Source organism: Geotrypetes seraphini, chromosome 1, assembly GCF_902459505.1.
Source record: "Geotrypetes seraphini chromosome 1, aGeoSer1.1, whole genome shotgun sequence".
Classification (NCBI taxonomy): Eukaryota; Metazoa; Chordata; class Amphibia; order Gymnophiona; family Dermophiidae; genus Geotrypetes; species Geotrypetes seraphini.
In genome coordinates, this window is record NC_047084.1 from 234,944,144 (window position 1) to 235,088,322 (window position 144,179).

Below are 144,179 nucleotides of genomic sequence, written 5' to 3' on the forward strand. Positions count from 1 at the left end.
ACAAATAACATGAAAAGTTATTCACAGTTTTTCAGTATTTGCTGCTGTGCTTTTCCCCTATCACCGTGAATGCGGAGGGGGAAGTGTAGTAATATAATGTAATTAACTTTTCATTTGCTCCACAATTCAGCCTGTAGGATAAGCATTTTCAGGTTTACATAGTTGAGGAGGCTACTTGAGCAATGGTTGAAGCAGGACTAGAATAGAGTGAGATAGTGTCAGAACTGAGAGCAATAGAGTTTTACAAAGAGGAGGACAGCTCAAGCAGAGCTCTCATGGTTCCAGGATTCTCTTCATCGAAAACCGTGCTGATATCTGTGTGCTTTGAAGATATTTCTTTTGACTCTAGAGTGGTCACTGGAGGGAGTTTTAGGGACTGGATTTGGTAGGTTTCATCTCCATTCTTTGGATTACATATGATGTCATACTTCTTTGCTTGGATATAATTGTGCATGTGTGCTGAAGGGATGCTGTGTGAGTTTGAGTGAGGGGGGTTTGGCTTGAATGTGGGGAGGGGGGTTGTATTGGGGGAATGGAATGATCTGTCTTAGAAGGATGGGATTTAGTGGCCTATGATATGATTTGCTTAGGGGGCCTTGGGGGTCACTTCTCTTCCTATGGAAGTGCCTATAAGATGTTATTAAGTGGGCAAGTTGGAGAAGAGGAGCTGGAAGGTGAGGAGTTGTTGATCAGTTGGAGGGGGGGGAAGGTAACCCTATATATGTGGGAGTGTGTGGCACAGGGGTTTGAGCTACAGTCTCAGCACCTTGAGGCTGTGAGTTCAAATCACTTGCTGCTCCTTGTGACCCTGGGCAAGACACTTAATCCCCTCATTGCCCCAGGTACACTAGATGGAGTTTGAACCCACCAGGACAGATAGGGAAATATGATAAAGTACCTAAATGTAAATCACTTAGGATATAAGTGGTATATAAATAATATTAATTAATTAATTACTGTGGCAGGCAGGTTCATTCTGAATATTAGAAATAAAGATCATCTACACATCTTTTAAATACAGATTCAATTATAGATATTAAGGAATATCTATTTGTTACAATCACTATATATATATATATAGCTGCCATGAGGTAAAGGGTGCTTGCTCTCAAAGGTGGTTCATCCATTAAGCAAATTAGCTCCCTCTTCTACGAAACAGCGCTAGCAGTTTCTAGAATGGGGAGCCGCGCTGAATGACCTGCGCTGCTGCCGACGCTCAGAGGAACTCAATGAGTGTCGGGGGCAGCGCGGGCCATTCTGTGCTCTCTCTGCTCTATAAAACGCTAGTGCGGTTTTGTAGAAGAGGGGATAGGTTGTTGCTTGGAATAGCAGCTTTTATGAAGCTGCAGACTACAATGCGGTTCAAACAAAATTCTAGGTCCTGACAGCTACACAAACTGAATGTGTGACCATGTTGTGCAGGTTCTTTTACACTTTTATTCATTTTTGTAGGATCATTTTAGGAGTGTTTGTGAAAATATGATCATAACTATTGAGTTTCAGTTATCAAAATAGGGGGGGGGATGGCAGTCTATGGAATTAAAAATTAACCAAGATTGAGTATGGTCAAAGGATTGCGTAGAGTACATTATACGCTTACACTTTCCCCATGTGTCAAGTGTATTTCCCATTTTATATAAGAATAGGAGGCAATTCCTACATTATGCTTTCATTATACTTTTATATGTACATATTTAACATTTCCCCATTGTTATTTACATCTGCTCTGAGGCATGTGTGTGAGTCAGCTACTTGCTTAGACCTAGGTCTCCATCAGTGACTGAGGTGTGTGTGTGGGGGGGGGGGGGGCATCTATGCTTAAGACATCTAACATTACCTTAAAAATAACAAAAAATGGAGCTTTTCATCCAGGTACTTAATTGATTTTTCTTGTGCATATACTTTGGTAAAACTCAGATACTTGTATATGTAAGTGGCAGTAAATAAACATACATGATGAAAGAGGACACTTAAACATGTAGAGGGCAGTCTGTAGCTGGTGGTGGTCAGTGTTTCTTTTTGGGGGTTACGTGCAGCAGTATCCCTCGATATTCAAATGCTAAGACCAGATTCAAGCAGGTTCATAAGAGCCTTTTCTAAAGCACTTGGGTCCTGGATACTGGGAACATTCTGGCACAGACATCCCATATCCTACCTAGATGTTCTGTACAAAACAAGAGCTTCACATTACTCTATGAAAAGTACAAAGGCAATTTTCTGAAAATTGGCGCTAGTCTTAAAAACATTAATCACTTTTAAAATAAGGCCAAGTAACTACATTTCATTTCTGGTGTTATATGATAACATAAAAAAGCAAGATATTATAGTACATTTTTTCGTGTACTAGTATTTTATAAACTGTCAAACATGTTGCCAAAGGAAATAATGGGCTGGACTCCTTTATGATAGCACTTCAGTCCAGAGTTATGAGAATAGCCTTGAGCAGGAATAATCTCATGTCAGAGTTTTATTAAAGGCAAATTAAGATGCATGCAAATGTGGGTGAATATAGAGCTCATTTTCAAAAAAAGAAAAATGACCAAAAGTGGCATAAAGAAGCAGATGTATGCATTTCTTGCCAAACCTTTCCAATTGCTACTTTCAAAAACTTATTTTCTAGAAAGATTTCTATGCTGTTCATCGACAGCTCAAGGAGGCGTGTTTAAGGCACAATGTGAGCTGGACTAGGGCGAGGTTGTGACCTGGTTGTTTTTCTGCCCTAATCAAACATTTTTAGAAAATGTCGAGGGCACAATGTAGATATTTGGAGCTAGACTTGTTTTATCTATGAATAAGTGCCCAAACTGACCAGATGACCACTGCAGGGATTTAAGCATGACCCCCCACACACACCCTCAGTGGCCTCTTACCACTCCTCCCTAAGATGTAAATGAAACAGTACATACCTGCCTGTATGACAGCATTTATAGTAGGCTAGCCATGCAGAAATCCCAGCAGAGAAATTGGAGGGGGGGGGGGGGCACGTCAGGAAGCACTGCAATGAATTTCACATATAAGGTCCCAGGTATACATCTAACCATAACCTCTTTTAGTGTATCATGAGCCCACCAGAACCCACCCAAAACACCACACCAATAGCCTTTATGCCTATAGATGTCAACTATTTGTATTTTCAGTAGGAACTGGTTGGGTTTTGGAAGGTTCACATAATCCATCAAAAGTGTAGTAGTCAGAATGGGATATGGACCTGGCTCCCTATCTGTATAGTCCACTGAACATCTCACTAGGCTACTCCAGGAACCTCCATGCTGCTCTACTAGGACTTGTCATAACATCTGAAGTTATCATATAGGCAAGTATACTGTATACTGCTTTATTCACAACTTTGGGGATCATGCCTTCATCCATCCAGTGGTCATCTGGTCAGTTTTGGAACCTTTTTGATACATATTCATTGTTAATGCAGGTCTGGCCCCAAATGTCCAAATTGTGCCCTGGACATTTTCTAAAATGTTTGATTACGGCAGAAAAACATCAAAATCCTAAGCCTGCCCTATTCCCACCTAAACCATGTCTCCAACACGTATCTTCAGCGTATGTTACGGTGGATCCTCCTCCGCTGCCACCCCCAAAGCTCTGTCCTGGGCTCTCTCCTCTTTTCCATATATACCCGCTTTCTTGGTTCGCTGATCTCCTCTCATGGTTTTCAATATCACCTCTATGCTGATGACCCCCAGATCTACTTCTCCACGCCGGATATCTCTATGGGAGTTCAGGTCCGAATTTCAGCCTACCTGTCCAACATTGCCACTTGGATGTCTCATCGCCATCTCAAACTGAATATGGCTAAAACTGAACTTCTTATCATTCCACCTAAACTCACCTCGTCCCTCCCGCTGTTCTCTATTTTGGTAGATAACACTATCCTCCTCCTTGTTTCGTCGGCTCGCAACCTTGGGGTGATCTTTGACTCCTCTTTCTGCTCAAATATAACAAACCGCCAAATCCTATTGCTTCCTCTTCTATAATATTACCAAAATACATCCTCTTCTCTCTGAACACATGACCAAAACCCTTGCCCATGTTCTCATCCCCTCACACTTAGACTACTGCAACGTACTTCTCTCGGGCCTCCCATGTGCCCATCTCTCGCCTCTTCAATCCATTCAAAATTCTGCTGCGCGACTCATTCCATGAGAGCTACTATTCTCACATTACCCCTCTCCTTATGCCACTTCATTGGCTCCCTGTCCATCTCTGAATACAATTTAAACTCCTCTTGCTGACTTACAAGTGCATTCGCTCTGAAGTCCCCCAATATCTCTCTTCACTTATCTCCCCCTATGCTCCTCCCCGTGATCTCAGTTCAATGGGCAAGCCCCTCTTATCTGTACCATTCTCTTCCACTGCCACTGCCAACTTTCTTGTGGTGTCGTATTCCTGGAACAGGCTGCCTGAATCAATATGTCGTGCTCCCTCCCTAGCAGCATTCAAATCCAAGCTAAAAGCCCACTTTTTTGAATCTGTTTTCAACTCCTAACTCCCACTCACTGCTGTCAGATAACTATACTCACTGTATCATTTCTTCTACCATAATCTCTCCAATCCTGAAATGTCCTGTCTAAATTAGATTGTAAGCTCTTCTGAGCATGGACCATTTATTGTATGTTAATGTACAGCGTTGCATATGCCTTTCAGTGCTTTAGAAATAATAAATAGATAGATAGATTTAGATGCACTGTAAATGAACAACATAGAAATCCATCCAGAAAATGGATCTCAAAAATAGCGAATTAGACTGGTTGACGAGAAAGAGGTCTATCTTTCCTTTTATGCCACTTTTTGGCCATTTTTCATTGTTGAAAATGAGCCCTATAGCATCCATAAAATCAGTTTGTTTTATTGTACAAACTACAATAATTTTTTACATTGTTGAAAACAATAATACAAGGCAACCCTATCAAATCTTTATTTTTTTCAAACAAAACAGGAGGTTTTCCAGTTCTAAAAAAGAAAAAGAAAACAAAACAAACAAAAAGAAAACAATATCTAAAGAGCCCCGATAAAACAAAATATCAATAATCTCTCCAGGGTGTCTCATAAATATATAAACGCAATGCATTGTTTTGCCTTTTTCAGCAGAGTTTATAGCTAGTGTGAATTAATGATTTTAATCATTAGACATGGGCTATGCTGTATTTTGTTATTAAATAATCAAACCCATATTTCATGAAAACACTCAGGATAAAAAAAGAATATATTGCAGAACCTTGATTTCAAAAATGCTATGAAACATAGATATGAAGAATGGGATTATAGAGGCAAAGCAGGTGGTTGGTACTGTACAGTATATATGAGATGCAAAGGGGTATACATAGGGTATGTAGGTCTGTATGTGTGGTAGTGAGGGTAAATATGTACTGTATATGCTTTGAAACATGAGTAGAGTGTATTGGGGATGTGGTTATGAATTATGGGTATGTGTTGTTAATACAAGTGAGAGTATAGGAATGTAGGTGTTTGTTTTTGTAAGGGTTATTTGTATTTCTGGGGGTATGCATGCAAAATTAATAGCATTTTCCAAACTGAAATATCAAATTTTGAATGACAAATAAAACTCCAATATCTATCTGGCATCATTTTCAAAAAAGTGGCCACATAGATAGTCCTGCACAGCAGAAGACTAGCCTAGATTGTGGCTACAGAAAGGGTGGTAGATGCATGGAAGAGTCTCTCAGTAGAGGTGGTGGAGACAAATGGCCTATTTTACAAAGCCACGCTAACGGCTGCGCTGCGCTAACAGCCCCAAAGCCCATAGAGATTTAAAGGGCTTCAGGGCTTGGCTGTGCGGCTTTGTAAAAGAGGCCGAAAGAATGAGTCTGAATTTAATAAAGCATAGGACAGGTACAGTATATGGGATCTCTTAGGCAGGGCAGGATTAATTCTTCGAGGGACCCTATCGAGGGGATATGTGGGGGTGGGACATTTTGTGATAAATAAATATCCGGGCAGTGCAGGGTAATCTGCTAGTGGTGAATAAAGTTAGATGTCCTATTGGCCTAGACATTTTGATAGTCAAGACATCCAAGTAGGGGATTTTTTAGAAAAAAATTATTTGGATGTTCCATTTGAAAACGGCCATTTCTCCACATCTGACTTTGGACATTTTGAGGGACTTAGATGTCTTATCGAAAATGACCCTCATGGTGTCTATTTTTTAAATTTTATCAGCCATTTCTTCAATCTTGTCTCCAAACATATCATCATCCTTGCAAGGCACATCTGAAAGGTGATCTTGAACTGATGTGTCCATATCAGAGAACCTGGTAAAGGGTGCATAGTAATTGCCACTGCTGATGTTCTAATCTAGAAGATAGCAAGGAATTTTCTGTAGTGAACAAGTTCTTAGATAACTGTTGGAATTCTTTATGTTTCTCTTGAGGGGGGAAATTCTTCATACTCTGAAACCTGTTTAAGGAAGAATATAATTGGTAGTCCATAATTCTATTTATGAACACAGATGATTGAAAAATGTGTTTAGAACAGATTCCACAACTCAAGAGTGATGTTGAAATTGTGATCTCTCAAACCTTGGACACCTTTGTATTCTTTACATTGTGTCAATCAGTTTAGGAGCTATGGTCTTTTTTGAAGCTGGGTAAAGATTGTAGTGGATATTAATTTTGTTGAGAGACCTGGTGCAAGAAAAATTAATCCTCCAAGATGCTGCGACAGTTGGAGCCGCAAAATACTGACAGCGTCAGAGAAACAAAGCAAGTAGAATTTATTTATTTTTGATCTCTTGAACTGATGTACTTTTGAAAGTATTTCTGAATTTTCAACATAATAAAGTTATACACTGTAACTGAATCTGCACTTTTTTGAGATATTTAAGCAATAGGCTTTAGCACTCCGAGTTGGAAATATATCAAATTTCAAAAGCACTTTAAAGTAAGAGAATAAGAAAATAACAGAAAATAATGACTGGAAAAGTGAGTTTGAAGGAATCTTGTGATTTCTCTGAATGACTCCCGATTAACACTGAGGCCGCCCTCCTGCCAGTGATCTTCGGGGTGGGGTAGGGTTTCCCAGCAGGAGGGAGTCGGTTATCTTCAGGAGGGGTGCTGGCAGGAGGGAGTGGGAATCCCTCCTGCTGGGGACATTCGGGTGAGGCAGGACGTTCTAGCAGGAGGGACTGTGTATTCCTCCTTCCAGCAGACTTTGCGGCTGAGGGGTTTTCTGCTGGAAGGAGGAATACACAGTCCTGCTGAGCTCATCACCGCAGGGAGATTCCCTTTCTGCAATCAGCTCAGCAACAATGCGATTCTCTAACTGGCACCTGTGACATGGATGCCGGTTAGAGAATCAGGGTAGTTAGATGGAGATAGGTGTCTGTCCATTAGGACAGATGCAATTCTATATAGGACGCCCATGTGTGATTCTCAAAAGCCACTTAGGTGGCTGCTGAGACCAGGTATTCTATACAGAATCAGGCCCTTAATTCCTGATGAACAATTCTGGCACACACAAAATTGTATTGACATTTTCTGGAGAAAACCCGGAGGGACCAACATCAGATAATAAAGTCCCACACTCCTTCTTTAATTCACATGCATCGCCATACTTCAAACTACCCTTCCCATCACCTCAATAAGTACAGTGTAATAAGATGTTTGAGGCTATGTTTGAATACCAAGGTCCCCTCATTTGGAACAAATTTCCAACACAACAAAGACAACCCACCACCTACCTTGATTTCAAGAAGAAACTTAAGACATACCTCTTCTATCTATAACCACTCTCTTATCTTTCACTCCTTCCTCCTAACAAACACCTCTCATTCTTATACTGTAACTTCCAAAACTTGATTTAAATCTTATTGTAAACCGCATAGATCCCTTAGAGAAAAATGTGGTTTATAAGACACTATATTGTATTGTATAGCTGTTATGAATAACACAGCCAATAGCTTAAAGGAGTAGCCTAGTGGTTAATGCAGTGGACTGTGAATAAAAGGACACAGATTCAAGTCCAGCTTCAGCTCTTTATATTTTTAAAATTTCTAGAAACAGAAAATTACCTACTATATCTAATTATTTAAGACACCTGAAAACCTAAAGGCTTTTGAAGTGTTATATGTTCAGGTACATTAGGCATTTTTCAGGTCCTGAAGGGATTACATTTACAAAAAAATGCTATAGTAGCGTTTGCACCTGTGTCCCCTGGTTTACAGTCCATTAAATAGAAACAGTAAACATGACGGCAGATAAAAGTCAAATGGCCCATCTAGTCTGCCATCTGCATCATCCACTTTCTCCTGCTCTACGTAAGAGCAGGGCTGGATTAAAGGGTAGGCCCAGTAGGCACATGCCTAAGGCCCAATATGGTCAGGGGGGTCCGCTGAAGGAGAACACTCAAAATTTTTTTTTTTTTTTCAAACGGTGATGCTAGCCCCCCCCTTGATCGGCAACACCGGGCTGCCCCCGCATCAACAGAAACAGAGCAGACCTCTGAAAGCTAATTAAAAAATATATTAGTTCAATAAAATAGTATTTTCCTTTTTTTTTTTTGTTAATTTGTAAAGTGATTTGTTATTTCTCTTTTTTTAAATTTACATCTGCTATCTTTATATTTTGTTCAGTATTTGGGGATATGCACCACTGTTTCTTCAACCCCTAAACTGTACCGTTCCTTCGGTTTGCAACACAAGCCAGCTTGCTTAATGCTCTGCATTGCTCCGACGGTCACAGAATTCCTATGATCGTCAGAACAGTGCAGAACATTCAGTCCACCAGCCAGTGCTAAAAACCTTTTCCATGCTTTTGTAAAAAAAAAAAAAAAAAAAGGGGGGGAAGGTTAGTTTGTGATTACATATTCCATACTGGGTGAGGGTGGTTCTGTGTCCTGTGTGTATGAAAGACATGTTTTTTTTGTTAGCATTGACCAGCCTTGTTTGGTGAAATGCATCAGGCATGGTTCCTGGGAGCACCTTGAATAAACCTGATTTAAATCTCCTTATTGTCTACCAATCTTCTTTTGTTTCACATTGGATTCTTTGGTGGACTGCTTGCCTTGTTGTTTTGTTACAAATTAACATACATGGAGTGGAACACACCAGAGGAAATACAGATTTGGTTGTTTATACATACATATGAGCTAAAGTTGGATGGCATAGAGTGAGGCAGTTGAGAGGAGTTGCAAACTTGGTTATTAATATAGACTTATGTTTCGGATAGTATTACAGTGCTCTCCCGTGAATTCGCGGTTCGTGATTTGCGGTCCCGGTCATTCATGGTATTTTTGACTGCAAATGACTGGGCAGGAGAGGGCAGCTGGAACGCTGGCGAGTGAAGGAAATCACTTGCGGTATGCTCCAACTGCCTCTTCCTGTACTAAAGTCGGGCCTCACCAATCAGGAGCTGCTTTGACATGCAGCTCCTGATTGGTGAAGCCCGACTTTAGTACAGGAAGAGGCGGTCAGAGCATACCACAAGTGATTTCCTTCACTCCACAATGACACACACACAAGGACACCAGTGTGTATATATTCATGTTCCTTATTTTTCCTACCCAGGTGCATCACCTTGCATTTGTCTATGTTAAACTTCATCTGCCACTTTTCCGCCCATTCCTCCAGCTGGTTTAGATCCTTCTGGAGATCCTCGCTGTCCTTTTATGACCCAACTGCCCGACATAGTTTTGTGTCATCTGCAAACTTGATTATATTACTTGTTGTTTCTTCTTCCAGGTCATTTATGAAGATATTGAATAAGATGGGCCCAAGAACCGAGCCCTGGGGCACGCCGCTAGTCACCTTCTCCCAGTCCAAGAATTTCCCATTTATGCTTACCCTCTGCAATCTGTTCTCTAGCCATTTGCCTATCCATCTGAGTACATCCCCTTCTATTCCGTGACTTAGTAGTTTCCTCATAAGCCTTGCGTGCGGGACCTTGTCGAACGCTTTCTGGAAGTCCAATTAAATTATATCCACCGGGTCTCCGCTGTCAATTAGTTTGTTCACCTTCTCAAAAAATTGAAGTAAATTCGTCAAACATGACTTCCCCTTCCTGAAGCCGTGTTGACTAGCTCTCATCCAAATGTTGCACTATGCTATCCTTGATTAGTGCTTCAACCATCTTCCCAGGAACCGACGTAAGACTCACAGGTCTATAGTTGCCTGATTCTCCTCTCGATCCTTTTTTGAAGATTGGGATGACATTCGCTACCTTCCAGTTATCTGGTATTTCCCCAGTTCTAATTGACATGTTAGCTAGGGTTTGTAATAGTTCTCCAATTTCTACCTTAAGCTCCTTTAATACTCTCAGGTGAATTCCATCCGGTCCAGGGGATTTGTCACTTTTTAGTTTGTCAATCTGATAGTTTATCATGTCCAAATCCACATTCACTGAGGTGAGGCTATCCTCTATGTCTCCCTTGAATACCCTCCCTGTTTCTGGCATTGTTGTAGTGTCCTCATTAGTAAAGACAGAGGCAAAGAATGAATTTAGCCTATCTGCAATCAGTTTGTCTTCTTTAATGCACCCTTTCCTTCCTTGGTCATCGAGAGGGCCTACTACCTCTATTGCTGGTTTTTTTCCCTTTTATATATCTAAAAAAGGGCTTGAAGTTTTTGGCTTCTTGCGCTATCTTTTCCTCATAGGCCGTTTTGGCGTCTCTTACCGCCTTGTGACACATCTTCTGGTCGACCTTGTGACTGTTCCAGGCCTCCGTTGTTCGTTCGCGTTTCCATTTCTTGAACGAGTCCCTCTTATCCCTTACCGCATCCTTCACCCTTTTAGTTAGCCAAACTGGTTCTCCTTTGTCCTTATTTCGCCTTCCTTTGGATATCTGCGGAATGTAGAGATTCTGCGCTTCGGTGATGGTATTTTTTAGAAGGGACCATGCTTGATCGACCGTTTTGATTCCGGCTGTCCTTTTCATGAGCCGTTTTTTAACCATGACTCTCATGCTGTCATAATTCCCTTTTTTGAAGTTAAAGGTTGTGGTTAGGGTCTTGGTTCTTTCCCCCTTCCCAATGCCAATTTTAAAATTGATCATGTTGTTATCGCTCGTCCGCAGGGGGACCCTGACTTCCAGGTCTAATGTTCTCCCAGTTAAGCCATTGAGGACTAAGTCCAAGGTTGCGGATCCCCTTGTTGGTTCTCCCACCATTTGTTCTAGGAAGCAGTCACCTATTGTTTCCAGGAACTTTGTTTCCCTGCCACAGTTCGAGGTTCCTAGGTTCCAGTTTATCCCTGGAAAGTTGAAGTCTCCCATGATCGTTACATTACCCGTTCTACATTCATGGTTGATTTCCTTTATCATTTCTTCGTCTGCTTCTTCCGTCTGTGCTGGGGATTGATAATAGAGGCCAATTTTTGTGTCAGCATCACTCTGTCTAGGGATCTTTATCCAGAGTGACTCCAGTTTTTCTTTTCTTTCCGTCTGCCCTTCTCCTTCTTAGATATAGAGGGCAATACCGCCCCCTTTTTGCCCTATTCTATCTCTTCTGTATAGTTTGTATCCCTGCAGTACTGTGTCCCATTCATTTTCCTTATTCCACCACGTTTCTGTTATGCCAATGATATCATGTTTTTATCATCTCGCTAGCGCCTCCAGCTCCCCCATTTTGTTTCTCAAGCTTCTGGCATTTGTGTACATACATTTGAGCTTCTTTTGTGCTGGCTTCTTGGGCTTTTTAGTCTTCGCAGCCCTCATTGTATCTATTTGCGCTCTTTCTCTGTCTCTTTCGATTGCAACATGCTCTTCCCCTTTATCCAAGCTGGGGTAGACACTAAAATCTGTCATTTTTGATAATTTCTACATGCCATCCCCTTCCCACCCCCCACAGTATTTTTCTCCAGATAGTACCAAATTTGGTTGAAATCTCTCCATGCGTTTATGGATTAGACGCTAATATCTGTTGATTTGATGTCACCCCTTCCCCCCCTGCTCCCCCCCATGTCACCTCCTTCCTTTACCAATAGTATTTGTCCCCAGGTAGTAAGTGATATGTATACCAAGTTTGATAGAAATATGTCCATGTATTTCAGAGTTATTTTCTTTGTCTCTCTCTCCCTGGACACTGTCTGTCTGTCATTCGTTCTGTCTGTGTCTCTCCCTAGCCCCCTGCCTACCTGTACTTCTCTGTTGCGCCATACCTGCCTGTATCTCCATGGCCACCTTCTGTGTCCCCCCCTTCCTAGAGCAAAGCATGATTGTTTTGTGCCCCCCAGCACACCCCTTCCCCCCCAGCAGCCCCCTTTCCCTCTCCCCTTGTTGTGCCATGCCTGCGTGCTCCGTGGCCCCCTTCTGTTCCCCCCCCGATGATTGCTGTCTGCCCCCAGCACACCCCTCCCCCCAAAGCAGCCCCCTTTCCCTCTCCCCTGGTCCCCTGTTCTACCATACCTGCGTGCTCCGTAGCCCCCTTTCCTCCAAAGCATCCCCCTTTCCCTCTCCCCCTGGTCCCCTGTTGTGCAATGCCTGCCTACTCCGTGGCCCTCTTCCGTTTCCACCCCCCTCCCATTCTTTCCCTCCCTCCATGCCTCCAACTGGAGCTGGTCCTCTCGGCCAAGATCGTCGTGCAGCAGGCCCGGCGTCCTGCCCTGGTACTGCTCACCATCGGAGAGGTGGAGAGCGGCCTTGCTCGCTGTCGGGAGGGTGGAGAGCGGCCTGCAAGTTTCGCTACAGTGGCTGGCGAACCTCAGCAGGCCGCTTTGAAGAGGAGTGGCAGCGGGAGGGAGGAGTTGCTGGCACACACGCCTCCAGCTAATGCAGGCGCCGTGAGGACTGCCACAGTAACAAACCTCACGGCACCAGGAATCACGCAGTTTCAACAGTGCATGCGCGCTTAGGGTTTTATATATAGAGATATATACATTATATATAGATTTTTTTTTTTTTACCACAAAAATATCCAAGTTAGAAATATCCAAATCAGCACCATTTAGACATGGAAGGGGCTAGCATTGTAATGGACTGGCCACATAAACATCCCAATAGAGCAATGGGGTACCTTAGAGGGCACAGCTGTGAACTTCTCATAAAGGGTGCCAGATGTACTGTATATATCACCATAACCCCCTTATTATTTATGGCAAACCTTTCAAAACTCCCCTAAAACCTACTATACCCACCTGTCTCCTACCCCAATAACTCTTATGGCTTCAGGAAACACTTATATAGCTATATAGTAGGTGGGTTTTGATGGACTCCCCCTATAAAAAAATAAAAACTCTGAATGAAACAGTAAATACCTGTCTGTAGAACAGCAGCATCTGGTATGGGAAAGGTTAGTAGACCATCATACAGGTATCTTAAGTAGCCTGGTGGATGGGCTAATGAGCCATAGAGAAGAGGACCCTGGCCCATAAGATACTATAACTAATACATTTATGGTGGAAAGTGTGATTCCACCAAAATCTACCAATATTCTACTCTACTTCTGTATAGGTGCCACCTGCAGCCATAAGGGCTATTGGGGTAGCTAACAAGTGGGTATAGTAGGTTTGTGTGTGTGTGGGGGGGGGGGCGGTTGGAGGGCCCATCTTTTATTATAAAGGATTATGATGAGATGTATATCTGGCACCCTTTATGTGAAGTTCATAGCAGTGCCCTCTAAGGTGCCCCACTGCTCTTTTGGAATGTCTGTGTGGCCAGTCCATTATAATACTGGCCCCTCCACATCCAAATGGTCTGGATTTGGACATTTTCAACTTGGATGTTTCTGTGGCCTCATATGTTCCACCATAAATATAATGATAAGAGTGTCTTATGTGCCTGGATCCTCCTCTCTAAGGCTCATTAGCCCATGAGAACATAAGAATTGCAGCTGCTGGGTCAGACCAGCGGTCCATCGTGCCCAGCAGTCCACTCATGTGGTGGCCCTTAGGTCAAAGACCAGTGCCCTGAGTCTAGCCTTACCTGCGTATGTTCTGGTTCAGCAGGAGCTTGTCTAACTTTATCTTGAATCCCTGGAGGATGTTTTCCCCTATAATAGCCTCCAGAAGAGCATTCCAGTTTTTTACCACTCTCTGGGTGAAGAAGAACTTCCTTATGTTTGTACAAAATCTATCCCCAGGCTACTTAAGACACCTGTGTGATGCTCTACTAACCTTTCCCATACCAGATGCTTCTGTTCTACAGACAGGCATATACTGTTTTGTTCATATTTTTGAGGGGTGAGATGGGATTAATGACCAATGGGAGAGTGTGGGGGGTTACTACTTAGTTCCTCCAGAGGTCATCTGCTCAGTTTGGGTACATTTTTGGCAATTATAAGTGTCTAAAACAGGTATAGCATGGAACATCTAAGTTCTGTCTAGGATATCCTGCAAAAGGTTTGATTATTGCCACAAAATGACCAAGTCTAACCCGGCCCAGAGTCCATCCAAATCACTCCTAAACTCCATCCAAATCACTCCCTTTCTGAGTTTGACATTTTGGAAGATGAATGTCCTGCAAAACATATAAGTTCTATGTTTTGATTATTGGTACTTGGACTTTGAAGAGAAAAACATCCAAGTACCAATTTTTAGACATTTATGTGTTTTGAGAATGCCCTTACATAACAATTTTATCTAAGCCTCAAACCTCTCTAGCTTTTTCTTCTTCTAGAGGATGCTCTATTCCATCTAGACATTCATACTACTATAACATAAAACATTGTTACAAACAGCCATCTTCATCTTCCTCTAGGCCTGCTGGTCAGCGGCCCTGTGCAAAGCAACAAAAGACACAACCGCAACCGCAGTCCAAACAGCAATTAGCCTGATTCTACCTCCCATTTTTCCCATCGGAGACAGAGTGATCTACTTTCACCAGCACTGGCCTCTAGTCCCCACAAATCAGTGGTGCTTCAAGTCATTAAAAAGCCTCCAAACTACTCACCAGAAGAGTCTCTTTTCAACTCCCTTCATCAAAATCTCTCACTCCTTCTCCGGCTAAATGGAATAGAATCTGTTCCTGGTGTTTCAGTAGATGAGTTTTTGTAAAGGTATTACAATACAGAGTTAAGGTTTTCTGAGATGGTTTTTAATTGCACGATGATTTTTTTTTTTTAAATTAATCTTTTTTCATTTTTAAAGCTCACAATAAGCGTAACAAATAATACAATCATTTATACTTTAACATCACTTAATAACTCTTCAAATTCTAACTCACATCAAATAACCCCCCTCCCTTATACCCAACAGTTATTCATAAGCAAAATAAATCATAACATATTCCCACCCCCACCCCACCCTGGACGTGTATAAACAAAAGAGAAAAATTTAATATTTATTCTATGCAGTAATTTCAATCTTTACAGTATCTTGTCAATGGCTCCCAAATAACTTGAAATTTCTTAAAATTTCCCTGCTGCATGGCAATTATCCTTTCCATTTTGAATATGTGACATAAAGAGTTCCATCAGAAGCTATAATTCAGCCTTTCCCAATTTTTCCAGTTATTCGAAATCTGCTGTATGGCAACCCCTGTCATAATGAGTAGAAGCTTATTGTTGTTAGAAGATATTTGGCTTTTAGCCCTCATTGACATACCAAACAATACGGTGTCATAAAATAATGCCACCGGATTATCTAACAAATTATTTATTTGACTCCATATTGATTTCCAAAAAGCAAGTATTAATGGACAATAGAATAACAAATGATCTAATGTCCCAGCTTCAAGATGACAGTGCCAGCATCTATTAGATTTAGAGCTATCTAACTTCTGTAACCGAACCGGGGTCCAAAATGCTCTATGTAACAAGTTTGTCTGCCTATAGTCTGTTACCAAATGGGTTTGATGCCAGTGTTTTTTCAGGCATCTTTTTACAAGAAATTAAATAGTATTCTGACAAAAAATTATTTCGCTGGGGAAAGCATCAAGAATTGCCATGGTATCTCTACAAAAACAAATTGCGGAGGTAGGGTAAAGTTTCCCAACTTGTATAGGTACCATCAAGCCTATATTATGTGTCAGGGTATGTATTGAATCCTCCCTAAGCTCATGGAAAAACTCCCAGACTGGTTATAGTTGGAATGGCAACTCATGTCACCATTGAGGTTGAGTATTAAGATGCCTAGAATTTATAAGGATAATAGAATCCTAGCAGATACATTGAAACCTTAAAATATGTGAATAATTTAACACCTATTTCGGTTCATAAATCAACTCATCAAATCCTATGGCTGTACTCCAAGATTCAAATTGGCGGATTTAAGGTCACCTGGAAGTATTGGATGAAGGTGGGTATACGTATTTTGGATGATGTCATTTCTTGATGTCATTGCTTGATTTTTCACAATTGCAACACAAATTTGGTCTTAATAAATCACAAAATTATAGATGGTTGCAGTTAAAGCAGGCCATTCAGGTTGGGTTCCCTGAATGGAAAAATCTCAGTAATCGGTATAGTTTGCCGCTCTTATGATTTCAGGTGGACTTCCTGGGACATCAGGCCGCTCAGTGGTTATAAATTAATATCTGGATTTTTAAATAAGAAACAATTAAAATTTTTAATCACAATTATATTGTGCATTTAAAAATTGTAATCAATTTACAGCCCTAATACAGAGGCATTAGTATTAATCTGTTTAAGTTGTTATCCCTTTACAAATAATTTCTAACATTCAATTTGCATATACATCCATGGAAAGCATTCAGGAGACTTTCAAAATGAAAATTCTTGGATGCATTCCCTTCCTAATCAAATTCCACCTCAACCATCCCTTTATGTTAGTGGATTCATATGCCTGTTTTGTGGCCAGTACTTGTACATTTACCAAAGAAGTGGGTGGGACATTCAATGATGATTTTTGACATAATATATAGCCGTTATGTTGTAAAATGTCTTTTGAAAAGTACTCTTTGTATGTAGGTTGCATTTTATTAAGCAAATAAAAAGTTTTAATTCTTTCAAGAGCTCTAAGTGTTGTTGTGTCAAGACCTGCATATTGAGTGTGAGAGCTTGATTACATTACATTTGTTCTCATACATTCCTGGTAACCCGTATGACATTATGCTTCAGAGATGATTCATTACTTTCCCACTGTGGAATGGCAATTTGCACATAAATTTTATATTAGTAAGCCAGTCTGAACACTTTCTCTGCTTTGTTTTTCTAACATTTTTTTATGGCTACAAATGAATCACTATGTGTGGTGAAATACTTTGGACTTGTTATATTTTTAAACCTTCATCATAGTGCTTGACTCTGTTGTTTCCTTTGAAGCAGGACAGCAAGTTTTTTAAAAGTGTATTTAAACAAATAGTGACTGAGCTATTGGTAAGAGATTTTATCCTTTTCTTACCTTTAAGTTATCCTTCAATCCTTAACTCTACTTCTCTGCCCTCCAACCTGGCCAGCTAATTAACTGTTCCCCATATGTGTATCCATGACATCCTGTTTGTCTGGCTTATCTGTTTAAATTGTAAACTCTTTCGAGCAGGGACTGTTTTCTTCTTTGTAACTCTGTACAGTGTTGCGTATATCTGGTAGTGCTATAAAAATAATTAATAGCAGTAGTAGTAGATGAGGGGATGCTCAAAGTGGTTCAAATCTAAACTAATTAGGAAAACAACACCATGAATTATAGAGGAAAGAGCCTAGCATCAAAGCATCTGTGGTTAGAGTTTTTGGGTGGAAGGGGGCTGTAAAGGGACACCCCAAGAAAGACTGTGTGGTATCATCCATCATTGACAGAGATCTGGGGTCACTTGAACTGGAGCAGATAGGGAGTCTGTGGCTTTGGACCATTGGATTTATAATATCCACTTTGGGATTCTGAAGTGAAGATGTGCAAATGGGGTCACATGAATAGTTAATGCCATATGACCAAGAAGGCATAAGATCTGGCATGCAAGTGAAGAAGATTGTTAACCACCCACTTGAGTAGAAAAGTCCAACCATGAATGGTGTTCAAGAGTGCTTCTATGAATTCCAAGGTAGGAAATATGTGAAACCTCCATGTACAAAGGGCTTCTGCAACTACTACCAGACATTTAATGAAGACATGAAGGCAGAGGCTAGTCCAAAGGGCAAGACCTTATACTGGAAGCGTCAGGGACCTATGCAGAACTGGAGATACTTTCTCTGAGCAGGTAGGATGGATAGTATGTGATTATAGATGACTTTGAGATCTAGAGGGCAAAGCCAATCTCATTTTTCTAGTAGAGGTAGAAGGGTTCCCAGAGAAACCATTCAAAACTTCTCCTTCAGCAAAAATATGTTTAGGCCTCAGAGGTCTAAAATTGGTTGAAAGTCCCTGGCCCTTTTTTTTTTAGGGGGGCATCAGAAAATACCTCAAGTAGAATTTCTGGCCTCTCTTCTGCAGAGGAACAGGTTCTATTCGATTTAGCTGGAGGAATGAGAGTTCTTAATGGAGGGTCTTCTGAAGGGAGTTGAAAGGAGACTCTTTTGGTGGGTAGTTTGGATGCTTTTTGATCAAATGTAGCACATAGATCTGAGTGATGACTTGAAGCACCACTGATCTGTTGGGACTAGAGGCCACTGCTGGTGAAAGTAGATCAATCTGTCTCCGATGGGGAAAAAGGGAGGTAAAATTAGGCTAATTGCTGCTTGGATTGCGGTTGAGATTTCTGTAACATAGTAACATAGTAGATGACAGCAGATAAAGACCCGAATGGTCCATCCAGTCTGCCCAACCTGATTCAATTTAAATTTTTAAATTTTTTTTCTTACCTATTTCTGGGCAATAATCCAAAGCTCTACCCGGTACTGTGCTTGGGTTCCAACTGCCGAAATCTCCGTTAAAACCTACTCCAGCCCATCTACACTCTCCCAGCCACTGAAGCCCTCCCCAACCCATCCCCCACCAAACGGCCATACACAGACACAGACTGTGCAAGTCTGCCCAGTATTGGCCTTAGTTCAATATTTAATATTATTTTATGATTCTAGATCCTGTGTTCATCCCATGCTTCTTTGAACTCAGTCACAGTTTTACTCTCCACCACCTCTCTCGGGAGCGCATTCCAGGCATCCACCACCCTCTCAGTAAAGTAGAACTTCCTAACATTGCCTTTGAATCTACCACCCCTCAACCTCAAATTATGACCTCTGGTTTTACCATTTTCCTTTCTCTGGAAAATATTTTGTTCTACGTTAATACCCTTCAAGTATTTGAACGTCTGAATCATATCTCCCCTGTCCCTCCTTTCCTCTAGGATATACATATTCAGGGTTTCCAGTCTCTCCTCATACGTCTTCTGGCGCAAGCCTCCTATCATTTTTGTCGCCCTCCTCTGGACCGCTTCAAGTCTTCATACTTCCTTCGCCAGATACGGTCTACAAAACTGAACACAATACTCCAAGTGTGGCCTCACCAATGGCCTGTACAGGGGCATCAACACCTTCTTCCTTCTACTGGCTACGCCTCTCTTTATACAGCCCAGTATCCTTCTGGCAGCAGCCATCGCCTTGTCACACTGTTTTTTTGCCTTTAGATCTTCGGACACTATCACCCCAAGGTCCCTCTCCCCGTCCGTGCATATCAGCTTCTCACCTCCCAGCATATATGGTTCCTTCCGATTATTAATCCCCAAATGCATTACTCTGCATTTCTCTGCATTGAATTTTAGTTGCCAGGCATTAGACCATTCCTCTAACTTTTGCAGATCCTTTTTCATATTTTCCACTCCCTCTTCGGTGTCTATTCTGTTACAAATCTTGGTATCATCTGCAAAAAGGCACACTTTTCCTTCTAACCCTTCAGCAATATCACTCACAAACATATTGAACAGGATCGGCCCCAGCACCGAACCCTGAGGGACTCCACTACTCACCTTTCCTTCCTCCCAGCGACTTCCATTAACCACCACCCTTTGGCGTCTGTCCGACAGCCAGTTTCTAACCCAGTTCACCACTTTGGGTCCTAACTTCAGCCCTTCAAGTTTGTTCAACAGTCTCCTATGAGGAACTGTATCAAAGGCTTTGCTGAAGTCTAAGTAAATTACATCTAGCATATGTCCTTGATCCAGCTCTCTGGTCACCCAATCAAAAAATTCAATCAGATTTGTTTGGCACAATTTACCTTTTGTAAAGCCATGTTGCCTCGGATCCTGTACCGATTAGATTCAAGGAAGTACACTATCCTTTCTTTCAGCAACACTTCCATTATTTTTCCAACAACTGAAGTGAGGCTCACCGGCCTGTAGTTTCCTGCTTCGTCCCTGTGACCACTTTTATGAATAGGGACCACATCCGCTCTCCTCCAATCCCCAGGAACCACTCCCGTCTCCAGAGATTTGTTAAACAAGTCTTAATAGGGCTCGCCAGAACCTCTCTGAGCTCCCTTAGTATCTTGTGATGAATACCATCTGGTCCCATTGCTTTGTCCACCTTCAGTTTTTCAAGTTGCTCATAAACACTCTCCTCCATGAACGGCGCAGAATCCACTCCATTTTCTCTTGTAACTTTGCCAGACAATCTCGGTCCTTCTCCAGGATTTTCTTCTGTGAACACAGAAGTATTTGTTTAGCACATTTGCTTTTTCCTCATCACTCTCCACATATCGGTTCCCAGCATCTTTTAGTTTAGCAATTCCATTTTTCATCTTCCTCCTTTTACTAATATATCTGAAAAAATTTTGTCTCCCTTTTTTACATTTTTAGCCATTTGTTCTTCCGCCTGTGCTTTCGCCAGACGTATCTCTCTCTTGGCTTCTTTCAGTTTCACCCTGTAGTCCTTTTTGCACTCCTCTTCTTTGGTTTTTTAAATTTCACGAACGCCAACTCTTTCGCCTTTATTTTCTCCACCACTAGTTTGGAGAACCATATTGGCTTCCTTTTTCTCTTGTTTTTATTGATTTTCTTCACATAGCCATTTTTATCGCTCCTTTCAGCTTAGACCACTGTCTTTCCACTTACCTTATGTCCTCCCATCCTAACAGCTCTTTCTTCAGGTACTCTCCCTTTGCATTAAAGTCTGTACGTTTGAAATCTAGGATTTTAAGTATCGTGCGGCCGCACTCCACTTTAGCCGTTATAGCAAACCAAACCGTTTGATGATTGCTACTTCCCAGGTGAGCACCCACTCGAACATTAGAGATACTCTCTCAATTTGTGAGGACCAGATCCAATATCCTTTTTACCTTGTGGGTTCCATCACCATTTGTCTGAGCAGAGCCCCTTGAAAGGCATCCACAATTTCCCTACTTCTTTCTGATTCCGCAGACGGAACATTCCAGTCCGCATCCGGCAGGTTGAAATCTCCCAACAGCAGAACCTCCTCTTTCCTTCCAAACTTTTTGATATCCACAATCAGATCCTTATCAATTTGCTGTGATTGAGTCAGAGGCCTGTAGACTACCATCTTCTCTTTTCAGAGCGATCCATATCGCTTCTTCCTCTCCCCAGGTCCCTTGCATTTTGGTTGCTTGGATATTGATCTTTACATAGAGAGCTACTCCTCCACCTTTTTGACCATCTCCGTCCTTCCTAAAAAGATTATATTCCGGTATGTGTCTTTTGTTGCTTTGCACAGGGCTGATGACCAACAGGCCTAAAGGAAGATAAAGATGACTAATTGTAACAATGTTTTGTGTTATAGTAGTATAAATGTCTTGATGGAACAGAGTATCCTCTAGAAGAAGAAAAAGCTAGAGAGGTTTGAGGCTTAGACAAAATTGTTATGTAAGGCATTCTCAAAACACAAAAATGTCTAAAAATTGGCACTTGGATGGTTTTCTCTTCAAAGTCCAAGTAAAAATAATCAAAACATAGAACTTATGGGGCTCATAATCGAAACAGAAAAACGTCTAAAAACCGGCCTAAATCGGTACTTGGATGATCAGTAACAAAACATGTCCAAGTGCCGATAATCGAACAGGATTTTAGACGTATTTTAAAGTGACCGGTTTTCACAGTGCTGCTAAATGACCAGAGCTAAAAGGGGCATTTTAAGAGGAGTGGTGAGGGTGGGATTTGGGCAGGACATGGGCCATCCTATACTTAGTTGTACTGCATGTATAACCAAAGGTGTTACAACACTGCCTAGACAGAACTTGGACGTTGTGACTTAGGACATCTAAAACCAGGTCTAAGTCCACAAAAGGTATCCAAAGTGACCAGATAAGCACTGCAGCCACAAAGTACAGACCCCACACACAGCCCCGGTGATCATTGACCCCCCACCCCCATAAAAAACAAAATAACAATTTTGCCTCCAGAACATCAGCACCTGGCAGCCTGGCATAGGAAAGCCTAGTAGAGCTGCACAGAGGTGGCTTAAGTAGTCTTGGGGGTGGGTTTGTGAACCATGGAGAGGAGGACCCAGGCCCATAAGCCACTCTAATCACTGCATTCATGGAGAAACATTTCCACCCCCCCCCCCAAAAAAAAAAAAAAAACAAGACCCTTTTGTACTGCCATATAAGTGGCTCCTGCAGCCATAAGAATTATTGGAGTGGTAGATAGGTGGGTCTAATAGATTCTGAGGGTGTTTTGGGGGGCTCATCATGACTTATAAGGGAGCTGTTGTGAGATGTGTATGTGGTACTCTTTTTGTGAAGTTCACAGAGTGCCCTGCAAGGTGCCCCATTACTCTGTTGCCATGTCTAGGTGTCCAGTCCTTTACTTTTCTTGCCCCTCCCATGCCCAAAAGGTCTTTTTCTAAGCGTTTTTGAGTTGGACAAATGTATGGTCGAAAATGGGGTATAAAGATGGACGACTTAGCGCTCTGGACGATGAAAAGACTGGAAGTACAGTTGGGACAATTAAAAAAAAAAATGCTGGGCATATTTTTTGAAAATGGACCTTTTCCCGTGTCTGAATTTGGATGACTTGTGAGTTAGGCCAAAACGGACTTAGACGTTTCTTTTGATTATGCCTCTCTGTATGTTTTGCAGGTCGTTCATCCTCCAAAATGTCAAACTCAAAAAGGGAGATATTAGAGGTGTGTTTTGGGAAGGATTTGGATGGACTTTGGGCCGGGTTAGACTTGGTTATTTTGTGGCAATAATCAAACCTTTTGCAGGACATCCTAGATGGAACTTAGACGTTCTATGCTACACCTGTTTTAGATGCGTATAAGTGCCAAAATGTACTCAAACTGAGCATATGACCTCTGGAGGGATTAAGTAGTAACCCCCCACACTCTTCCAAGGCAGCATAGGGGCTGCCAGACTGGAAGTGGGACTTCTATACAATGCCCCTGTAGGTCTCCTCTGTGTAACTCTCTATCTCCCTCAGCTCATCCTAGTCTGTTACTCTAGTCTAGAGAATGACACGGGGATAAAATTTTTCCCGGTTCCCACGACCACCGTCCCTGTCACCACCCCGTCCCTGTGACTACTATCCCCGTAGCATCCATACAAGCCATACAATATTTAGCTTATTCTTTCCTTATAAATCAAAGTTCTGGCTGCTGAACTAGAGAAAGAGATGTTCAGCTGGCAGGGCTTTGTTTATAAATTTTTATCAACACAACTAATATACTACTTTATCCAAAAGCAAAATAAAAAAAGAAAATAAATAGAAATTTTTTTTCTACCTCTTGTCTGGTTTCTGCTGTCCTCATCTTCTCATTCAATTCCTTCCATCCACTGTCTGTTTTCTCTCTGTGTCTTCTATTTGCTCTGTTACTGTGCCTAACCCTCCCCCCCCCCCCCAATTGGTCTGGCACCCATCTTCTTCCCTACGCTCCCCCCATAGTCTGACATCCCTTTCTTCTTCCCACTCTCTGTTCCCCATTTCCCTTCAGCGTCTTCTCCCCACTCTGTCTTCCCCATTTCCTTTCAGCGTCTGTTCCTCTCCACCCTCCTTCAGTGTCTTTTCCTTTCCTTTCCACCACCACCCTTCCCTCGCGCCACCTCACCGCCCTTCGGCACCCCTCGTGCAGTCTGAGCATCTCCCTCCCCCTTATCTTCACGGCGCGTTTTAAGTTTAGAGTAACTTGTTGAAAGCCACCATAGGCTAGGTATATTCGTGTGCATCTGTGGACGGAAGCTTCTCCTCTGATGCAACTGGAAGTTGCATCAGAGGAGAAGCTTCTACCCACAGACGCACACAATTGCACATAGGCTCCGGTGGCTTTCAACAAGTTATTCTAACTTAAAATGCGCCGCAAAGGTAAGGGGGAGGGAGGAAGATAGATTGATTCTGGTAGGTAGGAAGGATGGAGGGGGACTGCGAGCGTTCCCTCCTTTAACTGAGGGGACAAGGCCATTCACTGCTCGACAGGGCAGTGGCTGGCCTTGTCCCTGTACCCACAATGAGCACTTCCCCCCACCACCAGTTTGGCGGGTAATAGCCCCCGTGTCATTCTTTACTCTAGCCTAAAGGAAACAGACTTGTTCTCTGAGAATTAGGAACTCTTTGCAGTGAGAACACACACATAACTTCCCACCAACTGGGAGATAATCATACATGTGGCACTCAGTGCAAAAGACTAGATAGCACCCCTAACTGCTGCTGGACTACTGTCTGCATCTTAGCATTATTGAGCTGATTAATTAAACCTTATTAAGATACTAGGAATATTAGTCTAGTATAAGGAGCCTTGGGATTATATTATACTAGTATTTTAGCCCGTTACATTAATGGGTGCTAGAGTAGATGTCTATTTTGGGTTTTTTTTTTCTTTGTCTCTTTCTCCTTGGATGCTGTCTGTCTGTCTGTCATTCTTTCTGTCTGTGTCTCTCCCTGGCCCCCTATCTATCTTTCTTTCTGTCTCTGTTTCCCTGGCCCCCTGTATTTCTCTGTTGTGCCATGCCTGCCTGTCTCTCAGTGGCCCCCTTCATATGTCCATACTGTCCCATCCTATGTCCTTAGTGCCCTCAGTGCCTCATATGTCCTTAGTACCCCAGTTCTTCCTTCCCATATCCTTAGTATCCCTTCCTACGTCCTTAGTGCCCCCAGTGCCTCCTACCCATGTCCTAAGTGCCCCCAGTGCCTCTGTCCTGTGGCCATAGTACCCCCAGTGCCTCCTTCCTATGTCCCCTCACTGCCTTCCAGACTTTGACCCAACTCCACCCCTGAAGCCAGCCTGCCTGCCTGCCTCCCTCCCATCCCCCTGTGCAGTAGACCCAATGAGCAGCATCTTTAAATTTCTACCCCCCTTCTATTCCCCCTGTACAGTAGAACCCGGCATTTTTATTTCCCTCCCATCCCCCTGTGCAGCCAAAACGGTGATCAGCCTGTTTCCATCTCCCCCCCCCCCCCGCCACCATGCAGCCGACCCCATTGACCCTCCCATCCGCCCCTTCCACAGTGATATGACATCGGCGTTTCAATTCCGGTTCCGGCTACGAATGTCGGTTGGGGGGAGGAAGACCTGAGGATCGGCGCTGTCTCCAACACGCCGCCGAGCCTGCAGCCGCCGTGGCCGACATCCGCCTCAGGGGATTTGCGCGCATGTGCACTCCTACCTGCGGTGCCCTACAGCGCAAGGAAAACGGGAGCACACAGGTGGGAGTGTGCATGCACGCATAGGGCTTTATTATATTAGATGCTTTATTTAGTGTTTGATTCTTAGCAAGTAATAAAATGTAATGAGAATATGTAATAAACAATTTTCCTATTATCCTAATTAGAATAATTGACAATAATTTAAGACTATAAGTAAAGAAATGAGCTAGGGGTGGGCTGGAGGGAATGAATACTAAGCCAGACCCAGCTATGCCTGCAGAAAGTTTAAGTTTAAAAACTATAAAAATATAAAAGTCAGACAGTTGAGTGCCTGATTTAAGTGTGAACAGATAGGATATTACCAGAAGGATTGCAGATCCTCTCAGACTATCTCAGGGAAAGCTCAGACCTGTCCTGATTCATAGCACATACTAAACTCAAGCTCAGAGACCTGAATTCAAGTGAGAGTTTAGAATCCATGAGTTTTGTATGGTGCAGAATTATATCTGTATATGATACACTTGTCTCCCGACAATGCCACCTATTTTTCATCCTGCTCCCCCAGCTTGCAGAAAAACATCCCCCTAAATACTACCCCACTTGAATCCCTCCCCCTGAAGTCTAGGTAGGACCTTCCAGGCCTACCTATATATCCGGTGGCCAATGAAGGATTATTGAGGGCAGAAGCACAGCTTCTAGCTCTTGCCCCTTACCAGCAAATGGCTACCTTGAGAGGCTGCCTCTTATGTGGACTTTGGACAAAGAAAAGGCAAGAGAGATGTCCTAACAACCTATCAAAATGTATTAGTCCTTTAAAAATGTTTCATCCCCGTCTTCACTTGTTTGTTTTCTTATGAGGACTTACCCAGAATTAAGTCCTGATATTCAGTGCCGGTGCCCAGACATGTCCCAGCACTGAATATTAGGGGTTACTTTAGCCAATGACGATCAGCATTTTAAAAAAACACTGACTGCCGCCAGATGAATATCGTGGAACATGTCTATGAGTTAGCAGAAAGAGTCTTGACAACAGAAGCTTGAGATTTTATGTTAATAAAATCAAAAGGTAAAATAATTGAGTACAAAACAAGACTCAGTTTAATAAATCTGTTCATAAAATGCTTGATATGCTTACAAACAATGGTATTACTCACATGATATTAGATAATGTGAATCTACAGTAGATGCTGTCAAAGGAGACTGTGTCAATAAAGATTTAAACCATCTTTCATCTATTCATCCTTTTATAGTAAGGATGCAAATGCTTCAGAGAAAAACAGAAGTGAAGTGATACATTTAAGATACTAATGAGCCCTAGTGCTAAAAGGGAATATATGCCAGAACAAGAGAATGAAATCTCACAAAAATAATAACAACCTCAAGTATTAAACATTGAGTTATTTTAGAACTTCAGAGACACCACTCAGGACTCATAAAACTCAGTCCTAAGCTTTATGTGCCGTCTCCTCACTGGTTCAATTCAAACTTTAAGTAAGAATAGCAAACACTTAGCTTGTGGTCTTGAAAGCCGGGGAGAAAGCCACCTTGTTTTGCTTCCCGCTTTATCAAGGATATTCCCCTATAATTAAACAGTAACATAATCTTAGTAATTTTCACTACAAATTTTACTTCATTCATAATTTAACAATATAAAAAGCTTGATTCAAACTATCCTTTATCTCACCGACATCCGTCCTTACCACTTTCTCATTCATGATAGTGGCGTTTTTACTAACTCAATTTAAATCTCGGTGCTACCACTACTGACCCATACGTCATTTTCTGTTGAGTCAGAAGATTAGCAGTGCCAGGCAACTCTCACCCACTTCCCATTGAAAATGGCAGAGGCATTTTTACTTATTAAATTTAGAACCTGACGCTACCACTACTGACCCTTACATCATTTTCTGCTAAATCAGAAAATTAGCACCATCAGGCATTTCACAACTGCCATGCTCTAAAAGAACTGCATCTCAATTTTCCGTCTTCTTTTGTAAGAACATTTCTTTTTTTTATAAATCTTTATTCATTTTGAAGCCAAAAATAAGTGCAACATATTATACAGTCATTTTCTACTTTAACAGCACTTAAAATTATATTCTATGACAAATACATATATCACACCCCCCCTACTACATATCCAACAATTTGCACTCCAATTAAAAATATTTCTTTCCACCCACCCTGGACGTGTATTATCAGTGGGCAAAATCCTTACAGAATTTTGTCAATGGCTTCCAAATATCCATAAACTTCCTATAATGTCCCTGTTGGATGGCCATCATATGTTCCATTTTAAAAGTGTGGCACAGAGATTCCCACCAAAAAGTATAACTTAATCAATCCCAGTTTTTCCAGTTCCTCAAAATAAGCTGTATGGCAACCCCTGTCATTATAAAGAGAAGTTTATTATTCCGAGCAGATATTTGGCTTTTAGCCCTCATTAATGTACCAAATATGATGATATCATACGTTGAACATTTCTAACAACATAACAACTCTCCCAACAAAATAAAGAATTTAAATAGTTTAAACAGGCAACCTAGATTAGTGAACCCTATTCTAATTCAGCATTTAAGCTCCTAGATATCACTGTATGTAACCAGTACCATATTTTCACGCAAATAACGCGCACCCGTATAAAACGCGCACACGGGTATAGCGCGCAGAAATCACGATGATATGTACAAAAACTTTGGTATACCGCGCTCACGGGTATACCGCGCATGCTGCCCGACGCTCCTTTTGCCCGCCCTGACTTTCCGTGCGCTGTCCCGACTCTCCGTTCACCCCCCCTGACTTCCGTGCACTGTCCCCCCTTGAAGGTCTGTCCCCATCCTGAAAGCCTGATGCACCCCCCGACGTCCGATACATCCCTCCCCCCCGAAGGACCGCCGACTCCCCAACAATATCGGGCCAGGAGGGAGCCCAAATCCTCCTGGCCACGGCGACCCCCTAACTCCACCCCGCACTACATTAAGGGCAGGAGGGATCCCAGGCCCTCCTGCCCTCGACGCAAACCCCCCTCCCCCCAACGACCGCCCCCCCCCAAGAACCTCCGACCGCCCCCCAGCCGACCCGCGACCCCCCCACCCCCCTTCCCCGTACCTTTGGTAGTTGGGCCAGAAGGGAGCCCAAACACTCCTGGCCACGGCGATCCCCTAACCCCACCCCGCACTACATTACGGGCAGGAGGGATCCCAGGCCCTCCAGCCCTCGACGCAAACCCCCCTCCCCCCCAACGACCGCCCCCCCCAAGAACCTCCGACCGCCCCCCCAGCCGACCCGCGACCCCCCTGGCTACCCCCACGACCCCCCCACCCCCCTTCCCCGTACCTTTGGTAGTTGGCCGGACAGACGGGAGCCAAACCCGCCTGTCCGGCAGGCAGCCAACGAAGGAATGAGACCGGATTGGCCCATCCATCCTAAAGCTCCGCCTACTGGTGGGGCCTAAGGCGCGTGGGCCAATCAGAATAGGCCCTGGAGCCTTAGGTCCCACCTGGGGGCGCGGCCTGAGGCACATGGTCGGGTTGGGCCCATGTGCCTCAGGCCGCGCCCCCAGGTGGGACCTAAGGCTCCAGGGCCTATTCTGATTGGCCCACGCACCTTAGGCCCCACCAGTAGGCGGAGCTTTAGGATGGATGGGCCAATCCGGCCTCATTCCTTCGTTGGCTGCCTGCCGGACAGGCGGGTTTGGCTCCCGTCTGTCCGGCCAACTACCAAAGGTACGGGGAAGGGGGGTGGGGGGGGTCGTGGGGGTCGCCAGGGGGATCGCGGGTCGGCTGGGGGGCGGTCGGAGGTTCTTGGGGGGGGGGCGGTCGTTGGGGGGGAGGGGGGTTTGCGTCGAGGGCAGGAGGGCCTGGGATCCCTCCTGCCCGTAATGTAGTGCGGGGTGGGGTTAGGGGGTCGCCGTGGCCAGGAGGGTTTGGGCTCCCTTCTGGCCCAACTACCAAAGGTACGGGGAAGGGGGGTGGGGGGGTCGTGGGGGTCGCCAGGGGGGTCGCGGGTCGGCTGGGGGGGCGGTCGGAGGTTCTTGGGGGGGGGCGGTCGTTCGAGGGAGGGGGGTTTGCATCGGGGGCAGGAGGGCCTGGGATCCCTCCTGCCCGTAATGTAGTGCGGGGTGGGGTTAGGGGGTCGCCGTGGCCAGGAGGGTTTGGGCTCCCTTCTGGCCCAACTACCAAAGGTACGGGGAAGGGGGGGTGGGGGGGTCGTGGGGGTCGCCAGGGGGGTCGCGGGTCGGCTGGGGGGGCGGTCGGAGGTTCTTGGGGGGGGGCGGTCGTTCGAGGGAGGGGGGTTTGTGTCGAGGGCAGGAGGGCCTGGGATCCCTCCTGCCCGTAATGTAGTGCGGGGTGGGGTTAGGGGGTCGCCGTGGCCAGGAGGGTTTGGGCTCCCTTCTGGCCCAACTACTAAAGGTACGGGGAAGGGGGGTGGGGGGGTCGTGGGGGTCGCAAGGGGGGGTCGCGGGTCGGCTGGGGGGGCGGTCGGAGGTTCTTGGGGGGGGGGCGGTCGTTCGAGGGAGGGGGGTTTGCGTCGAGGGCAGGAGGGCCTGGGATCCCTCCTGCCCGTAATGTAGTGCGGGGTGGGGTTAGGGGGTCGCCGTGGCCAGGAGGGTTTGGGCTCCCTTCTGGCCCGATATTGTCGGGAAGTCGGCGGTCCTTCGGGGTGGGGGTGCGAGTGGTCCTGCCGGGGGGGGGGATGTATCGGACGTCGGGGAGTCGGCCGGGCAAGAGGGCTTGGGCTCCCTCTTGCTCCGATCGTGGATGCAGGTGCGGGTGGGAGCGCGTGCGAGCGGTCGTTCGGGGTGGGGGTGCGAGCGGTCTGGCCAGGAGGGTTTGGGCTCCCTTCTGGCCCGATATTGTCGGGAAGTCGGCGGTCCTTCGGGGTGGGGGTGCGAGTGGTCCTGACGGGGGGGGGGGATGTATCGGACGTCGGGGAGTCGGCCGGGCAAGAGGGCTTGGGCTCCCTCTTGCTGCGGTCGTTCGGGGTGGGGGTGCGAGCGATCCTGCTGGGGGGGTGAATCGGGCGTCGGGCGGGGTGGGAACTATGTTTTAAAACTTTTGTATACCGCGCTCACGCATATAACGCGCGAGGGGTATGCGCGGTAGGTAAAAACGCGTATAACGCGCGTGTTATATGCGTGAAAATACGGTATATCCATCTCTGCTCTTTCAGATTTAGTAATACCTCAGAGTTACCACCCTCCCTTCCTTCAATTAAAGTGTCTATAATGAGCCATTTTATTACATTACATTACATTAGTGATTTCTATTCCACCAATGCCTTGTGGTTCAAGGCGGATTACATCAAAGTTATCAAGAATTACATTAAAAGTTTACAGGAACAGCATAAGCAATGTCATAATATTTACTTAGAGTTGTCGAGATCTTAAGGTGATAAATGTTGTGTAATAAGAATTACCAAAGAGAAGTTGAGATCTTAAGGTGATAAGTATTGGGTAAATTAGAAGCATTTTAGACTTTGTTGGGTAGTTAGAAGCACATTAGAAATTATAAAGGGACTGGTCGAGCTAGATGGGTTTTATGCATTTTTTGAAGAGTATGGTTTTAATATCTTTCTTGAAGGTTTTGTAGTTTGTGGTCGATGATAACAGAGTGGTGATTTGTCTGTCCAGTTTAGCTGCTTTGGAGGCTATTAGGTTGTCATATAGTTTTTTTCATTTGACATTTTGGATGATGGGTGTGTAAATAGTGAGTGGGTTCTCCTGTGCCTGGTTGAAGAGGATTGAATTAGTCAATTATTCCAGTAGGTTGGACTTTCTCCGTTAATAGCCTTGAAAAGTAGGCAGTAGAATTTGAAGTGTACTCTTGCTTGTATTGGAAGCCAGTGTGAGTCATGGTATGCCTCTGTGATATGGTCATAATTTTTCAGTGAGTAGACGAGTCTCAGGGTTGTATTTTGTATTGTTTGTAATTGTTTTATCATGGTCGCTGGGCATGGGAGGTATAGTATGTTGCAGTAGTCTATTAGTCCAAGGATGAGAGATTGTACCAAATGTAGGAATTGCTTCCTGTCAAATAATTTTCTGATTTGTCTTAGATTTCTCATGGTCACAAACGATGCTTTTATTACTTTGTTGATTTGTGGTTGCATGGTACAGCCTCTGTCAATTATTACTCCCAGAAGTTTTAGTGTGGGTTGAATTGGGTATGATATCTTGTTTATTACTAGATTTGTTAAGGTTGGAGTTTTTTTGTTTTGTAGGAGGATGAAGTTTGTTTTGTCAGGGTTAAGTTTTAATTTGTGCTCTGTCATCCATGTTGCTACTATTTCGAGTGTTCTGTGTATTGTGCTTGTCATGGTGGGTTCTGGGTGGTCGAAGGGGAGGAGAATAATGATGTCATCTGCATAGCTGTATGAAGTTATGCAATGTTTGTCTAGGTAGGAGCTGAGGGAGGCTATGTATTTATTGAATAGTGTGGGTGATAGGGGTGATCCTTGGGGATCTCCGCAGGGGTTGGACCATGGTTCTGATTTTTCTTGCATTGTTTTAACCCTGTATGTTCAGGATTGTAGGAAGCCTTTGAACCATGCAAGTACTTTGCCTGAGATTCCTATGGAGTCGAGTTTGTAGAATAATGTCGTGATCTACCAGGTCAAAGGCTGCAGAGAGGTCTAGTTGTATGAGCAGGATTTTCTTGCCTGTACAGAGGTATTGTCTTGCAGTGTCCATTAGTGTTCCTAGTAGGGTCTCTGTGCTGTAGTTGGCTCTGAAGCCCGACAGTGTGGGGTGGAGTACGTTGTGATTATCTAGGTATGAGGGTAAAGTTTTGGCTACGAGACCTTCCATCAGTTTGACGTACAAGTAATTTTATTTGAAGCTTGAATAGTTTTTGTTTTAATTCTAGATTTGGTTGGTTTTATTTTCCTTCAGCGAAAACGTGTCGCTTTAAGAAATTCTTAGATAGGATTCTGGCATTTCAAGCAGGAGTAATGAATTCATGTTTGAATAATCTTATTACTCCAGCCCTCACTTATTATCAATTTTGGAACGATTTTAAAACTTATCTATTTAAACAATACAATAATTGATTTCAAAATTATTATGATAAGCAGATTTTTAAAAATTATTTTTATGAAATTATCTATTTTAGTATAAATAATCTGTATTGTGCATATTTTACTTTGAATAAGTTAGGGTTGCATTTTGTTAGTCACTATTTTTTATTGAATTGTGTTATTTTCTTTTATAAGACATTGTTATTTGGATCTGTATTTTAATTACTTATAATTATTATTGTGTAAACCGCCAAGAACTAATGGTTTGGCAGTATATAAAAATAAGCTATTTTTATTTGTTTAATCTGGTCTGCATCGGGTGTGATTTGCACCCAATTTATCTAAGATCACAGGGGCTCATTAAAATATAAACCACTTCTATCAAGTTACAATCAGTATCGGTACATGATTTTACTATCCTTCCCATCTGAGGGTCTTTCCCGCTAATGTACTGCACCATTGACATTCTCCACATGCCCTATGCTGTGCATCAATGACCTCTCTTTCTTTTCCAAATTTCTGAAAATCCAGGTGTTAACCCAATGTTCTTCCTCGGGTGAATGTAAATATAGGTAAAGGAGTAGAGACTTCATATAATTGGAGAAGAAAGCAATACTGTATTGTTTAATTAACTGAACCAGTTTACCTATGTCTGTCGAAAATAGTAACACACATGCTAGCTTCTTATCTTCCTCACTTATACTGCTTTCTTGTAACAACAACTGTCTTTGTGCATAGCGGGTCCTCAAAAATGCTTGTTTCACTGATTTAGCGGGATATCCTCTTTGAAGGAAATGACTTAAATCTTCCACTTGACTTTTAAATTATTCAATAGAAGAGCAAGCTCTCCACACCCTTAAGAATTAGCTTATAGGGAGAATAAATTTTAATTTATAGGGGTGAAAACCTGCAAAATGTAGCAGAGCATTATGAGACACTGACTTTCGATATAGTGTTGTACTAAAGTAAGAACACCGTTTCTCTATCTCTAGATGGTGGCTGAAATGTCAGTTTCTACCTGACAAAGATGCAGCTGTGGAAACCCTGAGAGAACATCTAACCCAGCTCCACAGGGAGAACATCTTTAAACCTACCAGAGACTTTTTCCATTCTATGGACTTTCACAACAAAACTCGGGGCTCCTTTTACAAAGGTGTTAGGGCCTTAACGCGTGGAATAGCGTGCGCTAAAATGTCAAAAGTGCTAGCTGCTACCACATCCTCTTGAGCAGGTGGTAGTTTTTCGGGTAGCATGCACTATAGCGTGTGCTTATCCGGTGCGTGCGCTAAAAATGCTAGCGTACCTTTGTAAAAGGAGCCCTCAAATTTCTTACCAACTGACTTTCCCGCCAAAATTCAAATTGATGGACTGCCCTGTTCCCAATGAGGTCAGTGAAACCACTATTTACAAAGTCACACTGTAGACTTCAGAGCATACCCTGAAGAAAGCCACAGCATGGTAGCTGAAACGTCTGTTTCTACCTGACAAAAGACGCAGCGAGACCCAGAAACCTGCAACATGCTTAGATAACCTTGATAGGCAGTATATAAATACCTAATAAAATTAAAATTAAATTAAATCTAGACTTATATTGAGTGAAATGAAGAAGAATTGGATGTAGTGGTTAATTTAGTTTTTTTGTTTTTAAAATCTTTATTCTATATAGACCAGAGACAATAACAACAAAAATGCATAAATTCATCAGAGGAATACTTACTGCAAGGTACACTGATCAAAGCAGACACCATAAGCAATCATTTATGAGTAAGTCTTGTAACAACAAATAGTGCTCCCTGCTGATTATTTCTTATCCAGCAGGGGCCAAAATAATGTTCTCAAGCCAAGCATGGAATGTTGCTATTTTTTTTTGTCAGGTACTAGTGACAAGTGACTAGTGAGGATAGGCTACTGGGCTAGATGGACCATTGGTCAGACCCAGTAAGGCTATTCTTAGGTTGTTATAATACATGTGCATTTAACCCATTTATCTCAGACCCATAAACTCACACCATTTGTATCCAAAGCATTTCCTACCCTCCCCCCCCCCATTCTGAGGTATAAAGTCAAAATTACTCATAGTTTTTATCCTTATCATTAATAGTCATTGTGGACAAAGTTGATGAAAATTAGTCAAAAAATGTCCAATATGTCTATGCAATAATGTTCAATTAGTCAACAAATGTCTAATTAGTCAAAAAATGTCCAATATCTCTATACAATAGAGCAAACATTTTAGTCAAATATTCCTTAAGTAAAAACGTTAAAAAAAAAACACGTCTATATTATTACATAACATTGAATTATGTTTCCAGTCAGATTTGTTTTGTAATACCTGAAGATTGGAGGGTGGTCAATGTTATGCCAATTTTTTAAAAGGGTTCCAAGGAAGATCCAGACAATTACAGACCAGTAAGCCTCATATCAGTGCCGTGCAAAATAGTGGAAACAATTATAAAAAGATAAAATTGTGGATAATATAGACAAATATGATTTAATGAGATGGAGTCAGCATGGTTTCAGCCGAGGGAGATCTTGCATTACCAATTTGCTTGACTTCTTTGACATGTGGATAAAGGTGAGCTGGTTGATATAGTATACTTAGAGTTTCAGAAAGTTTTTGATAAAGTTCCTCATGAGAGTCTCCTGAGAAAATTACAGAGTCATGCGATAAGTGGCAAAGTTCTGTTGTAGATTAGGAATTGGTTATCAGATAAGGTTAAATGGCAATTTTTTTCAATGGAGGAGAATAAATAGTGGAGTGCTGTAGGGATTTGTACTGGGACCATTGCTATTTAACTTATTTATAAATGATCTGGAAATTGAAATGACAAGTGAGGTGATTAAATTTGCAGATGATACTAAACTGTTCAAAGTTGTTAAAACGCATGTGGATGGTGAAAAATTGCAGGCAGACCTTAGGAAATTAAAAGACTGGGCATCCAAGTGGCAGATGAAATTTAATGTGGACAAATGCAAAGCGATGCACATTGGGAAGAATAACCCAAATCACAGTTACCAGATGCTAGGGTCCACTTTGGGGGTAAGTGCCCAGGAAAAGAATCTAGGTGTCATCATAGACAATACAATGAAACCTTCCACCCAATGTGTGGTGGCAGCCAAAAAAGCAAACGGGATACTAGGAATTATTTAAAAAGGGATGGTTAACAAGACCAATAATGTTATAATGCCCCTGTATCGCTCCATGGTACAACTTCATCTGGAGTATTGCATTCAGTTCTGGTCTCTTTATCTCAAGAAAGATATAGTACCACTAGAAAAGGTTCAAAGAAGAGTGATCAAGATGATAAAGGAGATGGAACTCCTCTCATAAGAGGAAAGACTGAAAAGGTTAGGGCTCTTCAGCTTGGAAAAGAGATGGCTGAGGGGAGATATGATAGAAGTCTACAAAATCCTGAATGGAATAGAACGGGTACAAGTGGATCAATTATTTTACTCTGTCAAAAATGACAAAGAATAGGGGACACTAGAAGAAGTTACAAGGAAATGCTTTTAAAACCAATAGGAGGAATTTTTTTATTTTTTCACTCAGAGAATAGTTAAGCTATGGAACGCACTGGAACGCATTGCCAGAGGTTTTGATAAGAGCAGATAGCGTAGCTGGTTTTAAGAAAGGTTTGGACAATTTTCTTGAGGAAAAGTCCATAGTTTGTTATTGAGGGCAAGCTACTGCTTGCCCTGGATAAGTAGCATTAAATATTGCTACTCCTTGGGTTTTGGCCAGGAACTAGTGACCTGGATTGGCCACCGTGAGAACGGGCTACTGGGCTTGATGGACCATTGGTCTGACCCAGTAAGGCTATTTTTATGTTCTTGTGATTATTGTATGGATACTGTACATGTCAATAGTCAATATTATTATACTGAAATTACTTTTAACTCAATTATATTAAATTAAATAGTATTTTTATAGTGTGGATTGTTAAGCACTATGGGGCTCATAATAAATTTAAAAAACATTCAAAAAGTGGCCTAAATCAGTACTTGGATGATCAAAAAGCCAGATCGTCCAAGTGCCGATAATCAAAGCTGGTTTTAGAGCGAAAAAATACATTTTTAGAAGAGGGGAAAGGGCGGGAAATGGACCAACCTAGACTTAGTCATACAGAATGTATAATCAAATACAAGGTTGCCCAATCAAAACTTATACGTTTTGACTTAGACCAAGTCAAAACAGGTATAAGTTACAAATAGGGGCCCCTGCCGGTATTTGAGGAAGTCGGGGGGGGAGGGTTCGGGGGTTCACACTTCAGTAGGAGGGGTTGAGCTCCCTCTTGCTGGTATTGTCCAGGTTTGGAGGTGGGGGGTGGATTGCGATTGCGGCAGGAGAGATTAGGCATCTCTCCTGCCGTGGTTCATGGCAGTTTAGGGGGATCATAATCACGGCAGGAGAGATTAGGCATCTCTCTTGCTGCAGCTCACAGCAGTTCAGGGGGGATCGTGATCACGAAAGGAGAGATTAGGCATCTCTCCTGCCTTGTTCGTTGCGGGGGAGGGGGGGGATTCTGTAACCAGTGTTGTTTTTGACAGACGCCGGTTACAGAATCCAGCTTTTAGGCGAAGGATTGGCCCCTCCTTCACCTAAAAGGTCTTGTTTTGGGCGTTTGGGACTTGAGCAATTTTTTGGTTGGTAATGTGTTCTAAGGTTAGACGTAGTGATGGTCTTGGCGATTATACTGCTGAATGTAGAGGTAGAAAAGAAAAGGAATTGACCCCAAAATATCCACAAAGAAGAAAATCCAGAGAAAACCCAAAAAAACTCTATGGAGTGACGATGTTCCTAAATGGACTTTATTTGAAAGTATCAAAGTTCCAAAGGTACACTAAAATCATCCACATAAAATAATTCCATCCACATAAAAGTAAATCATCCACATAAGAGCCTTAAAGGACCTAGTCCACTAGGGATAGAGGACCCAACACGGTCCGTGTTTCGACAAAAAGTCTTCTTCAGGGGTCCCTGGGGGTCCTATAAAGGTGAGCTGGAAGTGAGACACTGCTTGCATTTTATGTGGATGATTTTGGTGTACCTTTGGAACTTTGATACTTTCAAATAAAGTCCATTTAGGAACATCGTCACTCCACAGAATGTAGAGGTAGGCCATTCTCACAAAAAAAATCATTTGGACGTTTTTTTTATGAGAATGGACATTTTTCCTGCTGCTACTTCAGCGTTTAGGGCCTTAGGCCAAAAGGGGACTTAGACCTTTTTTTATTATGCTTCTCCACATTTATATATATTTTCTTTTTTATATATTGTTAAATGTGCTTTACTAATACTTGTAAAAGCAGGTATTGCTTGAGTTGAATATTGACATTTGTAACAAAAAAAAAAAAAAAGTTATTTTTGTCTCTTCAATCAGAACTCAGTTAGGTTAGACTATTTCCAGGTTTAAAGGAGTAAAGCCGAATAAACTGTGTTTGAATTCATAGTGGTAATAACTGTCTTTCTAAAACTGCATCATATTTCTTTGGGAGCTCTCTGATTCCCCTTTCAATATCCTTAATATATTTGGGAGTTAGATGTGCAGGTTTCTTCTGATAAACATATTAACAATAGCTTTGCAGCTGCTTTTTTTCAGCAGTGCAAGATATTTAGCTGGGATTACATTTTGTCTGGCTTCTGCAAATTTTGAATGTGTGTGTTTTTTATATCAAGATTGGCTTAAGACTATTTTTGCAACTTTGCCAGAAGCATCTTTAAGGGAAATGCAACACATTCATTTCATCTACTGTATCTCCAGCAATCAGTAGATTATACCAAAATTTGACATTTGTTGTTTCATCAGCTCATATTATTTTAAAATTGGCCTTCTTTTACTAGCAAGCAGACCTAATAGTGTTCTGATAAAAGAGAGAGAGAGAGAATTGATCATATTACAGTATTTATGGCCATTTCCAGTTTTATGGGTCCTTTACCAAACAGTGATAAAAAGTGAAATTTCCCTGTGGTAAGGTCATTTTTACCGTTGGTGTAAAATGACCAAATTTCCAATTTTTTTGTATTAATGGTCATGGTGTGCCCTCACCTGGTGCACCCTCACCTGGAGTACTGCGTCCAGCACTGATCGCCATACATAAGAAGGACATGGTACTACTCAAAAGGGTTCAGAGAAGAGCGACTAAAATGGTTAAGGAGCTGAAGGAGTTGCCGTACAGTGAAAGATTAGAGAACCTGGGCCTTTCTCCCTTAAACAGAGGAGATTAAGAGGGGACATGATTGAAACATTCAAGGTACTGAAGGGAATAGACTTAGTAGACAGGTTGTTCACCCTCTCCAAGGTAGGGAAAACGAGAAGGCACTCTCTAAAATTGAAAGGGGATAGATTCCGTACAAAGCAGGATTAATTTGTCGAAGGCCCCTAGGCACACAAGTACACTGGGCTCCACCCCACCCCACCGCACCATGCGCCCAAGCGGAAACAGGAAGCTGCGTTAGAGGGAAGCTTTGGGCAAGCAGCACCGCTTGCACAATTACAGTTCCCATTGCCTTTCTTACCTGCATTGCTTGCTTGTCTTACTTTCTGTCAATATGGGGGGGCCACGTTGCCGATCGATGCTGGAGGGGCCCATCGCCATTTGTAAAAACAATGTTGATGCCCTCTTTCATCGGGCCCCACCCTGACCATTTCGGGCCCTAGGCACGTGCCTACTTGGCCTATTAGTTAATCCTGCCCTGATTCCATATGAACATAAGGAAGTTCTTCTTCACCCAGAGAGTGGTAGAAAACTGGAACACTCTTCTGGAGTCTGTCATAGGGGAAAACACACTCCAGGAATTCAAGACAAAGTTAGACAAGTTCCTGCTGAACTGGAACGTGCTCACGTAGGGCTAGTTTCAGTTAGGGCACTGATCTTTAACCAGAGGGCTGCCACGTGAGCGGACTGTTGGGCACGAAGGACCACTGGTCTGACCCAGCAGCGGAAATTCTTATGTAATTTTGCATTACACATGACCATTAAAACAGATTAGCATGAGCCCTTACTGCCACAGCATTATGTAGGTGAAAGGGCTCCTGTGCTAAGCAATGGCATGTGCTAATCAGTTAGTCTATGGCAGTGTTGCTGCACTAAAACAATTAGCACAGAACACACCCACTGTCCATCCCCAGACACCCTCCTCTGCAACAAAAATACATTTATTTTTTATCATATGGTAGCGTGCACACATGGCAAAGTGATCACATGATGCCTCAGTGGTATATCTTTTTTTTTTTTTTGCATGATAATCACACATTGCTTATTACAGCTTTGTATAAGGGTCTCTTCATATGCTTTATTTTTACTCGCAGTAAGAAAGCAGATCAATTATCCTGCTATTTCATAAATTATCCCCCCCTTTTACTAAACCGCAATAGCGGTTATTAGCGCAGGGAGCCGCTCTGAATGCTCCGCATTGCTCCCGATGCTCATAGGAACTCTATGAGCATCGGGAGCAGCGTGGAGCATTCAGCGTGGCTCCCTGCACTAATAACCGCTATTGCGGTTTAGTTAAAAAAAAAAAGGGGGGGTGTAATATTCCTAAAAAAAAAAAGTCATTGTTTTTCTTTTAGAGGTCATTTGATGATTTTTTTTTTCCAGTGAAACCATAAATGTCTACCATTGTCCACTACTTAAGCCAAAAATACATTGCAAAAGCTGTACAATCTTTTTTTGTTTGTTTGTTTGTTAAATCTTCTCATGCAACAATTTCAGACCTAGCAACAACAACAAAAAAACTCTTGTAAAACATATGCAGCAGAAAATAAGCATTCAAAATGTGTAATTTAAAAATATCTTTAACTCAATTTGTAACCATGTTTAGCTGACTTTTTGTTGTTCTATTTCATAGCGTAAGTACTGTTTTAAAGAAAAAAATGGCAAGATAAAAGGTATTTGGATAAAAAGGTTGGCAAACGAGTATGGATGAAAGGGAAATTGCTGCCAGAAATATAGTAATCCTGAACATAGTAACATGGGAATATATAATATGAGGACAAATACAGGTATATGGACTGGTGAAGTGTTTTTCAACTTGGTCCTGGAGTCAGTCAGGTTTTCAGGATATCCACAATGAATATGCATGAAAGAAATTTGCATATAATGGAGGCAGTATATGCAAATCAAGTTTATGGATATTCATTGTGGATATCCTGAAAATCTGACTGGCAAGGGGGTACTCTACCCACATCTATGGTTCAGCTCTAAAAGAGCAGTAGGCTGAGAACCAGGAAAGTCAGGTTCAGTTCCTACTGCTGCTCCTTGTGACCTTGACAAGTAATAAAGGAATCCTTTTACTATAGAGAAGTATTGTCCCTAGTAGTTATTTAACATCTGTTGATAGTTTATAATTAGCACAGATGTACTTAAAATCTCTTTTTAAGGAGGTACTGTAAATGCACCTTGCCTTAAGTATTGGTATTGTCAGGGCTGGTGTTAGGGGAGGGCAAATAGAGCAACTGCTATGGGCACCGCAGCTCTAGGGGGCCCACTGTGAGCAGGCATGCCTTGTCCCTTCTTTTGGTGCCGGTCCAATGTCGTCTTCCCCGTCCTGCTAACAAACTGACCGTGGCAATGATTCTGAAGTGCTGCCAGTGGCCTCCTCCCTGCTTTCCTTCTGCTGCAGTCTGGTCCCAAATTCCTGTTTCCTCTTGGGTAGACCACAGCAGAAGGAAAACATGTAGGAGACCACAGGCAGTGTTTCAGAATCGCTGTGCAGTCAGTTTGTCAGCAGGATGGGGAAGGTGAGGGTGACGTTAGACTGGCGCTGAAAGAAGGGGAAAGGCTTACTGGCCTGAGGAAGCCCTCTGGACCAGCTGGCTTTTTAAAAAGTGTAGAATGGGGAGGGGTTTAAAGAAGTGCCAGACAGGGGGTGGGGGGAGATGAAATGAAGTGGAAGAACTTTTGAGGCTGGAAACAAAAGAGATTTAGAAAGAAGGTGTGCAATGGTCTGAAGAGAAGAAAAATAAAAGGAGAGAAGTTGGATGTAGGTTGGTGTGGAGAGAGGGAGAAAGAGACATTTGAAATGAGGATAGTTGGTAAGAGAAATACAGAGATGGTGGACATGGAGAGGGAGGGAAAGATATAGGTTGGGAAGGTAGGGTGTTTGGGAAGAAAAAGGGAGAGATGGTGGACCATGGAGGGAGGAAGAGATATGGGAAGGGAGGGCAGTTGGGAAGAGAAAGGGAGAGAGGTTGGACCTGGGGATAAAAGGGAGGGAGGGAGAGAGAATATTAGGTCTGGGGGTAGAAAGAAGAGAAAGATATAGCATCTTTTTTCCCTCCATCCCATGGTTTAGCATTAAGGGGGGAGGGATAAAGAACAACAGAAAAGAGTGAATAATGTTGGGCCATGGAGGGGGAGAGAGAAGGAGAGATTGGCCCATGGGTGAGCAGGAGGGAAGATATGTGGGATAAGAAGATGCTAGTGGATGGTGAGAAAGGGATAGGAAGATATAACCTGACGAGAGTGGATAGTATGGATTCTGGAAATGATGGAACAGGAATATGTTAGCTTTGGGATATGTTTATCACAGATTTTTGCATTGTATTTAGCGGTTTAATAGGCAGCTGATGGGGGGGGGGGGGTAAGAAGGGAGGATGGGCTGTGCCCTGAGCCCAAAATGGGTGAACACCAAATGGTCTCCCTGCCCCTTGCTTAAATGCAAAATATTAACTAAAATGATGAGGTATCCCAAAGTCCTGTTAGCTGAAGACCTCTTCCTCCAGTCCATTAGCCACAACTCTCCAAGCTCTGCAGCTGGCGGCAGCTCTGGGACATTTCTACTAGCTGAAGAGCTTGGAGATTTCTGACTTCTGATAGGGCATTGGGATTACCACCAGCAGGGGAGGAGGCTAATTTTAGGCGATCCTGGGCCCAGGACCCCTTTGTGTCAGTACAAAAATACACTATATCCCTGGCCCCTCAAACTGATTACCTCTCACATCCCCCAAATCACACTCATTGTATACACCACAGTAAGCTCCACAAGTTGGGATTCTGCCTTGCATGACATACCTGAAAGTCCAAAACCAGCAACCTAGTACATATTCTCAGCATAGAGCCTCTCTTTCCTCCTCCACATGCCCCAGAGAACCCCTCCTTCCCATGCATCTCCAAACATTTTTTCTCTCCTGTATTCTTATTTGATATTGATTTCTAATTCCCCTCCCTTTCTTTGCTTCAGCAGGGACACTACCTTTAAATACAACTTACATTCCTGACTCACTGCATTAGCATTTTTTTTTGTCTGAGGAGGATCTCTTTTGTATTTAAATAATGGCATTTTTAGTTCAGTGGTTGTTGCTGTTTTTGGAGTCCAGTTTCTATGAGCATGGAAGATGTATAAATGTTTATTTTTTCTTAAAATGTGTTTTTAATGAAATCATTTTTCTCTCTGCATATAATATGGTCTTCGATGTGGGTGCTCCCCTTGAGATAGCTGTTGTAACAATAAAAAGCTTCTATTAGGGCGTATCACTATTAAGTAGTTTTATTCTATTTTAGTTATGTTTCTGAGCAATCTCAGGATTTCAGCAGGCTTAGGGCCCCTTTTATAAAACTGCTACTGCTGTAAATGCTTGGAAAACCCACTAAATTCCTATGAACTTCAGTATATTTACCATTGCAGCTTTGTAAAGGGTGCCTTAGTTAAGTTTTTAATGCTTTTTTTGTGATATCTTTATATGTCAGTAAAGAGATGCATCTTTGCAGATATGTCTATGAGGTGGTACAAAATAGGAATTATTTACTTCAGAATTAGGTGAACCATTGAAGCCTATGGTCTCTAAAATTAGGTCATATTGATCTGAGCACTTACTCCTCCTATATGCTCTATATGTTTATAACTTTGATAAATTGCTGTGAACCGCCTAGAACTCCCTGGGTATGGCGGTATACAAGAATAAAGTTATTATTATTATTATTATTATATTATTGCATATTGAATAGCTGTTATCAGCATTATGTTTTCAATATTTAAATGACTGAAATGGAGAATGATATTTTTTAATATATCCATTTTGTAAGAGTAACTGGGCAGCTATCCCCCAATATTCAGCAGGACTTAGCTGTTCAGAAATGACTTCCGGTCTGCTAAGCCATGTTTGGCCAGCAATCCAACGATATTCAGTGGGAAATAGCTGGCTATCTCCCGCTGAATTTTGGGCTCATCAGCCAGCCTAGTGACTGGTTGTGTTATATCATTGGCTGGCTGGCTAAGGTATGCAGACAGAGAGACCCACCTAAAAAACTGGTCTATTTTTGACTGTTAGCCTTAGCCATGAATATTGGCTTGGCTGGTTAAGTGTGAGCTGCTAACCTTTGCCATGGGTATTCAATGCCACCGACCCTGGCACTGAATATCTGAGCTTACTGCTGATTGTGAAAGGCAGATGGGCTGCCTCTTGTGGTTCAAAATCATGCCCCTATGCTATCTGGTCAATTTCACTGTGTGGTTAAATCACTTGTTTGGGGAATGTGTGGCAGAGTGGTTAGAGCTACAGCCTTAGCACTCTGAGGTTATGGGTTCAAATCTCATGCTGCTCCTTATGACCCTGAGGCACAGAGAGAGTGCACTGGACTTAAATGAAAAGGAAGTGCATGATCAATGCCGGGGAGAAACAATGGTTCATTTTGGGAATTTTTTATTTTGCCTTAATAAACCCGGTAAAGTTTTGGTTAAGAAATCCAGTGTCCGGGTTTTCCTTCCACCCACCATATAAAAGGCGCACAAATAAATCTTATCTGCGGTCCGAGTTGGGTTTGCCCACTCACCTGGGGCCTAGCCCGGCCACACCTGTTAAGCTCTGAATATTGAATTAACTGGTTATGTGTTACCCAGCACCACATTAACTGAATACTCAATGCTTAAGCCCAGACAGCCTATAATCTTAGGACATTACTTCCTATCCCATGACTTTCTAGTTTCCTCAGAAGTCTTTCATGAGATACTTTGTCAAATGCCTTTTGAAAATCCAAATACACAATATTAACCAGCTCACCTTTATCCACATGTTCATTTACCCCATCAAAGAAATGCAGTAGATTGGTGAGGCAAGGTTTCCCTTGACAAAATCCATCTTGTCTTTCTCTCATTAATTCATGCTTATGTATATGTTCTGTCATTCTGTTCTTCATAATAGTCTCTACCATTTTGCCTGGCACTGATGTCAGACTCACGTAGTCTGAAGACCCTGAAAAGAAAATGTAAAAAAGACAGAAGAAAGCATAAACTGGAAACTGGGATAAACATGAATAAAATGACCAGACAACAAAAGTAGAAAAAATAATTTTATGTTTAATTTCATGAACAGAAAGTGCAATTTTAGAGTAAATTTACACTGTTTTCTTATTTATTTTCCAAAGTGTAAAGAGTTTTTTCAATGTCTCTTTCTCTGGTGGGAGATCCAGCAAATTAAAGTTATTTCAAGTGTTACCAGCAGCTTATGCAGCATAACAATTCAAAACTCAGAAAAACTTGCCCAATATAATGCTATTCTAAACTGAACTACACAGACCTCAGTAGTGCAGCCCAGTAACCAATTTATCACTGGGTATGTAGGCACTCACTTCTTCATCGGTCTCTAATACAGTTTTTCTTATTGTTATCAAAATGCCCCATAGGCACATAGTCCAGAGTCTTAGGCCTCCTTCCCAATTCATCCTGGGATGAACGGGGAGTGGCCTAAGACTCCAAATGGCCAGATACATAAGGCTCCTCCCCATAGGAGGTTTCTGAGCCAATCAGAGCCTTAGGCCTCTACCTGGTGTATCCCAGAATATACCAGAAAGGCAAAGACCCACCTTCAGCGGTGTTAGGCACCGGTAGGAACCACCAGAGGCATGATTCTGGTGCTATTTTTTTTGTGCCAGTAGCCTTCTTGTAATTTCTATTAAGTCTGCTTTTAAAAAGCATTTTGGACTTAACTTAGGTGATAGTAGGGCGCCTACCAGTGCCTAAGTTAAGGAGCCATTTATAGAATATTGGCCTAAGTATGCATGTCTAAATTCTAGATACCTGGGAATATATGTGTCCATAGAGGAAAGAAAGTACCCTCCAGGTGCCTAAATATAGATACTCAGATACAAATTGTTTCTTTTCTGCCTGTTGTTTGTACATGGGCCCAAGAAATAAGCTATCAACATATACTTTAGAAAATGTCATTTATACTCGCTGTTTACTTCCCTGACCCAAATACACTTTGCCTTACTGTTATTGTTGAAAGCACATAGTTTGTGAAAGCCTGCTCATATTTTTAGATGGGTAGGAAACAGAAATTTTCAGATATGCTAGCGTACTTGCCTCAGTAACTATTTATCTGGATAATTGGCTTAGAAAATTACCCTAATTAAGTTCAGGCAACATATTGAGATGAGCTTCAGTTTTTAATCAGGTCGGTGGTTCTTGAGCTAATTGAGGCTATTTCTGTATCTCTCTGCCACATTGCACTGTTTTGTTGCATCTTTTGGTACTTAATGATTGTCTGTCTTTCTCTACATAGCCATTTGATTCTGATGTTTCTATTAACAATGCTATAATTGTGTTTTGTTTAATTAATTTTTTTGCTTTATTGATAGCATCAAAATTTTTTATTTATTAGTATGAAAATGTCACATATGATCACATTTTCTGCCATTCTGTCAGTACTGTGATATTGTGGTATTTACAGAGGTCTAGCTATCATTTAATGAACCCAATAAAGAGATGGAAACTACCCACAAAAGGAGACTATCTGCCATTAAGTGGGCTATGTGATTCAACTAGACACAATTTGTGGTGAGAAGTTGTTTCTAACAAGTTTCAAGTTTTATTAAAATTTGATAAAACGCTAATCATAAATACCACACATTTGACAATAAAAATTAAAATAGGGAACAATCAACGGACTTAAAACACAACTTTGCTTACGTGAAAAGAACAGGAAAGGTCGGAGAAATACAATTTTAAAAAGGAGAGAGTACAATTAAGGTTAAAAACAAAAGGGAAATAGGAGAAATCATATTGACGTTGAATATGAGTAAAAACAGAATGTGGCAAGAAAGGAGCCAGAGATCAATTAGCAATCATAAGCGTCTTTAAATAAGAAGCTTTTAAGGTTGCCCTTAAATTTATCTAGATTTTGCTCTGCTCATAAATATGATGGTAACGAATTCCACATTGTAGGGGCTAAAGTTGCAAATGAAGAGGCCCTACGGGAACTAATGATTTTTAGGGATGGGACATGAAAAAGATGCTGTGATGCGGATCTTAAAGTTCTCAAAGGTTTGTGAGGAATAAGATACTTATGAATAAAAGCAGGTTTCTTGGTTGCACTGGTGCTTCTACTTCCTAAGTGACTCGGTGAATTATAATTGAGCAAAGATCTAAAAAAAAAAAAAAAAAAAACCCCAACAAAAACAGACTATACAGAAAAAAAAGTGCACTGGTACTTATTGCAGTAAAAGAAATCTAAACTTAGTAGTGCAGGATAGTTTCTCATCTCTTGTGCTGCACTATGAAGGCAGAAGGTAGAAAACAAAAATAACTCAAAATCAGAAGAAACACAAATTAAGAGTTCTTTTTACTAAACTGCGGAATAACTTTTTTACCTTGGACAGATGAGGTAAGTGCTGTGATGCTCATTTTATTCCTTTGAGCGTCACACAATTTACCTCACCAGCCCGTGGTAAGAAGCTCTTCCACGGTTTAGTAAAGCCCAACATAAGTTAGATGAATGGTTGGAGAGGAGAAGGGATTAGTTAGGAGAAAAGAAAGATGTGGAGGGACATTTCAATAAGACGTCATAAGGGCTCCTTTTACAAAGCCGCGCTAGGGACTTAACGCACGGAATAGCGCATGCTAAATTGCCACGTGCGCTAGCCGCTACCGCCTCCTTTTGAGCAGGTGGTAGATTTTTGTCCCTAAGTCTGACTTTGGCAGAGAAATGGACATTTTCGAAACTATCAACACCACAAGACGTGTATTTTTATTTTTTTTTTAAATTGCCTACATTTTAATTGTCTGCGTCTACCTTGGCTGCCAGGACATCCAATCTTAGTGATAGGGTGCATCAAAATGGTAGAAGCATAGTATTATATATTAAGGATGACCTTGAATGAAATAGACTAAAAATTCAAACCTCATGAAAGAGTTCTCAGGAAATTAGAAAGTCACGGGATAGGAAGTATTTAGTTATTTTTAGTATTTATGTACCACTTATAACCTAAGTGATGTACATTCAGGTACTCAAGCATTTTTCCTTATCTGTTCTGGCAGGCTCACACTCTATCTAATGTACCTGGGGCAATGAGAAATTAAATGACCTGCCCAGGGTCATAAGGATCAGTGTGGGATTTGAACCCACAACCTCAGGGTGCTGAAGCTGTAGCTCTAACCACTGTGCCACACACATCCCTATTATGGATTAAGAACTGGTTAAAAGACAGAAAACAGATATTCTCAATGGCGAAGGGTAAATAGTGGGGTTCTCCAGAGATCTGGGCTGGGACCACTGCTTTTTAACATACTTTTTAATGATATAATTGTAACACCCAATTACTCACCGGGACTAGTTCCAAAGGTGATACCAGCAGACTCTTGAGTTCCATAGTCTATAAATTAAGTGAATTTTTCAATTTGGCGACAGCCTATGAACTTTGTGAGTAATTGTGTGGTATACTGAATAATCGATAGTTATAACACCCCCATTCTGCTAGTAGGAACACTGCAGCCTTCACCTCAAATGTAGTCATTTGTAGCTGTTACCTCAGGTTGGGTATGCTTTCTAGAGGTGGGGTGTGACCAGAGATATCACTAACCAAATCTTGACTTAAGAAAAGTGTCAAGAAGAACCTTGTTAGGGGACTTTATATTAATTAAAGAGACTCAGATCTGATGTTAAGATATTCTCAAAAGTAAGAATGATATCGGGATTTCACCAAGAAACATATGAGAAGAGGCTTGAATATCTGAGGGAAGATTGGATAGAGGAGATATGATACAGACGTTTAAATACTTGAAGGGTGTTAATCTACAAACAAATCTATTTTAGATATGGAAATGTGGCAAAAATAGAGGCTGTGAGGTGGTAGACTTAGGCACCCCTTATTCCATACAATACCAAGAAATTTGACACTTTCCCCCTCTTTTACTAAGGTGTGCTAACCGATTAGTGCGTGCTAATCAAATTTAATGCACGCTAAATGCTAATGCGTCCATAGAGCACCTTAGTAAAAGAGGGCCTTTGACTTGGAACTTGTATTTTAACAAGATTGATTTTGCACCCTTTATTTTTTTATGTGACCAATGTTGTCTATACTATCTCATGATTTGGACCTTGAATCATTATAGCATCAATGTAATGGGAAAGTTGCAGCCCCTCAGGGGGAGAAAGGAAATCCAGGTGTTCTGCCACTATACCATGACAAGTAGTAGAGCTTTGGAAGTAGCCCTGAGGGAATATGGTGAATGTGTATTGTCTACCCTCCCACAGAAATGTGAATTGGTCTTGAGCAGATAACAAAATTGGGATTATAAAAAATGCATTAGCGAAATCCAATACAGCATAATATTCTCCATTATAAGCCTGTATATGTTAAATCAGAGCAACAACATCAGGAACAGCAGCAGTCAGTGGCAGGTAGACTTATTTAATTCAAATAATCTGCTATCATATCCCCTGCCAAATCCACTGCCAAATCCCAAGTTGTTTCATAGAAATAATTTGTCTCAGGAGAAATCTATACTTCTTATAAAGATCAGAAATCTTTCTGATCTGAAGAAGGGTCACCTTCGCAAGCTAATCAAACAATGCACTAAATTAGTCCAATAAAAAAGGTATTACCTTTATTCTTTTTGTTGTATTTAATTCTTTATATTATCTCAAGCAGTGGACTAACATGACTACCACACCTAGTTCCTCTTGAAATTCCCCAAAAATGACAGCTGCTGTTTACAATACAGGTTTGTCAACAAAGTATTGCAAATGTGTGGTTCAAACTCCAAATTTTCTACTACAGATGCCCTCGTTCATATACATCAAACACAAAAGCACAAAGGCAAGAATGTTCACTGTAATGGCTCCAATGTGGTAGAATGCCCTACCAGAAGAATTAAAGGTAGAAAAGGACACTGGAAAATTCAAGAAAGGGATAAAGACTATTCTTTTCTCAGACTACTTCAGCTGAAACTGTGAGCCAACAGAGGGAGGAAGCAACATAGAGGAAAATAATAGCCCCCCCCCCCCCCGCACACACACACTAGGAACACGATAGGAAGACAGAACATGACATGTATGCACAATGATTAAGATATGGGGAACTAAATCGGAATCGGAACTAAAATAAATTAGGATGAGTATAACTAGAATTATCTAGGATGACAGTAAATAGGACAAATATAGTACACATTGCTAGAGCTATTTAGAATACAAGTAAATATAGATTACATAGTTGTAACGGTTAACTTATTTAGGAGGGTTTAAATATAGCATACTTAGAATGGTTAACTGTAATCTTGTGTAAAAATAGAATACATAAGATACATACTTATATAATAGTGTAATAATGCAAATGCAAACATGTTACCCTAGCCAAGCAGTGGAATCCATCTGAATTTGTATTTAAAATCCATTACAGATGTCTTTGAAAGCCACTCTGAATTGGCTTTCCAGTCATTAGTAGTAGCATAAAAGCTTTTGATAAAGATAATATCAGCCATTTCTTGTGTAGTATAATATTCCTTAACATTACTCATAGCTGTATCTGCAAATTTTTCCACAAAGCTGTATATTACATTGCCCTGGACTGTGGCATAGCAAGTGTAGGAGGCACCCGGGGCAGTGGCGACCCTATGCACCCTTCTCTCTGCACCCCCCCCCCCCCCACACTCACACCTTCCACAAAAACCTCTCCCTGTATCCTTCTCTTCCGCACCACATTCATGCCCTTCCTTCCCACCCCCATACCTATTAAATCTTTGCCAACATGAGCGCAAGCAGCTTCTCCAACCTGCTGCTCATGCTGGCTTTCCCTCTGACATCACTTCCTGACCCTGTGACCCAGAAGTGATGTCAGAGGGAGCCAGGCCAGCACGAGCAGCATGCTAGAAGTAGTTGCTTACACTGGCAAAGGTTTTAAATAGGTACGTGGTGGGGAAGGGAGGGTGCAAGCATGGCATGGGGGTGGAGAGGTTGTGATGGCCCCACCAAGATGGTGGCAGGGATGATACCCCCCCTCGTCTCCCCATCTTCCCTTACTATGCCACTGGCCCTGGTCATCTCTCTGTGGCTGTCCAGCAATTGGATGATGGGTAGGATAAGGAATGGGATTTCTAACCCATGGTGTTCTTGCCTCATGTTGATTAGACAGAGCAGCTTCAAAATTATCCTGTGGTGTCAGATATGCTTGGGCTGTTGCATTTCCTCCCTTGTCTTCAGAAGTAGGGGTTACACAATCTCAAATATCTCCATTCATCCATCCCATCCCATATCACCTGAGCTAAAATTTTATATTTACTCACTTTTCCCCATCTCTTCTATTTGTACTGTGCCAAAAGAACAGCTGGCCATTCAGAAATATGCTGATATGTATCTGCCTCTTACAACAATAATTTATTCTGACATCTTGACATCCTATTCTCAGCAGCAGCATCAGATCCTTTTGTTGTACTTGTCTTCTATATGCAATTAATAAACAACATCCTCTCCTGGTTATTGCTTATAGCTCCTTCGCTTTGGGCAGGGGAATTTGCTGCAGGTATTGTTATAATTCATGGAGGTCTCCTCTGCCCACACTCTTGCCCCAATTTTCTGTAAACCTCCATTCATTGCCCATTCCTTTGCTAGTTCTGCAAATAAAGTTTTAGTTTTTTTCTATCCCAGGATTATACATTCTTTAATTCCATTTTTGGATGTTTCCTTGTTTATATCAGTCAGAAATAAAACAGCTGTCCCAACCTTATCCTTTTTCTATGACTTAAACATTTTACCACCCCTGACTCCTGGTACCAAAAATGTTTTAGGGTATTTTTTAATGGCACTATTTAAGTGAAGAACACAGGGGGAAAAAAAACCACTCAAAGTAATATAAGTATATATTTATTTATACAATAAATCAACAACTTAATTAACATGACAGAGACAATATCACCAAACTTTTCGGCATATCAATCCTTTTCCTCAGCTGAGAGAGCCCTTTTTCAGCAAAGAACTGAGAGACAGTCTGGGATCACAGCATGCTATTCAGCAGAGACAGGAGCTCTCGGTCTTCAATGAAGCCCTTTTGCATTTTATCGCTAGCAATAAACAAGTGACTCAGAGTTGACTGGCCATGAAACTCCTCACTTGCAATCCAAATAGTCACATACCTTCCAAAGTGCTTGAAAGCAAATAGGGGTCAGTCTATACAAAACTTGGTGCACTATAGACATTACTTTATAATGCACCATTTGTTTCACAGGTAGCTAGTATAATTGTTTCAAAACAGGAGTAATGTGTACGATTCTTGGAACGCCAGGGATCAGCCAAGTTCATCATCAGCTTCAAAGCCTTACACTTTGTTTTTGTCAAACCCAGATAAAGTGAGTTACAGTAGTCTAATTTTGGCAGAATTAACACAACCAACCTGAAATCATAAGATGTTAATATTGGTTTCAATCTATATAGGGTGCACAATTGCACATAATACCCCCCCCCCAAAAAAAAAAAAGGGTTTTCAAAATCTGCTTTTCCATTGTTAGTGCAGAGTCTAAACAGATCCCCAAGTTACAAGGAAATACTTTTAAAACTTATAGGAGGAAATATTTTTTACACTCAGAAACAGCAGTTAATGTAGCTTGTTTTACAAAAGGTTTAGACAAGTTCCTGGAGGAAAAGTCCATAGTCTGCTATTGAGACAGACATTGGGATCAGTAGCATAGAATGTTGCTACTATTTGAGTTTTTGTGAGGTACTTGTGACCTGGATTGGCCACTATGGAAACAGGACACTGGGCTAGATGGACCACTGGTCTGACCCAGTATAACTGTTCTTATGTTCTTACGTAATTGAATTTCTGAATACTTGTCCAGACCTCTAAAAAAAGAAGAGATGATTAAACCTCCCAAACTTCAATGGGTAGAGACTGAATTTCAATATAAAATTCTTGAGTGTTTAGTATTGAACTTTTAAGAAGCAAAGTTGAAAATGACAAGTCCCAAGATGGCCTATAAACATAGGTTGTAGAGGCTATCTTACACACAGATTATGGGTGCTAGAAGGGGAAAAGATACTGAGTGGTGGAAAAGGGGCTGATACGGTGGGTAAAAGATGCAGGGAAAAGAAATCAGATTGGGCTGCATGACCTGCTTAGGTGGTAATTCTCTCAAAAGGTACCCTAAAGATGGGCACCTAAAGAGCCAAATTCTATAAACAGTGTCCCAATTGTAGGTAGCAGTAGGCATCCTACCGCTGTCTAACCAATCAATCAGGACACATGCTTGTTTGTTTGTTTTTTTAAACACCCCATGGCAGGCTGCCAACAACACAGGCATCTATCACTGTTGAGGGAGATGTGTAGGGATGCTTAAGCTTGCCCAAGACTAGGCGTGGGTGTGGTTTCACCTGGAAGTAGCCTTATGCAAGCTTAAGTGGCCCTAGGTATCCCCTAGGGCCGTGATAGGCACCTGAAATGTAGGCCAGTAAAATGCTGGTCTTGCCAGTAAAATGCTGGTCTAAATTTCAAATAAACATGGCTGCTGAGCCAATTGTGGCAAGGGAATCTCCCTGACACGATCAGTTTAGTGGCCGCAGCAAGGAACCCATCTCCCTGCCAAGTTGGCCAGCAGGAGGGATGTCCACTCTCTCTAGTCAGAACCCCTAAAGTACCCCCCCACACACACACACACACACTGTCTGCGGCAGGAGAACATAAGAATAGCTTTACTGGATCAGACCAATGGTCCATCAAGCCCAGTAGCCAATTATCATGATGGCCAAACCAGGTCACTAGTACCTGGCCAAAACTCAGAGTAGCAACATTCCATGCTATCAATCCAGAGCAAGCTGAGGCTTTCCCCATGTCTTAACAGACTATGGACTTTTCCTCCACAAATTTGTCAAAACCTTTCTTAAAACCAGCTATAATTCCTCCTGCCACAACGGCAAACCCTCCCAACACAGTCCAAGACAGGATGGATGCCTATTCCCTCCTGCCGCTGGCCCCATCATCACCTGAACCCCACCAAACAGTCCCCGACTCTACCCCGACACTCCCTAACTCCACCCCTGACACTCCCCAACACCCTTGACCCCACATTCCTTGACTCCACCCCGACAACTCCCTGACACCAAAATCCTCCTGCTGCCACCTCCAGTGCCCCCTAACTTTATCTGATGGCCAACAAGAGGGATGCTTACTCCCTCCTGCCGGCAGGCCTGTCACTGCAAAATGGAGGGCCTTTCCCTTTCCGGTGTATTCTGGGCCAACCAGAATCTTAGACCTCCTTCACAGTGCGTCCTGGGATGTACAGGGTGTGGCCTAAGACTCTGATTGGCCAGATGCCTAAAACCCCTCCCATGGGGGATGATGGGGCCAGTGGCAAGAAGGAGTAGGCATCCCTCATGCCTTGGAATGTGTTAGGAGGGTTTGCCATTGCAGCAGGAGGAATTGGGCACTCCTCCTGCTGCAGATTGTTGGGGGGGGAATTAGGGGGTTAAAGCAGGAGGGAGTGGGCATCCCTCCTGCCAGCTGACTTGGTGGGGAGGTTTCCTGCTGCTGCCACTAAACTGATCGTGGCAGGGAGATTCCCTTGTTGCGATTAGCTCAGTAGCAATGCAGTTCTATAACCAGCGCCTGTGACATGGATACCGGTTAGAGATTTGCTGTGGTTATATGGAGTTAGGCATCTGTCCATCATGTCAGATGCAATTCTATATAGGACGCCTGTGTACGATTCTCAAAAGTCGCTTAGGCGGCTGCTGAGACCGGGCATCCTATACAGAATCAGGCTCAAAGTGTGTGCACAAAGCCCTTATTCTATAATGGCAAGTATGCATGCAATTATTAAATAATACTAGTGTATGTCCACAGTGACACACTTAATTTTAGGTACAAACACTTATGCTAGCCCAGTGTCTGGTATAAGTGCTGTCAGCTAGGCATGTTACTGACAGTAAGCTGTAACCTTAATGCATAGGTGCTAGACATGTCCCCGACCTGCCCATGCCTCTTCCATGTCCACATCTCTATAGAAGTAGCAGCCTAAAGAAATTTCATGTGAAGGTTATAGACTACTGATTAAGTTCGTTTATAGGCATAAATGTTAATTAGTGTCACTTAATTCCAATTATAGCCATTTGATTGCTAAAACCAATTAATGCCTGATTTAACAATTATGTTATGCACATAATTGGCAGTATTCAGCAGAACGAGATTTAGGAGTAATCATTAGTGCAGACATGAAATCTGCCAATCAGGTGGAGAAGGCTTCCTCAAGGGCAAGGCAGATGCTGGGTTGCATCCGTAGAAGTTTCGTCAGCAGAAAGCCTGCAGTCATAATGCCATTATACAGGACCATGGTGAGACCTCATCTGGAATACTGCGTGCAATTCTGGAAGCCACATTATCGCAAAGACATGCAGAGGGTCGAGTCGGTCCAAAGGATGGCCACCAGAATGGTCTCAGGGCTTAAAGGTCTCTCGTACGAAGCAAGACTAAACAATTTGCAGCTCTACACTCTCGAGGAACGCAGGGAGAGGGGAGACATGATTGAGACGTTTAAATACGTCACCGGACGTATAGAAGTGGAAGATAACATTTTCCTTCTCAGAGGCCCCTCAACCACAAGGGGGCACCCGCTCAAACTCAAGGGCGGAAAATTTCACGGCGACACCAGGAAGTATTTCTTCACGGAGCGAGTGATTGATCAATGGAACAAGCTTCCAGTATAGGTGATCGAGGCCAGCAGCGTGCCAGATTTTAAGAATAAATGGGACGCCCATGTGGGATCCCTATGTGGGTCAGGGTAAAACATTGGCTAATCTTAAGGGGAGGGTCTATGGAGTGGGCAGACTTGATGGGCCTTGGCCCTTTTCTGCCGTCATCTTTCTATGTTTCTATGTTTCTATTCTATAACTAAAGTGTGCAATTTTGCATGCTAAGAATGAAAATGGGTATACTGGAGATAATCAAACATGTGACACTCAGTGCAAAAGACTGGATAGCCCCCATTTGCTACTTGACTGCTGCCTCCATCTTAATTTGGTGATTTCTTTGCTAAGTTGCTAAGGGAGTTGAACTATGTACTCTAAGGGCTCCTTTTACTAAGACGCGTTAGGGCATTAACATGCGGAATAGCGTGCGTTAAATTGCCACGCGCGCTAGACACTAATGCCAGCACTGAGTTGGCATTAGTTCTAGCCACACAGCACGGGTTTCGCATGCGCTATAATGCTGAGTGCGCTAAAAACGTTAACGCAGCTTAGTAAAAGGAGCCCTAAGATCCCCTAAAAATGCTAGTTATATATTAGGCAATGGTAATGTTTAATGTAATCCTCAATTGCTCTCTGTGCCTTAATTTGATCTAATTTTATGCTCTGAAATGCAGCCTAATTTACTAATCTAGACTAAAACACTTTTTTATATAAAAACCCTAAACTGACCTTATTTATTTATTTAAAAATTTATATACCGCATGAAAACTATGCGGTTTATAAAATTTGCTGAAAAAGCAGAGTACTGACCTAAAAAAGGAAAAGAGAAGGAAAATGAAATAACCAACTGAAGCCTGAGTTTTTACCTTTTCCCAAGTTTGAATGCCAGCAAGTAAGATATCCCATTGGAGTTTTTCGTCCCCATAGCAGATCCTCACTTAGCACCTCTTCAGTCGTATGTCGTGCGACTGCAATAACAAAAAATATTAGGCATCAAACAGTACATAACCAATACTTATGTTTCCATAATTGCTGATGATTAAAATTGTTTGCTAGTCAAACTATTTCAAACCCAAACTCTCAACAACTAAATGCAGTTTAGCACTCTTCACAGGAGCTGTATCCCTAGGTGAAATATTTGCCCCAGGAACCTTTCTCACAAACTGATCAATCAGCGTTTGCCTGCCTAGTCTGGCGACAGCACATGATTTCATATGATCTGTCATATTTTGGGTCCCATACTGTTTAATCGATCCTTCATCTTACCTTGACTTAAACAGTAGACAACTCAAACAATTTGTGCAGGCCGCCCATCAAAAATCTGCTCACCATTTATGGTTTCAACCAATCTGAATGTTGCCATCTGCATTTTCTTTCAGAATAACAGAACCATTTTGAATCTTATTATACAAACCGTTCGATGTCCATAATTGATATGGTTTACAGTCATTCATAGACATCTTGACTGATATTTCACTACTCTTACACACAGGGCCGGAATGCTCAGGCCCACCCAATCTCAGCTCAGACCGCCAATCAGATTCCTACCTGCAGTCAGGCCAGTCCTGCACAGCTACACTCGGCCACCTTCATCCTCCTTCAGCCTCAGTCACCAGTCCACAGAACCGGCATTTTGTTTTTACTGTGGAGTGGGGAATCCTTATCAAGGTTGGGCTGCGCCTATCCAGTCATTTCATAGTGGTTTTCTTTCTCCCCATGGGCATGGCTAAGTTGTGCAGGCATTTTCCACAACAGCTTTGTGGATACATGGTAAATTGTCTCCCTGCAGTTGCAGGCAGCTACGTTCTGCCGCAGGCAACAGAGCTTTTGCCTCCAACAGCACTCCACTCCCCTGCCATGGCTCATTAGCCTTTGTAAAAGGGCCAGGCCATAAGCACACACTACAGTGATAATCAAGGCCAATAACACTACATTACATTATATTACATTACATTACATTAGTGATTTCTATTCCGCCATTACCTTGTGGTTCAAGGCAGATTACATAAGAATTGTCATGGTATTACGAAATATATAAAGTGGATTACATAAGGATTGTCGTGAAATTAGGAAATACAAAGGGGTAATTTGAACATTTTAGATTTGCTAAGGAGTAGATAGTATAGGCAAGTTCAAAGAAGCAAATAAATAAATCAATGTAAATTTATTGTGGGTCAGTGGGTCACAGACACTGACCCATGACCTGCATGACATAGCCAATATTGTTGACTCATTTGACCTATGACCCATTGACCTATTTTCACCTTTGATCCCACTCATACTCTGCAAATATGGTCATGTCATATAATCTCCATCACCTCTAGAGTAAGTTTCCTGGAGACAGTGAATACCTTTTGTACCTGAATGTAACTGTCCTAGATCTATTAGTGCAAAAAAAAAAAAAAAGGTATGGACTAAATTCAAATATGAGTAGTTATGGTCTTTGTCTCATTCACTATGTTAATCATTGCTTTTTATGCACAAAAGCAGTTTCAGAATTATATCCTATGTAGCATATCTCTTCAGTGCATGCTGCCTTTGCATTATTAGTGCATTCTTCAGAGTGTTATATGTGTGTTTCTTCTACCTTTTCTTTTCTCCCAGTAGTATGGATACATCATAGGAATTGTTAAACTAGACATATGAATTACTCAGTAGAGAATGACACAGAGACAAATTGTTCTTCATCCCTGCGAGAACTCATTTTCCCATTCCATCCTTGCAAGTTCTTTTCCTGTCCCTGCCCCATTCCTGCAAGCTTTGTCCTCATCTGCACAAGCCTCAAACACTTTAAAATTATAAGTGTTCAAGGCTTGGGCAGTTAAGGCAGAGCTTACAGGATGGGGCAGGGACAGGGACAACAACAAAACTTGGGACGGGGAAATTCAGTTCCTGTGGGAATGGGGATAAATTTGTCCCCGTGTCATTCTCTATTACTCAGCTTGGGGTAACATGCACAGGTAGTATGTTGAGATTCTTGTGTAGTAGATAGGGACTTTCAACTGAAGACTGTCACACTGTGCTGTGCTATAGAGATTCTATACTTAATGTGACCATACGTCCCATTTTGAACAGGACTGTCCCATTTTTAGATCCCCTGTCCTGTTGTCACCACGCACAGCTTCGGGACGCCAAAATGTCCTGTTTTCAGAGACAGTATCCTAAAGCTGTGTGTGGGGACAATGGGACAGGCGATTGCGGAGAATGGGCTCTCTCCCTGTTTCCCTGCCCACCGCCGCAACTACAGGAAATAATAATAATAATAATTTTATTTCTTATATACCGCCAAAGCCATAGTAGTTCGAGGAAAGGAAGGTCTGGGCCAGTCAATCACTGCTTGGATGACCTGGAACTTCCTCTTCAACATCAGAATTGACGTTGGGGAGAAGGCTTGTGGGCCAGCGCCTGGACCTTCCTTTCCTGCAGTTGCAGTGGTGGCGGGTGGAATCAGCAGCGGGCAGCGGCGGACTGGGTGTTGTGAGCAGAAGAATCTGCGGTAGGCCAGGCTTCAGCACTGGAGGGAGGGAAGCAGATAGACAGGCAGGCTGGCTTCAGCATGGCAGGGAGGGAGGAAGGGAGGCAGACAGGCTGGCTGGCTTTGGGGAAGGGGTGGGACAAAGGCTGGAAGGCAGAGAGGACATAAGAAGGAGGGGAGAGGAAGGAAGGAGAGAGAGAGAGGCATAGAAGGGGGGGGGGTTAAGCAGAAGAAAGGCTAGAGAGAGAATAGCCTGAACCAAAGGGGAAAGACAGGAGGCAGATGATGGACTATGTGAGGTGCAGACAGAGTAGGAGAGACCCTGAGGAAGAACAGAGAGCTGGAAGATCATAACAGAGGAGGAAGAGAGAGAGAGAGAGACATGGAACAAAGGTGTTGGTAGGTACAAAGGAGCACTGACACTGGATATGGGGAGGGTAACAGAGTGAAAGGAGAGAGACCTGGACCCAAAGGGGATGGGGCTGGATTAAGAAAAAATAAATAAATAAATATTGGATGCACAGTTAGAAGGAAGTGCAACCAGAGACTCATGAAATCACCAAACAACAAAGGTAGGGAAAATGATTTTTATTTTCAATTTAGTGATCAAAATGTGTCAGTTTTGAGAATTTATATCTGCTGTCTATATTTTGCACTATATTTGTCTATTTTTCTATAGTTACTGAGGTGACATTGCATATTTTAAAGTCATCTGCCTTGACGTCTTTGAAAAAACAAACAAACTCGTAAATAATAATTAACATTTTCTCTGCGTATAGTGTGCTTTGTGTTTTTTTTTATTTTTATTTTATGGTTACCATTATGAATTAATAAGATATTGTATGTACATGAAAAATGAATGGAAGAAATGGGGGGCAGGGCTAGGGTGGAAATGGGGTGGGGGGCGGGTCTGAAAATTAATAGATGTTCCGGTTTGATGAATAAAATACATGGTCACGTTATCTATACTATTTTTTAAAAGCATTTAGACATGACTAACTGGTTAAAAGGAACATAGAAAAGAGTGTCAAGAGGTTCTTTGATCAGAAATAAAGATAGGTGAGGTGAAGTATTCTAGGAGACAACACTCACATTCTTGGCAGGTGGACAGAAAATGGAGCATAGGTTGATGATAGAAATAATAGTATCAACCCACCACCCCACCCACGTGCTCAAAATATTTGCATTCTGAATTTTAGCTTGATGCCATAATGTCTGAATATCCCATTTCACTAAAGGGGATATGCAGGAAACAAGATATTTAGTTGTTGTTTGCCTTCTGGAAACCAAAAACAGCAAGGGGTAAATCAGTCAGACAGCGATTTAGTAAAAATGCCAGAAAAGGGATTAAGAGGCAAGTTTTCATCTGGGGAAACAAAACAAATGCCAGCATGTAATTAACAGCAGAATCAAAATATAACTAAGGTGATAATTAAAAATATAAGCACAGTTCAGAGAGAAATACATTGATTAAAGAGTACAGTTCTGAATACAAATAAGAAAACAAATACAGTCATTACGATCCTGACATTAAAAAAAAAAACAAGCAGATTTAAGGACTGATACGCTCAGCTCCTACTGCCCTCAAAGGTGCAGAACAGGAAAAAAAAATCAGTTCAATAAATCAAACCCTTGGATTGAACACATGAGCATCATATCCCAAGCTAACATTAGAAGGTGAAGAGAATGGCTATTACTGCAGCTGAAAAGCTTGTCTTATTCTGCCTCTTCTAGCTCTCCAGCCCTCAATCGCTACCTAGTTTCTCTTTCTTTTTTTTCTGAAAAATACTGGGTTTAATTTTGACTGGAGGGGGGAGCACTAGTATAATTATAACCATTGCAATGGCTTCCTATTGCTCCCAATATTGCACACATGCTTCCAGCAGGCTTTTATTCTATTTGTTTCCATCCTCTACTGTCTCCTATTACAATGGACTTTACTGAAAATATTATTAGATGGGAATGAGGTGAGAGAGATTCTAAAATCAGTACACAATGCACTGTTTGCATTGCTAGTTAACTGACCCCGTTGCTTATTCTGGAACAAAGGAAGACTGGCAGACAATAAGGAGCTTAAAGTCAGTTTTATTCAAGGTGCCTGACACATTTTGCCAAACAAGGCTGCCTCAGGGCAGGGACGTGTTTCCCTATCTGTCCTGGCAGGCTCACAATCTAACTATGGTAGATGGGGTAACAGAGGATTATGTGACTTGCCCAGGGTCAGAAGAAGCAGCACTGGGATTGAACCTGCAATCTCAGGGTGAGGAGGCAGCGTGTCTAACCACTAGGCCACTCTTCCACTCTGGAAGTCTGTATGCTAACTGTTCCTAAACATGGGCGGATAACAAAAAACAGTTCTGTACCAAACAGTACGAGTATTCTCAAGGTTAATGCACTTAGGGCCTGATTCTGGAAACAGCATCTGCAATGTGTATCAATCACCAGTAGGCGCAGCATCCAGCATCATGTCTTAAATGTAGGCTAGCATTTTACAGACCTGCATTTAAGGCATCTGACTCAGGCCTACGAGAAATGCCTAGGCGTGCCTATGGACGCCTATGGCCACTACCTGCATAAACCACACCTATGCTGGCCTATGCGTCTGTACGCATGCCTAGAAGTCTCAACATGTGCACGAACAACACCTACATTGTAGGTGTCCTTCACCCCACCATTTATTTTTTTTTTTAAGTATGGCGTCCCAAATGGTTCATTAGATGGTGGAAGGACACCTACTGCTGTCTACAATTGGGACGCCATTTTTAGAATCAGGCCATTTCTGTTTCCTATTTAGGAGGTAGTAAATTCATTTGCACTAACTGTAACTGCAAAGTACTATGTGCCAAGAGTAATGCAGCATTCATGTCCATTACCCATCTCATTAAAGGTTATACAGATATCTCCTAATTCTAGAAGGTTGCACAGACAAATTTGTGACTAGTGCACAAATTTTCTTGTGCAAATTATAGAACAAAGTCATTTGTGTGCATAACTTAATAATAAGCCAATGGATAGATTATGCCACCGAGTTGGTCACTGACTCATGGCAACATGCACAGTGAGGAACCCACCCTGTGATGTCTCACAAGAGTACAGGAGTAGTTTGCCATTGTCTTCTCTTGCACAGTGTGTGAATCCACTATGTTGCTGCTGCTCAACATAGGGGCCTTCAGCCTGATATTCCTGGGTAGTCTCCCATCCAGGTACTAGCCAGACCTGACCCTGCTTAGCTGCCAATAGTTATAGCAGGCCTACTGAGGATGGCCAATCTGTAGGCAATAAGTCAATAATCAGTATTAATGAGGGACAGTAGGTTAAAATTGGCCTTAATTGGGGTCAGTAAGCAGTTATGCACATAACTGCCCTTAATTGCTATTCTATAAGTTGCATTATCAAATTCCAGTGTGCAACCTTAAGGGGGGCATGGACCTGGGAGGGGCATGGGCATGGATGTGGGAGTACTAACATTTATGCACCCAACAGCCTACAGTTAGGCTTCAGTATAGTGCTCACTCCTATAGTTAGGTACATAAATGTAGACTTACCCTAGTATTATATAATGGAAATCTTGTGCACAACTGACATTATACAATTTACACTCAGCGCACATCATCCTGGCACCTAACTTTAGGCAATCTATACAGAACTATCCCCTTACCCCAAACCCTGAATATGGTGCCTAAGGTTGTGCGCAACCATCAGCACATGCAGCTGATGTGTGCACACAACTTTATTGATTAATTGGCACTTAACATCCATTAATTGATGCTACTTGGCATTAATTAGAAGTTACATGCACAATTGATAGGCGAATTGCACAAAGTCCAGTGTGTGAATCTAAAAGGGGGTGTGCCTGGGGGGCAGAACATGGGCAGATAACAGGTATTCTTAAAAGTTATGTGCCAACCAAGTGCTCAGCGCTTAACTTATGCACAGACATTTAGGTCACAAAAACTCTGGCATAAAAAGGGTGCAACTAAATGTTAGCATGCTTGGTTACGCCTAAGGACACTTATGCATCACTAAATGAGATTTTATATAGTGCACCTAACCTTTATAGAATCACATTTAGTATCACACCAGGTAGCACTGATTTTCAAGGCAACATATACAAAATTTAGGCCTTGGTGTGTGAATTAGCATGCACTGTCACACTACAATAGTGTGGTAAATGTTATCAACCTTGTACACTAACAGCACATGATAATTCACACACTACAAATTGTAAAGCTATGTTTTCTTTGATCCCAGCCAACTGACAACCTTCTTGTCAGCGGCTCACCTGAAAAAATGAGGGGAAATATGAGTATTCTTTGATTGTTGGATCTCCTCCCTCAGCTAATACAATCTTTAGTCTTTTGTTTTTTAGTTCCTTATTATAATTCTCGCTGATTCTACATCTTGGTCTCTTCATTTTTGAGGACTTCAGTTAAGTTAATCTGTTAATATCTCTCTTTCTCTCTCTCTCTCTCTCTCTCTCTCTCTCTCTCTCTCTCTCTCTCTCTCTCTCTCTCTCTCTATATATATATATATATATATATATATATGTATATATATATATATATATATATATATATATATGTATATATATATATATATATATATATATATGTATATATATATATATATATATATATATATATACTAGTCTTATAGCCCGTTACATTAACGGGTGCTAGAATATATGTGTGTGTGTCTGTCTTTATTTCTCTCCTTAGCTGCTTTCTGTATTTCTGTCTGTCATTTTTTTTTTTCCCTTGGCTGTCCACTACCACCCCTTGCCTGCTCCCTCTGTCCATTCTCCCTTCCTTTTACCTCCCATGTGTCACAGCTCACCTTATCCAGCAGAAGCCCTTCTCCCTTTGTTTTACCTCCCCCTGTCCATCATCACCTCCTTCCTGCTCCCCCTGTCCAGCAGTAGGCCTGTCTTCATTTTTCTGACCCCCCTCCCTGTTCATCAGCACCTCTTCCCCTGTCCATCAACCCCTTTTCTGCCCCTCCATTTCCGTGTGTTGCAGCATTTCCCTCCCACCCCACTTCCCTGTGCAGTATTTTCCTTCCCCCATACCTTCCTCCTGAGCTCCATGTTAAAATGTTTTTTTGGGATTGGCTGCCACGGCCTGCAGCCGCCGACAGCCGCCGCGGCCAGCAGCCGCCATGGCCGACATCCGACTCGGGCCGCCGCGGCCGACATCTGACTCGGGCCGCCGCGGTCGACATCTGCGTCGGGGGTGGGGGTGAGGAAGAGAGAGAGCGGAGAGAGTACGGTGCGCAAGGGAACGACGGCGGGGACGGCCAACTTACAGAGTAGCCACCGCTGCGTCTTTCAACAGGGAGCAGGCCAGACCATAAGCCGCGCATGCGCACTTCCTATGGGTCGCTACAGCTCATGGAAAACCGGCGCACACATAGGAAGTGCGCATGCGCGGCCTAGTGTTTTTTTATATTATATATATATATATATTCTCTTATGATAGTAGATAATAATTTGAATTGTATTGTATTTTAATTTCTCCTTAACTTTACCTTTCTGTACAAGTGGATTACTGATATATTGAAAAACTATAAATAAATAAATATATTGTGAAGCACTAAGTAATAGATTTAAAACAAACCAGAGAAAATATTTCTTCACATAGCGCATAATTAAACTCTTGAATTCGTTTCCGGAGAATGTGGTGAAATCAGTTAGCGTAGTGGGGTTGACTAATTTCCTTAAAGAGAAGTCCATCAGCCATTATTGAGATGGCTTGGGGAAATCCACTGCTTTTTCCAACATAAGAGCATAAGAACATAAGCAGTGCCTCCGCTGGGTCAGATCAGAGGTCCATCATGCCCAGCAGTCCGCTCACGTGGCGGCCCATCAGGACCAGGACCTATGTAGTAATTCTCTATCCATACCCTTCTATCCCCTTTTCCTTCAGAAAATTGTCCAATCTCTTCTTGAACCCCAAAACCGTACTCTGTCCTATCACGGCCTCTGGAAGCGTATTCCAGGTGTCCACCACTCGTTGGGTGAAGAAGAACTTCCTAGCATTGGTTCTGAATCTGTCCCCTTTCAATTTTTCCAAATGCCCTCTCATTCTTGTAGTTTTCGAAAATTTGAAGAATCTGTCCCTCTCCACTTTTTCTATGCCCTTCATGATCTTGTAAGTCTCTATCATATCCCCTCTAAGTCCATTTCTACAGGGAAAAGATCCTCAGTTTCTCCAATCTTTCAGCGTATGAAAGGTTTTCCATACCTTTTATCAAACGTGTCGCTCTCTTCTGAACCCTCTAGAGTATCGTCATATCCTTCTTAAGGTACGGTGACCAATATTGGATGCTGTACTCCAGATGCAGACGCACCATCACCCGATACAATGACAGGATAACTTCTTTCGTTCTGGTTGTAATACCTTTCTTGATTTTACCTAGCATTCTATTCGCTTTCTTAGCGGCCGCTGCGCACTGTGCCGACGGCTTCTTTGTCTCGTCCACCATTACCCCCAAGTCCCTTTCTTGGGTACTCTCACTCAGTAACAGCCCAGAGTCCTGGAGGGTCGGGCGCTGCTCCCGCGCAGGACTCGGGAGCTGAAGGTGTTCCGGGCAGTGGCCGGCGGGGGCTCGAACCTGCGCAAACAAAAATCCCTCTCCAACTTCTCCTTCCTCAATGATGCCAAAAAGAAGCCCCGCTGCACCTCCGTGGCCCCCGCCTCGCCCTCACGCTCCCTCTTGCGTGCCGAGCGGAGAGGAACGGCTGGAGAGTGTCGTGCCAGTGCTGCAGGTGAAAAGGGTCTGCTTTGGGGGGAGGGGTGTGCTGGGGCAGACAGTTTTGCTCGGAGGGGAAGACAGAAGGGGGCCATGGAGAGACAGTCAGGGAGAGGGAAAGGGGGCTGGTTTTTGGGGGATGGGTGTGCTGGGGGACAGACAGCTTTGTTCTGGGGAAGACAGAAGGGGGCCACGGAAAGACAGTCAGGGAGTGGGAAAGGGGGCTCTTTTAGGGGGAGAGGTGTGCTGGGGGGCAGATAGCTTTGCTCTGGGGGGGAAGACAGAAGGGACCACGGAGAGACAGGGAGAGGGAAAGGGGGCTGCTTTGGAGGGAGGGGTGTGATGGGGCAGACAGTTTGCTCTGGGGGGGGAGACAGAAGGACACAGACAAAAAGAATTACAGACAGACAGGGGGGTCAGAGAGACAGACAGAAATGAAGACAGACAGCCAGCGTCCAAGGAGAGAGAGACAAAGAAAAAAAGAAAGACAGACAGAAAGCAGCCAAGGAGAAATAGACAAAGAAAAAAGACAGACAGCGACCAAGGAGGGAGAGAGAGAAAGAAAGAAAGAATGACAGACATCTATTCTAGCACCCGTTAATGTAACGGGCTAAAAGACTAGTTAATATACATAAAATATACAGTTTTATCAGTTACAATTTGCCATATTTATCCTTTCTATGTAAGGTTTTCAGTACAAGTTTTAGCTTAATACATATTATTAAAAGATATTATCCTAACTCAACACATACTAGGGATCTAATATCAATGTCCATAATATACAGTTTACAGGTTGAATTAAGTCAGTTAAGTGCCAGATTTTTCAATAAAATTTTTTACCCTAACGTAACATCTATCGATGGTCATGTATCCATATACATTTCTTTGTCATCTATCGGTGGTGGGCGGGGGAGTTAAGTAAACAGGTATGTTTTTATTGCTTTCCTAAAGTTGAGGAGTCCTTCAAGGGATCTAATCTGTGGGGGTAGTTGATTCCAGTGGTTCGGTATGAAGTGAGAGTAGGAACGTCGTTTGTCAGTTTGCAGTTGAAGGGCATGGCCAGGGGGCGTTTTGAGGCATATTTTATCTTGGGGTCGAAGGGACCTGTTCGGCACATACACAGGAAGCTTGGTTGTCATACAGCCCAGAGCCGTGTCATGCAAGGATTTGAATGCTAGCATCAGGCCCTTGAAGATACAACGTTTGGGTACAGACAGCCACTTAGCTGACGACAGAGCCTGGGAGACAGTCACGGGGATGGAGGTTTTTTAGAAGTCTGATTACTGCGTTTTGTACATGCTGGAGACGTATGTTCTTCACCGTGAGACCATTGAATAGCACGTTGTAGTAGTACATGCGGGAGAGTATCTTGGTGGCATAGAGTACCTTGGTGAAGTCGGACTCAGAAAAATAGTTCCTTAATTTTTGGAGTTGGCGTAGGTAATAGAATGAGGAATATACCACCTGAGATGTGGTCGGAAAGTGACAGGTTGGAGTCAAAGAGTATTCCTAGGCTGTTCGCTTGGTCTTTCACAGTTATGGTAGTTGAGTCCCAGTGCAGTGAGGGACGGATATAGTTGCAGTGTTCTTTGTGGATCCAAAGGAATTCCGTTTTGAAGGTGTTTAGTTGTAATTTGTTGATGGACATCCAATTTTTCATTTCCGAGAGGCAACTTCAGGAGTTTCGTGATCTGGGCATCACGGGTATCTCCTGGCAGTAGGTACAGTTGGATGTCACCCCTGAAGGAGTGTTATCTGTATTTGGTATTTGTGGTCCATGTCTAAGATGGGTCCAACATAGAGATTGAATAATAGGAGGAAAAGCAGAGCCTCCTGCGGAACACCGTATCTGATTGGTTTCTATTTCGAAAGCATATTGTTGTTCCAAGGATAAGCAGCATAAAATCTGTTTTACTACTTGGATCTAGCTAGGTACTTGGGACCTGGGTTGACCACTGTAGGAAACAGCATACTGGGCTTGGTGGACCTATGGTCTGTTCCAGTATGGCAATTCTTATATGTTTCTGTTAGGTACTTGTGACCTTGATTGGCCACTATGGAAACAGGATACTGGGTCAGATGAACCAATGGACCCAGAATGGCTATACTTATGTTCTTAACAATTCTAAAAAAGCATAACAGTGAAAACACATGCCTATACATTATGCACAAGCACTTATGCCAGCCATTGAAATGCCATAACTGTGTGCGCTTACCTTCAGGCGATAAGTGCATGACTTACAATGTGTGAACCCTATCAATGCTCCAATCAGATTCTGCATATGCCTATGCCCACGTGCAATTTTCTGTGCTATATACAGTAAGTTAGATCCACATTTACAGAATAGCACTTAGGAAACATTTACACTTACATATTTGCACATCCTGTATTTGTCTTTATTCTAATGATTTGCGTGTGTAATTGGCACGTAACTGTTAATGAGTGTTTTATAGAATTGGTCTCTAACTGCTTAATGAAGTTCAGTAGATATTAAAAGAAAATTAACTTCATTTAATTGCAAGGATAGAATTTTATTGTTTTCTGTTCCCATTAATATCTTAGCAATAAGTTATGTGGAGTATTTTATGTCAAGGCAGTTATTAAAAGAAAAATAGACATTTGCATGTGGTCCTTTGACTACAAAGCATCAAATAGTGTCTAGATTGCTTCAACTGAGAAAATATAGTTCAATTGTTGATGAAAGTTACCTGGAAGCTGGCACTTTACTGTCGGTTTTATGGCACTTAGCAGTGTATACTGCATTTAAGAGAGCTGTAAAGCTGCAGTTCTGAAGGCAGCATTCCTTTATAAATTCTAATTAGTGGCATATATGCCAAATAAATCTAAAATTATTTGAAGGTTTCAAGAACTTGTTCTTTACGTTCATTTCCCTTATGTCAGCATTGTTTCTATCAAATACTAATACCTTCAAGGCTCCATGATAAAATGACTGTTTCTTCACAAATAATGCCTGTTAATTAGTGGTATGCCAGATGGTTTAGCACATTTCTTCCTAAACTTTAATCCAATACACCACCATTCTAACACTTAAAAATTCACATGACCCCCAGATGATGATAAAAAAAAACCTCCTTTCTTTTCCACTCCCTCCTCCGCCTTTTCCTACCCCCATTTATTTAAGTTTCAGGTTTATTTAAAATTTCTTATACCGCCTAATCATCCTTCTAGGTGGTGTACAAATTAAAGCATGAAAGCAATAGGACCATGGTGATTACAAGCATTTAGCATAGGGGCTTTTTCCTACTAGCCGTTCCTCTCCCTACAAGCATCCTTCTAGCTTTCACTGTTGCATTTTCGACCTATTTGGCCACCTAAATATCATCACATACAATCACACTCAAGTCTCGTTCCTCTTTCATGCACAAAAGTTATTTACCCCTACACTTAACCATTTCCCAGGGTTTTTGCAGCCCAAATTCAATACTCATAACTTTTTAGCTGCCTCGGGTCCTGTAATCCATTGGATTTCAGAAACTTCAATATTCTCTGTTTTCAAAATGTTTCCTTTCATTTACTGCTCACAGAAGTCATACTTACCAGCCTATTGTTCCCTACTAGAGAATCGTCCAAACAATAGCAGTCCAATAAATCCTATACACTTACTCAGAATCTCTTTATGCTTTATCGTATATGATATGTTTCAATAAACATTATTTTATTTTAAATTTCAATATACAGCTTTATGCTTTTTTTTAAGTTCAATAAGTTTTTTTTATTATATAGAATAAATACAAATATCAAATTGTACAGCACATGATACCATATTAAACAATACATATTCACTAATAACAAAAATAAATAAATAAATAAAAACAAAAAACAACCTGTACACGTGCAATATGGATGTACAATAAATTATATAATATGAAATAATGAAGTTTAGAATTTAATTCCAGGGCAGAAATACGATCCACCACCTGAGCCAATTGTTCCATTATCACACTGAGGTCACTCTGCTTCTGTTGCTTATTGGGCCGTCTCTTCTTCTGTGTCTTGGGTCCATCCCTATTGGGTGGTGCATCGGAAGAGGAAGTCTGGTCTGCTGGACGAGATGAAACAGGTCCTGGAGTGGATACTACAGAGCTACTAGGTTCCAAAGCAAGTGAAGTCTGAACTGCGCATACACTCAGCTTAGGTTCCTTAGATCGTGCTTTGGGCACCGGTTTCTCAGATGAGCCTGCAGGAACCCTGACTTTATGATCATAGAAATCCTCGGCTACGGCTAAGATCGATGAGTAAGAGGCCTTTTTCATACCAGCTACAACCACACTCATATATTCAGGCAAGGCTTTTGCAAAGAGAGATCGGAATTCTCCATACTCCAGTTCGTCCTCAGAAGGAGTCCTGTCTGGAAAGAAATGTCGTTTCAGACGGAAAGCAAATTCACGGGGATTTTCTTGGAGTCCACAACGCAAATGGATTGCAGCTTTGCGAGATTCAATGGAATCAGCGTATGTACCATAACGTCTTTTGAGTTGTTGTTCCACCTCTAACACATCCGAAGTACCAGTGATGATGGATCGCAACGTCTCAGAACACTCAGAAGCAAAGGACCAACGGAGTAAACGAAGCTTATCACTGTCCTCTGTCACTGCATAAGTCTCAAAGAACTCATGTATTGACGCCAAATGTGCTTCAATAGTTAGCTTAGTTCCCTCTCTAAAAGGTTCTATCATTTGTTTAAACATCTTCATTATCTGTACGTGATAGGGTGGTATAGTATAACCACCTCCTTTCTTTTGAGTTTCTTTCCCTGTTTCATTATTGTGCTGTGACCTTTGTGGAGTATGTTGTGAAATGTCTGGTGCTTTGGTGCCATCTGGTGGTTGTTTAGGCTCACTGTAAACTGACCTTACCGGGCGTGGTTTAGAGTCAGAAGGTTCAGTGATGTCACAGGAATTTGAGATAGACCTTACAGGGCGTGGTTGCTGCACTGGGCGGTCAGCTAGTGTCACTAATTTCTCAGGGCAGGGTTTGTTACTAGGCAACAAGTCATCTGCAGTAGAATCAGAACACTCCTGCGCATTCCTGTTCCCACCTTCCCCACTAGAGCTGGAAAAAGAACGAAAGACGGTTCTAGGAGCCGGTTTAGGAAAATGAAGAGGCGACACAGGGGGAGAGACAGTTTTAATATCCCTCTCACTACAAAAAGTAGCAACCGAAGTTCTTTGGAAGGATATATCTTGAACATTCTGGCGCAGAGCCAAATTATCGGCATCTGCCTGACATAACAAGTCAGTTAGCTTTGTGACCTGTAACTTACTTTCAGAAAGTCGGTTCTGAGACCCAACAAAGTCCGCTTGTAAGGCACATAATTGCCTGTCAGCACGGGCTGCCTTATCATTAGACAGACGTTCGGTAGCGTCTAACTTTTCACCCAAACAAACATAAGCAGAAGTTACGTCTGCTAGTTCCATCTGCAACCTAGATAAAACCTCAGCATGATTTTTCTGACAAGTAGATAAAGAAAGCTGTAAATCTGCCTTCTGAGCCCGGACAGTATTAAGTTGCGTCACTAAAGATGTACACTTAACACAAGAAATATCCACTGTACTTTTTTTCTGACTTTCAAGTTCAGCATTCAACTCAGAACATTGATGTCGTAACTCAGACATCACCTGATCAAAGTCGGAATGTTGATCTTCACAATTAGAAGCTAACAGTTCAAGGGAATCATTACGAGTCCGTTCTGCTTGCAAAGAATTTTTACAATCCTCTAATTGCTCATATAAATCACTCTGAAGCTGACGTTGTTGAGATAAACTAGCAGAGACAGAAGTCTTAAAAGCAAACAACGCACAGATGAGCTCTGAATAATTTTCTCCTGTAGGTTTAGTACGAGCATGTAGGAGACGCTGCAAAACTGAACAGTACGCCTGATTAGAGTCCTCTATATCTGCATGTAATAAACGTACAAGGTCAGAAAAATACACATCAGAATCTGTCTGTTTTAAAACTTGCACAGCTAATTTCTGAAAAACATCTTTTTCAAGAGCATGCCACGAAATCTGAGTTTCAGTGTCAACAGAAATAGCTACAGTCGTAAATTAGAAACCTAGATATCCCGGCAAACGAGCCCCCAAAATCTGTAGAAGGATTTATGGTTCACTTAGCAGTATTATAAACACGTTACGTCTCTGTTAAGTGGTCTAGAGAAAACCATAACCTTTTATTCAAGTCCAAATATCATGTACTGAGTTTCATTTGTATAATTAGATATTTTGAACAATATTTAGATTCTGCAGCTGGCTTGTGAATTATATTTTTCTATTTTCATAATAAAGATATTTCTCATTAGCCTGGGTTTTGTGTCGTATAATTAGACCATGATATTTGGACTTGAATAAAAGGTTATGGTTTTCTCTAGACCACTTAACAGAGACGTAACGTGTTTATAATACTGCTAAGTGAACCATAAATCCTTCTACAAACTGATTGAAAGGGCAAATAACTATACAGTACATCAAAAGAGACTTCCATACTTTAGTAAAAGATCACACAGCATTAGTTCTTTCAGCTATAACCCTCTCATACTTAGCACTGAGTCACACAGTGTTCCACCAAGTAATGTACTCAACCTTAGAGGCATCCTTCCAGTGACTTAGAACAAGTTTGATAGCCAAATTTAAAAGAATATGCAGAATTTTGATTGGTCTGCTGTCAGCATATGCTTAAGGGCACCTAACAAGATGATATCGAAGGTCAGAGTATCACTAATCTGCAATAGAGAACAAATTGTTGACCAAACTTTATGCCAATAAATGTGCAATAGATCACAATGGAAAAGCATGTGCAGTAATGTGACTACAGATTTATTACAAGACCAGCAGAGATTCAATTTATCATTTCTGAACTTATACATCTTATATGGTGTCCATACTGCTTTAATATTAACAAAGAAGAGCGATTGTATTAACGCAGCAGACTTTGAGCTCCTTTTACAAAGGTGCGCTAGCGTTTTTAGCGCACGCACCAGATTAGTGTGCTCTAGTTTCGTCAGCCGAAAGCCTGAAGTCATAATACCGTTGTACAGGGCCATGGTGAGACCTCATCTGGAGTACTGTGTGCAATTCTGGAGGCCACATTACAGTAAAGATGTGCGCAGAATTGAATCGGTTCAACGGACGGCCACCAGGATGATCTCGGGGCTCAAGGGTCTCTCGTACGAAGAGAGACTGAACAAATTGCAGCTCTACACTCTTGAGGAACGTAGGAAGAGGGGAGACATGATTGAAACATTTAAGTACCTCAAGGGACGTGTCGAAGTGGAAGATGATATTTTCTTTCTCAAGGGACCCTCGGCCACAAGAGGGCACCCGCTCAAACTCAGGGGCGGAAAATTTCATGGCGACACCAGAAAGTATTTCTTCACAGAGAGAGTGGTTGATCATTGGAACAAGCTTCCAGTGCAGGTGATCGAGGCAGACAGCGTGCCAGACTTTAAGAATAAATGGGATACCCATGTGGGATCCCTACAAGGGTCAAGATAAGGAAATTGGGTCATTAGGGCATAGACAGGGGGTGGGTAAGCAGAATGGGCAGACTTGATAGGCTGTAGCCCTTTTCTGCCGTCATCTTCTATGTTTCTATGTTTCTATATAGTGCACGCTAACCGAACAACTACCACCTGCTCAAGAGGAGGCGGTAGCGGCTAGCACGTGCGGCATTTTAGCACACGCTATTCCGTGCGTTAAGGCCCTAACGCATCTTTGTATATGGAGCCCTTTATTGATTTATGTGCAGAAAGCCAAATAACTTCTCATTGCTGTTCCTAAAGATGAGTATGAAGATCAAATTGCCATTCTGATTCAGTTCCAACTGGGCGAAGATAAGTAGATTGTTGCAACAATTTATACCACTGAGATGCAGTACCTTTTGTGGTCGATAACTTTGAATAAAAAAACAATCAAACTCAGGGTAGCAGAAGATAATTGCATATTTTTCAAAGAGGCTTTCAAGCAATACAAAAGTTGAATCCATCAAAAATATTGATTATTCGGTATCTGATATTTAGTTTGCAACTCTGGAAATGTCATCCGATCATTACCATTCCTTACATGATAAAGGGACCATATACCAAGCTGTTGCCAGGTCAACCAATTGATAGTTCTACCTTGAATTTTAAAGTGAGTATTGTGCCAAATCAAAGTATGATATGTGTTGGACCATACAACAGGTAAACCAGTTTCCATTCGTTTCGCTGCACACAAAGCACTCCATATGAGCCGATCAGCAGGAACTTTCTTATCAAACGTGAAGAATGGTATCAGCTGAAGAGGATAATTCTTCCAATTATGCGATATGACTTTTAACCATCCAGGAGAACTATCAGACTCAGGAAGGCAGAACCAGCATGAGACATGGGTGGTAATATATGTCATATGATAAGTGAGGAAACAAAGAAAGTTTATTCCACCAAAATGCTTCTGAGCTTTGAGTTTTTTGAGTGCAATACGTGGAGATTTACTATTCCAAAGAAATGTGGTAAGGATAAGTTTACAGTAAAATGTAAATTCAAAGTACATCGGAAACAGCTGAAGAATATAGTTAATTTCTGGAGAAATCATCATTTTAATAGTATCAAGTCTCCCCCAGGAGAGTTGCAAGGGAGACTATCTTTTAGTCAGTTCACGGACAGTCACGAGCAGATATTCTTCATTTAATTGCATTGTTTCCCAAATAGTGGGGCCAAATAGTACGCCCAAGTATTTAAGTTTAGTTTTGGTCCATGTGAAATTATATTGGGAAATTTCATTTTTAATGCCACGGCAATTAATAGGCATAAGTTTGGTTTTAGTTTGATTCATTTTGTAGCCAGACACTGCAGAGTATCATTCAATGATATCAAGGATAGAAGGAATAGAATCCACGGTTGTTTATATCAAAACATCATCTGCATATGCAGAGTATTTGGCTAGTGTGTCTCCATATTCAATACCATAGATGTCAGAATGATGTTGAATCGCTAACAGGAAGGGTTTTAGCTCCACATTAAAAAACAAAGGCGAAAGAGGATACCCTTGCCTTGTACCCCTGGTTTGGAAGAATGGAGAGGACAAATTATTGTTAATTTGTATTCTCGTAACAGGCTAGTATATAAAATTTTAATTAAATTGATAGCAGCTTGAGAAAATCCAAACCATTTTAATGAATGAAATAAAAAAGGCCACCCTACATGATCAAATGCTTTTTTTGTATCCAAGGCGAGTGCAATATACAGATTTGCAGAACTCGAAGCAGATTGGATTATTTCCAAAAATAATCTCATTTTATCATTGGACGATCTACCAGCTAGAAATCCATTTTGATTAGTTGAAATCACATCAGGCAGAAGCTTTTGCAAGCGCTTTACTAATATCTTTGAATAAATTTTAGCATCAATATTTATCATGGAGAGTGGTCTATAATTCTGTACCAAAGAAGGATCTTTATCACCCTTGGGTAATACAATTATCGTAGCTTCCATAAAGGAACCATGGACCCAATCTGCTGCAGCTCTACTGAAACCAAAGATGCTGACACTGGAGGAGTTGTGGATTTAATGTTGGTCTGGGATCAACGTGGTGTCAGCTTCTACAAGGGCCACAGCTTCAGTTGCTCCAGTGAGAATAGCCAGCAAGTAATCCACTGAATGGGTGAGCAGCTCTGGAATGGCTAGTTACCTAAAGAGTGAAGACCATTGAGACAAAATCCTGAATCTTCCCCTTATGCTTCATCGTAACTAAGGAATTAGCAAGGAGATCTACTTATTTGTGGGTCTCCTATATTTGCATCTTAGTTCTCCCCTTCTGCTTTAAGATCTGAATATTAAAAAGAAACCAAACACTGGTTTGAGAGACATTTGGAGCATTGAGATCAAGCATCAAATTACTGCATCTCAATGGCCACGAATTTAGACTTGGAGGATGAGATATACAGTGCCAGCATCTATGAGACAAACTTGTTTTTTTCTGTTACATAGAGCATTATGGACCCCAGTTTGGTTACAAAAATTGGATAGCTCTAAGTCTAATAAATGTTGGCACTGTCATCTCGAAGCAGGGACTTTAGATCATTTATTATTCTATTGTCCATTTATTATGAATTTCTGGAAATCAATTTGGGACCAAATTAATTGTTTATTAGATAACCCAGTGGCATTATCATATGATACTGTGCTGTTTGGTATGGCAATGAGAGCAAAAAATCAATTTTCTACAAATAATAATAAATCTATATATATAAAATCGGAGGTATGTATGTGTGTATGTATGTGTGTGTGTGTATGTGCCGCGATCACGCAAAAACGGCTTGACCGATTTGAACGAAACTTGGTATGCAGATCCCTCACTACCTGGGATGATATGTTCTGGGGGTCTCGCGGCCCACCTGCACACGTGGGCGGAGCTACAAACATAAAATCAGATTTCACCCATTCATGTCAATGGAAAAAATGTAAAAAGCTGCCATTCTCACAGTAATTCAAAAACGGCTTGACCGATTTGAATGCAACGTGGTATGCAGATCCCTCACTACCTGGGGTGATATGTTCTGGGGGTCTCGCGGCCCACCTGCACACGTGGGCGGAGCTACAAACAGAAAATCAGATTTCACCCATTCATGTCAATGGAAAAAATGTAAAAAGCTGCCATTCTCACAGTAATTCAAAAACGGCTTGACAGATTTGAACGCAACTTGGTATGCAGATCCCTCACTACATGGGGTGATATGTTCTGGGGGTCTCGCGGCCCACCTGCACACGTGGGTGGAGCTACAAACAGAAAATCAGATTTCACCCATTCATGTCAATGGAAAAAATGTAAAAAGCTGCCATTCTCACAGTAATTTAAAACGGCTTGACCGATTTGAATGAAACTTGGTATGCAGATCCCTCACTACCTGGGTTGATATGTTCTGGGGGTCTTGCGGCCCACCTGCACACGTGGGCGGAGCTACAAACAGAAAATCAGATTTCATCCATTCATGTCAATGGAAAAAATGTAAAAAGCTGCCATTCTCACTGTGACCAATTTGGACGAAACTTGGTATGCAGATCCCTCACTACCTGGGATGATATGTTCTGGGGGTCTCACGGCCCACCTGCACATGTGGGCGGAGCTACAAATATAAAATCAGATTTCACCCATTCATGTCAATGGAAAAAATGTAAAAAGCTGCCATTCTCACAGTAATTCAAAAACGGCTTGACCGATTTGAACAAAAATTGGTATGCAGATCCCTAACTACCTGTGGTGATATGTTCTGGGGGTCTCGCGGCCCACCTGCACACGTGGGCGGAGCTACAAACAGAAAATCAGATTTCACCCATTCATGTCAATGGAAAAAATGTAAAAAGCTGCCATTCTCACTGTGACCAATTTGGACGAAACTTGGTATGCAGATCCCTCACTACCTGGGGTGATATATTCTGGGGGTCTCACGGCCCACAACTCTATTTTGCTTGCTCAAGGGTGGGTTCACCCAAGAATTTATATGTTCTTGCTCCAGGAGGTGAAACTAAAATTGTTGTTTATAATCACGTTTTGCGTTAGTTGTATTGTATTCATTTTGTCAAATATTTCACTTTATAATTTGAATATTGTACTTTTTATTAAGCTGTAAAAAAATACTTTCATTCACCAGTATAAAGTATCTTTATTTGAATCCATTTACAGTGTTATTGCTATAATTAAATACCCTTGCAACGCCGGGGCATCAGCTAGTTACTTATAATGACTGGGGTTGCTATTCAACAAATTACGTATAATTGGAAAAATTGAAGTAGATTAAATTATAATTTCTGGTGGAATTCCTTATATCATGTTTATAAAATGGAAAGGATGTGTGGGAGCCATTTACAAAGTATTGTACCGATTAGATGACATTTTATTTTATTTTATTTTTCCCCTTAAATTTACAAGTTTGATTGTGAGGGGGGGGAAGGAGAGGGTAAATTTATTGTTACATATTGTATAAGGTATTGATTATATGATAAGAAAAGGTGGGAAGGGTGGGAGATAAGAGCATATTATTTGTACCATTGATGATTATTAAGTGTTATATTTATTGTTAATTTGTTTGGATATATTGTTACACTTATTATAAATTTGAAAATAAATAAAGAATTTAAAAAAAAAATCTGAATTTTAACTTTTATTCTTCTCATATGAATGCCAGTCATCACCAGAGAGAAATATGCATAACATTGTGCTTTATGACACTGAAGGATGAATTTACACATTGAAATCAAAAAGGAAAAAGCATCCCATAGTGCCATGGGGCAGTCACATTTTTTTTTCTTTGGGTGACATGGGGAAGTGGTAGAATAACAGAGACTAGAGCCATGAACATAGTTCATATATTTTGATGAATTCGGCAAGGCATCATTTTGAACAAAATATCAGGATGCAATTCTTTAAAGTGTGAATTGATATGAACTATATTTAAAACTGTCAGTGTTTTCTTTATTTAGATACTGCAATCATTTTGTTTGTTACAGTGGTAATAGTAACAAATGAATCATTTTTATGAGTCCAAATTTATGAGTTGTAAACACAGGTCTCCATCTGTTATTCTCATTGCCTCTGATGAAAGATAAAAGTCAGCAATGTGTCACATGCACTCATGTGCGTACCAATAGAGACAAAACCACTGCCACAGACCCGTTTATTCTTTGTCTCAACAAATACTGTATACTGTCACAATCCTTATCTCACTCTGTCATATCTCATATACCCAGTGACATTAAAAGGGAGACAACAAGGAGCGCTTATTCAAATTAGAAAAACATCTGAAATAGACCAGATAGACATTTGCTATAATCAAAAGGAAAATTTGAAATTGCCCAAAGGGTCTGTGCTAAAGAATGACACGGTAATCATTACCGTAGTAACACCACGGTTACAGGGTAATTATCTCAGTAATGGGGACAGTGTCAGGAAACTACCCAGAATTACCACAGTAGCAGTAGACTGTTCTGCGGTAGTGCCATGGGAACAGATGCTGCAGTAAACCCACAGTAATGGGGAAAAGCAGGCCAGCCACCCCCGACCCTCAGTTGGATCTCTCCAGGCCTACCTTAAGAACCCTGGTAGTCTAGTGGCCTCTTTGGGTGCAGGAAAAAACCCTACTCTTTCCTGCCCATTGCTTTCACTGGACCCATTGCTAATGCATTTCAAAATGCCTGCTGAGACTTCATACAGCAGACTCATGAGATTCATGGAAGTATCACAAGGATTCCGCATGAAGTCTCAGCAACTACTTTCAAAATGCATTAGTAGCATAAAAACGGATAGAAGTAGGGCTCTTTCCTGCCCCTGAAGAGGCCATTAGACCACTAGGGTGGCTACTCTCCGGGAAGGAGAGGAGAGAGATACCAGACCATGGGAAAGGAAGGAGAGAGATGCCAGACCAGGGAAGGGAAGGAGGAGAGAGAGATTCCAACCTAGGGGAAGGGAAGAGAGACCAATGGTCCATCAAGCCCAGTAGCCTGTTTTCATGGTGGCCAATCCAGGTCACTAGTACCTGGCCAAAATCCAAAAAATAACAACATTCCATGCTATTGATTCAGGACAAGCCGAGGCTTCCCCCATGTCTTAATAACAGACTATCGACTTTTCCTCTAGGAATTTGTCCAAACCTTTCTTAAAACCAGTTACGCCATCCACTCTTACCACAACCTCTTGCAATGTATTCCAGAGCTTAACTATTCTCTGAGTGGAAAAATATTTCCTCCTATTGGTTTTAAAAGTATTTCCCTGTAACTTCATTGAGTGTCCCCTAGTCTTTGTAATTTTTGATGGAATGAAAAATCGATCCACTTGTACCCGTTGTATTCCACTTAGGATTTTGTATACTTCAATCATATCTCCCTCAGCCTTCTCTTTTTCAAGCTGAAGAGCCCTAACCTTTTTTGTCTTTCCTCATACGGGAAGAGCTCCTACCCCTTTATCATATTGGTTGTTCTTTGAACCTTTTCTAGTGCCGCTATATCTTTCTTGAGATAAGGAGATCAGAATTGAAGGCAATACTCCAGGTGAGGTGAGAGAAAAACTAGGGGGGGGGGGTTGGCTGCTGTTAAAGCTTTGTGGTACTTTGTCATATGTTTTCCAAAGTTTTGCCTGTCATCATCCAGACAAGATTAACACCGTCTCCTCTCTAGTTTTTGTTCTTCATATTTAAGGGCCTAAAGTCCTGAACAAAGGTGAGTGTTTGTGAATAGGTCATAAGACCTTTTGTAGTGGTACAGTTTTCCTGGGTCCCCAAAGCCTCTAGGAAATTCTCATCAGTCAGAATCTTAAATATAATTAGTTAAATAAGTAAATCTCAACTCACAAATATAAGTTATTGTTTCACTTTCAGGTTTTTGGTTCTGATGTCTTTCAATAGTCCAGTTGATGCAGGTCACTGAAAATTTTTCTTCTGCTATCTAGGAAGACTAGACATAGATCTAGCTCAAATCATAAGATGAAAATGAAGTCTTGTACTGTGCCTTTCTGCAAACAAAACAAATGCAACAAAACTAAACGAAGGAAAGAAATTCTAAATAAAACTGAGAACTGATGCCTCAATACAGACTGAGCAGAAATATGTAAATCTTTGAGACATAAAAAACATTGCTACAGCCATTGGTTTCAAAGCACATAGATGTTTCAAAATAACACCAAAAAGCATCTACCTGCCAAAAATATCCACACAGCAATTTTGGAAAGGCAGGGGGGAAAAAAATTGAACACTGCAAGTAGGTTCCCAGGGTAGTCTGAAGAGACAGTGAAAACTCATGAGACTGCCCCGGGAACTTGTGCAGCCATTTCTGATTGCAGCTCCATATGGGGCAGGAGTGAAGAAAAATCACTCCTGCCCCGCTTTACTGCTAGACCTCCAGGGTTCAAAAAGTATGTTAGAGAGGGGTCCAGGAGGTAGGAGGGAGGCAAGTTGGTTAACAGTTGGCAGGGACAGGATGCAGATAGGATCTCTCCTGTCCCAGCTTACTGCTGGACCACCAGGGCTTAATGAAGGTCCGTGGGAGGCCTGAAACAGGTCCAGCAGGTGGGAGGAAGGCGGGGTAGTCAACAGTTGGCTGGGACAGGACGGGAAAGGATCACTCCTGTCTTGGCTCACTGCTGGACCACCAGGGTTTAAGGGAGGCCTGCAGTGAGTATCGGAGGCTGGGTGCAGAACTGGGCAAGAAGGGAAGGAGGAAGGAAAGGAAAGGAAGTAGGGCTGGGTGCAAGGTAGGGCAATTGAATATACACCCCCCACCCACTAGTTTATATTCGATTGAACTTTTTCCCCATTTGGAGGGGGAGAAGGTTACCTAGATTTATAATTGAATCTGTTTATATTTGAGTATACTGTATATGGTAATTTAAATCAGTTTCAATCATGTTCAGGGCCAGGCCAAGAAAAAAAGTGGTGCTCTGATTGAGAAGTAGACCACTGCAGGGATTACAGCATAGAGTTACAATATGGCTCCAGAAAAAAAGGAACATGGATTAAGGTATCTGGGTTTTACTTCCATTGAGTTTGGAGGAAATAAAACACAGATGTCTCAATCTGTCCTTCTTACTTCCTTTGCTTTCAGTGGAAGTAAAATAAGGATGTCTGAATCCATCCTCCTTTTCCTGGAGCCATATGGTAATCCTAGGCATGACCCCCTTCATAATTCCCCTCTCTCTCCCCTGAAAGAGAAACTGGAAAGGAATACTAAGCTCTAATATAGGCATTTTGACCAAAGTAGGAAATTAGTGTGAGGATTAACCCAGTGGTTGGTGCAATGGACTTTAAAACAAGGGACTGTGGTTCAAATCTCACTTTTTGCAATTTTGAGCCCTCCATAAACATAACTATATCTACTGTACCTAAATATATAAGCCACCTGCAAGCCTGAAGATACAGTAGATATCTTTCTATTCTTGGAGACCTCACAATTATATAATAAGGGCCCCTTTTACACAGCTGCAGTACTGATGCTGCCATGGTAAATGCACCGAAGTCCATTCAAACAGAGAAAACCAACATGGATTTAGTCAATGGAAATCTTGTCTCACCAATCTGCATTTCTTTGAAGGGGTGAATGAACATGTGGATAAAGGTTAACCGGTTGATATTGTGTATTTGGATTTTCAAAAGGCATTTGACAAACTATCTCATGAAAGACTTCTGAGGAAATTAGAAAGTCATGGGATAGGAGGTAATGTCCTATTATGGATTAAGAACTGGTTGAAAGACATAAAACAGAAAGTAGGTTTAAATGATCAATATGGAGAAGGGTATATACAGTGATACAGTGATACCCTGAAAATAAGACACTGTCATATTAATTTTGGGCCCAAAAAAGGCACTAGGTCTTATTTTCAGGGTTGGTATTTTTTTTTTTTTTCATATACAATGATCATCTCTCCCTTCCAATCCTCCACCCCAATTCTTCTTATTTCCTTTCTCTCCCCCACAGGAAAGGAATGAAAACAAAGATAAAAATGTTATAATGCCCTTGTATCACTCTATGGTATGGCCGCAACTTGAATACCATGTGTAGTTCTGGTCATTGTATCTCAAAAAAGATATAGCGGAATTAAAAAAGGTACAGATGGGTGACGGAAATGATAAAAGGTTTAGGATGACTTCCCTATGAGGAGAGGCTAAACTGGCTAAGGCTCTTCAGCTTGGAGAAGAGATGGCTCATGGGTGATGTGATAGAGGTCTATAAAATACTGAGTGGAGTGGAAAGGGTCGATGTGAATCGCTTGTTCACTCTTTCCAAAAATACTAGGACTAGGGAGCATGCAATGAAGCTACTAAGTAGTAGATTTAAAACAAACCGTAGAAAATATTTTTTCACACAATGTGTAAATAACTCTGGAATTCGCTGCCAGAGAATGTGATGAAATTAGTTAGCTTAGCGGGATTTAACAAAGGCTTGGATAATTTCATAAAAGAGAAGCCATTAGGTCATTATTGAGATAACTTGGGGAAATCCATTGCTTAGTCCTAGGATAAGCGGCATAAAATTTGTTCTACTACCTGGGATCTAGCTAGGTACTTGGGACCTGGGTTGACCACTGTTGGGATCAAGATACTGGGTTTGATGGACCTTCGGTCTGTCCCAGTATGGCAATTCTTATGTTCTTAATTTCTATAGACTTCGGTGCATTTACCAAGGCAGTATCACTAACGCAGCTTTGTAAAAGACTCCATAAAAGAGTTAAATTGGAATTTGAACTGGAGTTCCTTGGTTTAAAGTCTACTTCATTAATCACTAGGCTACCCTTCTGTTCAGCATGAATATCTGTGTGACCATTTTTATCAAAATGATACCAGACAGATGACCCTATCCCTGTTTTATTTCCTCATTCATAAATTGGACTTTCCAATTTGGAAAATGGCAATTTATTTTGGCCGTTCTCAGCACTTCTTCCATCTCACAGCCATTTTCAAATAGAAAATCTGGATTTTTTTGTTTGTTTGTTTCAAAATAGCTGTGAGATAGACTTTACTTTTTTGGGGATGTTATAAGCAGAATGTCTCAATTCTGACTTAAAACAACTTTTCAAAAAATGCCCTTCATTATTTACTGCATGTACCATTTTATCCAATGGGACCTATTTACTAATAATACATATTAACAGTGGTATGCGGTCAGGGCCTTCAGGGTATTCAGTGAAGGTCTTGACCATGGGTTGCTGGCTGCTGGCTACTCACTTCCCGCTCCTTTTTCTTACCACTGTGTGCTGCTCATGTCTTGCTCCTCCTTCAACCTTGCTGTGTGCTGCTCACTCCTGTCTCCTCCTCCATGCCTGCCTACCAGTAGTAAGGGGGGTGCGGGGGACAGTCCACCCTAGGCACGGTCTTCCTAATGGCACTGCACCCCTTCTCCTTTCTACCCCTACCCCCCCCTCTTCTCCTTGCCATGCGCATGTACCCCCTTGCCTTTTGATGTACCTTTTGTACTTTCCCGGTATGAGGTTGCTGCCCGTGTTGGCATCGGCGCTCTCTCTGACGCCACTTCCTGGATCCACACCTAGGAAGTGACATCAAAGGGTGAGCCAACACTGATGTGGGCATGCTGCTCATGCTGGTGAAGTTAAAAAGGCATGGGGAAAGGGAGGGGTTGCATGTGTGGCAGGGGGGCAAGGAAGAGGGCAGGGGTGGGGCACCACTGCTCCAGGCACCACTCACCATTACTATGCCACTGTTGCCTACGCTGTGCAGTCATGGATTCTCTACAGACACAGTATCCCCAGACTGCCAAAGGTTGACTATTTCCAGGCCAGCATAGTATTTAGGTTCCTCCTCCTTAGCGTCCTGCTGTACTGGAGTGCATTTTGCTGTCGGGGATTCAGTGCCTTGAATGAATCCTGTAGGTGTATTTTTTTTTTTTTTAACTTTTTTAAAATTTGATTGGTTGTGCTGGCAGAACTTCTGAGTCTGTCCAATTAATCAAACTAAAATAAAAAAGCCACTAGGAGATTATCTTTAGGCGCTGAATCCCCCAACAGCAGGATGCTAGTGAGGAGGAGCCAGAATTCTACACTGGACCTTGACCCCCCCAAATCACTACACCTCTCCAGACCACAGTGCCTGTACTGCCACAGCACCCCAAGTGCCAAGTATAAGCAGAGTCGGTACCTAGGAAAGCCACTCTGAGGGATGATGGCAGGGAGAAGTGTCCCACTCCCAGCCTGACCTGCAGTCACAGCAGCAGTGATGGTAGTAGTGATAACAGTTTGTTTGTGGTGTAAATATTTTTTTTAAGCTAGAGTTGTGCTTATTTCACTCAGTAATCAATTTGACACACTTGCTTTTAAGGTAAAAGTGCAGATTTTTTTTTTTAACTTATCTTTAATCAATTTTAGTTTTACTTTTATTTTTTTGTTAGAGGGTTTATAAGCTTAAGTGCCAGAGTGTTTTGAAATTGTGGTAGTTTTATAGTGCCAAAGACATGTAGAAGTGGGTAATGTGTTTCATTTTATTTTGCTAAAACTTACTTTTATAGTGCTAGCCTCATTTACATTGAGTTGTTTAGTAGCAGTTTTACCTTCACTGTATTGCTGTTAGTTTTAATATGCAGTATAGTTTACTGCTGCAGAGCTGGGAGCTTTGATTGTGTTGAGGACAATGTACTTAGATGTTTGCATTGGTATTTTAAAGCTCCATCCTATTCAGCTGTGAGAATCTGCTTTGTGGATTTCTGATAAGCTGCTTTGTTTCAGATGCATGTTATTTTTAAAGGGTTTCAAGTATATAGTAAATGATGGTTCTTTCTGAAATACTGTCTGAAACAGATTGTCTGCCTTGAGATGTATACCATCTGATCCTTTAAAAGATTACTGCTTGGCAGTGAAATAATGAGACCTGTACCAGATGGCCCTTTCAATAGATCACACTGTAGATTTTTATTCCACTTCTGTTTAATACTAGTTTTTCAGACTCCTTCAATGCTGATTTGAAATAGAATGATTTTTGGCCCTCCACTAGGCATATTTGGTCAATATGATACAGAATCAATTAATTTTATTATCAGATTATAAGTGCTACTTTATCTGAGAAGGTTTCTGAGATTCTTTTCCTCCCTTATAAATAACAGTTTTGATGTGGTCATTAATTTACTGTGTAGTTTCCTGAGATCCATTTGTGTTTAGTATTTTTCAGGATTTTTCCAATGAACATGCATGAGATCCATTTGCACACAGTACCTCCACTTCATACAAACAGATTTCATGCATATCTATTTTTGAAATCCTGAAAACTCAACCTGGCGAAGGCTGAGGTTGAATACCCTTGGGCACATCTGCTGAATCCCCTGCTATAAATGTCACTACACACCACTGCATATTAATGGTGTTCATTCACACAAATGCAATAGCACACTTTAATAGATCTATCTTTTAGTAAGCATATGATTTACTGAGCCATTGGGCTACCAGATTTTTAATGGCAAGATAGCACAAGCGCTAAAAGAATCATTTATCTTGGGTAGTTACCACTTTTCCTTTAACACAGACGAAGGAGGATTTTCAATAGAACATAGATATTGGAATTGAGGTGTCCAGGTTGTGACATTTCAAATGCCATTAGCATTTCTGAAAAGGATTTGCCAGCATAGAACTTTGTTATAAAATGCATGCAGGAATGGGTGTGTATGTACTAGCTGCTCCCATTTTGCAAATGTCAGTGTCTAAGATATCAGGCATTTCAGAACGCATATCCTTGCAAGGATTGTCTGCCATTTTAGAAATCTACATGGGTATATTTCTTCAAGCTGTTACAGAGCCCAATATAAGTTATCAACATCACTTTCAAGGGAAAACAAAAACAATGGAGGATAAAGAATTCTTGCAGCAGAGATCTGTACAAAACAAGCATAAATAGCCTAGGTATCCCTTGGAATAGCTGTAAATACCAACCTTGATCTTGAGGGGCATAAATGTGCATGAATGTGGAGGGCTTGGCATAGTGGTTAGAGCTACAGCCTCAGCACCTTGAGGTTGTGAGTTCAAACCCTGTGCTGTTCCTTGTGACCCTGAGCACGTCACTTAGTAAATGAGGGGGTTAACCTTCCACTGCCCCAGATACATTGTGAGTTCACTGGGACAGATAGGGAAAATAATTGAGCATCTTTTCACCCATTTTGACCTCCTTTGGGAGCACAGACTAATACATAAATATCTATGATTTAGACATATATATCCTAGCTTTTCAAAATTGGGATTTAGACATATATATATGACATATATGTGGGAGTATGTGGTGCAGTGGTTAGAGTTACATTCTCAGCACCCTGAGGTTGTGGGTTCAAATCCTTCACTGCTCCTTCTGTCTCTGGGCAAGTCACTTAATCCCCATTGCCCCATGTATATTAGATAGAGTAGGAGCCCACCAGGACAGTTAGGGAAAAATGCTTGAGTACCTGAGTAATTTGTAATCCACATAACATTGTAGGATATGAAGAATATTAATTATTAAAAAAAAATAGCCGTTTATATATGTCCAAATTGTGAATAAGTAGGGTTACCAGAAGTCCAGATTTACCCAGACATGTCCTCTTTTCAGAGGACTGTCCAAGAGTTCGGACGGCTTTCACCCCTGTTAGGGAAGAAAGTGTCTAGAGCCCTAGCCTGCCTGCCCTGTCTCTTACCTATCTCCAGCTCCACTGAAATTGAATCTTCAGACTGGCCAGCAGCAGCGGCGAGATGAGCCTACTACCATCAACCTGCCATGGAAGCATTTTCTCTGGAGCGACTTCTTGTTCCTGCATAGGTAGGAAGCTTCATGGAGATGGCTTGCAGGGCAGACCAATGAGCAGGTTTGCCTCGATGCTGCTGCTGCCAGCCAGCCTGAAGGTTCAATTCCAGCAAGGCAGTATGTGGGAGACAAAGGAAAGAGAGAAGCACCATCCCATAGGGGGGGATTGGAGGGAGGGAGAGAGAGAAAAAAAAGCACCCATGGGACGTGAGTTGGAGAGAGAGAGAAGAACCTATGAGGAAGGGGTTGTGGAGAGAGAAAAGCACCCAAGGGGAGTTTAGATAGAGGAAGAGAGAGTGAAAAGCATTTATGGGGGAAGGGTTACAGGGAGGAAAAGAGAGAAGCACTAAAAGGGTACAGAAGATGGAAAGGAGAACTAAGGTAATGGATGAAAGGTAGGGGCAGGGCGGGTGCAAGATTAGTGGGAGGGGGGGTTTAGGCAGGGCATGTGTCCTCTTTTTGACTTCATAAATATGGTAACCCTATGAATAAAGCTTTAAAGATGACAACCTTAATTTTTATGCAACCTATAAAAATAAGTTCTCCAGCCACTCCAAAAATGTATACAGGTAGAGAGATAACAGGGTAACTTAAATAGTGACTTCATATTCACCCCATCTCAATATGAAGAAGTACGGCAGACATCCTGTTGTGAAAGCTGCACATTAATATAAAATTATCTTTCAACTTCATGAACAAGTACTGTACCCATTAATTAAACCTTAGCTGCACATCTGACATTTGAAATTTTGAGTAACAGCAGAGAAAGCATGCACTTTAAGTACTTCATCTGTTATTCTCCTTTGGAATCATCAAGATAGCAGCAATTTAAAAACCATTTGTTGGCATGGAAACATCCACTTAATTACAAACAAATTCAAATAATTAGCCTAAAACACATTGTACTGTTGAGTGTTTGATTAAAAGTCAATTTAGAGAAACAAATCATGCTCTTCCTTTTTGTGTCTTATACTATGAAAAGGTCCTAATTCTTCTGTGCAGTACTTAGCTTTCTCAAGCAAAATAGCTATTTGTTACTTTAAAAATGTAATTTATTTTAAAAAGTGGGTTTTATTTACATGCATATATTTCTGGAAAGAAAGGGAAAGGACCAATAGATTCATCTGTCCTCTAGATTAGTTTTTAAATTATGTCTTAGATTAAATCCATAGATTTCCAGTATAGGTTTGGGGAAGCTATGGGGCTCATAATAAATTTTTTTAAAAGTCCAAAAAGTGGCCTAAATTGGTACTTGGATGATATAAAAGACAGATTGTTCAAGTACCGATAATCAAAGCTGGTTTTAGCCGTATCTAAAACCAGCTTAGGCCTGTCCCCTGCCTCTGAATGCCTAGAGTGAAAAGATGTGTTTTGGGAGGAGGGGAAAGGGTGGGAGGTGGGCCGACCTAGACTTAGTCATACAGCTAATATAACCAAAAGTTTAACGAGGTTGCCCAGTTGTAACTTATACATTTTTACTTAGACCAAATCAAACAGGTATAAGTTCTGAATAGGGGCCGCTGAGCTGATCGCGTCTGCCGCCCCTCCTCTCCCCGTGAATACGGGCAGTAGAGATCCCAGGCCCTCTTGCCCATGGTGCACCCCCAATACCCCCACCCCCATTGAATATGGGCAGGAGGGTTCCCAGGCTCTCCTGTCCACAGTGCACATACAAACACCCCTGAACTCCCCCGAACACCTGAATGCCCCCACTACCCTAGCCCCCCTAACCACGGATACCCCCCTAACTTACCTGAACGTTGGCTGGCTGGCCGGGTCCCAAATCCAGCTGGCCAGCAGGCCCACCATCCTTGGAATGGCGGGCCTAGGGCCTGATAGGCCCAGGCACCTAAGGCCCCACCCATAGGAGGGGATTTAGGCACCTGGGCCAACCGGAATTGGCACAGTTGTCTTCAGCACCTTCTGTGGGTTGGCCCTTAGACACATGGGATGGGTTGGCCTCATGAGCCTAAGGCCCTGCTCACAGGAGGGGCCTAAGGCAACTGGACAAATTCTGGCCTGGGCGAGAATTCACAGGAGCCAGTCAAAGAAGCCGCTGAGTGCCGAACAGGAGAGCCAAAGCATACTCCCACTCATTGCCGCTCAGCGGCTGAAGAAACGAGCTGTGACCGGCCAGGTTAGCAGTGGGACAGGAGCTGGAAAGCTCGCTCCTGCGTGCTGCACCTCTGGACTACAAGGCCAGACGAGGTAGGAGGATGGGGTAGAGTGTAGAGCGAGCGAGGGAAGGGGGCTGGGGGCTGTGTGCAGAGTCTGGGGAGAGGGAGGGAGGGTGCAGAGTTTCACTGGGGGGGCTGTGTGCAGAGACTTATAGGGGAAGGAGGGAGGGTGCAGTCTGACAGGGGGCTGTGTGCAGAATCTGACAGAGGGGCTGGGTGCAGTATATGACGGGGCTGGTTGCAGAGTTGGACACAGGAGGCTGGGTGCAGAGTCTGACAGGGGGGATGGGTGCAGAGTTGGACAGAGGGGGCTGGGTGCAGTCTAACAGGGGGTCTGGGTGAAGAATCTGACATGAGAGGGAGAGAAGGGGGCTGGGTGCAGAACCTGACAGGGAGAGGCTGGGTGCAGGGGGTAGGGAGTTGTGAAGGCAGGGAGGACAGATGCTCAGGGGGTTGAGAAAGACAGATATTGTATGTACTGGGAGAGGGATGGGAAGGACAAATGTGGGGGGGGGGTAGGAAAGGAGGAAAAGAGAGATGCTGCACAGGTGGAGTAGTGGGAAGGGAGAGAAAAAATGCTGCCGGTGGGGGAGGGAAAAGGAACAGAGAATTGTTGGACATAGGTGTGTGGTGTGAGAGGGAAAGAGAGATGATATATATGGGGAAAGGAAGAAAGAGGGAGAATTATTGGACATGATAGTGGTGGAGAGGAGGGAAGGAAAAATGTTACACTTGGAGAGAGGAGCGATAACCCAAAGAAGGGAGAGCTATCAGATAACTGGAATGGGAAGGAGAGAGAGAGATACCAGACCACAGAATGAAAGGGAAGGAGAGGAGAGAGAGATGCTAGATCGCAGAAAGGAGAGGAGAGAGATAGACCTCGGGAAGAGGGAGGGAAGAAGAGAGAGATGCCAGACCATGGGAGAGGAGAGAGATTCCAGGCTATGGGAAGGAGAGGAGAAAGATGCCAGACCATATGAGGGGGGAAGGGGGAAGACAAGATTTACATATGAAGATAATGTTGCGAGTCAGCTGAGATATGCACCTGGGATTTTAATGGTAGAAAGAACGCCACTGCCATCTTAGTCTGGAAGAGAGGTCTGACCATGGTAGAGGAGTGAGATGGTGCATAGGGATGGAAGGGAAGGGGAGGCTGAGGGAGGAGATGGTGCACAGCAATAAGTGCAACAGAAATGAGATAAGAAGAAATGTTCCTTATGGATAGATGGGAATAGGGGAGAAGAAAAAGGGAGGAGAGGGTACACATGGATAGATGGGAATGGAAGAAAGAAAAATGGAAAAAAAGTTGAAAGTTGAAAGTTAAAAGTTAATGCTAAAGATGGATGTATGCAACAAAAAACTGACTTCAATAGAAATCAGTCTATAGTGTGTGATCAATTAAATATATAAAATGTTCAGAGACATGAAACTCTGAGGGGAAGGCTGCTAAACCTCCCTAGAGAAAGAGTTCACCTTCCAGTCATTGCAACTTCCTAAATCTATGATCACACTCTAAGACGTTTAAGAACTGGCTTCTTTTTGGATAAAAATCAATAACCCTGTCCTACTCATATGGAAAAGATGGATGTATGGCAGAAAGTGAAGGAGAGAAAAACAGCAAATGGATAAGGTGGCCCTGGATACACAGTTAAGAGCACAGACAGAGACTGGGAAAGATGGTTTGAAAACCAAAATCACCAGGCAACAAAGGTAGGGGAAATGATTTTATTTTCAATTTAGTGATTGAATTGTGTCAGTTATGAGAAATTACATCTGCTGTCTATATTTTGCTCTGTTTAGGAATAAATGCACTTGTTTCTATTTCTCTGGGAGTTGTACTGCATACGGAGTCTTGCATCTTAGGATTTTCTTAGTATATATTAGTACTTTAGTTTGTGGTCCTGCGTTTGCATAGGGGTTATTCTGTGTTCTATATGTGTGACCAAGGACATGTGTTCTGGTAGAAATGAATGTTGAGAAACATAAAGTGTGCTTTGCACAGTTTAATTTTGTGGTTAACCATTATGTATTGTTAATAAGATTATATTGTGTGTATATATGGAATATGAATGGAAAAAATGATATTACAATTAGTACTATTTTGGGGGTGGGGGTCTGGGGCAGAGTTTGCAGGCTCCCCCCCTCCTCCAAACACAAAAGTGTTCTGCTGCCTATGAGCCCTACCTACTAATTTCCCCAGGTAGGACTCACCTCAGCTACCATGTTCAAATCTCCTCTTCCTTGTCCCCTATTCCCTGGCAAACAAATAGGCTCAGACTTTTAGCCATGCAATCCTCCGCCTGCCCCCCTCTCTCTCTCCCCCAGCCTACTTGTTATCTGCACAGGGGTCCATTTTATATTACAAATGAGAACATGCTTTTTTCTTAGTACATATTTCAGATCTTGGATAATTATATACCTGTGTTATAGTTTTTAAGATGGTGCTCAAGAATGAGAAAAGTCAAGAATTTTGTATTTTTCCCTAGCTCTAACGGAGCTCATAGATAAACAAGTTAAAACATGTTCACAATGTACTGTCCCAAGTGACATAAAAGTAGTCAGTGGTCTGCTGCTTTGTCTTAGATATTGATATTTGCTGGGGCAAATCTGAAGAACATGCCACTTAAATGCAATCAATAATTTTAACACAAAAGTGTTATTTCTTCAACATTATTTTTTTCTGTAGCAAAGAAGTCAATACATTTGATACATCAAGTGAACAAATAGCTTCATGGAACTGTTTTAATGGAAAGAAGGTCAATGCAATACAGTAGGTTTACTTGGAAGTATTATTTATTTTTAGTAAATTGACTACCAGCAGTTAGCAACTAATGAGAGTTTTGCAATGTCAATTTCTTCTTTTGAGTTAAACCTTCCTTTCATCTTCCATACTCTGTAAATTTTAATCTGAACAATTTCCTTTTGCTTTCTTTTTCTTTACTTTTTAAATGGTTATTTATCCTTGATTTGCCTCAGGTTATAGTGATGATCTGTGTGCGTATGGGTACTGTGTGAAAGAAAAAAAAACAGAACAATAGAACTCAGACATTATTTCTAACTCATTAAATCCAATTATATGAGAGGTGGTTTGGGAACCATTCAATTTGCCCTGAAGCACGGTCTCCTATACCACTGGCCAGCTAGATGTTAACCTAAACACCATGCTACGGTGAATTCCCAATGCTAGACAGAGCTTTAAGCAAATTAAAGTAATTAATCTAAATAAGCAAAGCAGTGTAATTAATATGAAAAAAAAAAGTTATTTGGTACATAATTTAGGAAATTTATGCATACCAAAAATATATCCTGGGAAGAAATTCTACTTCCTGTTAGGCAAGTTAAAGAATCATTGACCTCGAAACAGTTCCCAGATAGTTAAGGTGATGGATATGGAATAGCAAAAGGAAGAGGATCTGAGTTTCATAACCCTTTCTTTTACTAAGGTGTTTTTTTTTTTCTTATGACCAATACTTCCTATTTTTAGAATAACAGGCAAGGAACAACAGCCTTGAGATCACAATATCAGTGTTGGCAGAGAATTATATTGTAGGGAGTAGGTGAGAAAAGTGAAGATGGTGGTGAGGGACATGAGCTGGGTTGGGATATTTGGCCCAGATCCCCCACTTAAAAATTGTTTTCCCCCTGGCAGCTTTTTATATCAGAATTTCTAATCCAATCCAGTTTTTTTTTCTCTTATATACCGCATCATCCCCATTAATCTTTAAGCTTGACACAGTTTACATTAAGATATAGATTAGTTGTTTAATTAGTCAGCTTATACATTAAACAAAAAGGTCTTTAACTGATTTTGAAACGCTAAATAAAAATTACATTTTCTTAAATGTAGCAGTAAACCGTTCCAGAGAGCAGTAAAAATGAATGGAATAGAACGAGAAACAATATTTGGCTGAATATCTTTAACTGTTGGAAAGAATAATGAGATTAATGAAACAGGTTTTCAACTTCTTTGTTTTGATGCAAAAAAATGTCAAAGGAACAATTTGATTATCTAATTGACCATACATTATCTTATAAACTAAACATGCACATTTAAACTTCACTCTAGAATCTACTGATAACCAATGTAACATTTTTATCAAAGGAGTTACATGCTCAAATCTATTTTTATTATACATCAGTCTAATTGTGTTATTTTGTAACAGATATCCTAAAAAAACAGTCAGCTTTTCAGGATATCTGTAATGAACATCCATGAGATTGATTTGCATGCACTGCTTCAACTGCATGCAAATTTCTCTCATGCATATTATGAGAGACTACAGAAAAATTCTCAGCCCAACCAAGAAGTGAGTGATATGGAAGCCATGAAACCTACAAGCTATTCCACACTTTTTGTTTAATTTCATATCATTGAAATGAAAAGTGTCAAATAAAGTGTGGAATAACTTGTAAGTTTCATAGCTCCACATAATTTTCTTCCTGGTTGGGCTGAGAACTTTTCAGTGGCTCCTTGTAAGTATGGATATTGGGATCAACTCTTTTGTTTTATATGTTTACTAGTGTTTAAGCCTGTTACATTAATGGGTGCTAGAATATGTCTGTCTGTCTTTCTTTCTTTCTGTTTCGCTCCCTACCCCATCTCTTTCTTCCTTTCTTTCTGTCTTTCTCCCTCCCACTGTCTATCTTTCTTTTTATATCTCTCCCTCCCGCTGTCTGTCTCTCTCTCTACCTGCTGTCTGTCATTCTGTCTGTCTCTCTCCCTGCCCACCATTTGTCTATCTTTATTTATGTCTGTCTCTCTCCCTGACCCCCTTGTCTGTCTGTCTGTCTGTCTTTCTTTATGTCTGTCTCTCTTCCTGATTCCCTTTGTCTGTCTCTCTTCTTGGCCCCCTGTCTGTCTGTCATTCTTTCTGTATGTCTCTCTCCCTGCCCACTGTCTGTCTGTCTTTCTTTCTGTCTCTCTCCCTGGCCGCTGTCTTTCTGTGTGTCTGCCTTTCGTTCTCATGCACTGAGATGCTTCAGCTTCAGCCCCCTTCTCCCACCTACCCTTAAATCACTCCTTTTGCCTCCTTCCCAGCCTGAACAACCGCCAACTACAGTCCAGATGCTGAGCGTCGGTATGCCTGCTTCCGTTATTTTTGTGCTCTCCTTGGTCCTGTTAGACGGAGCGAGGGTGGGAGGGGGGAGTCGCCGCCGTGGTCCCACCTCTGTGCGTCCATGCTTAAGATGCCTCTGCATTTGCAGTAGAAGGAGCCAGCGTTGCCGAGGGAGGGCGATGGGGAAACCACCGCTGGCTCCTTCTACTGCGCATGCAGGGGCATGGCACCACGGAGGCACAGAGCCACAAAGATTGAAGTGTGCATGCACGCTAAGGGTATTATTATAGCAGATGTGTGTGTATGTGTGTACGATCTGTTCTAGGCTCTCCTAGGGGGATGGGATATAAAACTAACTAACTAAGGAGGTCTTTTACTAAGGCACGCTAGCCAATTTTGTGTGCTTTAAATGCTAACACATCCATAGAATATAATGGGCGAATTAGCATTTAGCTCACGCTAAATTGGCTAGCACACCTTATTAAAAGACCCCCCCTAAATATATATTTATATGCGTGTACACACAAATACAAATATACATATGATGAGGATACAGTGGTAACATGCTGCTTTTTGACCTGAAATCTTCAAATTAAGATTTTCATTCTCTCATAAACATACACAGATGCACATTTTCATTCTTTATCTCTCTTGTTTTCTGATAAACAATCTCTTTCTCACACACTCTCTCCCTCTCTGAAAGGAAACCTTTCATGGAAAACATACACACTTTCTTTGAGAAACTCTTTCTGTCTGATGTTCTCTCTCTTTCTTCCTCTGAGAAACATAAATTCATCTGACTCTATTGAAGAAACAAACACATGTAGTATACACAGAAGCCAATCTTGCAAAAGTATTGGGGGTGCTAAACTCTACAGAAATTACCTCACCTTGGACAATGTCAATGAGTTTGTTCAGTAGTGGGGGTACTCAAGCACCCATACAAAGAGAAACCCACTCTCTAACGCATAGAGTGTTATACAAGGAGGAAAAGGATCTTAGACACCAGCTTGGTGTTTGGTAAATTAACCTAAACCAAGACTTATATGGTTCCACATTTCAATCATTGATCCTTGTAACCTTTTCCTTCCTATTCTCAATGTTAATTATTCACATTATATAAAACTATTTATTTAAATTATTCCTAAAAGTTTTATATAAAGTGAATAATTAAAATTGAGAATAGGAAGGAGGAGGTAACAAGGATCAATGATTGAGATGTGGAATCATATAAGTCTTGGCTTAGGTTAGAGAGTGGGTTTCTCTTTGTATGGTTGGAGTTTTTCCATTTTTTGTTGTTGCTTTTTTTTTTTAGGGCTGGGGGGGGTCTTTGCATTGTGCCCTGTGTTGGTGTTCAAATCCAGACTTTAAACCCACTTTTTTCAAACTGCATTTATATCCGACCCTACCAACTTGTAAAAGCATCCGTATCTGTTATTCTCTCTTTACTCCCTTCCCTCTAAGTTATTTGTGTATTCCCACCTGCGTGGCATGTGACACCTGAGTTGCAAATGACACTAAACTGTTCAAAATTGTTAAAACACATGTGGACTGTGAAAAATTGCAGGCGGACCTCAGGAAATTGGAAGACTGGGCGTCCAAATGGCAGATGAAATTTAATGTGGATAAATTCAAAGTGATGCACATTGGGAAAAATAACCTAAATCACAGTTCTGGATGCTAGGGTCCACTTTGGGGATTAGCGCCCAAGAAAAAGATCTGGATGTCATCTTAGACAATATGATGAAATATTTTGCCCAATGTGCAGCGGCAGCAGCCAAAAAAGCAAATAGGATGCTAGGAATTATTAAAAAAAGGGATGGTCAACAAGACTAAGAATGTTATAATGCCCCTGTATCGTTTCATGGTGCAACCTCATCTGGAGTATTGCGTTCAATTCTGGTCTCCTTATCTCAAAGATTCAAAGAGCGACTAAGATGATAAAGGGGATGGAACTCCTCTCAGATAAGGAAAGACTAAAAAGGTTAGGGCTCTTCAGCTTGGAAAAGAGATGGCTGAGGGGAGATATGATTGAAGTCTACAAAATCCTGAGTGGAGTAGAATGGGTACAGGTGGATCGATTTTTCACTCCGTCAAAAATTACAAAGACTAGGGGACACTCAATGAAGTTACAGGGAAATATTTTTAAAACCAATAGGAGGAAATTTTTTTTCATTCAGAGAATAGTTAAGCTCTGGAACGTGTTGCCAGAGGATGTAGTAAGAGCGGATAGCGTAGCTGGTTTTAAGAAAGGTTCCTGGAGGAAAGTCCATAGTCTGTTATTGAGAAAGACATAAGGGGAGCATGGAATATTGCATCGGTAGCATGGAATATTTCTACACCTTGGGTTTTGGCCAGGTACTAGTGACCTGGATTGGCCACCATGAGAACGGGCTTCTGGGCTTGATGGACCATTGGTCTGACCCAGTAAGGCTACTCTTATGTTCTTATTATAAGTTCTTTGATCCCTTGCATGTTTGTTGTGCTTTAGAAATAATAAATAGTAATAGTAGTAAAGATAAAATTGCCTCACATTAGAAAAATATAGTTGTACTTGTATATATGCACTGTAAGATATTGTCTCTATAAAGGTTAAAAAAGTTGCTAAAAATATTTAGGCCCTCTTTTACAAAGATGTGCTAAGTGTTTTAGTGCAGATTTAGCGTGTGCTAAATCAACGCGTGCGCTTACTGCTAACGCTTCCATAGGATGGCATGCATGCGTTAGCGTTTAGTGCGCGCTAAAAAGCATAGATGAACACTTTGGACACTGTGAACACTGCTTGGGTTAAGCTTTTGGACTGTGATAATAGAAGAAGAAAAAGGATTCCGATTGGTTTACCACAGAGTTAAGTGGGTTTATGAACTACATACTTTGATGAATTCCGAAGACCAATGGATGAACTATATAAATGAAACACAGCCGTCCCAGCCTCTTCACTTGATGATAGTCACTCTTTATTATTGGTGTTATTTAATGGTTTTAGATATAAAGTGAAAATAAAAATTGTTTTTAGAGATTAAACAATTAAATAAATAAAATGAATAATATTACAACATTCTGAGTATAGAATTTGAAAACATGCATGTTTGAAAGTTCGTTTGAACATCCCAGTTTGTATGTTTGTGTATAACCCAATAAAAGTCTGGAAAGTTAAGATCTGCTCTGTTATATTTGAAATCACAATACGAGGGTTATTTATAAAGAGCATGTCCTCAGGAAACAAGCTGAACTTGCAAGTATGTCCATCAATTGAAAACCCTTCAGATTTGATCTGTGTTTGTACTTTAAAAGCAAGGGACTTAAGGGCTAGAGCAAATTACAAGGTAGAGAGAGCAGCCCTAACATTTTCTTTTTCTGAAACTGAAAACATTCTGATCTCACATTATTAACAGTTGCTACCACCCTGGGTTCCCTGTGAAGGCATCTAATAGTGTGCAATATGTTACTGAGGAAGTCAAACCTTTTGAGGACCTGAACAATATATTCTCAGGAGACCCTGTTAAAGACCCTCTCTCAGTTTCTAAATTAACAAGCAAAATATTGCTGTAATCTTTTTGAGTTTCTCCAGAGATAGTTGCAATTAACCTTTGAATCTGACAGACTGAGTATCTCTCAGACAAAAAAAAAAAAAAATTGGTTTCATCTGAGAGGCTTAATTTGTTTAAAACTTTTTCTGAGTCACTCAGGAAAAATCTTTGCAGCGATTTTAAAATCAACAATAACCAGTGACAAGGGTCCATAAAAGAAGACTCTGACTCTTTCTCGTGTGCAGAATGAGGAAAGTATTAGTATTAGCAGTTTCTTTTTTCCTTTCAAATCAGATTGTTGTCAGGCTAAATCTTTATTTTCTTATGCCTTTCCAAAATTATCCAAGGTGAGTTACAAGATAAACAGAAATCAACAATGACCAGTATACAAAACATAAATTACAAAGGACTAGCCTATATTAAAATTCAGTATATTAATGTCAGACTAACTCCCTCTTTTACTAAAGTGCACTAACTGATTAGCATGCGCTAAATGTTAACGCATCCATAGAATAACATGCATGCGTGAGCATTTAGCACACGTTAAATCAATTAGCGTGCACTAATCGGTTAGCGCACCTTAGTAAAAGATTGCCTAAGTATAAAAATATAGGGGCCATTTTATTAAGGTGCGCTAACCAATTTAGCACGTTCTAAAGATTAGTGCATGCTAAATGCTAAAGCATCGATTAGTGCACCTTAATAAAAGGACCCCATAATGTCCAATTAAAGAATGGATGAACAATTAAAGCAACTGTCTGAACCCAAGACCATAAACCAAATTGAATAATTCTAAACCAAACAAAAATCCATAGCAGCCAAAATAATCAGCTAAAAATCCAAATGCATCATAACGGAACACATTTGCAGTTATTCATAGTGAAGACACAAAAGAATTGCGAAGACCTGCAACGTGACATAAACATGCTCGAGAAATGGGCCGCGACATGGCAAATGAGGTTTAACGTGGATAAGTGTAAAGTGATGGCAGGTCGTTAACAAAAATCTTATACACGAATACAGGATGTCCGGTGCAGTACTCGGAGAGACCCCCCAGGAAAGAAGCTGTCCGCGCAATGCGTGGCGGTGGTAAAAAGGGTAAACAGAATGCTAGGAATGATTAAGAAGGGGATCACAAACAGATTGGAGAAGGTTATCATGCTGCCATACCGGGCCATGGTATGCTCCAACCTGGAATACTGTGTCCAGCACTGGTCGCCGTACATGAAGAAGGACATAGTACTACTCAAAAGGGTCCAGAAAAGAGCGACAAAAATGGTTAAAGGGCTGGAGGAGTTGTCGTACAGTGAGAGATTAGAGAAACTGGGCCTCTTTTCCCTTGAAAAAAGGAGACTGAGAGGGGACATGATCGAAACATTCAAGGTAATGAAGGGAATAGATTTAGTAGATAAAGACAGGTTGTTCACCCTCTCCAAGGTAGAGAGAACGAGAGGGCACTCTCTAAAGTTAAAAGGGGATAGATTCCGTACAAAAGTAAGGAAGTTCTTCTTCACCCAGAGAGTGGTAAAAATCTGGAATGCTCTTCCGGAGGCTGTTATAGGGGAAAACACCCTTCAAGGATTGAAGACAAAGTTAGACAAGTTCCTGCTAAACCAGAATGTACGCAGGTAAGGCCAGACTCAATTACGGCACTGGTCTTTGACCTAAGGGCTGCCGTGGGAGCAGACTGCTGGGCATGATGGACCACTGGTCTGACCCAGCAGCGGCAATTCTAATGTCTTATGTTCATTATCAGTTCCCAAATATTTTATCTATTCAGTTTTCTATACCAATCTCCCTGGGGAGCTCAGAACAGTTTACATTAATTTCTTCAGATGTTCAAGCATTTTTCCCTGTCTATCCTGGTGGGCTCACAATCAATCTAATGTACCTGGGGCAATGGGGGAGGGGGAATACCTGACTTGCTCAGAGGTCACAAGTATCACCCTGAGTTTGAACCCACAACCTCAGGGTGCTGAGGCTGTAGCTTTAACTAGTGTGCCATTTAGTAGTGTTGTGCCCTTCCCAACTTCTTAAATATTAGGAAATTTAGAGATGAGCATGTTTCATTTGGAAACAGGTTCCAAATATGAAGACTGGCAGAGAAAAAAGGGTTGAGGATCAATATTCAGCCACTAGTGTTATGCCTAGAAATTCAATGCCAAGTCATAGAAACTTAGAAACATAGAAAATGACAGCAGAAAAGGGCCACTCTGCCCACTCTAATGACCCACCCCCCTAACTTCACCCTCCCCAAGAGATCCCACATGCCTATCCCATTTTTTCTTAAAATCTGGCACACTGCTGTCTTCAATCACCTGCAGTGGAAGTTCATTCCAATGATCAACCACCCTTTCGGTGAAGAAATACTTCCTGGTATCATCATGAAATTTCCCACCCCTGATTTTCAGCGGATGCCCTCTTGTGGCCATGGGTCCATTAAGAAAGAAGATATCATCTTCCACCTCGATACGGCCCGTGATATATTTAAACGTTTCAATCATGTCTCAATCATGTCTCCTCTCATGTTTGGAGTTGGCTAAACTATAGCAAGTTAAGGATTCCTTTTACTAAGCCACAGTAGAGACTGCTACTGAGGTAATCGCTCTGATGTCCATAGGGATTTAATGGGTGTCGAAGTGTTTGCCACATGAGAACCACTCTTATGGCTTTGTAAAAGCGGGGGTGGGGTGGGTAGGTTGGGGGTAATTGCAATATTCAGTGCTTAACTGGTTTTTATGCGGTCATATTTATGTGGCTACCTTGGCCACTTAAGTGCTGAATATTGGCACTTAAACAGCCAAGTGCTTACCACTCTCAAAATATAAAGTTTTGCATTAGGTGCTAACTGGGCATTTCCAGCAGCACTAACCAGTTAGGTGCCACTGAAAATGAGTGGTTAGCCCTATCCAAATTATTTAACTGTCTAGGAGCCATTTATGGCCATTTAAATCACTTTGAATATTGTCCTCTTTAGATCTATGGAAAACCAGTTTAAAATCTGCTATGGATGGTCCTATCAAGACTCCCTTCTAGGAGAACCTTAGGTGTCACGTCGGGCATATTGAATCAAGAATTCAGATAAATAATTAGGTGCAAAATAATAAAATCCAGAGATAGTATCTTAAACTGGATGCTAAACTTTAGCAGCAGCAAATTTGCCCTCCCTTTCACAAAGCCACGCTATCAGCTGCCATGCGGCAAAAGCCCCAAAGCTCTTTAAATGGGCCTGGAGGCAGTTACCGCAGTGGCCCATGCTATTGGGCTTTGTAAAAGAGGGGGATAGTTAATCTAGTACCTGATTATCTATTCAGGGCTAATTCTTGTCAAAAGTCTAGCTGCAATCTGAAGGTAAAAGTAAATTTAATTCACTTATCTTGCTTCAGGTTCTAAAATCAGATGCCTGACAGACCCATGTTTTGCCTAGGGCTGCGTCAGAGGTATAATAAAATACCAAATCCCTCTTTGACAAAGGCGCGCTAAGCATTTTAGCGTGGATTTAGCACGTGCTAAATCAACGTGTGTACTAACCACTAACGTGTCCATAGGATTACATGCATGCATTAGCGTTCAACACGTGTTTAACGTGTGCTAAAAAGCTTAGCGTGCCTTTGTAAAAGAGGGGGCAAGTGATTTTATTTACTGCAATTCAGGTTTGCAATGTTGCAAATATTACTAGTTAATCCAAGAAAACAAATGAGTAAGCAATCCACACAATCAATATGGGCAACAAACCAACAGATTGATAAGACAAATTGATTAAGAAAGGTCCAGCTTTATTCACCACATATGGACTTAAAGTACATAAATACTTAACCCAACATAGATAGATATTAATTCCACCCCCCCCCCCTTCCATTTTGCTGGCGCGCTGAATGCTCTGCGCTACTCTGATGATCATAGAGTTCCTAAGAGCGTTGGAGCAGTGCAGAGCATTCAGCGTGCCGGCCAGTGCTAAAAACCTCTTGCACGGATTTGTAAAAGGGGAGGTTAATTGTCTCATTATAGTACCTGTTTATGATTTATATTATTATTTATGCTAACATATTTTATGTATTTAATAACAGTTCATTTTTAGCCTCTGACACAGCCCTAGAGAGATCTAAGCATGGCTGTGTCTGGCTTTTAATTATTGTGTTTTAAGTGTACATGTGATGAAGAAAGTTGGATTTGCTAGTTTGTTGCCAATCTTATTAATTGGTCAAAATTGAACTTTTGGACCAATTGGCATTTTATTATGCCCTTGATGCAGCCTAGTTGAAGTATAGTCATGTTAGGTGTCTACTTTTAGAGCCTGGAGTGAGATAGGTGAATAAAGTTTACCTTTATTTTCCTATCGGCTTGCATTTTTAAGAGTTGTATCTTGACAGCCAATTGCTTCTTGTTTCCTAATGTCTAGCATCGTAACTAGAGAATGACACGGTGACAAAATTCATCACCGTCCCCGTCCCCGCGGATAACCGCGGGAAACCATCTTCATGTCATTCTTTACAGAGAGAGCGAAGAATCAGGGTATGAATGGCCACAACCACTGACCCGCAAGCTTTGCTTTGAAGAATGCTGGTGTAGAAGGCTTGAGATTGAAATAGACACTAGAAAATGACATGGGATTATTTCCCGCGGTTATCCGCGGGGACGGGGACGGTGCTGAATTTTGTCACCGTGTCATTCTCTAATCGTAACCCCTTAGCATATTTTGTCTTCAAGAGCAGTGTGAAAAAATTACAATAATAACTTGCTAGTAAAAAAAGTATGATAAGAATGGTAAAGGCAGCCATATTCACATGTTGCATGAAAGATAGAACGGAGTCAAAAAACATTCCATATCTCTGAATTTCGCCACTAAAAGGGAGAATGGATCTCTTTAATTAGAAAGGTGGCAGACCTCATAGCAAATTGTTTTACACACCCATAAAAGCTCTAATTTATCCAGATTTAATTTTTGCCTGTTGGAGACCATTAATAAGTTACTACTGAGTTTAGAAATGACTCTATCAAATTATTTCTAAGAGGCACCACTAATTATAGGTTATCAGCATAAAAGTTATAGTGCAGTTTGGCCTCTTAAAATTTTCCCCAGTAGCATCATATACTGTAAATCTTAAATAATGTTGGCTATAGTAAAGATCCCTGAAACACTTCACAGCACTGTTGCCATGAACTTGAGCAAAATTTCTTTACAAAATACCATCTCTGACCTATTCTTCAAGAAAAAAATAGAACCAGCATAAACAATTGCATTACCCCACCCCCCAATTCTCCAATGTCGGTCAATCTGATCAGTAAGACAATTATGGTTTACTACAGTATTTAGAAACTATTGCTAAATTCATTGTGAAAACAAGAGAAAGCAATTTCCCAAAAAGTGATTTCCAGAGGAAAGTAGTGAAGGCTTTCAATGAGCTCAGTGGAGCCAAAAGTGAGTGAATAGGTTGATAACGCTCAATTTTAGTTGCATTCATTTAGTTGCATTCCTAAGAATGTGAACATATGTGAATTGCATTTTCATATCTTTGGAGCCTTTTTACCAAACTGCAGCAAAAAGGGGCCTTAGGGGTCCTTTTAATAAGGCGCGCTAGCTGATTTAGCGCACACTAAACGCCAACGCGTCCATTATATTCTATGGCCCATTAGCATTTAGCGTACGCTAAATTGGCTAGTGCACCTTAGTAAAAGAGGGGGTTAGTGCGCGCTTATACAGGTCATCCCCGCGCATTGAGGTGGGCTTTTGTGGTTATATGTCATAAAATAAACAGAGAGAGTAACCCGTGTACATACTCTGTAGGAAGTTTACTATTTAGGCAGACAATACAGATACATGTGCTGGGTCCTCTTCTTCAGATCCTCCATCTACAACATGCTTTCCCTTGCTTGCATGAGTGATTTCTTGTGACCCCCTTGTCATGCTTTCAGTGAGTCCTTTGGCCTTAATTGGCAGTAAAATGATGTTGGGGAGCCTTACATAACCATCTAGCTCCCTTTGCACTTAATAAAATCGTCACATAGGTGCTGAGTGCTGCAAACTGATCCTTTAGTCCCTCCTGGCTTACCTGATATTGTTTCGGCCATGGACAAGATATTAGTAAGATGACAAGAGCAAAGTGTAGCCACTTACAAGCTCTGCCTATAAAGGACTTTAGTATCACTGGGTTACAGTAGCACAGCTTTTTAGCAGTTAATATGTTCTCTTTTGCATGCTTTGTGCGCTTCCTTCTCTAAGGCTATCTTGTGACCCCTGAATTCACTTCCTTGTTAGCTTTTCATGCCTTACATGTCTGTTATAGCACCCTACCAGATATGTCTTTAGGCACCAGGGTCCGCATGTGAATTTTGCACACAGATCCTAAAAGGGGGCCAAGCATGGGAAAAGCATGAGTGGATCAGGGACATTCCTTGAATAAATGAACAGGGTTACAGAATAACCGAGATCTGTACCTAATTGAGGCTCCGTTTTAAAAAATCCACACAGCTGAGTGCCATGCGGCAAAAGCTTCAACACCTATTCAGTTCCGATGGGCATCAGAGCATTTACAATGGCGGCCCATGTTGCCACCTGTAGTAAAATAGGGGATTAAGTATGATAATTTATGCTAGGTTTTAGTTTGGTGAAAATCCTTGTGCTCAAAATTGGGTCCAGATCCTAGAGCCACAAGCTGTTCTAGAAATGGCGCCCAACTCGGAACACCATTTCTAGAATAGCACTTAGGCCCATATTCTATAAATGGTGCCTTAAGTTAAGCGAAAACCAAAAAAACTCTGTGGAATGACGATGTTCCCAAATGGACTTTATTTGAAAGTATCAAAGTTCCAAAGATACACTAAAATCATCCACATAAAATAATTCCATCCACATAAAAGTAAATCATCCACATAAGAGCCTTAAAGGACCTAGTCCGCTAGGGATACAGGACCCAACATGGTCCGCGTTTCGACAAAATGTCTTCTTCAGGGGTCCTATAAATAATGAGGGGTACATTAAGAATGCATGTAAGTTATGAATAGTAGTGGTGATAAAATGTGAAACTGTGAATGATATCTGACATGCAAAGAGTATGAAAGATATGTGATAAAGGACATAGTGATACAAATGGCACTAATAAAAATGAGTTGGTGAAAAAGGTGATAAATGTCATAAAAATGTGAAAACAGAAAATATTTGGATCTATGCAAAATGCAGAGTGAAGTGAAAAACTTAATTGTATTATAAAAATGGTGGACGTGCGAAGACCATGCTAAACAAATGATCAGTGAATACTTGTGTTTAAACAAGCTAGAAAGACACAAAGGGAACTATATAGGACAAAAAAAGAATGAGGAATACATACCCTGGGGGGTCCTATAAAGGTGAATATGTGGGAAACTAAAATAATATTGAATTTAAAATTTCAGAAGTTAAAACCATATATAAAACTCTACACTACTGCCAAGTTTAAGATTAAACATATTAGCAAAGCGATATAGAATTAGTAAAAGCCATTCAAAAATGTTTTAAATATCATTTAAAACCTGTAGGTGTCTAGAAAAATGGTGCCTTCATTGTATCTATGGAGGTGCCTTAGAATGCCTAAGGACAAAGTAGGCATGCTTAACACAAGAAATGACATTAGGCATTCTAAAGCGCCTCCGTAGATGTGATTCTTGTCAAAGGTAGGCACCGGAAACAACGTTTAAGGCCTTAGGCCAAAAGGGGACTTAGGCGTTTTTATTTATTATGCCCCTCCACGTTATTAAAGGCCTGTCATTGTGATAATACAGCAATAAATTCTTATATTGCCTGTTTAGACATCTTTATTTTTTATATTAATTTATAATGTTATAAAATCTCCTTGGATGCTGAATAACATGAATGGTGATTCATATATAAAAGTAATGAGATGATAAGAGTGTCCCTCTTTAATTTGATTTAATTATATATTTGTAGTCAGCCTCCATTGATTGAAATCTGGAAAAGCTAGATTGCAACATTCACAGCAAAATACGTTTTTGGATGTCATTCTTAAAAAAAAGTATAGATTAGAGATGCATTGTTGTGAGCATGCAATTAATGGTATGTGTGTTTATTCATATGGTTCATGGGCCAGAGTCAGAGAATGGCACTCAGATTTAAGCACTGGGAAAAATTCTTGCTACGCACTGCTCTATAAATAGTGCTTTGGGCTGAGCACCCTTCAAGGAATAGTGTTTTGGGTGTGAGGACTTATACTTGCTGAAACCTGGTATAAATCCAGACACGCAAGTTGGATGCATAACCCCGATATTCTATAACACTGCAACCAAACTTTTGGAACACGCTGATCTGCCCATGCTCCTCCCATGGCCACTCCTCCTTATGGGTTACAAAGAAGAAACTTTAACCCAGATTCTATAAATGGCACACCTAGATTAAAATGCTTAGCCAATCTTGGAGCCTAACTTGCCTTTTTACAAAATTGTGATAGCATTTTTTTTGCGCAGGCCAGTGTGCTGAATGCTCTGCGCTGCTCCCAATGCTCATAGGAACTCTGAGTGTTGGGAGCAGCACAGAGCATACAGCGCTATGCTAAAAAAAGGAGAGATTGTTTTTTTTAATTGATTTAATCAGTGCCATTAATTGAAAGTACCATTAAAAAAAATGTTAAAACTATTTAAAAAATGTCATTAGCCAGTAGGTTCCCAATTCAGTGATTGCCTACCTCTTCAAGGTAGACATCTACTCTGAGGTACCTTCCAGCAAGTAGGTGAGGTTAGGACCAGATCCTGGGCAGAGTTGGCCATGGTTTGACTTAGGTGCAAGTAGGATCCTAACTCAGGCGCACTCATATAGGCCAACAAAAACCTGGCCTAAATGGCAGTGCACCTAAGGATTCAATGCCTACTGGTGCCTAAAACCGCTTAGGCACTACTAGGTATGATTCTATGTATGGTACCTAGTGGATGATTGACAATTGTGCTCAATGGCACTTAGCAGTTAGAAGCTATTTTGTAGAATCAGGGCCTTTGGCTACACAGCATTATGGGATAGTGTGTAGGCAGATCCAAATGTAAATCCAAATTTGTGCTATTTAGGTTGAATTCATCAGTGTATGCTACTGTTAAGACAAGTTATTTTACCACAAGTCATGCTATTTAAGTACAAGGTCTCACTGGATAACATGGGACCCTGCGCTAAATAGCTCGTCTTGCGGTAAAATAACTCGTTTTAGCAGTAGCACACACTGATTAATGCCAGCAGTTTTTAAAAGCTCATTAGATAGTTTTCACCCGCATCTAGGATCCATGCTCACATCTGTGCGCCCACATTTTGATGACCTATAAAGAATCTGGAGGTATGTGCATATAGGCAATTTGTCTGCATTTTAAATTTGTAGGTATACAAAGAAGCTGAATGTGTGCTAGCGATGCACAGCCCAAAATGTTTTCTGTTGTGTTGCATCCCATACCATTTTCAGGAATTTTCTTTTTTTTTCAGGGTTTTTTTTTTGTTTGTTTGTATGTTCTGGCAGGAAGTTCATTAAGAGTGTACACTCTTTCAGAAATAATTCCTATACTCTTTTAAAATGAAGTACACTCTTTCCCAATAGCGCTTACATCTTCATTGGTTAGCACATCAACTATTGTGAAAGACTATGCACCTTTTATGACACCTCCCCCCCAACACACACATACACACACAATTTTTATGTTTTTTTTCTGTCATTTCAGAAAAAAATATGAAATGAATATACATTCCTAATTAATACATCAACAATAAGCTCATCCCTAGGCAGATGGCTGTGGCGCTTAAAATTAATTCATGTTTTCAAGAAAAGTTTGAAATTGGATACATTTATTAAATAATACTAATCACAATACAATCTCCAAAAATAAGTTGTGTGCTTTTTCTGGCTTGAATAATAATCTATCTGTTCATAAGGTGATCCAAGATTTTCACCTTCCCTGTTGAAGATCTGGTGAGGCTACCAAAGGTCTCCTGGGACATCAGGATAAGAGCAATGAAGGAAAAGGCTTATGAATGTCGGGAAAAAAAAATATGTTTCTGTCTGAGTAAATAACTTTCAAGGTATTGATTAGATTTACTTTGGTGCAATGAATGTTAATGGCTTTGGACTGCTTTAAGAGCTGATATGTGGAAGGGGAACCTGTGCATATTGCTATTTAAAGTCTACAGCTGAAATGATGCTACAGCGTAGAATTTGACTCTTATTCTGACAAGTGTTTTGAAAAGGAGTGGTGGTATACATAGGTAGGAAAATTTCATAACTCGGTGTCTAGGCTTTGAAGGCATATAGGCACCATATACAGTATTGCAACTAGTTCATAATGACCACTGTGTATTTTATAGCTTTTATAAAAGTACCTTTCACAAAAGCTCCTATACTAAGGTGCGCTAAGCATTTTAGCACGTGCTAAATATTAGTGCACACTAATCACGCGCTAAACATTAACGCATGCATGTTAGTCCACGGATGCATTAGCAATTAGCACAAGTGTATATTTAGCGCACGCTAAATGTGTGCTAAAATGCATAGCGCACCTTAGTAAAACAGGGGGTAAGTTTCACTTGCTCCAAGGCAGGCAAGATGTCTCTTTCTAAACTTATGCATTTTATAATGCCTTATCTCAAGCCCTGCTCCAGTTCCAACCAATTTCTTTGTTCATGAATGCCTACAGTCAATATTCAAACAGCAGTTAAAGGTTTTCATTGGGCTATATATAGAATTATTAAAATATACTCTTCTTTAAGCCCGTTACATTAATGGGTGCTAGAATAGATGTGTGTGTCTGTCTTTCTTTCTCTCTCTCCCCTTGGCTACTGTCTGTCTCTCTATGTTTATTTGTTTCTCTCTCCTTGGACACTGTGGCCCTGATTCTCCAAAGTGCGTCCCGATTTTAGGCAGCTGTAGGCGTCCTACAGCTGTCTAATCAGCCAATCGGGATGCACGTTTTTTTAAAAAATGCTCCCCAGGCAGGCCGCCTATATTGAAGGCGCCTCCGGGAGCCTAGGCACCTGGGCTTCTAGAGCCTGGGCCAATCAGGCCTTAGATTTAGCGGAGATGGGCCGGGAAGGGGCGGGCCCGTCTCATTTCCACGAGGCGGGCCTGTCGGCTGGATGGCAGCAAGACCCGTCTAGCCGGCCAACATGTAAAGGTTAGTTGGGGGAGGGAGGTTAGTTTTTTTGGGGGGGGGGGTCGTCGGGCTTTCCGGCAGGAGGATTGGGCATCCTCCTGCCGGCGATTACCAGTTTGGGGGGAGGGGGGTACCAGGGGGGTTCCGGCAGGAGGATTGGGCATCCTCTTGTTGGCGATGGGACAGGCGGCAGCAACCGCTATACATATTGCAGCAGGGAGATCCCTTGCTGCCATAAGTATAGTGGCCGCGTCTAATTTAACCCAATTCTCTAACCGGCGTCCATGGACGCCGGTTACAGAATCGGGGTTTAGTGTAGGACCTATTCTGTATAGGACACCTCTCCTGGGCGTCCTATACAGAATCAGGGCCTGTCTGTCTCTCCTTGGACACTGTCTGTCTCTCCTTGGACGCTGTCTGTCTGTCTTCCTTTTTGTCTGTCTCTCTGGCCCCCTGTGTTTCATTCTTTCTTTCTGTGTCCTTGTGTCATTCCCCCACCCCCCACCCCAGAGCAAAGCTGTCTGCCCCCCAGCACACCCCCTCCCTCCAAAGCAGCCCTCTTTCACTCTCCCTGACTCTCTCTCCATGGCCCCCTTCTGTCTTCCCCCCAGAGCAAAGCTGTCTGCTCCCAGCATACCTCTTCCCCAAAGCAGCCCCTTTTCCCTCTCCCTGACTGTCTTTCCATGGCCCCGTTCTGTCTTCCCCCCAGCACACCTCTCACCCCAAAGCAGCCCCCTTTCCCTCTCCCTGACTGTCTTTCCATGACCCCCTTCTGTCTTCCCCCGCAGAGCAAAGCTGTCTTCCCCAGCACACCTCTCCCCCCAAAGCAGCCCCCTTTCCCTCTCCCTGATTGTCTTTCCATGGCCCCCTTCTGTCTTCCCCTCCCCCGAGCAAAGCTGTCTGCTCCCCAGCACACCTCTCCAACAAAAGCAGCCCCCTTTACCTGCAGCACCGGCACAACACCCTTCAGCCAATCGTGAGTGCTCAGAGCGCGAGAGGGAGCGGGGCCTGGACTTGTTGTGCGCGGCGGGGGAGGCCCCGACTGCCCCAGCTGCAGCTTCTTCGGTGTCGGTGAGGAAGGAGAGGTTGGCCCGACTCTCCACAGGGGCTTTGGGGACAGTCTTCTGCGGTTCGGAGCCCTCCTCCCGGCAGCCACTGCCAGCACTGGTCCGCACTGCCTTCATCCTGCCACCCAGTATGCCAAGCCAGCGCATGCACCTGCTCCACACTGCTGTCATCTCGCCGTCTAGTACGCCAAGTCAGCGCATACGCTTAAGTCACCGAATACAGCCACGGACAGACACAGCTCATGTCAGGTACTCACAGCCTCCTAAGTGCGCATGCGCGCTTAGAGAATTATTATTATAGATACTGTATATATCCTTAGGCCTTATACCACAAAAATTAATCCACTATTCAATAATGTGAGCACTAACGTTTAATGCTGATCATATGTGTAAATGTGTACAATATTAGCAGATATTCAGATATGGGTAGACTGATAGCTCTTTACCAGATAAGTGTCAGTATTCAGCCCTTAACTATTTAAGTGGAACAAAGATAGGACTGCTATATATATGTCCAATTTGTCCTGTTAACGTATTGTTTAAGGGCTAAATATCAGCACTCAGGAGCAGATGCACAAAACTCCAGCACTGAAGAACTACAGTGCCAAAGATATACTAATCTGTTTATATCGACTGATGCTCAACATAAACAGTATGCAAATTATACATTGTTAGTTTTGAGCATTGGCTGCTAAAAGGATCACAGCATCCTGGGGCATGCCCACAAGAGTTGTGCGGTAGGCACAATTCTTAATGTGCATGTCTAGAGACCACCAACCCCTTCCTAAAAAAATAATGGTCCTGTGGACCACCTTCTTAATCAACACGACTCCCCCTACCACTACCACAACCACCAAAGCTTAATAAAAGTATTGGTGATCTAGCAGACTCCCTTCTAAACCCTCCAGTCCAGGCTGGTCCCCCAAGCTCATCAGCCCTTCTTGCTCCCTCCCCCTCTGTACCCTAACTGTGGATGGGTAGCTGGGTGAGTGGGTCAGCCGAGACTGAAACTAAGCACCCCCTCAATCTTTTCTGAAGTGGCAAGAAAAAGGAATGCCTATTCCCGCCTGTCAATTGAGAAAAGGTACAGAAGGTGTTTAGTTTGGGCCCCAGCCAGCCATCTGGCCCACTTACTTACAGTCAAGGGGAAGAAGGAGTTTTGAGCTAGGAGGCCCAGCCTGGCCCAGGGAGGGGGTTGGGAGAGAGTCTTCTGGACCAGCAAGGGTTTTATTAAGCCTTGTGATGGGGGTCAGGGATTTTTACAGGTTGGGCTTGTGTGATTCTCTAACCTTCCTGTCAGTGCATGAGCAAATCAACACTCAGGAGCTGGCAGGCAAGTAAGGTTCAGACCTGCATGAAAAGTTTGCATGCTAAAAGGTGGGCTTTCCTAGCTGTGCATTACATGGAGTGCTCATTTTAATACTAATGAGCTCATTGTAATGCATTTGTATAGGATTTTAAGTGGCTGCTTCCGCTATTGATATAAGTAATTGAGAACTCTTTTGTGCATCGGAGAATGAAAAAACATGTAAGCTAGACTCTCTACAACCAGTCTTGCTTGCACGGTAAGCTTTTAAGCATCTGCCCCTTAGCCACAACCCGCAACATGTCTACACAATAACTGATTTTGGCTTTCATGGTTAGAGGGCAGTGGCGTACCTAGGGTATGTGGCACCCGGGGCCCATCATTTTTTGACACCCCCCCCCCCCATGTAAAATTTTTTTTTTTTTTTTTTTTTTGCAATAACCATGAAATGGAATAAATGGTCAGAATAGAAACAGGCAGTGAAAATTTTCTTTTTTTTTTTTTTCCAAAGTATTTTTATTGAGAATGGCAAAAGGTCCAGACAAGCAACCATGGTCTGTACAGAAACTTATACATTATCAAAAAGAACACAGAATGAGAGTAACAGCAACAACAAGCATGAACAAGCCTCTCCCAAGAGAAAATTGCCAATGAGAGGCATAGCAATACACAACAAAAGGCCAAAACTTGGGGCAAGCAAACAAATCCCACCCCAGAACCCACAAGAATAATAAGCCGGACTAGACCCTCAGCCATATTTTATAATGAAAAAAAACCCCCACAAGCAACAACACCCAGACCGCTCACCAGACACACCAATCCGCACAAGCACCCAAGAAACACCCAGCCACCACCCAGACAAAACTACCAGACACACCTACCCCACCAAGCCCAGACCCAACCCCCCCCTCCCCAGAGAGTGCAAGCGCAAAGTGGACCGTGAAAAGGGCAGCTGCAGAAGTGGAAAGCCCCAGATAAGTAGGTTAGCTAAAGAAAGCCCACAGATAGAAGAAATCAGGATAACAGAAGTTCCAACAAATGCTCCCACAGAAAATTTTCTTTTATTGAACCTCATTTATGTAACCATTATTCCAAACATAACATAACATAAATTATGTCTGAATTGTCATGACATCAGAAGTACATATGGAGTAGTTGCAGGTGATGCTTGGGACAGTTCTGATTATGTTAGTTTGGTTTTATGTGTTTTTTTAATAGAAGGGTTTTTATTTCTTTTTTTAAGGTTTTGTAGTTTGTGGTCGAGGTCAATAGGTTGTAGAGTTGGGGGTCAAGTGTTGCAGCTCGAATGGCTAGGAGGTTGTCGAACAGTTTTTTTCTTTTGACGTTTTTGGTTGGAGGGTGTGTGAATGGTGCGTGAGTTCTCCTATGTCTGTTTGAAGTGGATTGAATTATTTAGCTGAAGAAATTAGTTACCCCCCCCCATTCCACACACATTAATTCTCTTCCATTTTTGTTCCCATTATAAAAAAACACTGATAAGTTCCCAGGAAAAAAATACATTAAAATAAGAAGTGAAAACAAAGGCCCCTACAGATGAGAACATAACATAAGAATAGCCTAACTGGGTCACACCAATGGTCCATCATGCCCAGTAGCCCATTCTCATGGTAGCCAATAGTGCTGCCCGATTCAGAGAAAAATATTTCATTCGATCCGATTCACCCTGTTGAATCGATTTTTCGATTAGATTCACTGTTAATGACACCGCTTTTTAAGTTTAAACAAAGTATAACAATAAATTTCACAACAACAATAAATTTCACAAAGTACTTAAAAAAAAAAAAATCACATTTTTCCATTAAAGCAGTTCTGGAGACATTTGCTTGAACAGTCTTTTTTCCCAGTCCATAAGCAAGCAATATGAAAAAGATTTCCTTAATTATCTACTCAAACATTTTTGCTATTTACTTTCATTGTACCTATACTATTATTCAGTAGAAAAAATGGACTTAACTGTGCAGGAAATGAATCTCCTCATACACCCACCATATAGTGCAAAAATGTGCAAAGGTCTGTTTTTTTCTTTCGATCACTACATAGCCTAATGCCACACAAGCAGCGCTGTTACAAACATATTCTGAAGGTCAATGCTAAGGTTGACAAAGTTTCCTTCCTTGGACCAGAAGGAGATACTGACAAACCACTGGAAGAGATTCTAAAACAACTACCCAGAAATAACACCCAAAGACCCACTCAGTGTGTGAACCAGTTGAGTGGAGTGGACTAACTGGGGGTGGAAATGGGCCCAGAGTTTGCTCAGCAGAATTTCCCAGACTACCTCTTCCTCTCAACACACTGACATGCTACCACCACCACCAACACTAGGAACACCTCACCGAGTATGCCAGCAATGCTTATAAACTTTATAAAACACATTATTATATTTTCTTATAAAGCATATATTTTAACTGAACTCAGCCTTGCCATTCACAAAAATAGAAAAGTTCCCATTTCAAGCTGTCTCATGTACACTTTTCAAATCTAACATATTGTAATCACAAAACAGAAAATAAAATTATTTTTTCTACCTTTTGTTCTCTGATCAATATTCAAATCTTGTTGGTCCCAGGCTCTTGTTGTCTTGCTTGCCAGGGTCTCCTTTCTCCGTGCTAACCATCCGTCTGCCATCTCTGTTCTCCCCTTCCGTTTCCCTTCCCTCTCCCGGAGATCTGGCATCTTTCCTTTTTTTTGTCTCCATCCACAGATTCACCTTTTCTCAACTCCCCACCACCCCAGCATCCACCATCTCTCCCTTTCTGTTCCCAACTATCCTCCTATCCAGTATCTCTATCCCCCCTCCACACCATCCCCTGTTTCCAAGTTCTCTCCCTTTCTGTTCCTTCCCTCCCTAAATCCCATTATGCACCATCTCTCTCCCACTCCTCTGTTTTTAGACCCATTATTTCTAACCCCCAAAGTCTGGCATATGCATGTATCTTTGAACCCCCCCTTCCCTCTCTCCCTCTGTGTACTTTTACACCAGGACCCCCCCTCCCCCGAAGGTCTGTCCCCCCTCCGAAGGGCTACACCCCACCCCTGAAGACCTGCACCCCCCGAAGGACTTTACCTCCCACCCGAAGGTCTGTCCCCCTCTGAAGGCCTAAACCCCACCCCTGAAGGACTGCACCCCCCCCCCGAAGGCCTGCACTCCCTTGAAGGTCTGCACCCCCCCGAAGGCCTGTCCCCCCCTTGAAGGCCTGTCCCACCCCCTTGTAGGCCTGTCCCCCCTTTAAGGCCTGCCTGCCTGCCTTTCCCCCCCTTGAAGGCCTGTCTCCCCCTTGAAGGCCTGCACCCCCCTTGAAGGCCTGCACCCCCCCTTGAAGGCCTGTCCCCCCCCTTGTAGGCCTGTCCCCCCCCTTGTAGGCCTGTCCCCCCCCCTTGTAGGCCTGTCCCCCCCTTGAAGGCCTGCCTGCCTTTCCCCCCTTGAAGGCCTGCACCCCCCTTGAAGGCCTGCACCCCCCCTTGAAGGCCTGCACCCCCCCTTGAAGGCCTGCCTGCCTTTCCCCCCTTGAAGGCCTGCACCCCCTTGAAGGTCTGCACCCCCCCAAAGGCCTACACCCCCCCCCGAAGGTCTGCACCCCCCTGAAGGCCTGCCTGCCCCCCTTGAAGGCCTGCACCCCTTGAATGTCTGCACCCCCCCCCGAAGGCCTGTCCCCCCTTGAAGGCCTGCCTGCCTGCCTGTCACCCCCTCCCCCTTGAAAGCCTGCTTGCCTGCCCGCCCGCCCCACCCTGAAGGCCTGATGCCCCGACCCACCCCGAAGGACCGCTCGCCCCCCTGGCCTCCCCGCACCACCTATGAACAGCCGCAGCAGGATCGCGAAGTCAGCGTCGGGTACCAGCCCTAAGGGGGTGTTCCCGGCCTTGCCGTTCAGTCCCCCGCCACCCCCGAAGGACCGCTCGCCCCCCTGGCCTCCCCGCACCACCTATGAACAGCCGCAGCAGGATCGCGAAGTCAGCGTCAGCGATCCCTGCTGCTTCCTGCGCCACGGTCCCGCCCCTCCTCTGACGTCAGAGGAGGGGCGGGATCGCGTCGTAGGAAGCAGCGCAGGGATGCTGACGCTGACTTCGCGATCCTGCTGCGGCTGTTCATAGGTGGTGCGGGGAGGCCAGGGGGGCGAGCGGTCCTTGGGGGGTGGGGGGGGACTGAACGGCAAGGCCGGGAACACCCCCTTAGGGCTGGTACCCGGGGCGGCCCGCCCCCCCCGCCCCCCCCTAGGTACGCCACTGTTAGAGGGGATATCCAGCAGCAATATTCAGCTAATTGCAGCTGAATATTCCTTTGAGCCCAGACAACATGAATTAACAGGATAAGAGCCATCCTTTGCTGGTTAGCTCACTTTAACTATAGACCCCAAAATAAATATTCCAATATTACACATATTACCAAATATACCAATATACACAATATTACCAAAGTATATGATATGCATTGGCAAATGTGCTGTTATATGTTGTACTCCAGGAGAATTTTATAAAACAACATTGGCATTATGCACCCGAGAAAGGCTTATAAAATCACAACATATTTACTGACTATAAGCAAGTGCCTTTCAGCAATTTAGCCTAGCCCAAGTACATATCTGCCATCACTCCGTTTTTCTGTTTAACTAAAGTGGAAAAACACTGACTAACCCATCAGCACATTTTGAGTATTTCAGAGCATTGAAATGTGTTAACTGAGAATGTGTGCTTAATTATTTTTGAAAGTGTCTTTTTTCTTTTTTTAATGAGTGGAAAATACTAGCCTTGATTAATAAAATATTAACTTTGCCCAGTTTCTGTACACTGCTATATTAAATAGAAACATAGAAACATGATGGCACTCTCTAAATTTGAAAGTGGATAGATTCCGTACGAAAGTAAGGAAGTTCTTCTTTACTCAGAGAGTGGTAGAAAACTGGAATGCTCTTCTGGAGTCTGTCGTAGGGGAAAACGCCCTCCAGGGATTCAAGACAAAGTTAGACAAGTTCCTGCTGAACCAGAACGTGCGCAGGTAGGGCTAGTCTCAGTTAGGGGGCTGGTCTTTGACCAGAGGGCCACCGTGTGAGCGGACTGCTGGGCATGATGGACCACTGTTCTGACCCAACAGTGGAAATTCTTATGTTCTTATGACCATGTCTTTTCTATACAGATAGAGCTCGACTCGGTTTACAATAATATTAATGATAAATATCAAAGAGGAAAGGACGGGATTTACAATTTTGAAAATAACCAAGTTTTCAGATGTTTGCAAAATATTTGAAGAGAGCTCAGGTCTCGCAACTCTAAGGGAATATTATTACATAAATTGGTTATTTTGAAAAATAAAGATTTCCCCAGTTTACCAGTAGAGGTGATGCCTTTCAGTGAAGGGAAGGAAAGTTTATGTTTTTGGGTGGTTCTGGTTATACCAAGTCTGTTTGAATTCCGTGTCAAAAGGATTAGTAAAGGACAGATGCCAAACAAGATTTTAAATGTTAAGCAGGCACATTTAAAGTAAACCCTATAGATTATTGGAAGCCAGTGAAGTTTAGTCAAGAGCGGAGATACGTGCTTGAATTTGCTTTTACAAAAAATCAACCTGGCCACAGTATTTTGAACCAAATGGAGTCTTTGAAGACTTTTTGTTGTGATACTTAGAATTACAATAATCCAACCGTGAGAGAATAATTGATTGCACGAGAATAGCAAAATGCAGTTGATGGAACAAGACCTAACTTTTCTCAGCGTGTGAAGGCTAAAGAAGCAATTTTGTACCAGAAAATTAATGTGTTCATTAACCCCCTCTTTTACGAAGGTGCCCTAACCAATTAGTGTGTTCTACTTGAATTAGTGCACGCTAAACGCTAACGTGTCCATGGACTAACATGCACACATTGGTGTTTAGCGCACGCTAATTGGTTTTGCGCACCTTAGTAAATTAAAGTGATGAATCAATAATGAAGCCCAGAATTTTGCTTGATAAGTCAATCTGCAAGGATGCCCCTGATGATAATAAGATAGAAGAAGGAAGATGGTCTAGCTTTGGGCTAAGCCATAACAATTTTATTTTTGTCTAATTTATCTTCATTTACACAGAGAGGGCCCAAGATTTAAGTTTCATTATACATTTGATTATGTTTGTGGATAGGTTAGTAATATTAATATTCAAGTCTACCTCAAGGAGAAAAAATATGTTGTCCGCATAAGTATACAAAGATTTGAGGGGAGATAGTTTGAACAATTTCAGGATAGACATATAAATATTGAAGAGAATGGGAGAAATAAGTGATCCCTGGGGTACTCCACATGATGGCTTCTAGGAGAGAGACATAGGACTACTTTTATAAAAGCGTGCTAACTGTTTTAGCGCATGCTAACCACATACTAAACGCTAACACATGCATGTTAGTCTATGGACGCATTAGTGGTTAGTGTATGTGTTTATTTAGAGCGCGATAAAATGCATAGCGCACCTTAGTAAAACAGGGGGATAGTGCCATTCATGTTAACAACATAAGATCTTGATTTCAAAAATTTAGAGAACCAGTCTAGGACTGTAAGATCGAGACCTATCTCAGATAGCTGATGGATCAAGATGTTATGGTGGATAAAATCAAATGCCGCGGATAGATCAAATTGTAATAGAATTGCGTATTTGTTGCTGAAGTGTAATTGCTGAACCTATGATATTAATGACACCAGTAAGGTTTCTGTACTGAGATTTGGCCTAAAACTGTGCTGACATGGTAGGAGAATGGAGAATCTCTCCAAATAGGAGAGTTGGACAGAAATGTATCAGTTTCTAAATATTTTTCCTGTTCACCCTTGAGCCTCACAATGCCATGTTGACACTTCCTCCTATCAAAGACATATCTAAAAAATGTCTTGGCCACCAATTTTACAGTATCAGTTATCTTTTCTTCCATTTGCATCTTTGCTTTTCTGGCAGCTTTTCCAACTGGTTTGAATATTCCACCTATGATTTATGATAGAAAGCAGATTCTAGGAAAAGAAAAAGAAGACATGCTAGCAATCTTCTCCATCCTAAAGCTGATGAATTCCCTTTCACATAAAATAATGACAGACAATTTACATATCTATGGCACCCTTCTCAAAGTATTGCAGCCCTACTGCAATTAAGATTTGAGGTTGCTCTTCTTTAGTGTGACCAAAAATGTTCAGGCAGGCTCATCATCTTCATAAAATATAAATCCATTCTGAGTGAACACTTTCAACTAAGCCCAAATATAGGGCCCCTTTTATCAAGCTATGAGCTGGCATGGTAATTGCTCTGATGCTCATAGAATTCCTATGAGTCATGGAATACTGTATATACTTGAATATAAGTCGATCTAAATATAAGTCAAGACCCCCACTTTCCCCCCAAAGGAGGAAAAATGTTGGGCAGCTTAATATTCAAGTGCCCTGCCCTGTTAAGCTCTGTACTCAGCCCCGTCTCTGCCATGCTCTGTACCCAGCCCCCTCCCCTCCCTCCCTCCCTCCCCCCTGTCAGGCTCTGCACCCAGCCCCTTCCCTCCCTCCTCCCTGTCAGGATCTGTACCCAGCCCCCTTCTCTCCAGTGGCGTAGTGAGGGTGACTAGGGCCCGAGGTGGTGGCACCCCTCTCCCACCCTCTTCCCAGTCCCCTGCCGCACATGCGCACCCGTGTCCCTTCCCTGTACCTTTTTAACTTTGACATGAGCAACAAAGAACTTGCTGCTCGCGTCAGCTTTGGAGCTCTCTCTCTGGTGTCACTTCCTCCTGTAAGTGACATCAGAGAAAGCGTCAAAGCTGATGCGAGCAGAAAGTTTGTTGCTGCTCACACCAGAGTTAAAAAGGTATGGGGAAGCGGTGCAGGTGCACACACGTGGCAGGGGGAGAAATGGGAGTGGGCAGAGAGAAGGAGGGATGCCAGCGCCCTGAGGAAGACTGTGCCCAGGGCAGACCGCCCCATTACACCCCTTTACTACATTACTGATTTAATTTTTATTTGAGCTCAGGTTGAAATTAATTCCTGATTCTCTACTACTTAGTAGCATATATTTTTTTAAAGGATGATAAAACACATTAACATTCACTTGTCCTTGATTTTTTTCTATTCAGCTGCTGTGATGTGGCCTACCATGGCATAAAATGCATCATGTTTTTCATTCAAAAATGCTAAAATAAACAGTATAGCCACATTACACTGAGATAATAAAAAGTATCATTAGAGATATTCAGATTCCAACTTTGTAAATCCCCACAATAACCAATTAAATGAAAATGACTTAGTTCAGCAATAAGGAGAAATACCTACATTGTCATTACTATTTTGCTTCCTTTTATTCTCTAACCCCACTGGATTTTCAGGCATCATAGGCCTTGGTGAAATTATTTGCCTATTAGCTAGCATAATGCAGTTCTGCTGAATCAGATACCCTGTGCCTCAGGTTCAGCTATAATTGGTGTCAAAGATTCTAAGAATTCAAGGTGCTCCAGTTTACCAGTAGATAGAGAAATAAAACAAGTAATTGAGTTCAAACTCTTCAAAATCTTGATTCATAGGTGCCAGCTCTGTGGGTGCTGTGGGTGCTAGAGTACCCCCAATATTTTTTTTGGAACAGAGCTGAAATCTTCCTGATGAAGAGCTGCAGTAGGCAATACAATTGAACACTCTCCTCCTTTCTCTTTTTCTTCTCTTTTATTGTAGTGACAAGCTGTGATTTAAGTTATAAAACTTTCACCCAGCAGTCAAATGGCATGGGGGCCTCTCTCTTTAGCAGCATTCAAGTTTGGGATTCTCAGAGGGAATCTAGCATTTTCTGGCCTTAAGATGGCAGGCTCCTATTAATTGCCAGCAGAGAGCTTGCATGAAACAGTAAATAGGGCACTGCTTTTAGTGACTGGGTTGCACCCACACAGTCATTAAAGTACTTTCTATAAAAATGCACACATCAACAAGTATACATAATTCTACATACAACCAGTGTAATTTTAAAGCAAGTAGTTTCTGTACTGTTCACATTTTCAGAACAAGAATATTCATTTTCTTTGAGGCACTTTTTGCTTTTCGTAGATTAAGAATTGATGTTATCAAAAACAGTGATCTTTATAAAAATATAAAAAAATCTGCATTCTGCCTTGTTTTCTGACTCATATCTATGTAGAAACAAAGTCCAGAAATCTACCTTGTCTGTCCAATTTTCCTGCCTACTACAATGCCTTAGAGCTCTTGTTATGCCCTCTGAATAGAAAGTAATTAAAATGTAATGACATTATTCAGGTCATCTTCATCTTGTTCTTTCTATTGTCTTTTCTGTGTCTGATTTTCCAGTACAGTCAAATATTTCTGTATGGAAATATGTGATGCATTTTATTTACATATATTTTCCAAAATGTATATACCCAAAGATCTTTGAATTGAGTTAAAACACTACACATTGAATGTATTTTTTTCTCAAACTCAACTCATGAAGAACCTCATACTGATAAACACGCAACACCATCTACATACAAACATTGGGTGTCGTACTTCGGTCATTCCCAAAAGTCATCCTCACCAAAGAATTCTCCCACACTATTAATAGTGGCATAATATTGGCTGCAGCTAGAGAGGGGGGTGCTAGAGAGCACCACACGGTATGGGCGCCTGAAACCAGAGCTCCAGCGTGAATCCTGTATAGGTCTCAATATTATCATTATTTTTCAAGTGTGGGTTATCAAACTACGACTATCTTGTTGCGGAAAACCATGGCTACAGCCAAATCCAGAAAGCGGCACAATACTGATCCGGTATCATCAGCTAAAACTACTCAGAAAATTGATGACAACTCAGCTGGCACACTCCTGGAGGAAATGCGTGGGCTGCGCACGCTTATGACTGAGATGAAGAGCGATTTTGAGGAGATAAAAACTGAGTTTGCCACATATAGTGCTGAACTTACTGATTTAAACCAGCGAATGTAAAGAGCGGAGTCCAAAATTGCAGTTAACAAAGAAAATGTTAGTACCCTTCAGCATCAGGTGAAATGAATTGAGCATTTGGAGGACAAATTGGAAGACGCCAACAACTGTGCATGGCGGAGTAATTTTAATTCAAAAATTTTTTTTATTGAGTTTAGTATAGAAAGTACAATAAATGTTAACCAAGCAATCCTGGGGTTGCCGGAAGCATGTGAGGGCCGAGACATGTTAAAATTTTTGGAAACATGCTGCCGAAATTACTAGGCCTTGACTTTCCTCAGCCCTTTGAAATTGAGAGGGCGCACAGGGTGCCTGCAAATATCATCACTACTAACAAATACCCACGTGCAGTGGTTGTTAAATTTTTAAGATACACCCAGGTTATTGACATTATGCAGAAGGCTCGCCTGAACAGTCCGATCAAATTTGAGGGGCATGCGTTATTATTCGTACCCGACTTAAACAAACAGCTAAGTCGCACAAACAATTATTGGAATACTGACCAAAACTGAAATCCTTGGGTGCAAAGTTTGGGATGTTATACCCTGTGAAAATGAGAGTCACTTATAACAACTGTACCAAAGACTTCACTAAGCCCATGGAGCTTGCTGACTATCTGGAAAAACTGTCACCCACCAAGATAGACAGCACCTGATGCTTTGCCCTTATTTTCTATACATGCTATAACTGTAGCTACTTGCTAGTGATCTTTCAGCATATTATGTGATGTTGGTTGTTAATGCTATTTCTTTCTTATCTCCTGATATGCTGTTCTTATGCGAATTGCTCTCTATATATGTACTAATCTTTAAGCCCGTTACATTAACAGGTGCTAGAATAGATGTGTGTGTCTGTTTTTCTTTCTTTCCTCAGCTGTCCACCACCACCCCTTGCCTGCTCCCCCTGTCCAGCAGCAGCCCTTCTCCCTTCATTTTACCTCCCCTGTGTCCAGTAGCACCTCTTCCCTGCTCCCCCTGTCCAGCACTAGGCCTTCTTCCTTCCTTTTACCTCGCCCCCTGTCCAGCAGCACCACTTACCTGATCCGCCTGTCCAGTAGTACCCCTTCTCCTTTCCCTGCTCTCCCTGTCCAGCATCTGCTAACCCAGGCTGGTCTTTCAAAAGTGGTGTAGGCACTTTAAAGCACATGATCTTTCACTGTCCTCCGATAAAAGGTTATTGGGGAAAAGTATGGAAAACTATTAACACAGTCACTGGAATTGAGGAGCACATTTCATTGGCTATTATAGTATTTGGTCAATATGGATTGTCTATGAAAATTTCTGATGATCTAGGTAGACTTCTTAGATGCCTTCTACTCATTACACTCAAGACCATATTAGCTAATTGGAAAAATAGCCATAACCGCTCTTACAATTCATGGTGGAATAATGTTTGCATGATATCTAAGTTTTAACGTATTTATGCTGAGAAATGTGGGCATGTATATACTTATGATAGAGTATAGGCACCCTTGAAGAACTATTGTGAATTTAATTGATTCTTGCAATTTGAGATTGGTAATACCTATCTTTTGGTATTTTTACCATTTACATTGGGTATAGCGAAGTTTATATGGGCTGTCATCTGATATGTTTTGTTTTATTTTAACAGTAACATAGTAAACATAGTAACAGTAACATAGCAGATAAAGACCCGAATGGTCCATCCAGTCTGCCCAACCTGATTCAATTTAAATTTTTAAATTTTTTTCTTAGCTATTTCTGGGCAAGAATCCAAAGCTCTACCCGGTACTGTGCTTGGGTTCCAACTGCTGAAATCTCTGTTAAACCTACTCCAGCCCATCTACACCCTCCCAGCCACTGAAGCCCTCCCCAGCCCATCCCCCACCAAATGGCCATACACAGACACAGACCGTGCAAGTCTGCCCAGTACTGACCTTAGTTCAATATTTAATATTATTTTCTGATTCTAGATCCTCACGTGTTCATCCCACGGTTTTTTGAACTCAGTCACAGTTTTACTCTCCACCACCTCTTTCGGGAGCGCATTCCAGGCATCCACCACCCTCTCCGTAAAGTAGAATTTCCTAACATTTGCCTTTGAATCTACCACCCCTCAACCTCAAATTATGTCCTCTGGTTTTACCATTTTCCTTTTTCTGGAAAAGATTTTGTTCTACATTAATACCCTTAAAGTATTTGAACGCCTGAATCATATCTCCCCTGTCCCTCCTTTCCTCTAGGGTATACATATTCAGGGCTTCCAGTCTCTCCTCATATGTCTTCTGGCGCAAGCCTCCTATCATTTTCGTTGTATGTTTTGAACAAATTGTCTGACTTGACTACTCATTGACAAAATCTGTTTTGCATAATATGTATTTTATTCAATTTGTACAATGAAAATATTGAACTTAAAAAAAAAACAACATTAAGCTTCCTTATATGAAACAAATTGTTAATACACAACAACCATAGACATTTTCCAATCTGACGGATTGATTCACTGGATCTATTCAGTGACAAAACTAGCTCTAATATCAACATAATCCTTCCTCTTATTTTGGTGTCATCAAACCATACCTTAACTTGTGGCGGTTGTCACTGCTCCCCCAAAATAGTTGCAGCCTACTATCCCACCAAACAACTCTCCAATAAATTTTGTATAACGCTCAAAAAATATTTACCCCAATAACCAATAAGTGTACTCCATAAGGTCAAAATAAGCCAGGACAATCTGTGGAAATAAGATCATTTATTTATTTTCTGCATATCCCACAAGTCTATGTGGATTACAAATTATCCAGGTACTCAAGCATTTTTCCCTATCTGTCCTGGTGGGCTCAAACTGTATCTAATGTACCTGGGGCACTGGGAGATTAAAGGGCAAATTCTATAAGAAGCGCCCAAAAGGTAGGCGCCTAATTAGGCACTGTTCAGCGCAATTCAAGTAAAATTGGGTGTTGTTTAGTGAATCGCGCTGAGTGGCACCTATTTGGGCACCTATTTTGAAGGTGCCCAATAAATAGGCCGGTTCTAGGCACAACTAAAAGTTAGACGCCCATGCGAGCACTTAAGCGAGTCTCGAAGAAGGCGCCTAACACATAGCTATGCCCATACCTAACATGCATAGTGCCTATTTTTTTGAAGGCTGCCTAAATTTTTAGAGGCGCCTTGTTACAGAATTGCGCTTTCTTGATAGGCGCCTATGTTTCAATCAGTGCTGATTAAAAAGCCTAATTGAGCTTGTTATTCAATTTAGATAGGCACCTATCTAAGTGGGCGCCTCTGAAATAGGTGCCTAACTTTAGGCGCTGGTTACAGAATTTGGGCCTAAGTGACTTGTCAAAAAAAAAAAAAAAAAAAAAAAAATATATATATATATATATATATATATAGGAAAGAAGAGAGAAAAAATCTATTTCTGCAAAAAATACCTCTCTTTAATGCTTCTTTGTATATTGTTTTATTTGGAGGAAATGGCAACAAAAGCTCTTCTCCACAACTGTGTCTCAAATGTGCTGTTAATTATTTAAAAGGGGAAGGAGCCTCAGATCCCCGTGCGTTGTGAAGTATGTTAACTGAACAACTGCACTAGAAAGGGAAAATACAGTGGTACCTTGGATTACGAGCATAATCCATTCCAGGAGCATGCTCGTAATCCAAAATGCTCGTTTATCAAAGTGAGTTTCCTCATAGGAAATAATGGAAACTCGCTTTGATGCGTTCCCCCCCCCCCCCGAGAACCGGCATTGCTCCCCTCGAAGGCCCCCCCTGCGATCAAGCACCCCCCCTGTGATCCAGCACCCCCCCCTGCCTTGAACCGGCACCCCCCCGCCACGATCTGACTCCCCCGATACAATTGGGCACCCCCCGCCACAATCTGACCCCCCCCGACACGATCCGACATCTCCCCCGACACAATTGGGCACCCCCCCGCCGCTTCTTACCCTCATCTGGGCACTCTTGAAGATCGGACTCCTCGTCTGCTGGGCCTTGAGCATGCTCAGATGCTCAAGGCCCAGCAGACAAGGGCCGATCTTCAAGAGTGCCCAGATGAGGGTAAGAAGCGGCGGGGGGGAGGGGTGCCCAATTGTGTTGGGGGGGATGTCGGATCGTGTCGGGGGGGTGCCCAATCGTCTCGGTGCACTCGTAAACCGAGGTACCACTGTACCTCACTGGCTCCACTCCCCCTCCTGCCTGATGTAAATCGTTCAATCCTAGCTCTTAATATGTTATACGCTTAAAAACATTTCACTTCAAGAACAAAAGAATAATGCAAAGAACTTAGCTTAGGCAGGGCTTCAATTATGTGCTGCAGGCAAATTAGTCCTTCTGCTGTCTTTGCCGGTCCACTTTTGCCAATGGAAGCTAGCTGGCGTTTCGCTGTGTAGCTGAGTCAGGGCAATGGACTTTTACAAAATACCAGAAACAGAATGGTTAGAACAGAAGTGAGGGAGAAACAATCATCCCCATTTCTCCAGCTTACCTCGGCGTTATTTGTCACGCTCATGCAGGCAAAGATGGCCGCTGCTGCAGGCTGCTCTCTTAAATAATGTCTGACGTTTCAGATGTTAGCACGCTGACGGCTGATCTTACACTGCCGGCCACACTCAATAGATATCGAATGTCTTGAAAAGTTAGAGTCATAACTAGTAAACTCTTTGTCCTTAGATATCATCACTGGCATGAAAAAACTTCACACATAGATGATACAGACGATGATCATGATACAGATGGCTTAGGGTACAGTGCAGTCCCGGCTGTCTGTGTGTGAAGTCTGTTTTCTCCACTTTTTTTGTATGCTTATTATTTTTTGTCAGCTCTATTTTTTTGACTGGATGACTGGGAAACCCTGAAAAACATAATCACAGTGTGCAGTGTCCTTTTTTTGGTTGCAGTTAAAACATGAACCACAGCAATATTATGAGAAAAAATAACCACGTTCCAAGCTCCAGAGCCACTCATACAGGAAACAGTTCCTGAAGTTCAATATTAGAATACAAACCCTGCACCTTTCAGCAATCAGGCCACTCTTGTGCACACTATGCACCCCCAAAGTACACCCCAAAGCCAATCTTGCCTGATGCGTCAGTAGACAAATACAAATCTACATTTAATACCAAGGGCTACTGCCACCCCATTAAACAAGGCTAAAAAGGAATGCCAGAGTTGTAAATCTTCCCGTATCTCCCACGTCAACCACACTTTAAAATGTGGCTGATGCAAACCCACAGATAACAATGTCAAGCAGCGAGAAAATACCCATCCCATAGGAATTATTCGAGTTCCAAAATTAAAGTGACCCACCAGCAACTGAATTTTTCAAACTCAACTTATGCTTCTGACAGGCAGATGAAATAGCATCCAACAATGCCTGAACCTTTGCCGCTGGGAAAAAGAGTTCCATCCTCACAGAATCTAATTCAATACCTAGGAAGAGATCCTTCACATTTTTCCTGTGCCAGTGGAATCCCAACTCAGCAGCAATAGCTTGAAAGGCAGACATCAAACCCATGATTAGGCAGGAACCCCAGTGAATAGAAAATCATCTAAATAATGAACCACAGAATCTATCCCACTGACTTGTACTACCACCCAATGGAAAAAGGTAGTAAAAGCTTAGAAATAAGTGCAAGAAATTCAGTACCCCATGGGCATAAATTTATCAAAGTAATCTAATCTAATCTATTGTTTATATACTGGGTCATCTCCCATTGGAGCTCGACTCGGTTCACATGTAATTAGCAGAAAACATAGGAGAAGGAAGAACTCATTAAAAACTAAAGTACATAAGGAAAGCATAAGAAAAATAACTATAATATTATCATTTCACTGAGATTGTAGTTAAACCATTTAAAAATTGCGATAACAACAAAGTTTTCATGAATTTACGATATAATTGCAGCTGTCCTAAAAGCCTAATGGAGTCAGGAAGTAAAACTGCCCAGACATATCTAAAAGCAGCTTAGGCCTTTTGATTGCCGCTGTGTGCCCAGAGTGAAAAGGGGCAGTTTTGAGGAGTAGTTAGGGTGGGAGATAGGTGGGATGTGGGCCGACCTAGACTTACCCCCTGCACTAAGCGTTTTTGCAAGTGTTAACCGCTAACACGTCCATAGACTAAAGACTCCTTTTACTAATGTGCACTATGCTTTTTAGTGTGCACTAAATATTAGCACGCGCTAACAATGCGCTAAACGGTAATGCGTGAATGTTAGTCTATGGACACATTAGCGGTTAGTGTGCGCTAAAACGCTTAGCGCACCTTTGTAAAACAGGGGGCAACATGCATGTGTTAGCTAATATTTAGTGCGTGCTAAAAAACATAGCATACCTTAGTAAAAGGAGCCCTAAGTCATCCTGCAGCAATAATCAAAAGTTTAACAAGTTGCCTGGACAAAACCTATAAATTTTGAGCTATACAAAGTCAAAACAGCTATAAGTTCTGGATCAGGCCGCTGAGCTGATTGTGGCTGCCGTGATCAGCTCAGCATCCTAGGCAACCCGCCCCCCTGCTCCTGCAACAATTGTGGCAGGAGGGATGCCCAGTCCCTCCTGCCCGCACCCGCTGTGACCTCCCCACAATGATGGTGGCAGGAGGGATGCCTACTTTTGCCTATTCCTGCCTACCATGACCCCCCACCCAAAAAAAAAAAAAAAAGTTCACCGGCAGGAGAGATATAGCTCTTTAGGCAGGTGGAAAGGAACTTCCCTCCTGCCGTTTTCTGATCCAAAGGTACAGGGCGTTCAGGGATATGGGAAGGGGACCCAGGAATGTTGGGGGGATGTGTGGTGGGTTCAGATATGTTAGGGGATGTCAGCAGGGCAGGATTAACCAATAGGCCAAGTAGACACGTGCCTAAGGCCCGAAATGGTCAGGGGAGCCCGATGAAGGAGGGCATCAACATTGTTTTTTCCAAACAGTGATGGGCCCCTCCAGCAACAATCGGCCCCCCATCGATGGAAAGTAAGACAAGCAAGCAACGAAGGTAAGAAAGGCAATGGGAACTATAACTGTGCAAGCGGTGCTGCTTGCCCAAACCTTCCCTCTGACGCAGCTTCCTGTTTCCGTCTGGGCACATGGTGGGGTGGGGCAGGACAGGAGGCTCAGTGTACTTGTGTGCCTAGGGGTCCTCAACGAATTAATCCTGCCCTGGATGTCAGAAGAGGTCTGGGATATTAGGGGGATGTCATAAGAACATAAGAATTGCCGCTGCTGGGTCAGACCAGTGGTCCATCGTGCCCAGCAGTCCGCTCACGTGGCAGTCCCCAGGTCAAAGACTAGTACCCTTGAGATGTGGGGAATGTCAGGGGTTGTCGGGAGAGGTCCAAGATGTCAGGGGGATGTGAGGGGATGTGGGGGGAAGTCCTTTCATAAGTACAGAATCTCATTGCATTCTAACTACAGTTTTGTACTAGTTTTAACCTTTAAAACTTTCGTTTTGAGAATAAATCACTAACTCCAACTATGATAATCTCCATAATTAATATTCAGCCAATATATTTCAATATTAAACTTGAACATATATAAGTATAACCTTACTAGGTCAGACTAATGGTCCATCAATCCCAGTAGCCCGTTCTCAAGGTGGTCAATCCAGGTCACTAGTACCTGGCCAAAACCCAAGGTGTAGCAATATTCCATGCTACCGATATAGGGCAAGCAGTGGCTTCCTCCCATGTCTTTCTCAATAACAGACTATGGACCTTTCCTCCAGGAACTTGCCCAAACCTTTCTTAAAACCAGCTACGCTATCTGCTCTTACCACATCCTCTGGCAACGCGTTCCAGAGCTTAACTAGACTCTGAGTGAAAAAAAATTTCCTTCAATTGGTTTTAAAAGTATTTCACTGTAACTTCATCGAGTGTCCCCTAGCCTTTGTAATTTTTGACGATGTAAAAAATCGATCCACTTGTACTCGTTCTACTCCACTCAGGATTTTGTAGACTTCAATCAAATCTCCCCTCAGCTGTCTCTTTTCCAAGCTGAAGAGCCCTAACCATTTTAGCCTTTCCTCATACTAGAGTAGTTCCATCCACTTTACCATCTTGGGCGCTCTTCTGTGAACCTTTTCTAGTGCCACTATATCTTTCTTTAGATAAGGAGACCAGAATTGATTGCAATGCTCCAGATGAGGTCACACCATGGAGTGATATAGGGGCATTATAACATTCTTTGTCTTGTTAACCATCCCTTTTTTAATAATTCCTAGCATTCTATTTGCTTTTCTGGCCGCCACCACACATTGGGATGAAGATTTAATTGTCTACGATGACACCCAGATCCTTTTCTTGGGCGCTAATCCCCAAGGTGGACCCCAGCATCCAGTAACTGTGATTCAGGTTATTCTTCCAAATGCAGGAATTACAGTTCAGTTCCTAAACAATATGTGCCATTTTAAATTGACAGAAACACTCTAGCAGTGCAGCAAATATACAGCACTGCTCAGGAGAACCAAAACACCTCTACTGGACATTTAAAATACATTTTTAAGCTTTGAATTTTGTGTTTTACTTTCATATGTAGGAGCCCAACCCTAGGCATCAACAAAGGTTTGGGCTTTTCCTGATGGGCCAAACTTTCTTCTCCGGCCCTGCCCTTCAGCTCCAGCCTGGTTGCATTAAGCCAGGGGTGTCCAATGTCGGTCCTCGAAGGCCGCAATCCAGTCGGGTTTTCAGGATTTCCCCAATGAATATGCATGAGATCTATTAGCATACAATGAAAGCAGTGCATGCAAATAGATCTCATGTATATTCATTGGGGAAATCCTGAAAATCCGACTGGACTGCGGCCCTCGAGGACCGACATTGGACACCCCTGCATTAAGCTGTTTTAGAGCTCTAAATCATGTTATTTGCCCCTTAAAAATGGTCTAACACAACTCAATTAAGTCTCCACATGGCACATAGCAATGAGATATAAAATGTGGAATTGCAAGTAAAGCAACTCATTATTATGTAGACCAAGGGTGTCAAATGTCAGTCCTCAAGGGCAGCAATACAGTCGGGTTTTCAGGATTTTCCCAATGAATATGCATGAGATCTATTTGCATGCACTGCTTTCATTGTATGCTAATAGATCTCATGCATATTCATTGGGGAAATCCTGAAAACCCAATTTGATTGCGGACCGAAATTTGACACCCCAAATCACAATAGAGTTGGAAAAAGAACCTCAGGATGCATTTTAAAGGGGCTGTGATGCTGTTCCTATCACCCCTCCGCTGATGATCACCCCGCACTTTGATTTGAAGCCCTTGATCTCCAGACCCCTGATATCCCCACATGAAAATGAGGCCCCAGATCTCCAGCCCCTCTGAATGTAACTGCCCCTTCAGACCACCACCTGCCAAAAATTCTCCCAACCCTAAGGGCCTACCAAGCAGTACTAGTGATCTAGTACAGTGTTCTTCAACATGGATCGGTGCCAGTCACAGAAATTTCCTGCTGGTCTACAGGGCCGGCATGTGCATCAGGCCCAAAACAGTGTTCTTCAATCGCCAGTCCACAGTGCGATATTATCTTTGAGCCGGCTCCCTCTTCCTCACTGATTCAGTGCACAAAGCCACAGGCAGCAGCTCCTACGTGCGTTCTGCCTTCTCTCTGATGTCACAACATCAGAGGGAAGGCTTCCAGATGAGGTGCGGGACATGCAAGGAGCCACTGCCCGCACCTTTGTGCACTGCATTAGTGAGGAAGAGGGAGCCAGCCTGAAGATAACACTGGGGGCAGCATAAAATGGTCAGGTGGGAGCAGGTCAGAAGGTAAGGCATAGCATAGAAGGAGGGAGACAACGAAGGTAGGGGGAATTATTTTATTTTTGAATTTAGTGATTGAATTATGTCAATTTTGAGAATCTACATCTGCTGTCAGTGTGCTTTGTGTAGTTTAATTTTGTGGTTAACCATTATGTGTTGTTAATAAGATTATATTGTGTGTATCTATGAAAAATGAATTACAAAAATAGTGTTGCAATTAGTACTATTATGGGGGCAGGGTCTGAGGTGGAGATTGGGTAGAGATGGGTGGGTTCTGGCCCACGACTTAGCTCAGTGTTCTTCAACCGCCGGTCCGCAGACCAATGCCGGTCCACAAAATAATTATTTCACTTCTACCGGTCCATAGGTGTAAAAAGGTGAAGAACACTGATCTAGTAGGTCCTCGGGCAGAAACAATCCCTAGTCATTTTTGCTCTGGCCAGCATTGTCTGTCAAAATAGCACCTCATAGGTAGTCTCACAGTACCACCACTAGGGTCACCATTTTAAAAGATGACATTAGCAAAGGCAGGAACAACTGGAGAACTCTTCTGCTTAAGGACCCATTAGACCAGGGGTATGCAATTCCGGCCCTCAAGAGCCAGAACCAGATCAGGTTTTCAGGATATCCACAAGAAATATGCATGAGATAGATTTGCATCTCAAGGAGGCAGTGCATGCAAATCCACCTCATACATATTCATTGTGGATATCCTGAAAACCTGACCTGGTTCCGGCTCTCGAGGACCGGAATTGCCTACCCCTGCATTAGACCATCAGGTACCTCCTGGTAGGCCGCTGAGGATTGTGTGTGTGTGTGTGGGGGGGGGGGGGGGTGGAGGGTCAAGAAGGAGATCAGAAAAGGAGGCTTACATTTGAAGAAATAGAGTCATTGTTGGGTATGGCAGATATAGCACAGTGGCCCTTTTAAGATGTGGTCCAGGAGTAGCAGGTCACAGATTAGCAACCCAAAGTTCCTGAGTCAATGGGCTAACTCTGCAAGCCAGGTGGCTTACAGACAGCATTAGTCTTTGACACCTGGAATCAGCTACCTATAACACAGAGATACCACAGGCTGTTGACTCCCACGATAAAAGCTTATTATTTTTTATTTTATCTCAACTTAATTGTTTCCCCCTAAATGTTCATTGGTAACCCAGAATCCAAATAGAGGAAAGGAGGATATCCCAGAAATTTGTGACAGAATACCTCTTCCATTCTCCATTCTGTATTTAAAGGCTGTGAGGTTGATTTATTGGCTGCCAGAAGTGATTTCTAAATATGCCTACCTAACTCACCACCACCTAACTTAATTGGTTTTAATTGACTTAATTGGCACACTAATTGGTTTGTACCAATTAAAAAACAAACCATGATTTAAAAAACAACAACTGGAAGTGCCTAAGGGCGCCTCCTAAAAGGCAGCCTATATCCCATCCACAGAGGCTCTTTACAATGCAATTGTAGGCGTAGTTAACAACAGAAGTGGTGTTAGGCATCATAAAACATCTCAGTGGACATGTTTATCATGGACAACAGGCACCAGAAATGTAGGCCTTTAAAACCCTTTAAAAACATTTCTGGCCTATCTTCCATATAGCCACTATTCTATAAGCGGTGCTGTTATGTGATTGACATGCGCTCTTCAGCTATCTTTAAGGCAGCTACCAATATTGGCATTATTTACAGTCTGGCAGGGCATAAACCAGTCTCTCCAGGGCATAAACCAAGTACTAGGAAGTCAGGCGACAGACATGCTATCTATATCTGGGGAAAGTACAACTAAGTCAGAGTTTGATGTATGTATAAGTTATGAGGAATGTGCTTCAATAAGCTCTGAAGGAAGTAGGGAAATGCAATGGGAGCCAGAAACCATTATATGAAGTGTTAGTATGAGTGTTTTTGCTGTAATGATAAGCTATTATGAATAAGGTTAACACATTTCCAAAGGAGTTTCAGTTGTGAGGGAGAGTTTCACAGTGGGAAAAAGGAATCCTTAACTCTTTCCTACCTTAGTTCTCTTGTGCTAAGGCTTGATTAAAGGGTTTGGGAGGGACACAATCTTGGGAGGTTTGCCCCTTTCCCACTGAACCCAGAACTATCCATAAGGCTCAGTGGATAACTGATTTATCAGTACTTAAGGTGAGTGATTAAACTCAGTGCAATGATGGTGAATGATTAGCAAAGCATAGAAATGCCTTACAGTTTCAGATATTGGCAGGTTACCTTTAAGGAAGTAAAGAGAGATAAAGCCACACAACAGTCCAGAGCAGGGCACAGCCAAGCCTGGAGCCTAAAGAGGCTGAATTTAAATGCCCACAGTACACTTTCATACAGTTTGTTTGAAAAGAGCGTGGCAAGAAGCCACAGTACTTAAAGAACCCAATATTTGAGGAAATTGTATTCAGCTGCTGTTTATGTGAAGCCCAGAAGAAAAGGTTTACTTTGGGACTGTATCATGAGCTGTGATTTTGAAGCAGCATACAATTAACAAATGGAAAGGAAGTCAATGTTTTGATTTTTTTAACTAATGGTTTTGAACTGAGTTGGTACAATGTGAAGACACCTGATTGAATTTTTGCTGAATTATCCTGAGAGTGGGGGAAATAAAAGAAAAGTTCACACTTTTAGCACTTGAGTATTTTAATTTTTTTGAGTTATGCTATCATACTTGGTCACTCCAGAATCTGCTTGACTGATGTAATGCTGAGGACTAAGGTCCAGCTACTTTCTGTCCTTAATTCCCACCACAGTATACACTTCCCCCTCCGCATTCACAGTTTCACCATTCGCGGTTTTGGTTATTTGTGGTTTTTTCGTTTGCAGGCTCCACCCCCAAAATTACATCAGAGAAAATTGCGGGGAGCCGCGTTGCACAGAGAAAATTGCTGCTCCCAGCATTGTACAGAGGAAATCGCTGATCTTTCTTCAAAGGAACAGGTCAGTTATTAGCTATTTTAGAAACCACAAACAACATACAAAAAGTTATTCACGGTTTTTCTGTATTCGCTGACATGTTATTCTCCTTTCACCGCAAATGTGGAGGGGGAAGTGTATGTGATAAGCACATAGCCATACCCATGGATATAGTCAGTGTAATGGAGTCAGATTTACAATATAAGCACATGCTTTACAAAACATATGGATTCAATACATTCCCATCTTTCTCAGAGCAGTTCTAGAACTTTTCTCATAGGTGTCCTTTGATAAAATTAACCCCCCTCCCCCACACACACCCATGTATTTCAAGTTGCTTAAAAGTCTGTCAACATAAAAACCAGACAGTTCAGGATCAATATTTAAAGGACATTTTACATCTTTATTTACTAGAAAAATTAATCTTCTAGTCTGGAACTCAAGATGTAATATTTGTGAAGATTAAAAATCTTTAAAGTTCCTTTGGGAATACATTATCTGTTTGAGATTGTTTTTAAATTTATAAACTTTTTTTTTAATTTGATTGTGTTTCAATTTAATTCAGTTCTCAGGTTAAACATCCTACTGCTTGATTATGACAAATTTTGTTTGAAAAAATTGCATTTCACGTTCTTGGTATAAACAATTTATTTCCCTCTAGAGACTGCAGTACTAAAGAAAAATAAATTATTTACCGTTTTTCATCATTCAGGGAAGGTTTCTGCAGCACCCAAAATGATTACACTCGTTCACTATTTTGCTAAGCATTAAAGCTCTGGTGTTTTGCTAATTTGCATTAATTAGGATGCTGTGAGGAATATACAGCATTTATAAAGTTTTGCCTTTTCTTTTTATTTCCACAGCTAATCTGAACTATCCATAGTCCTATAAAGCCATACTGCATAATTCAAATAAAATCATTTTCTAGTAATAAAGACCTAGAGCAATGACACCACGAGTTCATTATTTGTGATTCAAGGAGTTTTGTAGTCCTGCTTCCTTATCTTTTTCTAATTTGGACATTGAGTGAAGTAACTACCTGTGCCTAATATAAATGGATTAAGCTGCTTTTGGAGTTCTTCAAATAATTATGTAAATGTAGTAATAGAGAAGAGGCTGAACATTCCAAACCAATTAATTTGACACCGGCGGTTCAAAAATTAATAGAAATGACAGTGAAAAATTTTGAATCCAGCAAGTTAAAGATCAGTGTTAGAATAATTTTACCAGAGAGAGATTGTGTTGGACAAATTTGACCAATCTTCTTATACTTGAATATTCATGTGGTAAGTACCTACCTAATTGGTTCTGCTAGCCTCTAGAATTTTCCTATGTAACCAAACTCAAAGATTGTTTACAAAGACTGTTTAAGACTGTTTACAGTCATGTATGTATATATGTATATATTTATTTATTGGGATTTAACTGCCTTTATGAAGCGATTCATCCAATGTAGTGTACAGCAAGTACAATTCAACATAAAGATTACAATTTATTAACAGCCTAGCAGTAGTCAAAAGACCAAATATAAACGTAAATACAATGAATGAAATAAACTGAGCAAATTGGTAGAGACTATTATAAAGAACAAAATTACAGAGCATAGATGAATGAGGCAAAGCCAACATGGATTTAGTCAAGAAAAAATTTGCCTCACCAATCTACTACATTTATTTGAAAGGTGAATAAATGTGTGGATCAAGGTGAGCTAGTCAATGTTGTGCGTATGGATTTTCAAAAGGCATTTGACAAAGTACCTCATGAAAGAGTCAAGTGGAAATTTTAAAGCCATGAGATAGGAAGTAATATCCTATTGTGGATTAAGAACTGATTAAAAGAGAAAAAAAAGGTTTAAATGGTCAGTGTTGTCAATGAAGAAAAGTAGATAGTGAGGTTCTCCAGGGTTATGTGCTAGAGCCACTCCTTTTTAACATATTTATAAATGATCTAGAGCAGTGGTTCCCAAACCTGTCCTGGGGGACCCCCAGCCAGTCGGGTTTTCAAGATATCCCTAATGAATATGCATGAGAGAGATTTACATACCTGTCACTTCCATTATATGCAAATCTCTTTTTCAAGTACCTTTCTTATTTCTAATCTTAATGTATATTTTCTGTAAACCGCTTAGAACCTAACGGATGTAGCGGTATATAAGAAATAAATTACATTACATTACATTACATTTCTTGAAGATTTGTTGATAACACAAAGTTGATAACACTTTGTTGGTAACACAAAAATGTTTAAAGTTGTTAAATCACAAGTGGACAAATACCTGACTTCAAAATATTTTTTGGGAATTATGAACTCCCCTTAAAACCACAAGTCAGGAATCATAGGATACTACTAGACTCATCACTCTCTCTGATCCCACAAATTCAAATAATCATTAAAAATTGTCTCTATCATCTATGGCAGCTACAGAATTTTTCTTCTTATATTGAAAAGACAAGTCTGACAACAGTGGTCTATGACGCAATAACAACACAACTAGTTAGGTGCCATCAACTCGAGTTGGAGTCCTAGCAGCTTGATGTCTGGTAAGGTCATCTAGTATCATCCCCATGGTTGTTTTCAATATGTCCAGCCATCTGGTTGCAGGTTGCCCTGTTTGCCTGGTTCCTTTGATCTTCCCAAACATGATGCCCTTCTCCAATGATCTTTCTCTTCTGAAGGTGTGATCAAAATAAGACAGTCATAACTTCATCATTTGGGCTTTGAGTGATACAGCCAGTTTGATCTCTTCCAGAATTCATTTGTTAGTTCTTAGGGTGGTCCACGGCACTCATAAAATCCTTCTCCAGCAGCAAATTTCAAATTAGTCAATTATTTTTCTGTCTTGTTCTGTAGTGCCCAGCTTTCACATCTGAATTACCACTGAGAAAATGAGTGCATGGACAAGTCTGATCTTGGAGTGTTATTTCCTTGCCTTTGAATACTTTGTTGAGAGCCTTCATTGAAGAGCAACCAAGTGCTATTCTACGTAGTATTTCTTTCCTGCTAGATGTTTCATTATTTATGAAAGAGCCCAGGAGATTAAAATCCTTTACAACTTCTATTCTATCACATTCAAGCTCAAAATCTTCATCATTTTCCATGTCCATGATCTTTGTTTTGTTTATGTTCAGTTCTAATCCCTTCTTTTTTTAAGTTCAATCAGTTTTATTGGTTTTAGAAATATACAGAATGCAAAAACAACAAAGAACAAACTGTGTCAATGCAGATATGCAAGCAGACTCAGAAATAGTGCAATCACAATTTATACATGAGCAGGAAGCAGAGGTAATAAAAGTTCACTCAAGTAGTTAGATTCAAGTATCATGAAGGAAAGGGAACTAATGGGGCAAGATGAGAAGCAAAGCAATACAACTACTTGGATCTACAATATGACAGAACAGATGACCACACTTTACAATACGAGTGATAGGAATTAGTCTTTTCTGCAGCTATGAGCTCATACTTCGAATATAAGCATACAGTGTTCCACCAAGAATTATGATGCAAAGTTGAAAAATCCTTCCAACTGGACAAAATGGATTTAATTGCAATAAGTAACAGGCATTTGAGCAATCTGGATTCATTAATGTCTAATGGCTGTTTGTGAAGAGCAGTAGCCCCATATATAACTATGGATAAAGAGATCTTTTCCGAAATGGGGAGTATCTGACAAATGGTGGTCCATACATCGGTCCAAAAGGCGGACAATTGAGAAGAAATAAATATCATATGATCTAGAGTCCCCACTTCTAGCAAGCATGACCAACATTTGTTTAAAACTGAAGGTCCAATTTTCAACAATCTGAGTGATGTCCAATATGCTCGATGATATAAAAATAAAACTGTATGCATAATATTGGTCGATTTGAATGCTTTAAACGAGGTTAACCATATAGTCTCCCAATCACAGGCTTCAACAGTCAGTGAGGTGTCTCGGGCCCAGATATCGTATAGAGCAGTGGGAGGTGTAAATTTCCACTTATGCAGTAGTTTATACCAAGCCGAAGCCTGACCCAGTTGAGAGCTGATCAATGACGACCATTGTAAAATAGTGGGAAGGTCAGATGATAGCTTAGAGTGCAGAAGGGAAGTCGATATGCAGTGCCTCAGTTGTAACCATTGGTAGTGATGAGTGGAGTCTAATCTGTAAGTCGCAGAGAGGACAGGATAATCTATAAAAGTGTGATTGGAAAGTAGCTGTCTTATGGACCAAATACCCTTCTTGCACCAGGATTTCCACGCCATATATTGTCCCTGAATTTGGAGAAGTGGATTATGCCACAGAGAGGAAAGAGTGGTAGAGTTCCAAGGCACTGGAGCAATATTGTCTAATTCTTTTAGAGCGACTTTTGTAGAAGTGAGGATGATGTTGGCACTAATTACAGTGTTGGCAGAAGTGAAGGGGACATGCATTAAATGGTCAAGGGGAAGCAAAGCACGTTCCAATTTTAACCATGCAGGTGGCAAGGCAGCATCAGGATTTCTAAGCCCCTGTGATCACTGTCTACATAAAAAGGCCAGGTGATATTCATTGAAACTAGGGAAGTTAACTCCACCATTATCTTTGATGCATTTCAGTTTTTTCAGAGCGATGCGGGGAGTTCCTTTCTTCCAGAGGAATTTGACCAAAGAAGATTCAAATTTCCTATAGGCAGCGACTGGGAGGAGAAATGATAACATAGAAAGAACATACAGAACTTTGGGTGCGAAGACCATCTTTATTGAATCCAAACGACCCCACCAAGAAAGTTTTAAGGAGGACCATCTGGAAGTCGTAGAGTGGATAATGTCCATATATAAGAAATATCGTAGTCCCGAGTTTCCTCAAGCGACGAACCAAAGTATACACCTAAATACTTCAACTTGGATGGGGCGTACTTGAGTTGTAGTGCTCTAATAATATCTCTACAGGGCCTTCCTGAGAGCGGCATAACTTCCATTTTCATCATATTAAGTTTGTACCCCAATACAGTTGAGTATGCATCTATGGTTTGAATGATAGTAGGAAGGGAGTCCAACTTAGAGTAGATTTGAACATCATTGGCGTAAGCAGACAATTTGACTGTTACATCATTCAATTGAAATCCACTGATGGAAGGGTTAGCTCTAATGGCGATCAACAAAGGTTCCAACACTAGGTTAAACAACAAAGGGGACAAGGGACAGCCCTGCCTGGTACTCCTGGATGGAGAGAACATTGCAGAGAAAACTCCATTGATACGAAGTTTGGTGGTTGGAGAGGAGTACAAAACCTGCGTCAGTTGGATGAAAGTGCCACTGAAGCCAAACCAAGCCAGGACCTTAAACATATAAGCCCATTCCACATGGTCAAAGGCCTTCTCAGCATCTAAGGCCATGGTCACATAAGAGGAGTCAGCGCGAGAAGCTTGTGAGATGATATGAGAGAACAGTCTGGAGTTGTCACTGGCTAGTCTACCTTTCATGAAGCCATTTTGGTCAGTATGAATGACCTTGGGAAGGACTAATTGTAATCTGGAAGCCAGTATTTTCGCATAAATTTTTGCATCCACATTTATCAATGAAAATGGACGATAATGTTGAACATATAATGGATCCTTGTCCGGCTTCAGCAAAACAATGATCACCGCTTCGGTGGAAGATCCAGTCATTGTACCTTGATCCATAAGATGAGTGAAATAACTCAACATTACTGGTAAAATATGTTCTTGAAAGGCCAGGTAGAATTCCACTGATAGGCCATCAGTTCCAGGGGTCTTGTTTTTAGCCATTGAACTTAAAGCTTCAGTAAGATCATTCAAGTCTAACGGAGAAGACAGCATCTTGTTATCATCCTCATCCAATTTAGGGCCATCCAGAGACAGCAAATAATCATCAATGCTTGAGAGAGATGGTGAGTCCATGGTATATAGATCCTTATAGAAAGAATGAAATTGATGACAAATATCATGTGCATTCGTTAGAATCTCATCAGAAGCTGACTTGATAGCTGGAATATTTGACTTTTCCGATTTTAGCTTCAAATATCGAGCAAGGTGATGACCAGCTTTGTTTGAAGTGGCATAATAATGAGAAGCTTGTATTAGAACCTCAGAGGTAGCAGTCTTGCTTAGATGTAGATTATATCATAACGTAACTTATTCAAACTGATTTGAGCAGTCATGTTGGATAAATCTGCAAAATGTGTTGACTCTAATGACGAAATCTGGGATTCCAAAGAGCGAAGAAGCTGCTTATATTCTTTTTTTCTTTCTGGAGGAATAGGAGATAATGATTCCCCGTATAAACGACTTGAATGCGTCCCAGGTGACCTGCCATGACGTCTCATTCACTCTATTTAGAGCGAAATATTCCTGGATGTGACTAGTGATATGGTCCATAAACAGAGGATCTGTTAAGAGTGCGGAATTGAATCTCCAGGAACCTTGCGGTCTCCGCAATGCGACGTCTTCCAGGGTAAGCGTGATAGAGGAATGATCTGAGACTGTGATAGGCTGGATCTCAGAGGCAGCAAGCTTTGGTACTAGAGCGTAACTCATTAGAAAAAAGTCTATGTGTGAGTATGACGAGTGGGGAGGAGAAAAAAATGTGAACGCCAGGTCATTCTGATGTAGGAGTCTCCATGGGTCCACTAATTTCATCTGGCAGAGTATATCCTGTAGGCAATGCCAGGATTTAGACTTTTTAAAGGAGGCTTTGGACTTCCGGTCAACTTCAGGATTCAAAATCAGGTTGAAGTCCCCTCCCAAGATAACAGGCTGAGGACTGACAGTGTTGATGTCGTCTGCCAATGCTTCAAAAAAGACAGGACAATCCACATTCGGGGCGTAAATGTTGTAAACATGAATACAAGAGTCACTTATAGCCAGGGAGGTTCTGAGCCAACGACCTTCAGTGTCATGGGAAGAAGAGACAATACGATGTCAGAACGATTACGTATCAAGGTGATGACTCCGTTCTTCCCCACAGAGGGTGAAAACAGAGGGGCATATGCCAATTTGGGGGCAACCTTGAGGGCTTCAATGGCACCCAAATGCGTCTCTTGAAAAAAGGCAATATCAGGGAGGAATTGTTCAGCATATCGCAAGAGTTTGAGCCTTTTTACAGGATTGTTAAACCCTTTCACATTTAAGGAAAAGCAATTCAGATTCATAGAAATAAGGAGAGAAGGGTGGACAGCAAGATATCAAATATAATATGAAAAATTTCAACAAGCACTACATATGAGCTAAAGTATGCAACTAAGCTCCTGCAAAAAAGGGTTAGAGTATATGCACCGCAACATGTTAAGGAGATCTGCATTAACACATAAAACTGCATTAAACAACAGAATAACACCATGGGTCAGTGAGCTGATAGGAGAGGAAAACCTGGACCACACAGGCTCCAGTAACTCAATCTAGAATGTAATAGAACATCAATACAAGATTAAAGAATGGATGGTTCAACTGAAAATAACAGCTGCAGATATAATGATATAACAAGCACCTAAATGGCTGGTAGTGGCACAATGCTAGCCTAGAAACTAAGGTGAAACAGGAAAAATCCATCAAGTCTTATCAATTGCAGTGGGTTTTACACTTTCAATAAAGTCAGCTAGGTCAGCAGGGTTGAGGAAATCTTTGGTATTATTATTAAAGGTGACCCTCAGCCTCGCAGGATATAGCATGCCAAATTTGGCCCCCATGTTCTTAAGCTGGGGTCTGTAGGAGAGTAAAAGTTTTCTTTTTTTGGCTGTTTCTTTGGCCAAATCTGGGAGGAGAAGGATTTTATTCCCTTCAAAGGAGATTGGTGAATGTAGCTTGGCATGCTGCATTATCTTTAATACCTGCTGGTGTCTCAGCAGGGTGACCAGAATAGGCCGCGGGTATTTTTTGTGGATGGAGTCAGGTTGAGGCAGGCGGAAGGCGCTGTCGAAGTCGAGTTTGGTGTCGTCGTTCATCTTCAAAATTTGGGGAAGGAGGACCGCAAGAAAGTCAACCAAGTCGCAGGCTTCCCTGCCCTCCGGGAGACCTAATAAACGAAAGCTTGTCTGCCGTGCGTGGTTGTCTGCGTCCTCAAGAGCGCGCTTCAACGCTGCCACTCGTGTGGATTGTTTTAGCACTTTCTTAATTGAGGTTTCTGCTGCGCCCATTCTGGCATCCAGAAGGTCGACCCGAGATTGCGCCGCAGCGACGTCTGCTTTTACGGCCGCGACATCAAATTTCAGATCAGCGATATCCTGCTTAGTGTCTATAAGTAGGTCTCTGATAGAGCGGAGCTCACCCAATATGGCCACCGTAGCAGCGTCGTCCGACTTCAGGGCATCAAATTTTAGTGGTGAGGAGGGCTCCGCGCTCTTTCTCTTGTTGGGTTTGCCAGAAGCCATTCCAGAGCAGATCAGCCGTATGTATAACTTAAAATACAAAAATAATGATGCTCATTTAGGGATTTATTGAGGCTGAGTCGCCGGAGCTCGCGCACGTGGCAACCTATTCCATGGGGCTGGCTAGCGCCCCCCCAGTTCTAATCCCTTATGATTTTCGGCATTGATTTTTATCAGTAGATACAGCATGCTTTATTTGCTGCTGTTGATGAGCTTTGCATCATCTGCATAGCGCAAGTTGCTTATATTTTAGCCACCAACTTTGAAATCAATGCTTTTTTCTTCTAAATTTGCTTTACTGAAGATGGCTTTGTCATAAAGGTAAGGTGATAAGATACATCCTTGCCCAACACAACATTTTATTGGAAACCAATCACTGTTGCCATCTTCAGTTCTCACTACAATTTCTTGATTTTCATTAAAGCTTTTTATCAGTTAAGTTATGTGTGTGGATATTGGCATTTGTGCTAGAGCTCTCCATAGTTTATCATAATCCACACAGTTGAAATCTTTGCTGTAGTTGATGAAGCAAAAGTATAGGGGCTTTTGGTATTCATTGTTCTTCTCCAATATCCATCTAACATTGGAAATGTTTCTTCTTTTTTTACCTTTTCTGAAACCAGCCTGAACACTGGATAGTTCTTGCTCAATGTGTGATTGTAGCCTTCATTGTATTATTTTCAGCAATATTTTGCTGGCATATGGAATTAATGCAATTGTTCAGTAGTTGTTAAAGTCCTTGGCTTTCCCTTTCCTTAGAATAGGTATGTACAATGATCTTCTCCAAATGGCTGGCCATGTTTATTCCTTCGAAATCGGTTGACACAATTGAGTGAGAGCCATAATACACCTTTTCAGCCTTTGATTAATTCAGTTGGAATACAGTTGATCAGTGGCGTACCTAGCATATGTGATACCCGGGGCCCATCATTTTTTGACACCCCCCATCTATATGAAAAATATGATTTTTAATAACAATCCACATATTGTACAACAAGAGTGTACCTAGGAAAAGGCAGCATCTTAAACATTGCAGTGAGCACTAGAACACCAACACATACATTGTAAAACTAAACAAGCCAGATCCTGCACAGTCAATTGATCCTGTACAGTCGATACTATCAGAAAGCCATGTCCCTTTCATACACACAGACAGATAAACCCTCGCCCAATATGGAATAATCACAAACTAAAAATAGAAATATGTAGACAAAAGTTAAACTGAACCGCCAAGAAACCAGACTCTGCATACAATGCAATACCACAACACCACAAAAACAGTAATACATGTCCTCTAATACTGTGCAAAATATAAAGACAGTAGATGTAAATTTGAAAAAAATGATATATAACAATCACCACTTTACAAATTAACAAATAAAAATAAAACAAATAATGAAAAATATGAAAATACCATTTTATTTGACTAATCCCCATAAGCTCGGTCTACATTTCCGCAAACCACCTGATTCCATCCACACAAGCCTTGAATTGTTTTATATTGAACTTATTATATTAAAGTATAAAAAGAAACAGTATTCTGTACAATTGTCAATTTATATATCAGCGTCTTCTCCCCACTCTCTCTTCTCCATTTCATTTCAACATCCTCAGTCCACTCTTTCTCCACTTTCCTTCAGCGCACGCACAAAAAAACAGGCAAGTTATTTTATATCATTTTCATTCTATTCATTCATAGAAATTAAAGTCTAAATAATTCCAGTCACATAACAAAACATGATTTTACAAAAATAATTCACTGCACAGTCAAGCCTGCAAGGATTACGGTACTAGATGTCTTTCAGCAGCTCCCCTCCCTCCCTCCCCCTTACCTTCGTGGCCAAGTCAAAATGATCTACCAACAATAAAATTTTAAAAATACAAAGCACACTGTACGCAGAGAAAATGTTAATTATCATTTATATTCCGTGGGTTTTCAAAGAGGTCAAGGCAGATGACTTTATGCAATGTCACCTCAGTAACAACTATACAAAAATAGACAACTATACCCCCTCCCTTTTTACTAAATCGCGATAGCGTTTTTTAGCGCAGGAAGCTGCGCTGAATGCCCCACGCTGCTCTCGACGCTCATAGGCTCCCTGCACTATTGCGGTTTAGTAAAAGGTGGCCATAGTGCAAAATATAGACAACATATATAAATTCTCAAAACGGACACATTTTGAGCACTAAATTGAAAATAAAATCATTTTTCCAATCTTTGTTTGGTAATTTCATCAGTCTCTGGTTGCACTTTATTCTTCTGACTGTGCATCCAATATTTCTTCCCTTCTTCCAGACTCCTGTATACTTCTTCTCCTCCAGACCTCATTCCCTCCTCCAACGTTTTCTT